General features: G+C 38.1%; 4 protein-coding genes across 14 annotated transcripts; 3 read left to right on the top strand and 1 right to left on the bottom strand.

Annotated features, from left to right (window-relative positions):
- The first annotated feature begins 925 nt into the window (after positions 1–925).
- Positions 926–48,197, top strand: BBS7 (Bardet-Biedl syndrome 7). Of its 3 annotated transcripts, XM_024356277.3 has the most exons (19): positions 926–1,186; positions 3,390–3,455; positions 8,156–8,218; positions 9,756–9,931; positions 12,257–12,443; positions 17,046–17,118; positions 17,787–17,903; positions 19,522–19,652; positions 23,678–23,762; positions 25,101–25,203; positions 26,908–27,100; positions 28,605–28,679; positions 32,924–32,989; positions 37,357–37,496; positions 39,246–39,410; positions 43,913–44,022; positions 44,136–44,239; positions 44,373–44,496; positions 46,645–48,197. In XM_024356277.3, the coding sequence occupies exons 1-19, from the start codon at positions 1,151–1,153 to the stop codon at positions 46,776–46,778; spliced, it is 2,148 nt and encodes a 715-aa protein (XP_024212045.1). In that variant the 5' UTR covers positions 926–1,150; the 3' UTR covers positions 46,779–48,197. The 3 variants fall into 3 exon arrangements, with proteins under 3 accessions (XP_024212045.1, XP_024212047.1, XP_054539328.1); XM_024356279.3 differs by lacking the exon at positions 44,373–44,496 and having other exon boundaries at positions 46,645–46,734; XM_054683353.2 differs by lacking the exons at positions 43,913–44,022; positions 44,136–44,239; positions 44,373–44,496; positions 46,645–48,197 and adding an exon at positions 40,462–40,560.
- Positions 48,198–48,564: 367 nt separating this feature from the next.
- CCNA2 (cyclin A2) lies at positions 48,565–56,198 on the top strand. Its single transcript, XM_517420.8, has 8 exons — positions 48,565–49,216; positions 49,988–50,231; positions 51,543–51,655; positions 51,869–52,092; positions 53,059–53,266; positions 53,725–53,838; positions 54,465–54,598; positions 54,957–56,198. The coding sequence occupies exons 1-8, from the start codon at positions 49,004–49,006 to the stop codon at positions 55,003–55,005; spliced, it is 1,299 nt and encodes a 432-aa protein (XP_517420.1). The 5' UTR covers positions 48,565–49,003; the 3' UTR covers positions 55,006–56,198.
- Positions 55,729–71,404, bottom strand: EXOSC9 (exosome component 9). 2 transcript variants are annotated; one of them, XM_001154164.7, is made up of 12 exons: positions 71,163–71,404; positions 70,732–70,826; positions 69,860–69,979; positions 69,636–69,738; positions 67,900–68,037; positions 65,042–65,124; positions 62,563–62,695; positions 60,993–61,081; positions 59,280–59,426; positions 58,616–58,797; positions 56,195–56,273; positions 55,729–55,866 (listed from the first exon to the last, which is right to left on the bottom strand). In XM_001154164.7, exons 1-12 carry the CDS (start codon positions 71,226–71,228, stop codon positions 55,782–55,784), a joined length of 1,320 nt encoding a protein of 439 aa, XP_001154164.1. In that variant the 5' UTR covers positions 71,229–71,404; the 3' UTR covers positions 55,729–55,781. The 2 variants fall into 2 exon arrangements, with proteins under 2 accessions (XP_001154164.1, XP_016807639.1); XM_016952150.3 differs by lacking the exon at positions 56,195–56,273 and having other exon boundaries at positions 71,163–71,344.
- A 35,998-nt stretch (positions 71,405–107,402) lies between these two features.
- On the top strand, positions 107,403–113,684 carry TMEM155 (transmembrane protein 155). 8 transcript variants are annotated; one of them, XM_063808466.1, is made up of 7 exons: positions 107,720–107,798; positions 108,370–108,484; positions 108,743–108,851; positions 109,820–109,888; positions 110,723–110,785; positions 110,920–111,077; positions 112,140–113,684. In XM_063808466.1, exons 5-7 carry the CDS (start codon positions 110,732–110,734, stop codon positions 112,318–112,320), a joined length of 393 nt encoding a protein of 130 aa, XP_063664536.1. In that variant the 5' UTR covers positions 107,720–107,798; positions 108,370–108,484; positions 108,743–108,851; positions 109,820–109,888; positions 110,723–110,731; the 3' UTR covers positions 112,321–113,684. The 8 variants fall into 8 exon arrangements, with proteins under 8 accessions (XP_063664534.1, NP_001371207.1, XP_016807630.1 ...); NM_001384278.1 differs by lacking the exon at positions 108,370–108,484 and having other exon boundaries at positions 107,412–107,798; positions 109,817–109,888; XM_016952141.4 differs by lacking the exon at positions 109,820–109,888 and having other exon boundaries at positions 107,709–107,798.
- The last annotated feature ends 8,212 nt before the right edge of the window (positions 113,685–121,896 follow it).

Genomic DNA, 121,896 nt, shown 5'->3' with positions numbered 1-121,896 from the left:
CCTTAAATAAATAAATAAAGGTGGAGCTACCATTCAATCCAGCAATCCCACTACTGGGTATCTACCCAAAGGAAAAAGACACATATACACGCATGTTTATAGCAGCATAAGTCGCAATTGCAAAGATATGGGACCAACCTAAGTGCCCATTGACTAACGAGTGGATAAAGAAAATGTAGTATATATACACCATTGAATACTACTCAGCCATAAAAAGGAACGAAATAATATCTTTTGGCAGCACGTGGATGGAGCTGGAGGCCATTATTCTAAGTGAAGTAACTTAGGAATAGAAAACCAAATACTGCATGTTCAGTTATGAAGATGCAAAGACATACAGAGTGATAGAATGGATTCTGGGAACTCCAGGTAGGGAGGAGATTGGGAGCGGGGTGAGGGATAAAATACTACATATTGGGTACAGTGTACACTGGTGGATGACGGGTACACTAAAATCTCGGAATTCGCCACTCAAGAGCTCATCCATGTAACCAAAACCCGCCTGTACACCCAAAACTATTGAAATAAAAAAAAATTAAAAGTGAGAGAAAACCCACAAAAAGCAAATGGTCTTTGTGCTCCTCAACTGTTTTTAAGAGTTTTGTAAATAAGTCCTAAGGCCAAAAGTCTGAGAACCGCTGCTGTAAGCTAGCACCTATAACGGTGGAACCTAATTCTTTGTGGGACCCTTTCCAATGTCAGAGTGAAATCGGTCAGAATCTAGCAGGCTTAACTAGTTTTTTCTACAGCGATAAGGAAAGAAGTCCAGTATTAGCCCTGGGCCGCGGTGAGGGTGGAGCCAAGACTGCGTCTGGGGTCTCTGTGGAAACCGCCCTGTTTGGGTCTCCCGGACCTCGCCTCTTTGGTTCCTCTCCGCCTCTGATTGGAACACGCTGTCAGTGGGCGGTGCTTCGGGAAAGGGGCGGGCCTTCATCTTCGTCCAGGAGCCCCTCGCAGCAGCGTACTGACGTCACGCAGGACGCCACCGCCCTGTCGCCCCGCCTGTGCAGCCCAGGACCTAGGCGCGGTAGCTGGGGCTGGCTTTTGAGGGGCGCGGGCAGCCTTCTGACTGGGTCGGAGGCCTGCGGGCCCGAAGCCTCTGTCCCTCCTGTTCTTGTCCGGCGCTGCTTAGCCCCTCCGCGTAGTCATCATGGATCTGATTTTAAACCGAATGGATTATCTGCAGGTAAACCCAAGGGATGGGGCGGGCGCCGCGCTGGGCAAGCCCAGCACCCGGAGAGGATTCCTTCCTTCCACTGACGAAAGTCTGGGTCGCCAGGAGCTGGTGCGGAGGCGAAGGAGCCGGGCTGGGTGCCGACCTCTCAGCACCCCGCCTTTGGGCAGCTCCCTTTCGTCTGTGACGGTCCGAGGGGACCGGGGAAAAGCGGCGCAAGCCCCCACGGTACTGGCTTCTGCCGGGTCCTGAGGATGCCCTGAAAATGTGACACTGTCTCATCCCGGATTCCCCCCAGGGCCCTTCTCCTCCTCCCTAGCCGTGGCTGCCCGAGGGCCTCTAATCCTCAATCTCCATCTCTACCCGGACCCTTTTGCGGAGCACCACGCACTTGTTTCTTACTGTGAGCTGTACCGCACCAGGCAGATCATAGTAAAAGCAATGAAAACCGGGCCGGGGGCAGTGGCTCACGCCTGTTATCCCAGCACTTTGGGAGGCCGAGGCGGGCGGATCACCTAAGGTCAGCAGTGGTTAAACCTCGTCTCTACAAAAAGTACAAAAATTAGCCCGGTGTGGTGGCGGGCGCCTGTAATCCCAGGTACTCGGGAGGTTAAGGCAGGAGAATCGCTTGAACTCGGGAGGCGGAGGCTGCAGTGAGCTGACATCATGCCACTGCACTCCAGCTGGGGCGACAGAGCGAGACTGTCTCGAAAGGGGGAAAAAAAGCAATGACAGCAGTTTAATGTGCATCTAGCTTATTCTAAGAATTTAGCATACCTACCAACATATTTAATCCTCATAAGAATTTGCAAAGTAGACAATATTATAAATGAGGATCTAAGGGGTTAGAGAAGGCAAGTAATTTGCTTAATAGCTAAAAATTAGGGAGTTGCTATTTGAATCAAAGTCTCGGACTCCAGAACTGGTGTCTTTTTGTTACACTACACTGCCTTTCAGAATTTCTTTCAGACCTAAAATTCTCTCTACCCCAATTCCTCATCATATTTTTAGGCCATCTCATTTTAGCTAATGGTACAAATGTTTGCCCAGTCAATTTTCTAGGGGTTTATGCTATGTACTTTCATATCCAACTGGTCACCACATCTTGCTGCTTTTAACTCCCAAATATCTCTTGAATCTGTCCCATATCTTCCATCTCTATTACCCTCATTTGGGTTCTCATCTTCTCTTGCTTGAATAATTGAAATAACCTCCAAATTGGGCTCCTGAACTCCAGCTTCATCTCCCTCCAAGCCATCCTTCACATCACTTGCTAGATTGATGTTTCAGAAATACAAATCTAAGCAGATGACTTTAATACAATTTTCTGGAATGCAGAATAAAGTCATTTATACTATATGAACGTTTTATCATGATGTGTTGTTTTCACCAATTCCTCTCCCATTGGTCCCATCCTCTTCTCCTAACTATACACCAGCAGTGACAGTTCCCTGCTGCTTTCATCCTCTGTATTTTTTTGTAAAATAATCTTCACCTGTTAGATTGGATGTTATGGCCTTTATCATATTTGGTATTTTAGCAGAAATCTTCTTTTTTTTTTTTTTTTTTTTTGAGACAGGGTCTTGTTCTGTCACGCAGCCAGTCTGGAGTACAGTGGCATGATCATGACTCACCACAGCCTCAAATTCCTGGACTCAAGTTATCCTCCTGCCTCAGCCTTCCAAGTAGTTGGGCCTGCAGGCATGCACCACCATGCCTAGCTAATTTTTTATTTTTTGTAGAGACAGAGTCTCCCTGTGTTGCCTAGATGGTGTTGAACACCTGGGCTCAAGTGATCCTCCCACTTCAGCCTCCCAAAGTGCTGAGATTACAGGCATGAGCCACTGCATGTGGTCTTCCGTTGCATTTTTAATAACTATAATCTATTTTCAAAGTTCTTGAATCACTTTGCTGAACAACTGTATGCAGTTGGAAAAGAAGGCTTCTAGAGATATTTTTTAGTAAAGCATCTTGCCAGTCATCTTACACAACTATTTTTGGCTTGACAACTTTATAGGATAAATTTTACTATTTTGGTTGTTTCCTATATGTATTCTGACTAATATGACATATCTCATTAGAAAATAAATTAATTACTGATAATAGTTATATCACTAATTTCAGTTTAACAAAAAGGTTCACTATAACTTAAGTTATTTTAATCTCTGTAATAACTTCAAATTAAATTCACTAGGCATCTGGTGTTTTTCTTTAGGTGGGAGTAACATCTCAGAAGACTATGAAGCTAATTCCTGCCTCAAGACACAGAGCTACACAAAAGGTACTGTATAGATTCTGATTTCTCCACTATTCCCTAGCAGTGACAGAGGAGAGGCTCCTATTTCCTTCTTTATTATTAAGTTATTCTCTTAAAAATGCTAATGTTAAAATGGAAATGAATTTTTTAATTTGAACAGAAATTGGAATACCAAGGGACATTTATAGACAATAATTTTCTTGGACATTAAAATTATTATATACCATTAGTAAATAGTGTAGGCAAACTTAAAAACCATACTCCATTTTTCTGTGTATCAGATGTATATATGAAAAAAGAAATATAAAGCAGAATAAGATATCAAGAAAATGTTCTCTTTAAACTTTCTCATATTTTAAAGTCATTAAATATTTTGATGTTAAACTGTACTTAACTAACAATATTGATTATGTTTAAAGAAATGTTGATCCTATGATTTCCACAAAACAATTATAGTTTCTTAGTAGACTAGCCAAATATTTTAATGGCTGCAAAAAATACTTTATCCTGATATATAAACATTTTAGCAAGATGAATCAACAATTACACATAGTACTAGAAGTCCTAGCCAGAGCAATTATACAAGAAAAAGAAATAAAGTGCATCCAGATTGGAAAGGAGAGTCAAATTATCTCTGTTTGCCGATGACATGATCCTATATATAGAAAAACCTAAAGACTCTACCAAAAAACTCTTAGAACTGACAAATGAATTCAGTAAAGTTGCAGGATACAAAATTAATATACTGAAATTAGTAGTGTTTCTATACACAACAAACTAGCTGAAAAAGAAATCAAGAACACAATCCCAATTATAATAGATAAAAGATAAAATACTTAGGAATAAATTAACCAAGGAAATGAAAGACCTCTATAAAAAAAACTATAAAACACTGATGAAAGAAATTAAAGAGGATACCAACAAATGGAAAAACATCCCATGTTCATGGATTGGAAGAATTAATTTTGTTAAAATAACAATACAACCCAAAGCAATCTACAGATTCAATGCAATCTCTATCGAAATACCAATGTCATTTTTCACAGAAAGAGAAAAAAAATCTTAAAATTTGTATGGAACCACAAAGACCCCAAATAGCCAAAACAATCCTGAGTAAAAGGAACAAAGCTGGGGCATTACACTACCAGATCTCAAAATATACTACAAAGCTGTAGTAACCAAAACAGCATAATACTGGCATAAAAACACAGAGACACAGAGAACGTAAAACGGAATAGAGAACTCAGAAATTAATCCGCATACCTACAACCAACTGATTTTTGACAAAAGAGCCAAGAACAGCCCCTGGGGAAAGGACAGCCTCTTCAATAAATGGCGCTGGGAAAACTGAATATTCATATGCAGAAGGGTGAAACCAAGACTCCCATCTCTCACCCCATATAAAAATGAACCCAAAATGGATCAAAGACCTAAATGTGGCCAGGTGTGGTGGCTCACACATGTAATCCCTGCAGTTTGGGAGGCCAAGGCGAGTGGATCACTTGAGGTCAGGAGTTCAAGACCAGCCTGGCCAACATGGTGAAACCCTATCTCTACTAGAAATACAAAAAAATTAGCTTGTCATTGTGGTAGGCACCTGTAATCCCAGCTACTCAGGAGAGGAAGACTCCATCTCAAAAAAACAAAACAAAACAAAACAAAAAACAAAAAAAGACCTAAATGTTAATGCTTTAGGACATTGGTCTGGGAAAATAGTTAATGAGTAAGACCTCAAAAACACAAACAACAAAAGCAAAAATAAACAAATGGGATCATATCAAACCAAAAAGCTTCTACACAGGAAAGGAAACAATCAACAAGAGTGAAAAGACAATCTATAGAATGGGATTTAAAATATTTGCAAACTACTCATCCAACAAGGAATTAATATCCAGAATATACAAGGAACTCAAACATACCAATAGCAAACAAACAAGCAATCTGATTAAAAAGTGGGCAAATGATCTAAACATTTCTCAAAAGAATACATACAAATGACCAAAAAAACATGAAAAAATACTTAACATCATTAATCATCAGGAAAATGGCAAATCAAACCACAATGAAGTATCATCTTACCCCAGTTAGAATGGCTATTATCAAAAAGACAAGAAAACAAAAAACCAAAAAACAGCAAATACTGGCAAGAATGTGGAGAAAGGAAACTCTTCTGTGCTGTTGGTGGGATAGTACATCCACTATAGTGAACAGTATGTAGGATTTTTCAAAAACTACAAATAGGGCTACCATATGATTTAGCAACCCCACTACTGGGAATTTACCCAAAGGAAAGGAAATCATTATATCAAAGAGACAACTGCACCCTCATGTTTTATTGCAGCACTGTTCACAATAGCCAAGATATGGAATCAGCCTGGGTGTTTAACAACAGATGAATGTATAAAAAAGTGTGGTATATATACACAATGGAATACTGTTCAGCAATAAAAAATAATGAAATCCTGGCCAGGCATGGTGACTCACGCCTGTAATCCCAGCACTTTGGGAAGCTGAGGCGGGCGGATCACCTGAGGTCAGCAGTTGGAGACCAGCCTGGCCAACATGGTGAAACCCCATCTGTACTAAAAATACAAAAATTAGCCAGGCACAATGGCAGGCATCTGTAATTCCAGCTACTTGGGGGACTGACATGGGAGAATCGCTTGAACCCAGGAGGCAGAGGTTGCAGTAAGCTAAGACCTTTGCACTCCAGCCTGACAGACAAGGGCAAAACTCTGTCTCAAAAAAAAAAAAGAGAGAGAGAAGAATGAAATCCTATCATTTGCAGTAACATGGATGAAACTGGAGGACATTATGTTTAGTGAAATAAGCCAGGAACAGAAAGTTGAACACCACATGTTCTCATTAATATGTGGAAGCTAAAAAAAGTTGGTCACGTTAAAGTAAAAAGTAGGACAGAGACTACTAGAGGCTGCAAAGGGTAGAGGGAAGGGAGGGATAGGGAGATATTTATTAAAGGATATAAAATTATAGCTAGATAGGAAGAAAAAACTCAAGTAGTCTATACCACTATAGGATGACTATAGTTAACAATATATAGTTTCAAATAGCTAAAAAGAAGGTATTGACTGATCCTAACCCAGAGAAATGATCAGTATTTTAGATGATGGATATGCTAATTATCCCAGTGTGATCAGTATATGTTATATGTATCGAAACATTGCTATGTACCCCACGAATATGTACAATTGTTGTCAATTAAAAAATAAATGAATAAAATAAAAAAGATAAACCAACAGATTTCTGATTGTCATTTATTTTATTAAGTCTACTAGATTAGCACTTCTCAAAATTTTTGGTCTCAGCACCCCTTTACACAATTAAATGATTGAGGATCCCAAAGAACATTTGTTTATGTAAGTTGTATGTATCAATACTTACTATATTAAAATGAAAACTAAGAAATGCTTAAACTATTTTATTTTTAAAAAATTAACTATTACATGTTTACATAACATGTCTTTATGAAAAATAACTATTTTTCAAAACAAAAAAGAATTTAGTGAGTTTAGTGTCATTATGTTATACTTTTTGCAACTTGTTTAATGTCTGGCATAAGCATACACACATAGATTTTCATATTTGTTTACTGCATTCAATCTGCTGTGCTATGTTGTTTTGGCTGAAATATTTGAAGAAAATCCAGCTTACACAGATATATAGCTGGAAATAAGGAGGGGTATTTAAGTAGCTTTTTCAGATGATTGTGACTCTTTCTATTTGATACTATGCCTAAACTTGATAAGTAGTAGTTTCTTAAATCAGAGCTCCCAGAGTTTTTTAGCACCAGGAACCAGTTTCGTGGAAGACAGTTTTTCCACCAACGGGGCTGGGATTGTTTTGGGATGAAACTGTGTTCTACCTCAGATCATCAGGCATTAGTTAGATTCTCATAAGGAGCATACAACCATGCGCAGTTCACAATAGGGTTTGTGCTTCTATGAGAATCTATGACGCTGCTGATCTGACGGAAGGCGGAGCTCAGTCTGTAAACGATCACTTTCCCGCTGCTCACCTCCTGCTGTGTGGCCTGGTACCCAGCAGGCCACGTACTGGAACTGGTCTAAGGTTGTTTGATATCTACTTTTGAGGAAGAAGTGTTAAAATGTCCCTCTATATTTATTTCAAAATAATTCATTGTCTACATGTTGGTAATTGTTGAAACTAGGTGATAGGCACATGATAATTCATTATAATATTTTGTGTACATTTTCATACATTAAAATTTTTCTTTTTAAAAAGGTGTTTAAAATTATTAAATATGTCAGTCACAACTTTATTTGATAATCTGTTTTAAAAGTTAATCTTAAAATGTTCTTATGCTCCAGTTATGAAAAAAAATTACTTTGTAGGCATTTCTGTCCATAACTGTGGTCCGGCAGTATACCTTCGTAACAACCTGCATGTGGACTCCCAGAACCTACAATAAAAGTTGAAAAAAAGCAAAACAAAATATATTGTGTTGTCCTATTAACACTATAGGAACAAAATCTATGGCCAGTTACTTTTCTAATGACTCTCCATATCCTTCTCTTTTGGCTCTTGTTCTTTTGAGGATTATTTTTTGTGGGGGTGTCTTTCCTAGATTTTCTGATCTCTATTAAGTCAGTATTTATAAATTAAGAATCTTGCTTTCCCTGTATATAATTATTAGGTTATAATATTAATAATAGTAACTTTAGATTATCTTCCATCTATTACAGGTGGTTATTGGAGATCATGATGGGGTAGTTATGTGCTTTGGCATGAAGAAAGGAGAAGCAGCAGTAAGTATAGCTTTGTGAAGGGGAAAAATGGTTTTCTAAAAGAGAATGCACTATTTATTGAATAATACTAGGTTAAAACTTTCCTAAAATACAGGTAATGGAAAATGGGTTCTGAGGTAAGTAGTTATGTGAGGTATGAGTCTGCGGGTAGTTCAAAAGTAATTTGCTAGCTAGTTGTAAGGCACCTTTGGCATCCTGTGGTCGTGGGTTACTTTTCTATGCTGTGTAATATATTACCTCAAATTTAGGGCCTTAACACAACACACATTTATTATCTAACAGTTTCTGTAGCACAGGAGTTTGTGCTCAAGGTTTCACACAGCTGCAATTTAGATGTCAGCTGAGCTGTGTTCCTTTCTAGAGTGTGGGGTCTTATTCCAAGCTCATGTGGTTGTTTGCAGAATTCAGTTCCTTGCTATTATAGGACTGAGGTCCCCACTTTATTAACATCTGTAAACCAGGGGCTGCTCTCAATTCCTTGAGGTCTCTGCAATTTCTTGCTCTGTGGTTCTCTCACAGTCCTTCTCACAACATGGTAATCTAATTCATCAAAGCCAGCAGGAAATTTCTGTAGTCTGCTAAGAAAGAATCTTATGTAGCATAATGTAATCATGGAAGCAACTAACCCACAACCTTTTCCACTTAATTTAACCTAATCAAGGAAGTTATTACTATTACATTATCATATTTACAGATCATAATTAGAAACTTAGAATGATGAGTCTGAGATGTGAATTCTAGTATTCATTATATATTATATGGAATTTCCAGAAAGATGAAGAGAATAAAAACTACCAGAAACTCAGTGTTTCCATTATTCATATTCTCCCAGATATCTTATTCTCTGTATATAAAGTCATGGGGAGGAAGTGGAGGAGAAGAAGCTGGTGCAAATAATAAAATGGAAAATAACCACAAAAAAATTAATGAAATGAATATTGTTTTCAGTTAAATAGATATATGATTATAGGTATTAAGTCATACATTCACATTTTCAGTAAATTCTATAGTCCTTTAACTATTAAAATTTATAAAAATTGTAAAGAAGCCAGGAAAGATTAGTTTTAAAAGATGATTGAAGTGTAAAAACATGTTCATTAGACCTCATTAAAGAATTTGCCAAATGGACTTCCCTGTTCATAGGAGTATTGTTAATCCAATGCCTCTAAAACTTCAATAGGCATAGGAACCAGCTGGGGAATCTTGTTAAAATACAGATTCTCATTCAGTTGATCTGCTGCATTTTAAATAAATTTAGTGATGCTAACATTGCTGCTTAGTGAACTGTACTTTGAATTACAAGGATTTAGATTTCAATGACATCATTCAAATATGTGTGGGAATATATATTTAAAAGTTAAGTATAGCAAAAAACCTGAAGACCTGCTAAAGTATATAGATTATTATCTAAAATTATTTCTATATAGTGGAACTATAATATTTTGCAAATTTAACATCATAACATTTTCTATTGTAAAGGAAAAAATGCTCACAATAAAGTAATTTGTGTACTTTTTTCCTGAATGATTTTTTTCAGGCAGTGTTCAAGACTTTACCGGGGCCGAAGATTGCAAGGCTGGAACTGGGAGGGGTTATCAACACACCTCAGGAGAAAATTTTTATTGCTGCAGCATCTGAGATTAGAGGCTTCACAAAAAGAGGAAAACAGTTCCTCTCCTTTGAAACAAACCTCACTGAAAGCATTAAAGCTATGTATGTCTATTGTTCTCTTTTGTATTTTTACATACTTATTTATCATATTTTGGATAGATATAAGGCAACTAAGTATCATATCTTAATAGGCTTTCTGGAAAATAAAATTAACTAAAGGTATTTTATTAGTCAGAAACTAAATTTGACCTACAATCAATATTAAATTGGTTGTTGAAATTTTTTTAAAGAACTTTATAGTATTTATACAATCATTTTTGACTACTTGGTTCAGTTTGATTCATGATCAAGGTATCAAAAAAATTGAAAATAAATCTAGATATTTAGCTTTATGTTCCTTGGCTATTTTTGATAGTTCTGGTTTTCAGGTAGCATCATTATGTTAAAAGGCTGGCTGTCAAAGTTAGTGATTACCAATAGGGTATAATTTCAGGTATATCAGGTAAGACTCTAAGTGAAATATAGCTCCCTAAATGGCTTCCTGATATGTGAGATTTCGCAATTCAGATTTGAGTTTTTGAATCACAGGGAGCTGAAAAGGGCTTTAAAATTCATCTAATTCATTATTTCTTAAATTTGCTACTTAGAAGAATCCCTTGGGCCACTTAAACAATTCCTTGTCCTACCTCATACCTGCCGAATTAAAATAACCAGGAGTAGGTTTTATTTTTATTTTTTAAGTTCTTCCTTTGAATCTAGTGCAGCCAAGTTATATAATCAGCCAGACTCTTAGGCTAGAAACAACTGATTCAGCCCAAAGTTTTGTATAATGCACAGCACATCTCCTGATGTTTGGGATGTAAAACATTGGCTTGGTGAAATTAGATTAAAATTAAACTATGATAAGTGGAAATATGTAATTTCAAATGGTTTAACAAGAATAGTAACACTTTTGAAATACACTTGTATATAGACATGGCCAATGATAATTGTGAAATACTGAAAGTAATGTGTTAATAGCGTAACTCTACATTCGGACAGTTATATGGATAGTAGTGTGAGAAAGATAGAGAGTTTCTCAGTAATAGTCTCTTTAAGTGGTTTCTTAAATGTTTTTACTAGAGTGGCAAAGATGGGATAGAAAAGTTCTTTACTCAATTTTTGAAAATTGATTGTCTGAATCCCCACATTTGTAAGGTTTTATAGGAAAACAAAAGTTATAACTTAAAGATATTCAGTAAGGAAACTGACCACTTAACATTAGTCACCACATATCCTTTCCTGCTTAATGTTGCCATGTATCCCCGCTCATGTCAACAATAGAGATTGCTAAATAGTACTTTGGCCAATATAATGCAAATATAATACAGACTGGTTTCAAAATGGAATTTAAAATTTTGAAAAACATAGAGAATTTCATGAAATTGATAAAAATAATAAGAGGACTATTCAATCATATGCAGAGCCACAAAGTGAGGCCACTTAATAACTGAAGAAGAGAAAATCAGGGAGGATTATTATAGGATAAGCTCTTCAGAGAATAATTTTAATATAAAATTTTTAAATAGAACTTGGAGGTAGAGGAATACATGAAACATTCAAATAAAATTACCCTCTTTATGATAAATATGGTAATAACAACCTAGAAGTGAAAAATATATCACACTTAAATATAATTTTTGTCAAGACATTTTAGCTCACCCAAGTGAAAACTCAGTTCAGTCTAAGAATTAGAATATAGTTATGACTATTGACTAAATTTTGTTAAGTGTAATATGAAATAAACTTGTTTTCGTTTCTTTTTTCAAGATAAAGTTCTAATGAAATCTTTTTTTTTCTGCTGTTTATCATTTAGTTTGAGGTAGAATCACTTAAAATAGACTTTTTCAGGCAATTCAGTGTGGTAGTAAGAAAGCTAACTTGAGCAAAAAACTGAGTTGCAGTCTAATCTACTACTAATACTTAGGTGCCATTAGGCAAGTTATTTTACATTTTATTATTCACCTGTAAAAAGGAATAATAATGGTCCTTATTTTATAGAGTTATGATGATTAATTGATCTAATACATAAAAATCACTTAAGATAGTGCTTGGCACATAGTACACAAAGAAGTCATTTTTTGATATATTAATTGTCTTTGGATATAGACAGTTAAATTATCATTATCTTGTCTTTGTTTTCCATTTTTCTGAGCTCAGTTTTTATTGAGAAGCCCGAGGCCTTAACATCCTCATTTTCAGCTTTCAAAATCAAAAACAGTGTTATACCAAAAAGACTAGGAATTAACTAGGAGAAAGTTTTAAAAACTGTGTTCTCTAAGTCTATAATAAAATGTTAGTAAACTGTATACATTTTTCTGTTTTTATCTCTGAAAAAAATTCAGTACCTGTGCTTATTTTTAAAAATTACTATTTTAATGTTCTCAGGCACATATCTGGCTCAGACCTCTTTCTCAGTGCAAGTTACATCTATAACCATTATTGTGACTGCAAAGACCAACATTATTACCTTTCTGGGGATAAAATCAATGATGTGATCTGCCTTCCAGTGGAAAGATTATCTCGTATCACACCTGTATTGGCCTGCCAGGACAGAGTGCTCAGAGTTTTACAGGTTGCTGTTATTTGTATTTTTCTAATTTTTTATAATTTATGTGAAAGAATATCAATGAACATTATGTACTTGAGATAAATTAGTGGTTACTGTTTTAAGGGCTTTTATAAACATGTGGAAACAATTTTTAAATAACTTGACATATTAATTTTTTTTACTTAAGTCAAATGTGTTCTTTTGTAAGTTTTTAGAGAAGCATATTTGGAAGAAAAAGGATATTTTTTGCCTCACCATACACAATTTCTGAGCTATTATCAGAATGGAGTACTTTGACTACAGAGAACCTTTACCTGCCTTTTTGTTTTGTTTTCTTCTTCCATCACCTTTATCTTCCCCAAAAAATCAAATTAAAGGAAGAAATTGGGTTGGAGGGAGGATGTTATATAACTTGAGTTTATCCAGTGTTTATGGAAGTATATGGAATAAGCACTCAGTAAATATATGTTGGATAAGTAAATGAGTGATAGAGGGAAAATTCATTTTGATGTCCTTATATTTCTGGTAAAAACTACGATTGGCTAAAACAACTGCTTCAGGTCATTGTTATGAATAATAACAGTTACCACTATATCTTCTTGAGAGTGACTTTCAGTAAAATATATGCACACACACTCTATAGGATGCTTAAAATAATGTTTAAAGGTAAATAGCATGTAACAGTTAGATGAACTGGATCAGAAACAGGCTGATATAGTTGGTGCAGTTGATGAAAAAGTTGAGCTGTGAAGTCCATGCCACCACAGGCTATCTCACTCTTTGGAATTCCATAGTCAGATGGCCATTTCTTGGCATCAGCCCTTTTGTAAAAGGAAAAATCCAGTGAGTCTATGAGGTTTTTACCCCCCCAGGGACAAAGTAATGTTAAAGGTTCATTTTAGGCCAGGCATGGTGGCTCACACCTGTAATTCCAGCACTTTTGGAGGCTGAGACGGGAAGATCATTTGAGGCCAGGAGTTTGAGACCAGCCTGGCCAACATGGTGAAACCCTGTCTCTACTAAAAATACAAAATTAGCTGGGTGCAGTAGCACACACCTGTAATCCCAGTTACTCAGGAGGCTGAAGCACAAGAATCACTCGAACCCAGGAGGCGGAGGTTGCAGTGAGCTGAAATTGCATCACTGCACTCCAGCCTGGGCAACAGAGGGAGACTCCATCTCAAAAAAAAAAAAAAAAAAAAAAAAAAAGAAAAGGAAAGAAGAAAAGAAAAAAGGTTCATTTTAGAGTTATGAATGATTAATTTCCCCCGTAGCCTATGCTTTTAAATATGAATTGTTTTGAACAAGGCTTTTAACAGGAGCTGTTTAGCATTCAATTAGAAATTGACTGAATTCTAGGATTCTGCTTTGACAAGAGATCCATATGCTTATTATTTGTAAAATAATTACTAAAGATCTGTAGAAAATAAAGTTGAAGTCTTTCCCTCTGCACTGCATGCTTTTTTCTCACTCCCCATCTATCTCTGTGAATAATCCATTACTCCAGAGGTTGCCTCTTTTTAACAGTTTTATGTATATTCTTTTGTGTTTATATAGTTACGTGTAGATATCTGTAAATTTTAATATGATATTTTAAATAAAAGATAAAACAGGCTGGGCACAGCGGCTCAGGCCTATTACCCCAGCACTTTGGGAGGCCGAGGTTGGCGGATCACTTGACTCCAGGAATTCAAGACCAGCCTGGGCAACATAGCGAGACCCCCATCTCTTAAAAAAAATTTAGCTGGGCATGGTGGTGCATGCCAGTAGTCCCAGCTACTCAGGAAGCTGAGGTGGGAACATCATTTGAGCCCAGAAGGTCGAGGCTGCGGTAAGCTATGATCACACCACTGCACTGCACTCCAGCCTGGATGACAGAGTCAGATCCTGGCTCAAAAAAAAAAAAAAAAAAAAAAAAAAAGATAAAGCATATGGCTTTCTTACGTTTTCTAAATAAACATTAAACTTTTTTTAGTCCTAGTGTAGTGGCTCACGCCTGTAATCCCAGCACTGTGGGAGGCTGAGGCAGATGGATCACCTGAGGTCAGGAGTTCAAGACCAGCCTGGCCAACATGGTGAAACTTTGTCTGTACTAAAAATACAAAACTTAGCCAGGCATGGTGGCCTGCACCTGTAATCCAGCTACTCGGGCAGCTGAGACAGGAGAATCACTTAAACCCGGAAGGTGGAGGTTGCAGCGAGCTGAGATCACAGCATTGCCTTTCAGCCTGGGCAACAGAGCAAGATTCCATCTCAAAAAAAAAAAAAAATTTAAAACAAAAATGTCATACCATATTAACTATAATTTTGCAAATTGTGTTTTCTTTTTTTTTTGAGATGGAGTCTTGCTCTGTCGCCCAGGCTGGAGTAGTGGTGCAATCTCGGCTCACTGCAACCTCTGCTTCCCGGGTTCAAGCAATTCTCCTCCTTTAGCCTCCTGAGTAGCTGGGATTACAGGCGTGCACCACCACACCTGGCTAATTTTGTATTTTTAGTAGAGACGGTTTCACCATGTTGGTCAGGCTGGTCTTGAACTCCTGACCTGATGATCCACCCGTCTTGGCCTCTGGAAGTGCTGGGATTACAGGCATAAGCCACCACACCCGGCCCATTTTGCAAATTTTGTTTTCATTGAATTATAGATCATGGATATTTTTTCCATGTGAGTATAAGTACTTCTAACTCATTCTTTAACAGCATCACAAATACTGTGCCCAAAATGACAAGCATTACAAGTAGCAAAATTGAAAAACTGATAAATATATAAGGACCTAACTTGTTTTTTTATCTAAGTAGCAGGTCATTCAGCCTCTGACTGGAGCAGATTTTGGGAATACCCAAAGGCAAGGCCAAAATTTTCCTTAGGAAGTAACTTTGTGTCTGTTAAAATATTTGGATGTATTCCAAGTTAAAGACTTCCAGTTAACCTACAGAGAACAGAGGGAATAATTTGTTCCTAGAGACTTGATAGGAAAATCTGCCAGTGTCAAGTTTTCAGGCAAACAATGTATTTAAAATGTATTAAAGGTAGAGAATATGTTAAATGTTTTCTTCTTGGTCTTTACATTTTATATATATATACACATATATATGTACATATATATGTGTATATATGTACATATATACATGTACATGTACACATATATACATATATGTATATATGCATATATACACATATGTATATATGCATATATATACATATATGTATATATGCATATATATACATATATGTATATATGCATATATATACACATACATATATGTATATATGCATATATATACACATACATATATGTATATATGCATATATATACACATACATATATGTATATATGCATATATACATATATACACACACCTATATGTATATATGCATACATACACATACATATATGTATACATGTATATATACATATATACACATACATATATACACACATATATGTATATATACATATATACACATATATACATACATATATGTGTATATACACATATACACATATATACATACATATATGTGTATATACACATATACACATATATACATACATATATGTGTATATACACATATACACATATATACATACATATATGTGTATATACACATATACACATATATACATACATATATGTGTATATACACATATACACATATATACATACATATATGTGTATATACACATATACACATATATACATACATATATGTATATATACACATATACACATATATACATACATATATGTATATATACACATATACATACATATATGTATATATACACATATATACATATACACATACATATATGTACATATGTATATATACATATACACATACATATATGTACATATGTATATATACACATACACATACATATATGTACATGTGTATATATACACATACACATACATATATGTACATGTGTATATATACACATACATACATATATGTACATGTGTATATATACACATACATACATATATGTACATGTGTAGATATACACATACATACATATATGTACATGTGTATATATACACATACATACATATATGTACATGTGTAGATATACACATACATACATATATGTACATGTGTATATATACACATGCATACATATATGTACATGTGTAGATATACACATGTACATACATATATGTACATGTGTAGATAAGTATACATATACGTATATATGTATACATATACGTATATATGTATACGTGTACGTATATATGTATACGTGTACGTATATATGTGTACGTGTATATGTATACGTGTATATGTATACGTGTATATGTATACGTGTATATGTATACGTGTATATGTATACGTGTATATGTATACGTGTATATGTATACGTGTATATGTATACGTGTATATGTATACGTGTATATGTATACGTGTATATGTATACGTATATATGTATATATATGTTGTTTTCAAATCAGTTGATATATGCAAAATTGCTAACAAATGCAAGTTGTATTCATAACCTAATTTTTAAAGCAATTTTATTCTAGGTGTTACTAAGAGTACTGTATTTGAATATTGATGTTATTCATGAATGCCTCTATTATTTTCAGTTTGTATTCTGTTTCAGTTTTTAAATACTTCTCCTTCAGGGATCTGATGTGATGTATGCAATTGAAGTTCCTGGACCCCCTACTGTCTTAGCACTACACAATGGAAATGGCGGTAATCAGGATTTTATTTTTCACAAATCAACTATGTGTTGTAATAGTAAGTGAAAATGGGAAATTGTAGAAAGGACATAAACTAGAATTGAGACAGTTGTCTTTCTGGTAACTTGCCAGTAACTAACAGCACGAGTTATTGAACTTTTAATTCTCCGTTTTTTTCTTTTTTGGGGGGCTGGGGGGCAGGGTCTCACTCTGTCTCCCAGGCTGGCATGCAGTGGTACAATCTCAGCTCACCACGGCCTCGACCTCCCAGGCTCAAGGGATCCTCCCACCTCAGCCTCCCTAGTACTACAGGCGCACACCACCATGCCCGGCTAGCTTTTTGGTATTTTTTATAGAGACAGGGTTTCGCCATGTTGCCCAGGTTAGTCTGGAACTCCTGGGCTCAAGGGATCCTCTCACCTTAGCCTCCCAAAGTGCTGGGATTACAGGCATGAGCCACGGCACCCAACCTAGTTTCTTCATCTTAAAATTATATAATGGGGAAATGTCTTATCTCTTATAGCTATAAAATTGTGTGAATATATAACCATTCTCAAAAATTAAGTTTTATATCTTTTTATAGTACTTTTTAAAATGATATTTTTACATAACAACATTTTAATTTTAAAGAGATTACTAATTGTAGGATAAATATAATATGTTGACTTTAATTATAACTAGGTGACTCTGGAGAAGACCTTTTGTTTGGGACATCAGACGGAAAACTTGCGCTTATACAGATTACTACATCCAAACCAGTACGCAAGTGGGAAATTCAAAATGAGAAAAAGAGAGGAGGTATGCTTTTCATGTAGTTCAGATTCTGAGGTGTCAATGATTATTAAGTATCTTAAATTATATAATTTATTCTATTTTATCTATTTATACTACATAGCAGACTTAGCAATTCACACCTTGATTTATATACTATTTGTTTATTTGTCAGGTCTATTATACTATTGGCATAATTTTTTAAAAGTAAGAAATGCTGATAGTAATTTGGTATTGATACGTTTTTATAGGCTAATATCATTTTATGCTAAAATCCAATTTTAATTGGATTTTAATTGTCTGAGGTAATTTAGTTGTTTGAGGTACAGAATTAATTGGAATCTGGGAGTCTTTGTTATAAGGCAAAGAAGAAGTGCAGTGGGTCAGAGAATATTCCTGTTTTCTAAGGAATTTATACCTTTCTAAGGAGAATTTATAACTGATTTGGTAGATAGTGAGATGCCTATGTATATGTTCAGGATGTTCATATATTCATTTATTCCTTCAACAAATACTTATTAGGAGAGACAGAGTAAAAACAAATAAATACATAAGACAGCTTTACCTAGTCACCTGAAGAAAATAAAACAGGGCTATGTATTAGAGAGTGATGGTAGAAGGAGGAGGGTCACTTTTAGACCAGGTAGTCAAAGATAGCCTCTTAGAAGAGGTGAAATTTGAACTGAGATCTGATTGATAAGAAAAAGAGTTAGCAATATGAAGATTTGGGGGAAAAATGTTTCAGGAAGAGGAAAAAGTAAGTGTGAAAGATTGGAGGTGGAGGTAGATTTGATTCATTTGAGGAACAGTAGGAAGGTCAGTCAGTTTGGCTAAATGCGTTAACATGGCAGGAGATGGAGTCAGAGAGGTAGAGTAGAGCCAAATTGTGTAAGCCTTGGAAAACAGTTTGAATTTTAATCTAGGTGCTGTAGGAAGTCATTAGAAAATTGTCAGTGGGAGTGTGACATTTAATTTACTAAGCCTAAACAAAACAAAGGACACTGGAGAATGGATTGGAGGGGGCGGGGGGCAGCAGGTCAAAACTGGAAGCATGGAGACCAGTTAGAGGAGTTATTATAATTTATTCTAGTCTAGGCTAGCTTAGTCTAGGCTATCAGTAGCTGGAAACGTAGACAATTTCAGTATATATTGTGGAGGTAGAGAAGATGGAATTTGCTAACGGTTTTGATATGAGGGGTGGTGAGAAAAAGAAAGAAATCAGAGATGTGGCCCAGAATTTTTGTCTGAGCAGCTAGGTAGAATAATTTATGGAGATCGGGGAAGACAGAGGGAGGAGCAGTATTGAGGGGGTATGGTAAAGAGGGGAATAAAGAGTTTTGTTTGGGGTATGGAAAGTTTAAGATGCAGATGTCTGTGAGAAGATACCAAATTGAATATATAAGTCTGGAGCTTTGGCCAGAGCTGGAGGGAGATATAAATGTAGGGGCCGTTCTCACACAGATTATATTTAAAGACCTGGAAATAGATGAATGTGGATGGACAAGAGAAGAGCACTTGATTTTGCTCAAAGTTTTTTTGCTCACCATTCTGAGTCGGTATGTGTGTTTTTTTAATTCTTACTTGGCATATACTTGACCATAACTATTAGTCTTCTTAATAACTTATCACATATCTCTTTTTAAAGGTATTTTGTGTATTGACAGCTTTGACATTGTGGGTGATGGGGTTAAAGATTTACTTGTTGGGAGAGATGACGGAATGGTGGAAGTGTATAGTTTTGATAATGCAAATGAACCTGTTCTACGATTTGATCAGGTAAGTTCATTAAAAAAGACTATATGCTTATTATTTGTCAAATTATTATAGAGATGACAGATGGTTTGAATTTTATTAAGTGAAAATATATTAAAATCTCGTGTTTGGTTTAAAATATTGCTATTTTGATGTTATCAGAATCTTCTCTAGACTTCTCTTGTGTTTGAATAATAGACTCTTGCCTTTAAGCAGGATAATAAATTACTTTTTCATTATACTTTAAAATATTATTATAAGTCTCTAAAGTATTAAATATTTTGCCTTAGTTTATAACATATAATGACACTTTATGGGAGTAATATTTATATGTTTGGTTAATATAAGTAAGTCTGTTGTTTTAAAATAGTAAGATTTTAGGAATAAACTTTATATTGTTAGGACAGTATCAGAAATAACCTTAAGCAAAATGAAAAAAGTAGCAGTTTCACTCCTACCCACTCAAGGGCTGCCTGTATAAGAAGAAATACTAGATAAAAGTAATTTTAGTTCACAAATTTTAAATGTAATTAAACTCATTTATGCCAAGCTATAAAGTTACATAGAGAAGCATTCTGGCATAAATTGAATCTTTAATTTTCATGAACTAGTGTTCACCAATCCAGGGCTTCCCTATTCTGCTTCATATAGGACACACTGAGGCTATTAAACTTAAAGAAAAAAAAGAGTTCACAACTCAGTGTCAACTGAGTCTAATTTTTGGTCTAATTTATCTACTAGTGGTACCTCCCAATCCTAACTTTAACTGCAGTTCAGAAAATACAAGTGGTTTGAAGCACAGGTGTGAAGTATATCATTTAGAAAATATAGGGATAAAAATGTTACACAGTTGAGATTATTTTATAGATTGGTTTCAAATTAGTTCATCTTGTTTTGGTGTAAAAAGTCATCCTGCTAATGATGCAGGTAGTAGTTTAGACTTAGAAATAATAATCCATTGTTGATGATCTCCTGCTTTTTCTCATCAGCCCTTTGAGAAACTTTCCTATTCAGACCCCAAGTCTCCTCTTTGACTTTTATTCCAAACCCCAGAAATGTCATAGCATTTACCTGTTCCGCCAGGTCTGGCACTAAGAAATCCTATCCTCTTCCTATTTCTTCTGTCTAATGACAGAGGTCCTGCTTTCAGCTTATGCTTAGGTTGGGAATACTCTGCCTCATCTTGGATTCACATCATCACTTTCTATGTTGCTTTTCTAATCAGGAGAAGACGTACTGTCTGACACAGTCTGGACTGGTAGATGGTTGATTAATCAAAAAAGGTAGTTAAGGGGTGAATCATAAAAAGAGAAAATATGTATACTTTAAATATTGCATTTTAACTTAAACTTGTATATTCATTTGCCAATATTTTGAGGAAGGACCAAGGTCTTTTTTTTGTAAGTTTAGTTCCATGTTTTCTTACATAAAACTTATCCATACTATATTGCCCAGGATCTCTGATTTTGTGGTTATAGGATCATTTCTTTCTTTCTTTCTTCCTTTCTCCCTTTCTTCCCTTTCTTTTCCCCTCCCTCCCTCCCTTCCCTCCTTCCCTCCTTCCTTCCTTTTTTCCTTTCTTTTTTTTTTTTCCTGCTCCTTGCAGAACAGGGCTACCCCATAGGCAGTGTGCAGAGTAGCCCCGATTTTTTTATATAAGTACATAAGATAAATGAATTTCATTAAAATGTTCTATTAGCAAAAAAGTGTATAGAAATGAACAGTTAAAAAAAGGAAATGAACGGTTTTTAAAAAATTTTTGTAATGTTTTCCAAGTATATTGCATTAAATATACTCTTTAAAGTTGTAATTAATAGTTCCCTGATAAACCACTCAGAAAGTGAGAATGTGCGTGTTTCTATTGGATAAGTAAAACATTCTTCTGCAAGTCAGGTGATTTCCAGTGTTTTGTGTTCAGTAAATTAAAGGAAGATCTAATCAATCTGTCAGATCAATAATAAACAATTTTTTGAAGACTTTATTATACACAACAACTGGACACTTGTTAAAAATGCGGATATTTGACCCCACCTGTAAATCTAACTTTATGTGATTTATTATAATCAAACCTTTGTTACTTGAATTTCTCAGGTAATTAGCCTCAGGAACAACTATCATAGCCTAATTTGCAGGATAGCTCAGAGGTTTGCCCCCATAGGGTAGGTGAAGAGTACTAGAATTTTGTTGATTGTCCGGTTTAATGCTAGTGTCCCTTCCTTCCACTCCCTCCTTTAAAACAAAGGTTCTCAGCCTTGCCTGCTAAGAACTACCTGCCAGAGTTTTTCAAACTGCTAGTCAAAACCAATTAGTGTGTTGCCAGTGCAGTTTTTAAAAAACAAAATAGAATAGATTAGAACATATCAGAGTATGACACAAATCTTTTAAGTTAGATACATTGCTGTATATGTTTATGTGTGAATGTATACCAGATTGTAATATAAAATTTATATTGCTTGCTTTCCAAATAGCTTGAAAGCCACTTACCTAGAGTGTTTGTTAAAAACACAGTTTCTGGCCTGGCACAGTGGCTCACACCTGTAATCCCAGCACTTTGGGAGGCCAAGGCAGAAGGTTTGCTTGAGCCCAGGAGTTCAACACCAGCCTGGGCAACAGAGGGAGACCCCATCTCTGCAAAAAATTTAAAAAATTAGCTAGGCATGGTGGTGTACACCTGTAGTCCCAGCTACTTGGAAGGCCAAGGTGGGAGGGTCACTTGAACCTGTGAGGTCCAGGCTGCAGTGAGCCATGATCATGCACTGCATTCCAGCCTGGGCAACAGATCAATGTCCTGTCTAAAAAAAAAACAAACAAAAACAAAAAACCAGCTCCCTACAATTATTTTAAAATAAATAAATAAATAAATAAAAATACAGATTCCTAGTTGAGTTACCTAAGTGGTTGTCAGACAAGTTTGGAAAGTACTGCTTAAAAGATGGTTATTATAAACCCTGAGTCATCTGAAAAAACTTGGTTTCTCTCCACAATAGCAGATTTCCTAAAGATTCCATATAGGTTACCATCTTCTTTCTTTATCTAAAAAACTATTTTGAGAATACACATAAGAGATGCTGTATGGAATTCAGATAATAGACTACACTTACGGGGTATTTTGCTTTTTGCTTTATGTAATTTTTTTTTATTTTTTATTTTTAGACAGAGTCTCGCTCTGTCGCCAGACTGGAGTACAGTGGGACGATCTCAGCTCACTGCAACCTCCGCCTTCAGGGTCGAAGTGATTCTCTTGCCTCAGTCTCCCGAGTAGCTGGGAGTACAGGCACGCGCCACCACGCCCGGCTAATTTTTTTGTATTTTTAGTAGAGATGGGGTTTCACCATGTTGGACAGGACGGTCTCAATCTCTTCACCTCGTGATCCGCCGACCTTGGCTTCCCAAAGTGCTGGGATTACAGGCGTGAGCCACCGCACCCAGCCTTGCTTATGTAAGTTTTTAAAAAACCTTTCTTTATAAAAATAAACTGGCGGGGCGCTGTGGTTCACGCCTATAATCCTAGCAGTTTGGGAGGCCAAGGTGGCAGATTGCTTGAGCCCACGATTTGAAGACCAGCCTGGGAAACATGGCAACACCCCATCTCTACAGAAAAATACAAAAATTAGCCCAGCGTTGTGGCGCGCACCTCTGGTCCCAGCTACTCTGGGGCCTAAGGAGGGAGGATCGTTTGAGCCCAGGAGGTCAAGGCTGCAGTGAGCTGTGATTGCACCACTGCGCTCCAGCCTGGGTGACGGAGGGAGACTTTGTCTCTAAATAAATAAATAAACTATTTTTGCTCATTAGGTGGGTATATCGTTAGCTGAGTGGTACCCACAAATATACTAGGGTCGTTTTCAATCTTCTTTCCCAAATTTAAAAACACTGAAGTTTCCTGCCATTTGTTCAAGATATTTTGTCTTTCTAATCTGAGTGTCTGCACATAAACATTCAGTAAATATATGTTGAATGTCTGGAGCCGGGGAAAACGTTGTGTGGCTTATTTTAACATATCTGTGGATTTTTTAGTTACTAATGAAGTGCTTGGTCTTAAACTTTTTTAGATGTTGTCTGAAAGTGTCACATCTATCCAGGGTGGTTGTGTAGGAAAAGACAGCTATGATGAAATCGTGGTGTCCACATATTCAGGTAAAGTAAATGATAATAGGTAATTGAAGAAAGAGTCAACAACAACAAAAAATCTAAATTTAATAAACTGCTTTTGATGACTCTTTAAAAAACAGTTATAGTAGTTCCCCCTTATTCATGGGGAATCCATTCCAAGACCCCCAGTGGAAGCCTCAAACCTCAAATAGTGCTGAACCCTATATATATTATATTTTTTCCTATACCTACATGCCTATGATAAAATTTAACTTATAAATTAGGCATAGTAAAAGATTAACAATAACGAATAATAAAATAGAGCAATTATAACAATATGCTTACATCACTACTCTTGTGCTTTGGGGTCCTTATTAAATAAAGTAAGGTTACTTGAACATAAGCACTGTGATACTACAACAGTTGATCTGATAACTGATTTGGCTTCTAAGCAAACAGTAGATAGGCTGGTAGCGGGTATCATATACAGCAGGTGATATGTTGGACAAAGGGATGATTCACATCATGGGCAGAATGGAGCAGGATGGCATGAGATTTTATCACCCTATTCAGAATGTTGTACAATTTAAAACTTAGGACTTATTTCTGGAATTTTCCATTTAATATGTTCAGCCTACCATTGACTATGGGTTACTAAAATGTAGAAAGTGGAATCGTGGATAAGGGGAGGCTGCTGTATTAGTCAGTCACTCTTACTTACAGCATTAAAAACTTTATTGGTTAAAAAATAAGGAGAAAGTATAGGCTTTTTGATTTATAAAATAGTTGATATTTGAATAATACTTTTTAAGAGTGCTTAGCATGTCACTCTTACCTTTAAGTATTAAATTACATTCTTTGATTTAAAGAGAAGTACTTATTGAGATTTATTTTATGTTTTGGACTATGTACATGTCTTATAAAAACTTTTTTTTTGAGACAGGGTCTCAAAAACTTGCCAAAACTTGCTTTTGAGTTGGTAATTTTTGCATTCTCATAGTAGTCATGTGAGAGTTTAAATTTCCATGAAAGTAATTTTTAAAAGGCAATTCTTATTTTTCAGCTATTTTTGAAATTGCTAGACTATGTTGACTTATTCCATACTTTAAATCTGTTAAGTAAAAGATTCCCTTCATTATAGTATTATAGTATTTCAGGCAAAAAAAAAATGATATCGTGAAATGCTTAAGTAATTTCTCTGTAGTCTGAATATTTTCCAGCTTGATTTTATGTTTTGTTTTTGAATGAAGTCCTAGGGTTAAGTTAGGCTGATATTGGTGGACAAAGGGGCATGTACATTGGAGTTTCTGCTATACAATGCATAATTTAGCTTTTTAACACTAGCAGTACTAAGTGGTGCGTGATTGTAATTCATCTCTACAGGCTGGGTTACAGGTCTGACAACAGAGCCCATTCATAAGGAAAGTGGACCAGGAGAAGAACTAAAAATTAATCAGGAGATGCAGAATAAAATTTCTTCCTTACGGTAACTTTGAGTTTTTTATTTGCTTTTTAAAAAATCTCATGAAGTGTGTGGTTGTTGCTTTTTATTACTTATAGATGCAGTATATTTTATTGGAAGGAATTATGTAGTTAATTAGTTTATCACCTTTTAAAATGGAAGTTTACAGTTTTGAGAAAATTAGCGTAAGTGTTGATTAATATTTTGGAGATAGAAATATACTTTTTTGTGTGCCTTATTCTATGTTGACTTTTTCTTAGGTCAAGAGTTGTGTTTTTCTTTTTTGTGTGTGTGTGTCATAGACACTTGTGTTTTATTTTTTATTTTTCACAGACATTAGAAATCAACACAGATGGCTGTATTATTTCTCATTAACTCTAAAGTTTGCTGTTCCTGTGGACCCTTCTGAATCTGTAATGTTGGCTTGTAAATTTTCTTAACTGGAACTGAGTAATTTTGACTCCCCTAGACACAGGAATTGCTTTTATGGTCTGCTCAATTTGACGTGTGCTGTGAAAAGGGGGACCTCAAACTCCAATAAAGGTGCTTCATACAATGAAGACGTGGGAGTTGCTGAAACTTTTAATGACTGCTCTCCCCATTTCAACCCATGCTGACCTTTTGTGGAGTGAAGGATGATTTTTTTCTGGTGGTAGTTGAAGGCTACAGAAACTTTTAAGGCAGCAAATGCCACAAGTACTAGTAGCACAAGCCGTTTCACCAAAGCCACCAGAGAGCAAGCTGTAATGTTCATGCAAACAAGTATACCAGATTCATTCAGGATATCCTACTTCATGCAACAAGGATACAAGTAGTTAATGACTACTCTCTCACATCCTCAATACAGTACCTTTTATTTATAACCAAGTCTACCATTTCTTGATTCCACTGGAATGTAAGCTTTATGAGAAGCTTATATCTGATTTGTTCATTTGATACCCAAACACTGCTAGGTACATAGGAGTAAATATGTAATATTTAGCAGTAAATATTTCTTTGATGAATGAATCTTTTCCTTTGTTCATTACACAGATCCCTTCCAAGCTCCTCCCTAGACTTTTCCTCCTAAACTGTGGCTAGTTAAGCCTCATGTTGTTCTATCCCAATGACTGTTTACTCCATTTGCATGTGGCCCTTCCCCTTAACTGGAGCTCTAAGCAATGCTGTAGTTCAGTCTCAGCAGAATCCTCTCTAACTCTTGGTAGTTAAGTCATACCACTGGCTCATGATCATCCTTGTGGAAAATGCTAATGCTCTGCAGCTTCCTTTTTATTTTTTATGTCTCCCCTAATGTCTTACTGAAAGTTACACGTTTACTGGCTTCACACATTTTGTCTCTTTTCATTAAGACTAATATGTTCTGCAATATTAGTTTCTCTTCTCATTAGTATAAGAAGTTTCTCTTCTGATTAGTACTTTATGTAACTGTAACAAGATTCCTGTGTTAAGATTGATTATTTTGTAGCCTACCATGATATTTAAAACTCTCTATTAATATTGCTAGTATGGGAATGAGTAGATATTTTAATTTTGGGGTTAAGGATAAATAATGTGGAATCATTTAGTCAGTCATAGAAGCAAAAATTTTGCTCCCTTTGTTTTTATTTTATTAGCTCAACCAATAAAAACCCATTTTGTAAAAGCAAATGTCTCAAATTTTTGTAAACATTCTAAGGACCTCAAATGTTTATACTTATATTTGACAAATTTGTATGTGTTTTTCTCCAGGAATGAGTTGGAACATTTGCAGTATAAGGTATTGCAGGAAAGAGAGAATTATCAACAGTCTTCTCAATCAAGCAAAGCAAAATCAGCAGTACCTTCCTTTGGTATAAATGATAAATTTACACTAAATAAAGATGATGCCAGTTATAGCCTTATCTTAGAGGTACAGACTGCAATAGATAATGTCTTAATACAGGTAAGCAAAATGTCTAATTTCTTAGTTTTATGACTGGATCTATTTTGCAGACCAGTCATATGTACTAATTATTATTGAACATTGTTAGTTTTAGACAGTAATTTTATTTTATTTTTATTTTTATTTTTATTTTTTTGAGACAGAGTTTTACTCTGTCACCTAGACTGGAGTGCAGTGGTGCGATCTCAGCTCACTGTAACCTCCGACTCCCAGGTTCAAGTGATTCTCCTGCCTCAGCCTCCCGAGTAGCTGGGACTACAGGTATGTGCCACCACACCTGGCTAATTTTGTATTTTTAGTAGAGACGGGGTTTCACCATGTTGGCCAGGCTGGTCTTGAACTCCTGACCTCTGGTGATCCACCCGCCTCGGCCCCACAAAGTGCTGGGATTGCAAGCATGAACCACCCCACCCAGTCATAGACAGTAATTTTAAATGTTTATGGCCTTTTATTCTTCCTTTAGATAATTGGTTTGCTCACAGATTATTTGAATTATATTTTTACTTTTTATTTATGTACTTAACAAACAAAAGATGGGCTTCAGTTTTAAGAAGAGTTAGAAAAGACAGTAAGGTTTTTCTTCTTTGGCTACCCTCTGGGAGAATCTTAACAGAGATGTGACTTAGAAAACTACCATATTTAATGCCCTTGCTAGAACATTTTTTTTTAAAGCCCCAAACATTAAAGTACAGCTTGCTCATTAACCCAACCGTTTCTGATAGGTCAACAGGCAAAGTAGAGAATCCTAAAGGGTGAAATTTAGGGATAATAATATATGACTCCATTCATCAATGTATATATTTACTGACTTATTTAAATTAGAAGGTATTCAGGAAGTAGAAAAGAATAATAGGATGAATAGAAAACAAACAAAAGGTAGTAAACCAATCACAAAATGAGAACATAACAAATTGGAGGAAGAAAAGGTTTAAAAAGATGTAATGGAGAGATCAGATTATTAAAAAAAAAAACCTAAAGGCAGAAAACTCTCTTAAGTAATGCTAGCTCACGGGCTGTTGCATTGAGCAACTCTAGGAATGCCATTCACATAGAACAGTGCAACAGCTTTGTCCTACAAACTGCCTCTCCAGAGGAGACCAAAAATTATCTTCTTTCTGTGTTACAGGTAAAATTAAAACTGATAAAAATGAACTGATACAATCAGAATGGCCATGTGATTATTTATAGCTCATGGTAACATTTTTAGCACTTTATAAAAATAGGTGGGATGATTGGACTTTTAAGGGGGTGGTGAGAGATGTTATTCTGTGATTTTTATAATCCAAGTTAGAAAAAAGCAGGTGATTGTAAAATAACATTTATTCTTTATTATATTTATTTTCTGTAAGTATATACTATCAAGTATAAGCTAAGAGAATTCATACTCTCAAATTTAAAGATGAATATAAACTAGAACTAAGGAGAACTCTTAGAGAAAACATAATTTATGAACATTTTTAGGTTTTCCATCTCAACCTTCTTTTTTTTTTAATATTGACTGTAGAGTGATGTTCCAATAGATTTACTTGATGTGGATAAAAATTCTGCTGTCGTTAGCTTTAGCAGCTGTGATTCTGAGGTGAGTAAAAAATATAAAAGAATTCTTCACATGCTTTCATTTCTATTATGCCATTTTGATTAAAGTCTATAGATGCTGCTAGGTTTTGATGTTTCTTTTTCAATTATTTCTTATGTAACCTTTCCTTCAAAATCTGTGTCGGTTCTCTTTCCCTGTCCTCAGTCGAGAAACCTGATGTTGTCCTAGATTCCTTCTTTTCTGTGATCTGTTACAGGTTGATATCCCTTATGTGAAATGCTTGGGACCAAGAAGTATTTTGGATTTTGGATTTTTTTCAGGTTTTGGAATATTTGTTTTGTATTTACTGGTTCAGCACCCCAAATTTGAAAATCTGAAATCTGAAATGCTCCAATGAGCGTTTCCTTAAAGTATTATCTTGGCACTCAAAAAGTTTAGAGTTTTGGAACATTTTAGATACTCAGTTTGGGAATGTTCAGCCTATATATCCAATTAGTCACTAGTTTCCGTCAGTTCTACCTCCATGGCTTTCATACTTCCACTTGGCTTCATTCCTACCCCTGTTAACTTAGTCCAGGCCCTTATCATGTCTTGCTTGACCTACTTTATAAGTTTCTCTGCCTCTAGTCTTGCCTCTGACTTCTAGGATATGCTGTATATACACTACCACCAGAGACGTCTTCCTTCCTAAAACACGAACATCACTGTATCTTTCTTTTCTCAAAACCTTTTAAATATTCCTGATTTCCTGCTGAATCTATGTATATATATAGATTCCTTATCGTGGCATAGAAAACTTTCCATGATTCAGCTCTTGATTACATCTCTAACTTCTCTCTCACTGGCTGCTACCACCCCTCCCATGCACATTATTTCTGCCAAACCGAAGTTCTTAAAATTCCTGAAAATGCTATATAGTTTCACACATCCCTGCATTGGAACATGATCTGTTGCTTCCCCCGCTCTTCCTGCCCTGCCCCACTTTTTCTAGGCTTGTTGAATGCATACTAAACTTCATTCAACAGACTTTTATTGAGCACTTAACGTGCACAGTACCTGAGATGATCACATCAGTGCTTTTGGACATGCTTACTGTATCATTTCTTTCTGCTTAGTACTAGCCGATAAGCAGTCTCAGAGCTAGGTGTGACTCCTGAAGAGAAGTCAAGGTATAGATAAGGTTTGGATTAATTGCATTGGAGAAGGCAAGCCAGAGCAGGAGGAGATGGTAACTGGAGTTGGTGGTTAGTTATATTAATATATATTTTATTTTATTTATATGCATTGGCACTGTTGCAGAATATATTTTATTTATTTGGTTTTTGTTATTTATTTACTTTTTTAAGACATGGTCTCGCTCTGTTGCCCAGGCTGGAGTGCAGTGGCGTGATCATGGCTTGCTGCAGCCTCGACCTCCTTGGCGCAAGCAGATCCTCCCACCTCAGCCTTCCAAGTAGCTGGGACTACAGGCACAAGCCACCATGCCTGGCTGATTTTTAAATTTTTTGTAGAGACAGGGTGTTCCTATGTTGCCCAGGCTGGTCTCAAACTCCTGGGCCTAAGTGATCCTCCCACCTCAGCCTCCCAAAGTGCTGGGATTATAAGCATGAGCCACCACGTCTGGCCTTATATATATATTTTTAAAAAGGAGGAATAAAAGAGTAGATAAAGTAAAATATTGATAGATAAAAGAATAATTTTCTTTTTCTTTTCTTTTTTTTTTTTTTGAGATGGAGTCTCACTCCTCACCCAGGCTGGAGTGCAGTGGCGCAATCTCAGCTCACTGCAACCTCTGCCTCCCAGGTTCAAGCAATTCTCCTGTCTCAAGACTCCCAAGTAGCTGGGACTACACGCACACGCCACCACACCCGGCTAATTTTTGTATTTTTAGTAGAGATGGGTTTTTTCCATGTTGGTCAGGCTAGTCTTGAACTCCTGACCTCAGGTGATCCACCGGCTTTGGCCTCCCAAAGTGCTGGGATTACAGGTGTGAGCCACTGTGCCCAGCCTATTTTTCAATATAACTTCATAGTAAAAATTTTATTTTTAATAAGCGATTTTATAACAGTTGTATTATATTATCAATATGTGGTTTGTCATTCCTGTTTGAGAACAAAACACAAAAGATATGGCCTACATTTTTATGATTATTTAGAAAATCAATAAACTTAAAACAAACTTAAAATCTTTGATTCTTAAGTTACTATGAAAGATTAATCTGTTTTAATTACATCACTGAAGGATTCTTTGAAATGACTATTTGATACTAATTTAAAATATATTTTCTAGGACAATGGCTTTAAAAAAACGTATGGAGGTTTCAAGTATACACAAAAGTAGAAAGACTAGTATAATAACTTGCATGTACCCATCACTAATTTTCAACATATGGTTAGTCTTTTTTTTTTTTTTTAAGAGATGGGGGTCTTACTGTGTCACCCAGGCTGGAGTGCAGTGGCGTGATCATAGCTTATTGCAGCCTGAAACTTCTGGGCTTAAGCTTATCTTCTTGTCTCAGTCTCCTGAGTACGTAGGACCATAGGCATATGCCATGATGCCCAGCTAATTTTTTTTATTTTTTATTTTTTGTAGAAATGGGGCCTCACTTTGTTGCCCAGGCTGGTCTTGAACTCCTAGCTTCAAGCTGTCCTTCCACCTTCCAGCCTCCCAAAGTGCTGGGATTACAGGTGTGAGCCACCATGCCCAGCCCAGTCATTTTTTCATGCTCTTCACCCTCTCCTTCCCACTCCCAAACCTCATCCCAAACATGTTATCTGTATCATTTATTGATAAACACTGTAGTATATAACGTTTGCTTTTAATCATACAAGAACATATTTACGGCTTGGCACCGTGGCTCATACGTGTAATCCCAGCACTTTGGGAGCCCAAGGCAGGTGGATCACTTGAGGCCAGGAATTCAAGACCAGCCTGGCCAACATGGTAAAACACCCTCTTTACTAAAAATACATAACAAGTAGCTGGGTGTGGTGGCATGCACCTGTAGTCCCAGCTATTTGGAGGCTGAGGTATGAGAGTCAGTTGAGCCCAGGAGGCAGAGGTTACACTGAGCTGAGATCACACCACTGCACTCTAGCCTGGGCAGCACAGTAAGACTCTGTCTCAAAAAAAAAAAAAAAAAGAATATATTTACTTTTAAATTGATCAGTCCTCTCTGTTGAGTTTAAATGATTTGAAATTGAAATGTTTGAGTTTTATATTTTATATTACCATCCTTTTTATTTCTTTGATTATTTAATAAAAATAGAGAAATAGCAGTCTCGAAAATTACATATAAATTATCTTATGTTGCTGTGTCTCTTTTTGTAATCCATGAACCTAGCTACGTTTCTCTATTTCTAGTAGTTTAATATTCAATTTCAAGAAGTTATAATATTTGAAAAAACTCCTCTAGGTTAGTTCAACAAACATGTATTAAGCACTTACAGTATGCCAGGCACTGTGCCATTTGCTGGGAATACAGAGAAGAGATATTTCTCTTTCCTGTATAAGTATTTGTGAAAAATCTAAGAGATTCAATATTAAGCTCTGGTGTATGTGCCTTTACAGTATAAACATTTTGTATTAGTCCATTTTCACACTGCTGATAAAGACATATCCAAGATGGGACAATTTACAAAAGAAAGAGGTTTATTGGACTCACAGTTCCACCTGGCTGGGGAGGCCTCACAATCATGGCGGAAGGTGAAAGGCACATCTCACATGGCAGCAGACAAGAGAAAATGAGAGCCAAGAGAAAGGGGTTTCCCCTTATAAAACCATCAGATCTTATTCACTACCATGAGAGCAGTATGGGAGAAAATGGCCCCATGATTCAATTATCTCCCACTGAGTCCCTCCCACAACACATGGGAATTATGGCAGTACAATTCAAGATGAGATTTGAATGGGGACAGAGCCAAACCATATCACATTTGGTGTTTGCATTGTCAGATTTTTAGAAGAATTCTTAATGTTTAAAAATGTTATTGTAAAAACTCAAGATGGAAAGAGCATGAGCTTTCGATAGGAATTTGAATTCCAGTTTCATCACTTAATGGCTTTTATTTAACTCCTCATGACCTCAGTTTCTTCATCTGTTAAAATTTAATTAGTAAAACTTAGTGCATAGAGTTTTTGTAAGTGTAAGTTAGAACATGTTTGAAAAGCGCTTAGCACCAATGACAGGTGCTTAAGCAAATGGTAACCATTATTATTATTGATGTCTTTTTTTTGTCGCTAAAAACATGGATTCATTCTTTTCCTCCACTTTGTATTCTTCCCAGTCAAATGACAACTTCCTTCTTGCCACTTATCGGTGCCAGGCAGATACTACAAGGCTGGAACTCAAGGTAAAAATATTAGAAATTACCTTTACTTGAATGTTTGAATTTCCTTTTTCCTGCTGGTATGTCTTACAACATATGATATTATTTGTTTGCATTTAATTTCTCCCTGAAATGAATTGTTTGGAGTAATGAATTTTGAATGACCAGTTAGGATGTAATTTAGCCCAGACCACAATCTCTGCTATTACTTCTTAATCACCTTCTCTAAAATTATTGATTTTATTTTTTAAATAGAAACTGGATTTTGCCACGTTGCCCAGGTTGGTCTCAAACTCCTGAGCTGAAGCAATCCACATGCCTCAGCCTCCCAAAGTGCTGGGATTACAGGGGTGAGCCACCATGCCCGGCCTAAAATTATTGGTCTTAAAGTTTCCTCTAACTGAAAAATTTTTTTCAAATTTTCTATTATAGAAAGTTTCAAACATTTATAAAAGTAGTTAATCCCCATGCATTAATCACACAGCTTCAGCAATGATCAACTCATGGCCACTTTGTTTATGCTATTCACTTACTACCCTAAAATATTTTGAAGCAAATACAAGATATTCATAATTTCATTTAATGTGTCTAAGATAGGTACTCTCTTTTTTTAAAACATAACTACAACACTATTATCACACCTAAGAAAAATCAACAATAATTTTTTAATATTATAAAATATTTAATGTTCAGATTTTACTGAATTTTTGTTTTACAGCTTGTTTAATCCAGTCATCTTTTTTTTTTTTTTTTTGAGATGGAGTCTCGCTCTTGTGCTCTTGTCGCCCAGGCTGGAGTGCAGTGGCATGATCTGGGTTCACCGCATCCTCCACTTCCCAGGTTCAAGTGATTCTCCTGCCTCAGCCTCCTGAGTAGCTGGGATTACAGGTGCCCACCACCACACCTGGCTAATTTTTGTACTTTTTTTTTTTCATAGGGACGGGGTTTTGCCATGTTGGCCAGGCTGGTCCTGACAGTCATCTTCTAAATTAACTTAGTTATTAAAGTATCTGGGCATTCACCATATATTTTCTTACAATCTGAATTTTGCTGATTGCATTCCAGTGATATCATTTATTACCATACATTCTAGAGAAAACCTTTTAAAGTTTTCTCTAGCAATTTAATGACATAGTCATTTTCATAATTAAATACTTACCATAGCACACAAATCTGTTTTAGTTATTTATAGTGGGATTAGTTTTGATAGACCTATTATCTAAAAATTAAGCACTATAACCTTTTTCCTGGTGTTGCTGATGTTTTGAAACTCAAAGGTTTTTTTTTTTTTTTTTTTCAAGAGAGATGCTGTCACACAATATTTTTTTCACATCTGGTTAAGGAAGTTCCAGTTAAATATGATTTTTCCCCTAAACAATTCATTTTGGTCTGCATACATTCCCTTTTATGTACTTTGAAAGAAAAATGGAAAACTAGGATAAATTTATTTCTAAAAGAAAAAACACATTTAAACATTTTACATTGAGCAAGTTTCTGCTAATAAATTCAAAAGTCAAGTAAAAATTGATTAAAAGCAATGTTTCTCTTTTTTTTTTTTTTAGATGGAGTCTTGCTCTGTCGCCCAGACTGGAGCGCAGTGGCACAATCTTGACTCACTGCAACCTCCACCTCCCTGGTACAAGTGATTTTCGTGCCTCAGCCTCCCTAGTAGCTGGGATTACAGGCGTGTACCACCATGCCTGGCTAATTTTTGTATTTTAGTAGAGACAGGGTTTCACCATATTGGACAGGTTGGTCTCGAACTCCTGACCTCAGTTGATCCACCTGCCTTGGCCTCCCAAAGTGCTGGGATTATAGGTGTGAGCCACCACGCCCGACCGTGTTCCTCTTTTTTTAATTGGATATACTAATTTTAATGTATAGAAGAAAGACAAAATGCCTGAAAAGAGCCAAGAAAATTATGAAGAAGAAGAAAAGTAAGGTGGAACTTGCTTTGCCATATGATAAAACATACCATAAAACTACCATAATAAAAATAATGGAGGATATTTCCAAGCCTAAATAAATAGGCCATGCAACAGAATAATCTGGAAATAGAACCCAGAATATATTTCACATTTATGGGAATTTAGTGCATGACATTTCTATTTTAATAGAAGAGAACACTTCTATTAAATCACTATTTCTATTTAAAAATTGCTGTTGGCACAACTGGCATCCATCTAGAAGAAAATTAAATGAATTATTATCTTAAGCCATATATAAAAAATAAATTCAGATGAATTAAGTACCTACTTATTTAAAGAAAGACTTAATTGTCTAACCGATAATAGGTAATTGTCAATAACATATAAACAGCCTACTGTTACAATAAAAACCACCGAGTAAGGAAAATAGGCAAAGGATATGGATAGGCAAGTCACAGAAGAGAAGATTGGGCACAGTGGCTCACGCCTGCAATCTTAGCACTTTGGGAGGCCAAGGCAGGCGGATCACTTGAGGTCAGGATTTCAAGAACAGCGTGGCCAACATGGTGAAACCCTATCTCTACTAAAAGAAACAATAAAAAAAATTAGCTGGGCAGGGTGGCACACATCTGTAATCCCAGCTACTTGGGAGGCCGAGGCATGAGAATCGCTTGAACCCAGGAGACGGAGGTTGCAGTGAGCCGAGATTGTGCCACTTGTACTTCAGCCTGGGCAATGGAGTGAGACTCTATCTCAAAAAAAAAAAAAAAAAAAAAAAAAAACCCAAAACACAGAAGAGGGAATCAAAATAGCTAACAAACAAAAAAGTTCTACCTCATCTTTAGCCAGAGAAATTCAAATTCAAATAACAAAAAGCAGTTTCTTCTTATCCAACAGATTGGCAAAAAATGTTAAAGAACAACATCACTAGGGGGCAGGGATGAAGAAAATGACACTGTCAGTCATAGCTGGTGGAAATATAAGTTGTTACAGCCACTTAGAGAAATAGATATTAGCTCCTTTGGGGGAATCTATTAATGGCAATAAAATAGCAGTAATATACATAACAGACGTGAATATAATTAATTGCAGCATTGCTTGTAGAAGCGGAAAAGTAGAACCAAGGTGAATACTCATTAATGATTGAAGGGTTGAATAAATAGCTATTTATCCATATCTTGGAATATTATACAGCTACTATAAAGAATGAGTTGATTTATACATGTTAACATGGAGGGAATTCCATAAAACACACAAAATGCTGATAAAACCTCTATATATAATTTGAATATATTTTATCTATAATGATATAAATATGAAGAAATGTATGAAAAGAAACACACCTGTCTGATATAGCCAGTTATACAATATGAGGAGGCATAAGTGGGATGGGAGGAGCAGGGAGGTGATGGTAATAGGAGAGGCAGAGATAAGGGGGAAAATGTGAATATTGGAAATGAAAGCAAAGATGTCTGATATCCAGTAGAACTTAGTCATGTGAAATGATATATTAAACTAGGTCCTTCTCTTAAATTAGATCTTCCTAGCTTAGTGAATTACTATTTCCTGTTAAGCATGTTGAATTCTCAGGATATCCGGCCAGTCATATCCAAAATAGCCCAAAAGAATTTCCAGTCCAAATATGCCATAATTAGATTATAGGTATGCATCTCTATTTTCACAGAATGTCAACAATTAAGTTATTTGAAACAATTTTTCTGTCAATAGATTTTTATAGTAACAGCTATATGCTAAATACTCTCTCTTTTTTGTACATGTACGTAGAGAGACATATGGAAGCAGAACTACCAAAGTAGTAATAGTGATCATCTGGGTTGGGAGGATTGCAGGTGACTTACATGTTTCTCCAGATTTTTCTTTATTGTTTGAATTTGTGAATAAGGAATATTGTTATACTGATTATTACAAAATAATTTTTCATATAAAATTGTTATGTCCTATATTAAAGCTTTTTTTCTTATGGAAAAAATCTCTGCCAATATGAGCTTATTACTGTTTAAAAATCAACACCAAAATATAAGTTTATCAGATCTATTTTTTGTTTTCTTTCTGTACTTTTACTTATTATCTTTTCTTATCCTCTTCCTTGTCAGCAATATTCACAGTGTAACATTTGCAAAAAATCTTGCTTAAACTTTTAAAATATTTCCCACTTAGGTCAAATGTTGATATTTTCCCCCTCATGCCATGAAAAGTATGAGTTAAAGTATTAATTAGATTAGAGAAGTTACCTTTGTGTAGTACAAGAGGTACTACAGTCTGTCCCATGAATTGGAACAGAGTGGGACAGGAGAAAGAAGCTGGACAGCTTTCCAACTCCTCTTAAATTAGGTCTTCACATATTAGTGAATTTTAAGTACTTGATAACTTGTGTTGAACATTCTAAAGATATGTTTTGTTGCTAAATATTCTTATTTTATTTCCTCTTTTGTGTTGAATCAGATTCGCTCAATTGAAGGCCAGTATGGCACACTACAAGCATATGTGACTCCAAGAATTCAACCCAAAACCTGTCAGGTCCGCCAGTACCACATCAAACCTCTTTCACTCCATCAAAGAACTCACTTTATTGATCATGACAGGTAGGACAAAGGAAAGAGCAAATTCTTTTTAGGATATTACACAATTCAAATAGACCTGTTTTTTATTTTTATAGTGTAAATTCTGTTAGCAATTTCTACTTTTAAAAATTAAATAAACAGTTTAAATATTATAGATTTAATATTTCTAATAAATATAAGATTCTTTGTCTTATTTTAGAGGCTGGTTTGAGTTGGACTTTCCCATCTTTCTCATATATTACTATTCTGGGATTATTAGAATAGCAGTTCTCTTTCTCAGGTACTTAATGTGAGAGCAAATACTGTTGAACCTTTAGATAGTATAATAGTTCTCTGTGAACAGGACCTCATTGTATCAGCCTCAAATATTATATTTCCTTTATATTTCTTCTCAGGATAAAGAAAAATCAGATAAAGCAATTGGTTGTGATAGTGCCTTTTATTTCCATGCCAACTTAGGCATCCACTTCTTTGTAGTTTTTCAGAACATGAGCTTAAAGAGAAGGGAAAGAGATGAACAATTACTGATTACTTTCTTTGTGCCATGTATTATGCTAGGAGCTTATGTAGTATTTAATTCTTACTGCAAGGCAGGTAATAATGTCTCCATTTTACAAATGAGAAATGGAGGCTTAGAAAAGTTAAGTAACTTGCTGATAAAAGGACTAAAGCTATGAATTGAAGCCAAAACCCATATTCTTTATATTGCTGCCTATAATTTAAAATATATAATTTAAATAAGATGTAAGACAGACTATTCCTAAAGAAGATTTTTTGGAAACATTTAAGAGAACAGACTCTTTCTGTCTTGCTTAAAAGTCAAGGTTGTACTAATGGAGGCAGCATGGTATGCTAGAAAGAACAGCAAATTGGGAATCAAGAGACTTGGATTACAATCTGTTCCTGTCTGACTTTGGGGGAATAATTTAATTTAGCCTCTAGGTTTTAGTTTTTTCATCTGCAAATGACAGGATTGGTCCGAACTTTTCATTTCATAAACTGCATTTTCTTAACTCTTTATAATTATCCATCTGATTTATTTTAAATTTGATTTATTTTACATTTTTTAAATGTTACTTTAGGGTGTGCTTTTGCAAGATAGAAAGTATGATCCCATATTTCAGGAAGATAGAAGGTATTATTCTATAAGTTGTCCAATGGCACACAGCTAGTAAATAATGGAACAACCCATGCCTGTCTTACTCAAAAGCCCAATTCTTTGCCTTCACACTATACTGATTATTTCCCTAATGAGATCCTTGTATAAGTATGTTTTGTAGTTTATGTAGTAGAAATACTAGATAAGCTTTTTTAAAATGAGGGCTGGACGTGGTGGCTCACACCTGTAATCCCAGCACTTTGGGAAGCTGAAGCAGGTGGATTGCTTGAGCCCTGGAGTTCAAGACCAGCCTGGGCAACATAGTAAGACCTCGTCTCCATAAAAATAAAAAAATAAAAAAATAAACTTTTTAAAAATGAAATATACCCAAATAAATGAAATTTTATTTGAAAAGCATGTTATAATGAATAAAACCTGTTTACATATATCACTTAACTGATACTTAGCACAGGTGCAGGTATAGGTAAGTGTTCGATTTTTTTTCATGAAATTGAAATGTTCATTTATTTGACCTATAAGATTAATCTGAGAAAATTGAATGTTTTCATTTATATTTAACAACTATCACAAAATTCTGCTTATTAACGTGTACATATAATACTTTTATGTATTCCCACACATAAATGTGCGCCTCTACTATTATATTACAGACCCATGAATACACTGACCCTAACAGGCCAGTTCAGTTTTGCTGAAGTTCACTCCTGGGTGGTTTTTTGTCTGCCTGAAGTTCCAGAAAAACCTCCAGCAGGAGAATGTGTGACATTTTACTTTCAGAACACCTTTCTAGATACACAACTTGAAAGTACCTACAGGTAAATCTAACTTATTACTGGTTCACAAGTGTTGTTTTATATAAATGTAGCTTCTAAGTTTTCCTTTAAGTTAGGAGTTATTTGTGAGTAATCTGATTGAAAATCTATACTGTTCAAGATAATCTATTGAAAAATCAAATTAGTAAGTTTAGAAAAGCGATTGAGTAAAGATGTATATGCAAAGATCAATATATTTCCTAAGTTCCCAACAATAACAATAACTAGTGATAAAATAAATTATTTAAAAAGAGCCCTTCAGAGTAGCAATAACAATAACAAAATAGCCAGATAAAATCTGTAGGAATATTCTTAATTAGAAATATGTAGAAGTTACATGAAGAAAACTGTAAGATTTTATTGACATAAACGACTTGATTAAATGGAGTACTATATTCTATAGTCATCAATATGAAGACATTGTAAAGGATGACAGTCCTACCCAAATTGATTTGAATATTTATCCTAATTCCAATAAAAACTCCAGTTGAATTTCTTTATGCACAAATATAACATGGCTTAGAACTTCAGGGCTTAGAAAATGCAGGCTTTTTGTAGCTATCCTGATATGGTGCGGAGGTCATTATATTGTTCTATACGCTTCTCAAGCTTCTAGTTGCACCCCTCGCTCCTCCACCATCACTTCTAACTCATCTTCTATAAGCTCCAATAATTCCTCTCAACTTCTCAATATCGTAGAAGCTAAACTTTTCCTTCCTTTTTTTAACCTGTCTCTGAATGTGAAATGGCCTACTTCTTGGGCAAGGCCAATTTCTCTACATCTACCCATTAAGCTTGGATCCTCCTGCTTCTTCAAAGTCTTTGTATTCTCATTCTCACATCTGTAGGTTGTTTTTTGTTTTTGTTTTTTTGTTGTTGTTGCTGTTTGTTTTGTTTGTTTGTTTTGAGACAGGATCTCACTCTGTCACCCAGGTTAGAGTGCAGTGGCATGATCTCGGCTTACTGCAGCCTTGACCTCCCACCTCAGCCTCCTGAGTAGCTGGGACCACAGGCACGCACCACCATGCCCAGCTAATTTTTTTATTTTCTGTAGACAGGGTTTCACCATGTTGGTCAAGCTGGTCTCAAACTCCTGAGCTCAAGCAATCCTCCTGCGTTAGCCTCCTAAAGTGCTGGGATTATAGGCGTGAGCCACCACACCTGGCCTGTAGGTTGTTTGTTTTGTGTGTGTGTGTGTGTGTGTGTGTTTTTGTTTTTGTTTTTTGTTTTTTTTTTTGCTTTGTGTTGTTTGTCTGGGAGAGAGCTCATTATTCTTTCTCTGCCTCTGCCTCTTAAGGTTCTTTCCCTAAGCAGATTATTGTGTTTTTCTCCTAAGTTCTAAAAACTTAGCATGGTAAAGTCTCAACTAGAGAGCAAGAAGTAGAATACCTCTTGCTTCTCTTGTTATTTTAGGATAATAACAGTATTATTCTAAAAACATAATTTTACCTCAGAATTCAGCCTTTTAGAACCAAGAACTCTTCAGAAATCTAATTGGTTTTAACATCCATTCTGTGGAGGTTTGTCACTGTACCGTCCAAGGAAGCTTATCTGTGTCTAAACCTGTAATAATTACTCCCATTTTGAAGTACCACAATGAACCTCACACATTAATCATAGCAGACAATTCAACATGCCCCTAGCATATTATATACTTTTATAATAGCAGACCTTTGCTCTTTTATCATTCTGTGTCTTTGAGTATTTTTTCTTAAGATTCAAAACTGTTTATCCTTTAAGGTCCAACTTAATAGCTACTTTTTTTTTTTTAAGAGACAGGGTCTCACTGTGTTGCCCAAGCTGGTCTCAAACTCCTGGCTTCAAGCAATCCTCCTGCCTCAGCCTCCCCAGTAGCTGGGATTATAGGTGCAAGCTACTGCATCCTGCAGTAGCTACATTTTTGAAGCCTTCTTTGATTCTCCCTTGATTCTCTTCTCTGTTTCCATAGCATTTTTTCTTACTTGTCTGTGATATTTATTGTTATCTGCTTAAAGTATATAATAATTTTTTATTTTTTATTTTATTCTTTTTTTGAGACAGAGTCTTGCTTTGTTGCCATTCTGGAGTGCAGTGGCACGATCTTGGCTCACTGCAACCGCCACCTCCTGGGTTCAAGTGATTCTCCTGCCTCAACCTCCCGAGTAGTTGGGACTACAGGCATGTGCCACCACGCCCAGCTAATTTTTGTATTTTTAGTAGAGATGAGTTTCACCGTGTTGGCCAGGATGGTCTTGATCTCTTGACCTTGTGATCTGCCCGCCTCAGCCTCCCAAAGTGCTGGGATTACAGGCATGAGCCACCAAGCCCGGCCTCTAATAATTTTTATACAAACTTATTTCTCTAAGTTAAACTTTATTTTCATGGACAGTCTAATTTTAAATATCTTTGTATGTAGCCTGCAAGGACCTAAAACATAGTTTTGCACATAATAGGTACTCAACAGATGTTTTTCAGATGCCTGAATAAAATATATGTGTATGGAGGTAGTGTAGAAGTATGTGCTTTGGAGGCAGACGTACTAATGTTTCAATCCTGGCTCTGTGACTTACCAGCTATGTGACCCTAGCTGGTTGCTTAACTCTCTGAACTTCAGTTTTCTTTTCTGAGGAATGAAAATAATAGCACTTACTTTATTGAATTGTTATGATGATTAAAAGAAGATAACCATTTGAGTCATTCTATAGTACCTGGCACTATGTGTTTACTAAATATCATCTGTTAAGATTAAAGACTAATAGAAATGTCATGATTTCTAAAACATAATTGAGATCAAAGTAGTAAGGGTGTATTATTTATCTTTCTAGAAAAAAAAATTATCTTTTTTTTAATTTGTTTTGAGGCAGGGTCTCACTCATCAGCCCAGGCTGGAGTGCAGTGTCTCAATCTCAGCTCACTGCAACCTCCTCCTCCCAGGCCCAAGTGATTCTAATGCCTTAGCCTCCTGAGTAGCTGGAATTTTAGGAGTGTGCTACCACGCCTGGCTAATTTTTGTATTTTCAGTAGAGACGGGTCTCACCATGTTGGCCAGGTTAGTCTCGAACTCCTGACCTCAAGTGATCTGCCCGCCTTGGCCTCCCAAAGTGCTGGGATTACAGGCGTGAGCCACCACACCGGACCAAAGCAATTATCATTTGCATATAGCTAGTTGGTATACATCATTTGTGTGTGTGTGAAAACCAAATGAAAAGGTAACATTAACTATATGAAAGATGATATATGTTAATTAGGAAACTTGGTCATCATAAAAAGGAACCAAATGCAAGCAGCTTAACCAAATAAAATAAATTTATCGGCTCACATAACTTAAAAGTCTAGCAGTAATCTGCCTCACGCACAACTGGATCAGTGGCTTAATTGATGTCATCAAGATTTTATCCCTTGTTCAGTTCTGCTTTTATCTTTTCTTGGCTTTACCATGCAGTGTTATGGCCACCAGCAGTTCCTAGAATCCAGTCTTACATATTTTCAGCTGCTATAGAGCTTCTCTTGCCCACTGGCTCCAATAAAAGTCCCAGGATTGAGTATCATTGTTAAGCCATGAACCACTGTGGTCAGGGGTATGGAATGTACTGCTCAATGCTTCCTCCTGAAGTCCCAGAAATAGACTGAGACCATTGCCACTGAAACTGAAGAGGGCAAGAGAAAGAGGAGTGGTACCCTAAAGAAAAATAACGATCCTGGCCGGGCGTGGTGGCTTACGCCTGTAATCTCAGTAGCTCATGCCTGTAATCCCAGCACTTTGGGAGGCCAAGGTGGGCGGATCACAAGGTCAGGAGATCGAGACCATCCTGGCCAACATGGTGACACCCCCATCTCTACTAAAAATACGAAAACATTAGCTGGGTGTAGTGGCATGTGCCTGTAATCCCAGCTACTTGGGAGGCTGAGGCAGGAGAATCGCTTGAACCCAGAAAGTGGAGGTTGCAGTGAGTGGAGATCACACCACTGCACTCCAGCCTGGCAACAGAATGAGACTCCGTCTCAAAAAAAAAAAAAAAGAAAAATAATGGTCCTCTGACCATAAGCAGTGGCATTGGATGCTGAGCATGAAAAACAGCAGATGTCACTCTTTCATATTTGATATCAGATTTCTTTTAAGGATAAAGCATATAGTCACACTGTAATTTGTGTGATTACATGAAAGAAAAACATACTTATGTAAGTAAGCAATTCTAAGTGCATTTTATATATGTCTATATATGAGACTAGCTGTTGGAAATATTAGTGAAAAATGAAGATAAAAGTTGTTTTAAATGAAGTTTTTATATAAATTGTCACATCTTTAGGAGGCATATATCTTTTGTTTTACGAGTATATTCAGAAGCTGAATTAATATAACAGTAAAGGATTACAAGTTTAAATTTGCTTTATATTAATGATATATGTATACAGAAGAAATCTACAGTCAAATGAAATCTATACACTAAGTACTAATCATAAAATATATATGTACTGGACAATTTCCTTCTACAGCTATTCTTTTAAAAAATATATTAATTTTATAGAAAAGGAGAGGGAGTTTTTAAATCTGACAACATTTCTACTATCTCCATCCTAAAAGATGTGCTTTCTAAAGAAGCTACAAAAAGGAAAATTAACCTCAACATATCATACGGTAAACAAACAAAATTAATAATTCTTTCTGATGTTTATTTTGTGTTGTTGTTACATTATTAATGTTTCTGATCAAAGTGATTTATCTAACTGCATCTGGTCAACTCCTTCTAGAGATAAATGAAGTATCAGTCAAACACACTTTAAAGCTAATCCACCCAAAGCTGGAGTACCAGTTGCTTTTGGCTAAGAAAGTGCAGTTAATTGATGCTTTAAAAGTAAGTACATGTGTCGTCGTGGACTGGTGATTATTATTTGAAGTCATAGGATTTCTAAAATTATCAATACTTTAACATTACATTGGATTGAATTTTGAATATTAAGGTGCTTCTGTTTTTAATTTTAAATAAGGAATTACAGATTCATGAGGGAAATACGAACTTTCTGATACCAGAATATCACTGTATTCTAGAAGAGGCAGATCACCTACAGGAAGAATACAAAAAGCAACCTGCACATCTTGAAAGACTCTATGGTTAGTGGACCATTCTAGAATACCTTGCCATATTTCTTTTCAACTGGCTATTTCCCAAGGATCATGTAAGAGAAGCTGGGCAGAAAGATAAAAAGATTACATCAGTCATGATTCATGAACCAGTCATGAATCAGTTGACAACAAATTTATTGCACAGAATATTTCTGTATTTTGTCAAGCTACTTTTAATATTTAATTCTTTTACTTGATAAAATGCAAGTATATTAAGAAATAAGTATACTGTGATGAATTAATCTATATATATGAACAAACCTGGTATAAAATGAATGTAATCTATGAACCTTTAGAGCTTAGACTGTATTTCACACAAATAATTGTCATGTTTTGTTGCTATTGTGAATTATAAAAATGCAGCATTTAAAATTTTTAAGGCAAAATTTAATAAAGGATATACAGTATTCGTGTTGTGTCAATTTACAGTTCAAAACTTTGGTGGTGAGAAGCTGAATGTTTCACAAATTGTATTGAAACAGAGTAAGGGAGGTGAGGAGAGGGAAAGAAGGAGTGAGGAAGGAAGAAACAGCTTAAGAAAAACAATTTTGTTAGCAATCTTTACATAAGACCTGTTGTATATAGCACACTATTTACACTGTCTTCATAATCAGGTGAGATATTTAATCCTTACAATAGCTCTGCAAGGTAGGTGGTATTATCTTCATTTTTCATATGCTTTAACTGAAATCTGAGTCTAAGGAATTTGTTGTCACCTAGCAAGTTAGTGATCATGCCTGCATTAGAATCTTCTCACCCCAAAATGCATGCCTTTTACACTATGCCAAGCCTTCCATAGTCACTGTAGAGCCAATTGGTATCACTAGTACACATGGATCCTTAAGCCTGCCTACTGAATTTTTTATTACATATCCAGAGACTTTCTCACAAACTGTAGCTATATTTAATGTCTTAACCTTTATTACATGACAATCACATGATCTCTTTTATCCTTATAATAACTTATGAGATTGGCTGTACATAATATCACTGATTGCAAAATCCAGACAGCTTTGTAAACCAAAGTTTTTTTCATAAATAATTTGACAGCAAAATCTTGACTTAATCTGAATTAATTTAATAACAAAATCTGACTTAAACTGACATGAGGTTTTATATATATTTTTTGTTTGTTTGTTTGTTTTTTGAGACGGAGTCTCGCTTGGTCTCCCAGGCTGGAGTCAGTGGCGCGATCTCGGCTCACTGCAACCTCTGCCCCCTGGGTTCAAGCAATTCTCCTGCCTCAGCCTCCTGAGTAGCTGTGATTACAGGTGTGCGCCACCATGCCCGGCTAATTTTTTTGTACTTTTAGTAGAGACAGGGTTTCACCATATTGGCCAGGCTGGTCTCCAACCCCTGACTTCGTGATCTGCCCACCTCGGCCTCCCAAAGTGCTGGGATTACAGGCATGAGCCACCGTGCCCAGCCCAAGGTTATATCTTTTTTATTCCACTTAGTGCAAATATTCATCTGTATATTTTGTGACAGAAATAGTACTATGTTTTGCTATTGGATGCTGCTACTCAGTCCCCTTGGGGTTAATACCATAGTATATTCCTTTCATTATCTTCCTAAAATAGGAAAAATTCTGAAATACATCTTGCATCAAGCTTTTTGGATAAAGGATTGACAGCTTGAATTATTCCTGCTTTACATATGAGAAAACTCAAGGTGAAATGATTTGCCCAGATCTTTGAACCTAGGACTATTTGCCTTCAAGTCAAATCCCAAGAATGGTCAACATATAGGTGGAATATTTTAATTCAGATAAGCTGTTAAAAATAGAATCTGCCTAGACTATGTCAAAATGGTCAGCTTGGTGGAAAAAATATACCACTTGTTGTGATGTTATATATACTGATAGCAGTTCAAAAATGGCCAGTAGTTGATTGTCTGAATTAATAGCTTGTAATCAATTGTTAAGAGGGTTATTAGGCAGATGATTTATATCTTGAAACTTGTTTTAAAATCCCCCCAAAATGAATATTTTTAAAAACATGGCTTTTAGGTTTGTGTATGTTAAATCATGGAATTACAGGTGCTTAAAAATAGATTATCAAGCAATTACTTTAGTGAAATACTGTGTCATTAAATATAACTAATCACTGACAGGAAATTTATGTTTTTTCTTTAAAGGCATGATCACTGATCTTTTCATAGATAAATTTAAGTTTAAAGGCACCAATGTAAAAACTAAAGTACCCCTTCTATTGGAAATTCTGGACAGTTATGACCAAAATGCATTGATTTCATTCTTCGATGCAGCATGAAATACAAATAAGGTAAAGTCCCAAAGAAGTGGTCTGTTTAAATGAAAAATGTTAAAAGAGAATTAGAAGTTAACTGTGTATGTACTTTAATTTCAAATGCTTTTTTATATCTAAAAATATTTGAGATATAATGGCTTTTTAAAGTAATGCTTCTATTTCTTTTGACAAATTGAACTTTCTAAAACTAAGAGTCTTTTTATTTTTAAAACACAAGTAGAATGATTTAAATAGGATTTTAATGAATTTTTGGCAAGTGGCTGTTTTAATTTTTAAATTGAGAAGTAATATGTGGAAAATTAAAATATATTCAAATGTATTACAAGGTACATAAACACATAAACATGTAGACTGCTTTATAGGCTTCAAAATGTATTTTTATATATTACCTTATTTGATCTTCACAACTGTTGTAAAATTTGTCAAATCATATAAGAAAACTGATTCTCAGTGAAATTTTGTGATTAAGAGGACATGCTAATATTTTATAAAGCTGGGACCAGAACCCAAGTACTGGTACTTGCTTTGTGTCCTGGTTACTATGTATGTTGCCAGCTAGTGGAAATAACCTACCAATTGTTTTTTCTAGGAGATAGGATTGATTTGCAACTGATATTCCTTTTGCTTGGTAGTGTTTTATGACTCTGCTGCAGTTTGTGGAAATGCTGGACTTGGCTCAGTGCTATAAATTGTAGCCAGGAAATAAGAAGAGCTTACACAGAGTGGGGGGATCTTAACTAGACATGCTGTAAGCAGTGGAGCTATTCAGTGTGCTTCAAGTGAAGAGTGCAGAAATAGTGATGCCATCTTAGATTTTCCTACACTAGTATCTTCTAGATCTCTTTTTATCATATATGACATTAAGGCTACAGAAGTTTTGTGCATTAATCTTAATTCATATTTATTAATTTCAAGGGAATATTGAAAGGTTTTAAAATGGCATACAGATAATGGAAAATAAGCTTTATGTTTCAAGAAGGGCAGACTCACGAATTTTTTAGAAAACAGTGCTTCTTAATGATATGCTATTATACTTATTAGTTATGTGCAAGCTTTGTATATTCTTATATTTATATATAAATATAAAAATTTGTTAAAGGCACATATAGTTAAGAGAGTTTTATTTTAATAAGGTCATATTGTTTTTACTATGTTTAAAGAAACTTTACTTCTGAAAGGAACATAATTATATCTAGGTCACTAGAACGTCATTGTGTTCTTTGTTGGTTGCCACAGCTTGGGGAAAAATAGAAAAAAATTAATGACTCTATTTGAATATTTTGTAATGCATTGCTATTTATTATATATATCAACAGTAGTTCAAGGTGCCATCTTAAATTAATTGCATCTTCATTAGGAAAAATAAAAAGCATAAAACACAATTTCTGGTTACTATGAATAAACGCCTAAATGTTAAGATGACATTACAGTCTTGACACTTGAGTACTGTATTACTATGTGAGCTCTGTGTTAAATAATTTATGCACATTAATCCTAACAACCATATGACTGTAGTTATTAGTCCCTATTAACACATAAGAAAACGGAGAATCAGAGATACTGAAAAACGTGCCCCAGATTTTAGACCTTTGGAAAAAGTCACTTAAGCTAACTAGACGTCCCAGAGCTAAAGGCTGGGCAACCCAAATGATAGTCGCCAAAGTTTAATTCCGTTTAATTCCCTAAAAGGCTTAGAGTCAGCTTTCGGACAGCCTCGCTCACTAGGTGGCTCAGCTTAAACTAATCGGAAGCTCGGGCCCTAAATCCTACCTCTCCCCGCCCCGCGCAGGCGTTTTCTCCCGCCCCAGCCAGTTTGTTTCTCCCTCCTGCCCCGCCCCTGCTCAGTTTCCTTTGGTTTACCCTTCACTCGCCTGCGACCCTGTCGCCTTGAATGACGTCAAGGCCGCGAGCGCTTTCATTGGTCCATTTCAATAGTCGCGGGATACTTGAACTACAAGAACAGCCGCCGCTCCGGCGGGCTGCTCGCTGCATCTCTGGGCGTCTTTGGCTTGCCACGCTGGGCAGTGCCTGCCTGCGCCTTTCGCAACCTCCTCGGCCCTGCGTGGTCTCGAGCTGGGTGAGCGAGCGGGCGGGCTGGTAGGCTGGCCTGGGCTGCGACCGGCGGCTACGACTATTCTTTGGCCGGGTCGGTGCGAGTGGTCGGCTGGGCAGAGTGCACGCTGCTTGGCGCCGCAGGCTGATCCCGCCGTCCACTCCCGGGAGCAGTGATGTTGGGCAACTCCGCGCCGGGGCCTGCGACCCGCGAGGCGGGCTCGGCGCTGCTAGCATTGCAGCAGACGGCGCTCCAAGAGGACCAGGAGAATATCAACCCGGAAAAGGCAGCGCCCGTCCAGCAACCGCGGACCCGGGCCGCGCTGGCGGTACTGAAGTCCGGGAACCCGCGGGGTCTAGCGCAGCAGCAGAGGCCGAAGACGAGACGGGTAAAGGGATGCGGGATATCTGCAGGAGGGTGGGTCGAGCGGGGTTTGGCATTGGCTTAGCAGGCAGAGAAGAGTGGCGAGAAGGCATGTCCTGGGCTTTTGGAAGGGGGCCAGGGTCTGGAGTGCACTTGGTGCTGGTGTATGGTTTGCCACAGTAGGAGTTCTCCCATATTAGCATCAGGACCCCGCCAACACTGTGTGTATGCTGCCTGCCTGCTCTCTATAGGGGGCATCTGCCTGTACATAATGGGGTCAAACCAAGCTCTAAAACGTGTAGTCTTCGCTCAGCTCCGCGCCTTTCTCTCCACTTTTAAACCCCAGGCACTGCTGTAGGACTCTGACCCCTATCCTCCTCACGGTTAAGAGATGACCTCTACTTTAGAAAAGCGTGTACAAAATACTTTGCTTTTGGCAAATTCCGCCATTTTAGCCGGATTTGCTCTGTTGCTCCACCCTCGGGCGACAGTGGTGAACCAACAATTTTTTTGCCATGTCTTTCCTAAACTTGTCACGTATTGGCCTGTCACCCGACCCTTCTTGTGGCCCTGATAAGTTTTGCATAATTCCACCTAGTGTTATCTATTGATAGCCTTTGTGGGAATGCCTGTGACAAATGGGAACATCCCTTCTCTTTTGAATACTCAAACTCTTCTTTGTCCCAGAAAGTTTAATTCCTGATAGAGTATTTGGGAGAAAAAGCAAAGGCCAACACCCATAAGAGAAAGAATGCAAGACTAGTAGGCTCAAAGCCAGTTATTAATTTTTTTTTAGGTTGCACCCCTTAAGGATCTTCCTGTAAATGATGAGCATGTCACCGTTCCTCCTTGGAAAGCAAACAGTAAACAGCCTGCGTTCACCATTCATGTGGATGAAGCAGTAAAAGAAGCTCAGAAGAAGCCAGCTGAATCTCAAAAAACAGAGCGTGAAGATGCCCTGGCTTTTAATTCAGCCATTAGTTTACCTGGACCCAGAAAACCATTGGTCCCTCTTGATTATCCAATGGATGGTAGTTTTGGTAAGTTTTAAGGAAAATCTGTGTGGAATTACGGTAATTATAATTATTAGATGATATTAATGATTTGCATTTTAAGATGTCTTATGTAGTCATTTTGACTATAGTGAGTTAGGTTTAATGTAACAAGGCTTAGAAAGGATGTGACTTATCTCAGATCTCACAGCTAACACTTGACTTGGTGACATACAAAAAGATCCTTATCCAGTGCTCTTTCAGGTTCACTGCCAGTCACATCAATCTAATTATAATTAGATCTTAAATGCTTATTTTAATCTGATCCCATAAATGTGTTCTTGGTTGGGAGAATAGATTTCAGTTTTATTTAACTCACTTATATATCACTTAGTGCTATTTGAAGATGCAGTCTTAAATATTGTGATTACATAACATCTCTTCCAGTTTTATAATTTTGTTTCTATAAAACCAGTCTGGATTAGCATCTGATACCAGAAAGTGACACTTTTCCTCCTACAAGTAAATAGTTGTACCATGGCTGTTTACTCTTACCCATGTATTAAAGTAGCTTCTGTAAACAGCTCTTTGCAGTTTGTACTATTTCTTTGCCCTAGGGATATTGAGTCACTGGACAGCTCACTAAATCCAATCTCATTTTAATTTTAGTTGTATTGATTGTGAGGAAGGAGGGGTGAGCAGGAAAAGTCCTTTGGAAATAATAATTTGTGTGTTTTTATCAAAATTTTGCAGAAAATGTTTAATCTCAAGGTGATCTTTGAAGTGAAAGGAATAATGGATGATACTCTTTGCTTCAAAATAATTTATACTACAAAAAATAAATTATTTATAGTGTTAATCTATTTGCCCATAACAAACCTAATTTCTTAATAACACTTGTTAATAGAGGCCATTTAACTGATTCTAGCTATTGCCTACTTGTGCTTTATATATGTCAGACTCTGGGATCTGCAGTTTCTCTTGGGACAAATCTTAGATATTATCTCAAAACTTGGATTTTAAAAGTGTTCTGTCCTAACAGAACCACCATGCCATTTGCTCCTTTCTGTTGTGGAAGATGGATACTTCAAGATAATACCTGATTCTCATTTTCCTGTTAGGGGCCTACCAATATGTTTTTTTTTTTTTCCCTCATTAACTAAAATCATTCCAAAGCTCCATGTACAGAGATACTGAGACTAGGGTAAAATATTCTACATATGTTGTCATGAGAAGCTCTTTTTAGTTTGAAGAAATAAGTGCTTTGTTAATATGAGATTCCTTCCATGGCAGTCATTTTTAGCTATTAAACTAAATAGGCAAACAATTAATTTAATCATATCTTTTGAATTGTCCCAGAGTCACCACATACTATGGACATGTCAATTGTATTAGAAGATGAAAAGCCAGTGAGTGTTAATGAAGTACCAGACTACCATGAGGATATTCACACATACCTTAGGGAAATGGAGGTAAAGGTTCTCTGAATCCAGTTTGTATAATGTATTTGTTAAATGTGGCTAAATGAAATTGAGAGGATAATGTTGAAATTTTTAAACTAATGAATTATTCTAATGCTACAGTTAAGTTTACAGCATGTAGCCTCTCTTAATTAATGGTAAAATAATCTAATTGCAGTTTTTACACTAGAATAATTTTAACACTATAAATAATTTTCTCAATAGGTTAAATGTAAACCTAAAGTGGGTTACATGAAGAAACAGCCAGACATCACTAACAGTATGAGAGCTATCCTCGTGGACTGGTTAGTTGAAGTAGGAGAAGAATATAAACTACAGAATGAGACCCTGCATTTGGCTGTGAACTACATTGATAGGTTCCTGTCTTCCATGTCAGTGCTGAGAGGAAAGCTTCAGCTTGTGGGCACTGCTGCTATGCTGTTAGCCTCGTAAGTCTACCTTGGTTTGTTTAAAAGTGATCACGACCTTTTGTCTAGGGAAGAAATTGATTTTTTTAATGGTGACCTTTTAACATACACCAGGCAGAGTCAGTGACTACTTTAGGGATGGCAATGTGCTGGGGCTTAGGGCAGTGGAGGAGGATGAAACTGTTCTAATCTAGAACACTAATTTTCCCCCAACTGGATTCCTTGAACATGATATAGTACACTAGGTTACAAATTTTAAAACATTTTCCTTCCAATATTACTTTCTGGCGTATAAGCAGTGTCTCTTTTATCAAGAAGTAAAGGCTGGGTGCGGTGGCTCGCGCCTGTAATCCCAGCACTTTGGGAGGCCGAGGCGGGCGGATCACTTGAGGTCAGGAGTTTGAGACCAGCCTGGCCATCATGGCGAAACCCTGTCTCTACTAAAAATACAAAAATTAGCTGGGCATGGTGATGCATGCCTGTAATCTCAGCTACTAGGGAGGCTGAGGCAGGAGAATCGCTTGAACCCAGGAGGTGGAGGTTGCAGCGAGCTAAGATTGCACCACTGCACTCTGGCCTGGGCGACAGAGCAAGACTCTTGTCTCAAAAAAAAAAAAAAAGAAAGAAAAAAGAAAGAAAAACTAAATTTAAAAATGAAAACATGAAACATGTTTTCCTGACTTGTATTTCCTAAATTTTCAGCTACTTGGTGAACTCTGGCATTGTTCCCATCTCGAGAAGTCTCATGCCTTTCATTTACTTCCTTTGACTGAACTGGGGAAAATATCTCAAAAGTCCTTTATTGATTTGGGCCTTAATTAGCAATTAGCTATCCAGTCTCTACTAGAAATGATGATCAAGTGTCTGGAAATGCAGTTGGTGTGGATTTTGGATTCATTCCATATTCTGCTAATGGGATTTCAGAACTGGGATAAGGAAGCTTGCTTCTCTTTTAGGACTGATTACTTAAAACTTTTTTCATTGTAGAAAGTTTGAAGAAATATACCCCCCAGAAGTAGCAGAGTTTGTGTACATTACAGATGATACCTACACCAAGAAACAAGTTCTGAGAATGGAGCATCTAGTTTTGAAAGTCCTTACTTTTGACTTAGCTGCTCCAACAGTAAATCAGTTTCTTACCCAATACTTTCTGCATCAGCAGCCTGCAAACTGCAAAGTTGAAAGTTTAGCAATGGTGAGTTAACTTTCATTTTGTTGAATGGCGATTCTTAGGTAATAATTAGGGGTAAGCCCTAATTCCTTTGTACAGGAACCTAGTTCCTTTGTACAGCGGTGGTGAAGAGATTTAGTATTCAGAGGGAGATTAATGCTGCAGTATGGAAGAAAGCCTACTGCTGGCAAAAGATAATCTATATCAGGAAAGCACTAGAAGCAGAGGTCTAAGGATGACATCTTGGGGATGGGTAGTCAGAAGAGTTGTTTTTTAAAAGTTAATAAAGGAGGGAAAATACAGGATGAGGATGGAACAAAACACTAAAATGATTGATATGTTTAAAGATGAGGCTGTGAGATATTTTTTCTAGAGTTGCTACAGAGCCATTATCAAAGGCAGGAAAAAATTAGGTTAGAAGGCAGAGGTTTGACATTTGAATTCTAAACGCTCTTGTGATCATAAAGTATTTTTTATTCCAGTTTTTGGGAGAATTAAGTTTGATAGATGCCGACCCATACCTAAAGTATTTGCCATCAGTTATTGCTGGAGCTGCCTTTCATTTAGCACTCTACACAGTCACGGGACAAAGCTGGGTATGTATTACGGTCTTCACACACCTATCTTGTGACTGAAATGCCTGTGCCAGATTAAATAATAATTGTCCTACAAAACTGAGGGTTGCCTAGATGTTCTTACTTGGAAAAACTTCAAATATATATAGTTGACCTTTGAAAAACACAGGTTTGAACTGTGTGAGTCCACTTACACATGGATTTTTTTCCAATCAAATGTGGACTGAAACTACAGTATTCAGGGGATTCACAACCCATATATATGGAAGGGTGACTGCAGGACTTGAATATGTACAGATTTGGGTATATTTGGGAAGGGTCCTGGAACGAATCCCTCATGTACACTGAGGGATGATTATATACTGTTTAAGGCATGTTACCTGTTGAACAGTGTTTGTTAGGTAGTAAGCTTAGTTGTAACTTGGATTGAAAGGTGAGCTTTTTTAAAAGCATCTGACCTGTTGCTGGCAGGGAAAGTAGTAGAAAATGGATCGAGGGATGGAATAATGGCCTAAGAAAACTAGTAGTTAGTTGGAAAAGTTAAAGATTAGTACTGGAATTTAACATAAGCTTAATGGCAACTATTTACTGTGTTTGGTGTGTTACTAAAAGCAAAACTCAGGGGTTCTCTATTCCCTTCTCTGTAGCCTGAATCATTAATACGAAAGACTGGATATACCCTGGAAAGTCTTAAGCCTTGTCTCATGGACCTTCACCAGACCTACCTCAAAGCACCACAGCATGCACAACAGTCAATAAGAGAAAAGTACAAAAATTCAAAGTAAGAATTAACTTGGATATTGAAGCTTACTTTTCTAGATTATGGTTCAGAGATCTTTGACATTTTAACCTTATTCATGAATCTGCCATAGCCTCCTTGAGAAGCTGTTCTCTAAATTGGTTATGTGTTTGAAGAAGGTTGTAGTTCATGCTTTCTGCCCTGGGTCTGGGGGAGAAGAAAGAAGGAAGGGGGCATGCATGTGTGTTTCAGGGACCAGACAGTGTTTCTAAAACCATCAAGTCGGTCAGACAGAAATAGCATTTTTTAGTTCCCAGTACATGAGTACAAACATTATTCCATGATCTCCTTTACCCAGTGAGTGTTTACTAAAAATGCTTTTCTTTTCCCCTACTTACAGGTATCATGGTGTTTCTCTCCTCAACCCACCAGAGACACTAAATCTGTAACAATGAAAGACTGCCTTTGTTTTTTCTAAGATGTAAATCACTCAAAGTATATGGTGTACAGTTTTTAACTTAGGTTTTAATTTTACAATCATTTCTGAATACAGAAGTTGTGGCCAAGTACAAATTATGGTATCTATTACTTTTTAAATGGTTTTAATTTGTATATCTTTTGTATATGTATCTGTCTTAGATATTTGGCTAATTTTAAGTGGTTTTGTTAAAGTATTAACGATGCCAGCTGTCAGGATAATAAATTGATTTGGAAAACTTTGCAAGTCAAATTTAACTTCCTCAGGATTTTGCTTAGTAAAGAAGTTTACTTGGTTTACTATATAATGGGAAGTGAAAAGCCTTCCTCTAAAATTAAAGTAGGTTTAGGAAAACAGACCCTCAAATTCTGACATTAATTTTCCTAAGCAACTGGATCAATTTGCTGACTTGGGCATAATCTAATCTAAGCATATCTGAATACAGTATTCAGAGATAGATACAGTAGAGAGTCCCCAGACTTTTTCGCTCTTTGTAAAACCTGTTTAGGTTTTGCGAGGTGAACTCAACAGAGGTTGGGAGCGGAAGAGGGTGGGAAGCTTATATGCAAATTAACAGATGAGAAATGCTCCAGGTTTATTATTTTAAAGCACATTAAAAACAAAAAACTATTTTTAAAATCCTGCTAGATTTTATAATGGATTTGTGAATAAAAAATACCCAGGGTTCTCAGAATGGAATAAATATCCCTTTTAATAGTTATATATACAGATATACAACTGTTAGCTTTAATTGGCAGCTCTCTTCTTTTTTCTTCTTTTCACTGGCTTTTTACTTGGTGCTTTTTCTTGTTTTGCACTGGTGGTCTGTGTTCTGTGAATAAAGCAAAGTAAGAATTTACTAAGAGTATGTTTGTTAAGTTTTGGATTATTGAAATAAGAGGCATTTCTTAGTTTTCCAGTAGGATCTAAAATGTGTCAGCTATGAGTAAGACTGGCATCCAAGAAGTTTATATTATAGATTTAGGTCCTAATTTTTATAAATCACAAGGTAAAAAAATCACAGAACAGATGGATCTCTAATGAAAAAGGGATGTCTTTTTGTTTATAGTCATGTGGCAAGATGAGAGTAAAACCAGAGAGCAAACCTCTAGAAGTGTTGAGTATATGTATACATTTGAAATAAACCAGAAATTTGTTACCTTATTTTCTTTGGATTCTTGTCTGGTTCCAAAATGATCATTTCTTCTTCTTCACTATCTGAGAGTATTATGGGAGCATCTTTGTTTTTTTATTAATTTAAAAAAAAAAAAAAAAAGTTAAGCAATCTCTTGCAAAATTTATTTCTATATGAGTTTATTTCTATCAGACGTTCTAAACTCTTATTTCTGGGGCTGGGCATGGTGGCTCACACTTTTAATACCCACATTTTGGTAGGCTGAGGCGGGTGGATTTACCTGAGGTCAGGAACTCGAGTCCAGTCTGGCCAACATGGTGAAACCCCATCTCTATTAAAAATAGAAAAATTAGCCAGGCGTGGTGGCATGTGCTTGTAGGCCCAGCTACTCGAGGCTGAGGCATGAGAATCGCTTGAACCCATGGAGGTGGAGGTTGCAGTGCCACTGCACTCCAGTCTGGGTGACAGAGCAAGACTCCATCCCAAAAAAATAAATAAAAAATAAAAATAAAACTCTAGGTGGAGGCTTAATCTTTTCTTTAAATCAGCTTCTTAGAGCACTCTAGAACTCATCTGTAACATTTGTTTCTTTAAACTCTTATTTCCTACAGGTGCTTGAATGGTGTGACAATTTGGTACATGTCATAATAGAAAAGCTAGGGGGAAATGTATATAGCATCTTTTGTAGAGACAATTGAATTGTTTGTGCTACTCTATTCCTCCAGAAATAGTTCCAGTTTACATTCCAAGAAATAAAAGAACCCATTTCCCATATACCTTTGGCATTGCTGGTGTTTTTAATACTGCCCAAAATACAGTAACAAAAAATGCCATGTCATTTTTCTTTGGATTTTATTTGTATTACTGTCAGGGCTGACCATGAAAAATATTACTGGCCATTGTATACTTTGAGAACTGCTCCATGTATTTTGCCCATTTTTCTCCTGCTCATTAGTTAATGATATACATAAAATGTGAATTAACCCATATCAATTATTTGTATTTTTAGTTTTCAATTAGTTTCTCCCTTTGTTCACATGCTTTAGGAAGGCTGTACCTGCTCCATTTTTCCAATGCTTAGGTCCACCTTCATTATATTCAGTTGAAAATACTATTCACTGTTAGAAGAATACACTAAACAAACATATAAGAGGTATATGCAAGTGCAAGGATATTGTTAACAGTGAGAAAATGGAAACAACTTACATCTTCAACAATAAGAGAATTGTTAAACCAACTAGTTATATTCAATGCTATACAAGTATATGCAGCATTAGCTTACATCACTGCACAGAGAGTAAATAAATACCTGGAACAAGTTCTGGAAGAATAATACCAAATAGAAGTAACCACTGGGAAATTTGAGTAAGGGTCCCAATCAATGGGAAATTTGTTCCTTACCTATTTACTTAAGTAAAAAAACAAAAAGCCCAGGCTCCAGTAATGTTCATAAGCAATAATTTCTCTCTTTGAAAACAGAAGTATTTGCATTACATTCCTATTAAACACATCACCTTCAATTTTCCCTGCCAGCCTAGCTCCCAGTTCCTTGTAGGATTTCTGTTCTTACCATGTAAGAAAATAAGTCATTCTATTATATAGACCAGCAAGAATTTGCTTTTTTTAAAAAGTAGAAATAACCATACATAAAAACAACTTCAGTTCTATGGCTTTCAGAATGCAAGAAACGTCTAGGACTACCAGTATTCTAGTTACTTATAGAATTTTTTTATGTTCTAATTCTGCGATGTCTAGCATGGTAGCCACTAGCCACATGTGGCTGCTTAATTTTGTATTAAGTAAAATTTAAAATTCAGTTCTCAGTAACACAAGCCACATTTCAAGTGTTCACTAGCCATGTGGGGCTAGTGGCTGCTATACCAGTGTAAATACTTAATGTTTCTATCATCATAGAAAGTTTTATTTAGACAGTATTATATGTTATGATATGGGATGGGCTTTTTGTTTCAGTCTAGAAACTACAAAAAAAAAGACAGCACGGAGGAATAAGATCTTCAAGAAACTCATTCCCTTAAAACCCACCCACATACATACACACACAAAAAATTTTTTTAATTAAAAATATCACTATCATTTTATGCCAAAGTGTTCCACTACTCTACAAAGATATGCATATTCTTTTAGAAAGTAGCATTAGTATTGCAGCTAGCCACAATAATTTAGTTGAAATTTAAATCACAATATTTAGCCCCTCTAAAAATGCAATACTTACATCCCTACATATAACTACATATCTATATTCTCTCTATATAGTATCCTGTATGTTATTTATCCAGTATACATCTCTATATAGCTAATATGCTATATATTACTATACATAGTGATAATATAAATATACACACATGCATTATTATATATATAACTATACGGTAATACTATATATATGTAATATATAGTAATAAGTGTGCCATAAAGTGTCACCTACCTTGGCTTCCAATATCAGAGACTTCTACTCCAGTGTCCATTTTTATACTATCAAGAATGATAGCTTGATCACCACCGCCTTCATCATCTTCCTTCTCAGAGTCTTCAAGATCACCCCAGGAGTTTTCTACTCCCTCTCCAATTTGGGCAGTTCCAGGAGTCCATAGCACAGGTGTAGAAACACTTAACAAGTTAAGAAAACTGAGTAACAAAAATACTGCTATTTGATGAACTGTTGAAGATGAGAATGAAAGTTTTCTTCTTGTAAGATTGATTCAAGTGTGCCCCAAGTTCCTAGGGGAAAAAAAACTTAATATAGCTACACTATGGATGGCTGAACAATGAAGAAGAAAAAAAACTCAGGCAAGATTTTATGGATGCAATTAATAAGAAATGTGAAGAGACAGATTCTCTCAACATTTTAGTTATAGTACTAAATTAAATTGGTCCTTAAAATCTTTTTCCAGGATAACTGAAGAGAAGCTGAATGTTATACCATCAACAGAATATGACTCACATCTCTATCTTGTATTTTAAGTGTTTTCTCTAACAAAGTACGGTGTTTACAAAAACTAATTTCAGTATACACATCCTTCATATAGCCTAATATTATAATGCCAAGTGTTATGAATCTTGTTACTGCAAAAACCACCAAATAAAGATACACTTCTGAAGGAGGTTCTGCTTCAGCAATGATTTCTTCTGCTTTTTCTTCTACATCCGAGGTATCAATAGGGGCCTTTTCCATTTTAAATGCTGTGATCCTTTGATTTGCTATAGACTCTGCAAAACCAAACTTTCCACCTTCTTTCCTGTATGTGGGGGTTTTTTTGGTGGGAAGGAAGGGGGAGGAAGGTAACAGATTGGATAGAAGACAGGAAGGGAAAAAAACTATTATTTTATCCTTTGGTGGATGAAAAATATTGGAAGAGAGTTAGTTTATCTAACTTAACCTCACGAATTTATTATGCCTAACAAGAGTAAATAGTTAGCATAATCATTTATTAAACCATGTGCCAGACCATGTGCTAGGTGCTTAAAATATACTATTCTCTAACCCTCAAATCAGCCCTACCAGGTAGTGTTAATATCCCATATTATAGAAGAGGACACTGAAATGCTGGGTTATATATCTTGCTTAAGATAGCACAGTAAGAGGTAGAGATGGAAATCAACCTGTTTCCTTCCATTAATTTGAGTTACTAGATTATTTTTATCCTAAGGAAATGTTAACTGCTAAAGAAAAATCTTATGTATCCAGGCACGGTGGCTCACACCTGTAATCCTAATATTTTGGGAGGCCCAGGCGGGTGGATCACCTGAGGTCAGGAGTTTGAGACCGGCCTGGCCAACACGGCAAAACCCCATCCCTACTAAAAATATAAAAATTAGCCAGGCATGGTGGTATGCATCTGTAATCTCAGCTATTTGGGAGGCTGAGGCAGGAGAATCACTTGAAGCCATGAGGCGGAGGCTGCAGTGAGCTGAGATTGCACAAATGCACTATAGCCTAGGTGACAGAGTGAGAAGTGAGACTTCATCTCAAAAAACAAACAAAAATCTTATATGATTTTTCAATATAGGTTATATTTAAATTGCAGAAAATATAACAAGTCCAATCAATTTTCTAAAAACACATTAAATAGTATACTCAATTCAGATTAACAAATAAGGAAAGATCAAGTGTGAAATTTATATGGTTGCCCTCGTTCAAGGAAGATCCTTAAGAGAAAAAATATATTAAAAGACCATTTAGGGCCATTTCCTGTTCCCTGTGTTGTATCTTAGAGTCTGGAGCAATGAAGACCTCTTGCTCTTAGGTGGGTCTTTCCTCTTTATTGTTTTAGAATTCTGGACTTGACCCAGACTTAAATTCCCATCTGTGATGCATTTTGCAATAAGTGGGTTTGATGCCAGCACTTTGAAAGATATCCCTCATAAAACAAAAGGACAAGAATCACCAGCTCCCACACAAAGTAAAAAACGTGAACCTAATTTTAGCAGTGTTAATAAGGAGCAACTATCCACAAGTCACTGCATCAATAATGCTTGTGTTGTAACATCCTCTCCTCCCTAAGGCACAGGAGCAAGTGACACATACTTGTCTGGGAACCAGTTTCATTAACACTTTTATTGTATCCGTCCAAAGATGAGTAGCAATATCTGTTACCAGTTTCACTACCTTTCGGAGTTTTGGATAACATAACTATACCATGGTATTTACACTTTTTAATGAGTCAATTTTAAGTGAAATTGCCATTCTAACTTTGTATGTGAAATCAAGTTCATGCATAATAAAGCTTGCCTATACTAAAAAAAATAATAAAAATTTAAAAAATGAAAATAAAAGACCACTTAGTTCTGGAAAAGTTACTTACCTTACTTTTTGGTCATTCTCCAAAGCTTTCAATATTAGCTCTGTAATTTCTGCTACTTTCACACCAGCGATTTTACTGCATCTCAGAACCTATTTATAAAAGTGAATTCTGTTGTTTAAAGACAATAAACCAAATAGTTTTCTCTAATGAAACTAAAACCATGAAATTTTTCTACCTTTATAATTTAAGCCTGACTTTTCCAAACATGAATACAATGTAAACACAGATTAAGGCAAGATGTGAAAGTTGTTTTAAGATATGTGAAGGACTGTCACATCAAGGGAACAGACATAAAAACTTTCTTATACAACAGTATAAAAGATACCACAGAAGAGGCCACAGACACATATATGCTCCAGGATGCACTAACTTCCTTTTTCTGTGGTAATCTGGGTAGTACTTGTGATGCTGGTAAAGATGATGATGATGATACCAGAAACTAACATTTATTGCACACTTAATAAATGTGTGCTAGACACTGTGCAATATATTTATATCCTTATAACAACAAGGTGTTGGCAATAACATCATTCCCTATTTTACAGATAAAGAAAGTGAGACCCAAAGATATAAAATCATTTGCCCAAGATCAGCTAGTACGGGGGCAGAACTAGAATTCAAACTAAAGAAGCTTTTAATCATCTACACTGTATGCTATATGGAGATCTATTTTCTAAAAGCTCCCATGTGAATATGATATACAGCTGGGTTTCAGAACTACTGCCAATTGTAGTTCTAAAAGTGAAAGTAAAACTATCTTTTTACATAATGTCTACTATTGGATGTTTAAAAATTTTTATTTGCTTTTGAGACAGGGTCTCATTCCGTAGCCCAGGCTGGAATGCAGTGACACGATCTCAGCTCACTCAACCTCCACCTCCTAGGCTCAAGCAATCCTCCCACCTCAGCCTCCCAAGTGGCCAGGACCACACGCATGCACCACCAAGCTCGGCTAATATTTATTTATTTATTTTATTTTTTATTTTTTCAGATGGAATTTTGCTGTTGTTGCCCAGACTGGAGAGCAATGGCATGATCTCAGCTCACTGCAACCTCTGCCTCCCAGATTCAAGCAATTCTCCTGCCTCAGCCTCCCAAGTAGCTGGGATTACAGGCGTGCGCCAGCCACCACACCCAGCTAATTTTGTATTTTTAGTAGAGATGGGTTTCACCATGTTGGCCAGGCTGGTCTTGAACTCCTGACCTCAAGTGATCCACCAGCCACGGCCTCCCAAAGTGCTGGGATTACAGGCATAAGCCAACATGCCCGGCCACTTTTTTTTTTTTTTAATAGGGATATAAATCTTTTTCTTCACTAGACCCTGCTTCTAGGTGGAAGGGTCAGACTCCAGCAGGCCAGACATGGGAGCACCAAGGTAGGAAGGAGGAGGATACCTCATAGCCACCAGTCAACAGAATGTATTTAATAGTGACAGTACTGAAACCAGATTCTAACATATCCTAGAATAAATCACTGGAAGTATCCCCATTGGATTTTTGTTAAAAGACAAGAAAAAGCATCTAAAGAGAAGCAACCTATTATTAATGGGACATTAATCAAAGCACTAACTTGATCTTTTAGTAGCATTATCCCACCACTGGACTGGATAGTACAAATCTCTCGATGTTTGTTCATGGCAATCACCAGCAAGCCATCCATCACACGTTCTTCTCGTTCATTGGGATCCACCAATAAATATGTTCTGAAACGAATGTTAAATGGACCTGAACAAATCTGAGACCGAATGCTTACCATTTCTTGGGTAATGAATTTTTAAAAGATGGCATCAATAAAGTCAACAGAGAATAAAGGTCTGAGCCTACAGATTTGGGTCACTGAAATGGGGAAAGAGACAAGAAAATTATTGTGTTTATGAACACAAATGAATGCTAAGTGGGTATCTCTAGTTATTACAATGAAATCAAATTAAGTTCAGATTGGATTTACTTAAATGATATATAATCTAAACCTAATGCTATCTCTTTGATTAAATGACTTCTGGCTCATTAATAAAAACTTAGATAATGTTAAATTGGTTAACCCTAAAGTTGCCCTAGTGTCCTGTACTCCAAAGTTCTACTGCGTTCTGCTAATGGCTCATGAAAAAAATACTGTCTATTTCTGCACTGTCCGGTACATTTGCCAATAGTCACCTGTGGTTACTGAGCCCTTGAAATGTAATCAGAGTATGTAAAATATTGGATTTCAGAGACTTAGTGGAAACAAAAGAATGTAGACTATCTCATGAGTAATTATTAAAATACTGATTATTTCATTAATCATTTTATTTCATTAACGTGAAAATATATTAATTAAAAATATATAAAAATTAATTTTACCTTTTTAATGTGACTACTGGAAAATATTAAATTACACATATGAGGCCAGGCATGGTGGCTCATGCTTGTAATCCCAGCACTTTGGGAGGTCAGGACTGCAGGATCACTTGAGCTCATGAGTTTGGGACCAGCCTGGGCAACAAAGTGAGACCCTGTCTCTACAAAAAAAAATTTTTTTAATTAGCTGGGTATGACACACACCTATAGTCCCAGCTACTTGGAAGGTTGAGGTGGGAGGATCACTTGAGCTCAGAAGTTGGAGGCTGCAGTGAGCTATGATCACACCACTGCACTCCAGCCTGGGTGAGAGTGAGACCCTGTCACAAAAAAATTTAAAAAAAATTTAAAAAGTAACAAATGCTGCGCATGGTGGCTCAAGCCTATAATCCTAGCACTTTGGGAGGTGGAGATAGGCGGATCACTTGAGCCCAGGAGCTTCAGACCATCCTGGGCAACATAGTGAAATCCCATCTCTACAAAAAACAAAGAAATTAGCCGGGCATGGTGTGCACCTGTGGTCCCAGCTACTCAGGAGGCTGAGGCAGGAGAATCACTTGAGCCTGAGAGGTTGAGGCTGCAATAAAACATGATCACGCCACTGCACTCAAGCCTGGGTGACAGAGGGAGACCTTGTCTAAAAAAAAAAAAAAAGAAAAGAAAAGAAAAAGAAACAGCCAGGCATGGTGGCTCATCCCTGTAATCCAGCATTTTGGGAGGCTGAGGTAGCTAGATCACTTTTGAACTCAGGAGTTCCAGACCAGCCGGGGCAATATGGCAAAACCTCTTTTTTACAAAAAAAAATACAAAAATTAGCTAGGCATGGTGGTGCATGCCTGTAGTCTCAACTACTCGGAAGGCTGAGGCTGAAGAATTGCTTGAGCCCAGAAAGCAGAGGTTGTAATGAGCAAAAATCGCGCTGCTGAAATCCAAATTGGGCAACAAAGCCAGACCTCATCTCAAAAAAAAGAAGAAAATAAGAAAATTATATATATGGTTCACATTTTATTTCTACTGGACAATGCTGGCCCATTTTCCTCTGATAAAACTCTACACTTACAATCACTAAAACTTGTAAGTTTTTCTCTAGTCCTTGTGCACAACACTGTGTGAAATATTTTTATCTTCCCTTGTTTCTAAAGGAATTTAAGGCTCAAGTTTTCATTTGAAAGCACCATTAAATGGACCTGAAAAACTCCAAGTTTTCTGCCACAGGAGGATTTAGCAGTTAAGTAATGAAAACGCTGGAAAACTTAAGAACATTAGATTTTTTTCCTCCAGTTTGTGAACCATCCCCCCTTGTAACCGACTCCTAGAACTACTCCATCTAATATGTTCCAAAGTCCCCTATCTTCCAATAACCCACAGTAATTCTCACCCCACTGTCCCAAATTAGAGCCTAGCATATAATTCTCTTAACCACTGTACATCCTTAGGAAACATAAAACACTACCATGCCATAGTAAATTCCTAAGTTTATAAGTATCCCATGAAAAGAAAAATGTTGGGAAGTATCTTCATCAAAGTATAAGAGTTTTGTTACTTCTACTGAGAAAGTTCTTTGCCAACTAATGCCCTTACAAAGAAAGAAAGGAAATACAAGGTGCTTTAATATTAAGAGAAGTGTTTAATATTAACATGACATACTTGAGTAGAGCAATAAAATTCCTAGCTGCATTTGTAATTTTGGCCCATAATAAGGCGAGGCTTACCCTTGCTGGAAAAAGGCAAAACTGACACAAATGGGCATGTGGTGGATACTTAATGGTACAGGATCACGCTCTTCAGGTGTATACTGTTTCAAAAAAAATGTTTAATAATTATAGTCACTAAGTTATGAACATCCAAAAAAATCATCTTGCACATCAAATACTAAAAAATGAAGTTCCTTTATTCCTTTGAGTACCCAAATAACTTTTTAATTAATTACCAGTTTGATTTTGCCACTCACGTTCCTCAAACTGTACAACTTTTTCAAAAAGCTTTTTCAAAAATTTACTGACACATAATTTACATCCCATAAAATCCACTCTTTTTTTTTTGGAGATGAAGTTTCACTCTTGTTGCCCAGGCTGGAGTGCAATGGCAAGATCTCAGCTCCCGGCAACCTCCGCCTCCTGGGCTCATGCGATTCTCCTACGTCAGCCTCCCAAGTAGGTGGGATTACAGGCATGTGCCACCATGCCCGGCTAATTTTGTATTTTTAGTAGACGGGGTTTCTCCATGTTGGTCAGGCTGGTCTCGAACTCCCAACCTGAGGTGATCCACCTGCCTTGGCCTCCCAAAGTGCTGGAATTACAGGTGTGAGCCACCACACCCAGCCAAAATCCACTCATTTTAAGTATATGATTCAATTTTTAGTAAATGTATAGTTATGGATACATTTACGGACCCATCACCACAATCTAGTTTTTTAACATTTCCATTACTCCCCAAAATTCTTTTGAATCTGTCTGTAGTCCGTAGGAGTCTGGTGTACTCCCACCCTAGCCCCAAGGAATCACTGATCTATCTTATTTCTGTCTCTATAAATCTGACTTTCTGAGCATTCTATATAAATGGAAAAAAAAAAAGTTCTAATGTTTTGCGCCTGGCTTCTTTCAACTTAGCATGTTTCATGCACCTTGCAGCATTTATCAGTAGTTCAGTTCTTTTCATTACTGAACAGTATTCCATTATTTGTATATATGACATTTTATCTATTCACCAGCTGGACATTTGGATTGTTTCCAGTTTCTGGCTAATAAATGATGCTATGAACATTTGCATTGAAGTCTCTGAACATAGTAAGCTCTTATTCCTCCCGTAGATTCTTAGGCATGGAATTGCTAGAATTTTTTTTTTTTTTCTAATTTTAAGCCATGGCAGTTTGTTTTAACATTATAAGGTCGGCTGGGGGCAGTGGCTCACGTCTGTAATCCCAGCACTTTGGAAGGCCGATGTGGACGAGGTTGGAGTTCAAGATCAGCCTGACCAACATGGAGAAACCCTGTCTCTACTAAAAATACAAAATTAGCCAGGCGTGGTTGCACATGCCTGCAATCCCAGCTACTTGGGAGACTGAGGCAGGAGAATCGCTTGAATCCGGGAGGCGGAGGCTGCAGTGAGCTGAGATCACGCCATTGTACTCTAGCCTGGGCAACAACAGTGAAACTTTGTCTCAAAAGAAAAAAAAAAAAATTACAAGGTCAAACCTGCTGAAAGATGTACATATAAGAGAGTGTCTTCAGCTGGGCATGGTGGCTCACGCCTGTAATCCCAACAGTTTGGGAGGCCAAGGTGGGAGGATCACTTGAGCCCAGGAGTTCGAGACCAGCCTGGGCAATTTGGTGAAACCATCTCTCTACAAAAAATACAAAAATTAGTCAAGTGGGTGGCACATACCTGTAGTCCCTGCTACTCAGGAGACTGAGGTGGGAGGATTGCTTAAGTCCAGGAGGCAGAGGTTACAGTGAGCCGAGATCACGCAACTGCACCCCAGCCTGGACAACGGAGTGAGACCCTGTCTCAAAAAAAAAAAAAAAAAAAAAAGAATATTTTCTTCTACTGTTATTTTTCTGAATATAGAATGCTGTCTACACTTAAAACTTAAGCTACCAAACTTTTCCAACATGGCTGTACCATTTTACATTCCCACTAGCAATAACACCACAGTATTCTTTAATTGATTTTTCAAGTGTAGTAATCGCTTTCTACTTTTTTTCACTTCCTTATATAAACTCCCTCCTCTAAAAGAATATTACCTCTACTGTTAATAAACCTTTGTCCCTATTTCTCACTTTTTAATGGTTCTGCTTCAGTCTACTGCCCAAAATCAAAATTATGAATCATTGCTTAGAAAATCTGGGCATCTGATGTGTCCTTTTGCAACTTCAGGATTCAAACTACAACTACAGTGCACTTTCACTATTCTAGCATGTAATTTATATAAACCAAAACTGACATACTCAGAACAAAAGATAAAGACAACGTAGGTCAATGGTTTTCAAAATGTGCTCCCTGGACCAGCAACATCAGTATTACCTAAGAACTCAAAGTTAGAAGTACAAAATCTTAAGTCCTAGCCCTGTTTTACTTTGGGAGCAGAGTCTGGCAATATGTTTTAACAAGCCCTCCAGGTATTTCTGATGGACTTTCGTCATCTCTTTGCCTAATGAACAAAAGTCCTGGAGACAAATATGAATCTGCTGATTCCTCAGTGCTTTTCAGCTATTGCATGCCTCTTGCAGGGTAAGCATCTCACTGTGCTGAGATTCATGTATTTTTCACACATATGGCCCCTAAACATAAGTCAACCACTTCATCTAATGTTCAATCCAAAATAGTCATCTAATTCTATTCTGGAAAACCAGGCTAGGGTATGTTCTTACTGACAAATGTTTCAACAGAGGAACGGTTAAGAGATTTCCAGGGCAATTTTGACCATATGCAGTTTCAGTCTTACAAACAAATTTTTAGAAACGACCCAACTGCCATCTACAACATAACTTCACTAAAAACAAGTTGCCTGCACATTTAAGACCCTCCTCATTCATTCATATCAAGGATCCTGGTTCACATAGGAGCTTACCAGTGTTACTTCATCTCCTTGGACAGAGACATCAGGTCTTCGAAAATGACATAAGGCCACGATTGCAGCAATGCTGGCAGCATCAATAATATTTCCATCATGATTTAATAAATGTAGGTCTACACGTATTTGCCAAACCTGATAGTGAATTTAAAATAAAAATAAATCCTAACTGATTACAACCAGTGGCTATTTATCAGGAAAAGTAACATTGTGTACAAATTATTTTTTCTTGCTGTTAAAACATGCAGTTACTCCTTGTACTTTGTCAACAAAAAATATATTTTAGAAAAGTTAAGCCAAACATCTGAAATACTATGTGGGTCGTTTAACAACAGAACACATACTTTAAATAAACAGAACCACTCTAACATTTAATACTACGATTTTCCTAACCTCAAATCTAATTACATTTTTATCATGTCTGTTAAAAACCACAAACTCTAGGCCAGGCACAGTGGCTTACACCTGTAATCCCAGCACTTTGGGAGGTCAAGGTGGCAGAACTGCTTTAGCCTAGGAGTTCGAGACCAGCCTGAGCAACACAGCAAGACCCTATCTCTACAAAAAAAAAAAAAAAAAAGTTTTTTAGTTAGCTGGGTGGAGTGCCTATAGTCCTAGCTATTCGGGAGGCTAAGGAGAGAGGATCTCTTGAGCCCAGGAGTTTAAGATTACAGTGAGCTATAATGACACCACTGTACTCTGGCCTGGATGAGAGTGTCACCCTGTCCCTCAGAGAAAATAATGAAATTTTTCAAAAATTAAAAAAAAATTAAACTTTTAGGTTTTGTGATATTTTTAATAACCTTACAAGTAATGCAAATAGGAAGTATTATACTTAGGTATGGAATATGGGAAGCTAAATGACTTCTCTGGGATAAAAATGCTTGTCAAAATACCCTAATCAAGAATCAAATTCTGGCCAGGCACAGTAGCTCACACCTGTAATCCCAGCACTTTGGGAGGCCAAGGCAGGTGAATCACTTGAGGTCTGGAGTTCAAGACCAGCCTGCTGGTGAAACCCCGTCTCTACTAAAAATACAAAAATTAGTCCGGCATGGTGGCCGGCGCCGGTAGTTCCAGCTGCTCGGAAAGCTGAGTGGGAGAATCGCTTGAACAGGGGAGGCAGAGGTTGCAGTGAGCTGAGATTGCACCACTGCACTCCAGCCTGGGCAACAGAGTGAGACTCTGTCTCAAAAAAATAAAACAAAATAAAATAAAATAAAATTCTAATATCCTAATGCAGCACAATTTATTGGGACTAAGATTTTCAAAGTTATCCCTGCCACTGACATGGTGTGGCCCTGTGTAAATCGATAAACCTATCCAAATGAAGGATTTCATCTGTTCTTGAGTTCTGCATGAAAAAGGAAAACTACCTGCTTCTATGAACTCATGTAGAAAATGAGAGATTATATGAAAAAGCCACAAGTTCTTTGAATAAAATATTTTTACACAAAAATCTAAGTTGCTATTTTCACCCTTTTAAGATAAAGGGTGAAAACCTTTTAGAAACCTTTAAGAAAAAGGGTGTCCTCTGAAGGGACACCCTTTTTGTTCCTTCAGAGAGAGAGAGGTAGCACAAAGTTCTAAGGGTATCACTCAAGAACATCTGAAGTGAAGCGAACCAGTACAATACTGAGTTAACTAAAGTTCTGAGAATAAAAGCATAGATACCGGGATCCATGATCAACAGTATTCATCCTAAGATTAAGAATTATGGGCATATTCCCCACCTTTTCACCAGCAACAACACAGAGAGACTCAGTGTCTATACACTTCGAATTTCTTAGACATCTTTCCAAGAGTCGATTCAACTTCACCAAGAGATCTGACTGCCTATAATGAGAAAATAGCAATGGGCTAATGTCATGAAATATAACACCAGGTATTAAAACAAAAGCTCACTGCTGTTAGGTTCTCCTACGACTAAAGCAACTTAAGAAAAAGATTTAAATACCTGCCAGGTTCGAAAGCTGGAGCCGCCATCTGAGAGAGTTCAAGGTTAAAAAAAAGAATACCTTCTGTTGCCCGATTGAGTTTTGGAGACACAAGTTCACAGGAAACCTGTCCAAGAACTCTGCAAAGATAAAGTTACAAAGTATAAACCAAATAGACTCTCCTTCCAAAACAAAAAACTGAAACAGATAACAAGTTTCAATCTTAATGTGAGTAATATCATACTCAGCCAAATAAATCATAGGAGGTAAAAATTATATGTAAAGTATAATATACACAGAAATAAAACATAAATTGGTACAACTAAAAACACGACAGAAAAAACACCTCTCTTCTTATTACAATGTTTACTATTCCACAGATTGTTTTAAAAAATCAGTGACCTTTACCTCTAAAGCAAGTATTTATTGATACAAGATGGCATGAAAACTTGAGATTTCTTAAGGGTTTTCACATGGCATAGTTCACCACCATTATGTGACCAAATAGCCTCTCAACTTTCAAATGAACATTTGAAAACCTAATTTTCATGTCACTCAGGAAAAAGAAAGCAGGATGTACACTTAATGACAAGATGCTCAAGATCTCTATATTAGTGTGAGAAACAAATTCGATATGATCACTACTGGTTGTCTATATGATTTATAGAAGTCAGAAAGAACTATGTGATACGTGACAGAAAATACGTTTATGATTAAAAAGTTCAAGTGTGACCACAAAATCAAAAAATCTTGCATAAAAAAATACTTATTTTTGTCAGCTAAACAAAGAATACTGTCCAGACTTCTTAGCTGCTTTATAAACAACCGAGTCAATAAGGTCTTTTTTCAAACTTCTCCCTTCTGAATGTGTATCTCATTTAAATCCTGTTACCTTGTTTTTCCAAGTTCCACAATGCAGCATCCGTAATCTGTTCCAAATGAGATCCTGATGTTCCTATAATCATAGGTTTGTCTGCCATCCAGCCGCTGTAAGCACAAATTCATTCATTAATTTATTCCTTCAACAAGTATTTCTTAAGCAACTACTTTTTGTCTGGCCCTGGGCTAAGCACTTGGGGGAAAGTGGAATCCTAACCAGCCCGCCCATACAGGAAAGTGGAAACTACAGCATGGACAACTGCTGGGGTGACTGGAGCCTTGAAAAGAACCTGTCGAAAAAAAATAAATAAAGCCTGAGGGATGGGGTGAACGTGCCGGTCGTTCCCCTAGTGACTCCCCGGGCCCAGGCTGGCCAGGTATGAGTCCACACCTTGAGACCCGAGCGCCCACGCAGCGCGCCATTCTGCGGGCACCAAACCATACCTTCTTCTCTTCGATGGCACGGAGTAGGAAGCGGCGTTCGCAGTTTGAGAGTGGCGTTTCCTTCATGGTGTTGGGTCAGCGGCCCCACAGGCACCAGAATCCGCGGGAAAAACGGAACCCGATTTTTCCTTGCGCGCCGCCGCTCGTCCCGAGGCGCAGGAAAATTACGTCATCAAGGCGCGGCGGCGGAAAAATGGGAAATGGCTTGGGCTGCCGCTACTGCGCAGACTCAAAGCGTGATTGGGGAAGGCCAGCGAGCTGCGAGAACCCATTGCGGCTTTGGGAGGCCGTTTCTGAACGTGAAGTTCTGTTTCTTTTCTCATAAAGTGCAGAGGAGAAAAGGATACTTAAAATAACCATGAGAATGATAGAAATTATTATCAGTAGACCGCTCGCACACTTCACCCTTTGCTCAGTCCTCTCACGGGGTGGAGACTAGACAGGTACTTTTGCAATTTCACAGATGAGTTGACATTGGTCCCTAGAAAGCCGCAGATGCAGGATTTGGAGCAGATTAAATGAACAAACACTGGAATGAGGCGGCATAAGGGTTGGGGGAGAAAGATAAGTTGGTGAAATGGGATGTTTTTGTGGCCAAAGGTGAAATCTTGTGGGATCTGAGAAGTTGATGAGAATGGAGAATGTTCGCACGTAGTAACTAATGATGTTACTACTACTGTGGACTGAAAGTAAATGTACCGTTTATTTCTTATCCCCTCTCCAGTTCTTTTAAGTCGATAGACTTTTTTTTACGGTCACAGAGAAGCCTTAGCGGGGCCATGCTGCCAACCACTCAGCTTTTTTGGAGAGGCAGTATCAAATAGTAGTTTTAAAAAGTGTTCACTGCCAGGGTTCAAATTTTAAGGCTATCATTAACTACTATAACCCTGGGCAAGTTAACCTGTGTGCTTCACATTACTCACCGGCAAAAAAAAAAAAAAAAAAAAAAAAAAAAACGAAGCAGGGGAAGTGAGAAACCTATTTATTCTGAGGAATAAAAATGAGTTAATATATACATAAAATGTTTAGAACAGTGCCTGGCATGGAATAAGCACTATTTAAGTGTTTGCATATTATTATTTTGTTTCCTTTTGCTTTAGAGGTGGTAGGCACTGTAACTCCTACGCAGTCTCTCTGTGGCTTCTTTGGTAGCTTCTCACAAGTTTTTTCTACCAGTGATACATTTTAGTCTCACTTTGTACCACTTGCAATCCATGTACTCAATAAATACTTGAAGAGGGCCTACTCTGTCCAAGAATAATTTAAGTGCTGGAGAAACAGGGTAGACAAGATCCTTTCAAGGAATTTATATTCTTTTTGGAAAAGGCAAAAAACCCTAAACAAATAGAACAATTTCATACAGTGTTAAGTGCTCTCTGAGAATAGGAATGCTATCTTAATAGGGGTAGTTGCAGGAACAGGTGACTTTGTAGCGGTGACATTAAAGTAAAGTAAATCTTTGGTGTTGAGCAGGAGCACCCTTGATGCCATCTGGAGAGGAAAAGTGTTTCAAGCAGAAAGAGTAACATATGAAAAACTGAGATGAGATGAGCTCCACATGGTCTGGAGAGAGAAATTGTGAAGAAGGAGGAAAGTGGACAGAAATGATTAATTTTCAGAATCGGCAAGGGGATTACAGGGTACTAACCACTTAAGTTCTTTAGCAACATGAATTCATTTTTATAGTACAGTTTCATACCAGAACTCCTGGTTGATAAGTTCTTCATTTAAATCCTTGAGTTCTTTCAGTGGCCATTTGGTAATTTTTCCCTTCAGCGATGAAATAGACCTTTGTTGAAATAGCCTGTTATTTACTGCAAGGCAGCTTGGTAATGGAAAGAGAATGGACTTTGGCTTCAGATAAACTTCAGCTCAAATGAACTTGGAGTGAGCTAAATATTCTTTCTGATTTGGGGGTTCTGTATCTTCAGATTGGAAATAACAATTATTCTGTGTTAAGTGGTCTGAATGAAAGCATCTGATGAAACATTTTGGACATGATAGCTATTCAAATGTTAGTTTCCTCCTTCCTTGTTGGCTTGGCAAAGGTTTCCCATGAAACTGCCCAAACTCAGCATGACAGATTGCTTTTCTGAAACTGCTGCTTGATTACTTTGCTTTCCTTCCACTTTTGTTGAATTTCCACTGTTCTTTTCTACTTTCACTTTTATATTCTAATTTAAACACTCTTGCTTTTGTCTTTTTATTTTCGAGTTAATCCAAAGGTGTACGACCCATCTCCACTTACATCTACATACCATCCTAAAATATATGTACTTTACAACCTTGTGTTTATAAGAAATTTTTGAATGCCAAAGGAAAATTTGTTTCATGATTTCAGGGAAAAATAAGTTTGGAAGGTTAAGAAGAGGTTCAGATAATGTGTCAGGTAATGTGATACATTCTATTATTTTTTTCTTTTTTGAGAGAGTCTCACTCTGTCACCCAGGCTGGAGTGCAGTGGCATGATCTTGGCTCACTGCAACCTCCACCTCCCAGGTTAAAGTAATTCTCCTGCCTCAGCCTCCCAAGTAGCTGGGACTACAGGCATGCACCACAACGCCTGGCTAATTTTTGTATTTTTAGTAGAGATGGGGTTTCACCATGTTGGTCCGGCTGGTTTCAAACTCCTGATTTCAGGTGATTCGCCCACCTTGGCCTCCCAAAGTGCTGGGATTACAGGAGTGAGCCACCGCACCTGGCCTTACCTTCTGTTCTTAAAAGAAGAATCAGTTGGAATCAGCATGTTAATCTGGATGATCTGTCTAAAAATAACCTAGTTCTCAACAAACTATTTGAGTGTGCATTCTCTTTATTGAACATCAGTTGCTTTGTCTGACCAGCAGCCTTCTATTTCTTGGAGAAATGCCCTTTCCTGACCCCATGCGATTCTAGTGAGCCAATACATTTGAGTTGGTCTTTGTAAAAGTGTGTCCGAAGGAATTCTAGTACATTTCTACTAGAGTATAAAGTCTATCTCTTCTTAACCTTTGTAGCACCCACTGAGACTGGTAGTGTACCTTGTGAATCAAAGGATGAATGGCCTACTTAGCACATCTGGTGAAAGAATTAATGGGTGGAGGCCAGGTGCGGTGGCTCACGCCTGTAATCCCAGCACTTTAGGAGGCCAAAGCAGCCAGATCACTTGAGGTCAGGAGTTTGAGACCAGCCTGGCCAACATGGTGAAACCCCCGTCTCCACTAAAAATACAAAAATTAGCTGGGCATGGTGGCACACACCTGTAATCCCAGCTACTCAGGAGGCTGAGGCTGGAGAATCGCTTGAACCCAAAAGATGGAGGTTGCAGTGAACTGAGATTGCACCACTGCACTCCAGCCTGAACAATAGAGCAAGAATCCATCTCAAAAATAAAAAAAGCCTGGGCACAGTGGCTCATGCCTGTAATCTCAGTACTTTGGGAGGTCAAGGTGGGCAGATCACTTGAGTTCAGGAGTTCGAGACCAGCCTGACCAACATGGTGAAACCCTGTCTCTACTAAAAATACAAAAATTAGCCAGGCATGGTGGCCCACACCTGTAATCCCAGCTACTCGGGAGGCTGAGGCTGGAGAATCACTTGAACCTGGGAGGCAGAGGTTGCAGTGAGCTGAGATTGTGCCACTGCACTCCAGCCTGGATGACAGAGTGAGACTCCATCTCAAAAAAAAGAAAAAAATGGGTGGATGAGTGAACAAATGAAAGCTTACCATTTTATTTACCATATATCTGCTGTACAATTTGTCTGTATAGAATTTGGTGTACCAAAAGTTATCCTGGAAGGGTATAATATGAAATATTAAAAATGGTTATCTCTGAGTGATAGGATTTTGGGAAAAGGTTTTTATTTCATTTTGCTGTTTTTTCTTTATGAACTTTCCAAATCTTCTGTAAGGCATGTGAATAGCTTTTATTATCAGAAAAAGTAAAAAGTAAAAAGGTGTTATGTTTTCTTTTTATTGTTTGGCCATACTTAGCTAATTTTTTTATTTAAGGGAATTTTGACTTTCAACTACATTTTAACAAAGACATTTGTTTTGTTTTTTTTCAAGATTCAAACGGGAAACCACTTATCAGTTAATATGTTGAAAACATTTTATGTATTGACAACTGAATATGTCAAATGTAGTGCAGGCCGGGCACGGTGGCTCACGCCTGTAATCCTAGCACTTTGGGAGGCTGAGGCGAGTGGATCACAAGTTCAGGAGATTGAGACCATCCTGGCTAACATGGTGAAACCCCGTCTCTACTAAAAATACAAAAAAAATTAGCCGGGCGTAGTGGCAGGTGCCTGTAGTCCCAGCTACTCAGGATGCTGAGGCAGGAGAATGGCGTGAACCCGGGAGGCGGAGCTTGCAGTGAGCCGAGATCGTGCCACTGCACTCCAGCCTCGGCTACAGAGTGAGACTTCGTCTCAAAAAAAAAAAGATGTAGTGCAAATTTCCCTCGCATATGTTTTATGGGAATTATAGATTTTTAAGTCCATTAGATTATCCAGTCCATCTCTAGCTTCCTTGGATATTGAAAAGAGCTTTTCCTTTGACTCTGATTATATCATTTGTTATGTCCAGGAAGCTATATTATTATTATTAAGGCTTTCCAATGTATTTAGAGGAATAAAAAATTATCCATTTTCAGCTTATCAAAAATACAACAAATTAGAAGATAATTCAGGGAAGGGACATTTTCATTTCACTTAGATTATGCATATGGCTCTATCTTGGACACATCACTGATGCCCTTGGATTTGTTCTCATCTATTAAAAGAAGATTCATGCTCATCGATAGAAATCTGTAGGAAATTATATTGTTTAATGTCTAAGCAATAAATATAATGTAGAAAAGTTGTCACTTAGTTTTCTACAAATAAAATAAGTGGAATTTGCTATTGTGAATTAAACTAATTGTCATGTAAATAACTTATAGTGTTGTATAGTAAGCAAAACAATGGCCTCTTTTAAAGATTTCCACATTCCAATCTCTGGAAACTGTGAATATGTTGCCTTATATGGCAAAAGTTATTTTGCAGCAGTGATTAAGTTATGGGTTTTCAAATGGGGAGGTTATCCTGGATTAGCTGGGTGAGCCCAAGAAGGAGGCAGGAGAGAGAGACCTGGAAATTTGCATTTTTAACTGGCTCTCTGGTGATGCTGATGCTGCTGGGCAGTGGATCACATTTAAAAGTGGCAAGAGTTTGGATAAAGATGATTTCTGTTCAGTAGACCTTTTGGAATTTATAAATAGGAAGAGTTTAGGATCAGTAATCTGGCCGAAAGGGACTGAAGAACTCAGAAGGCTGCATTTGCTTGGTAATCACACTGCGTTTACTTAGAATGAGAGTTTATTTGGATGGATTGAGGGTGATAGAGGTTATGAGAGAGGAACTAATCAGGCTAGCAAGCTGTGTTTTGTTTTTCTCTCAAAGAGTTTTAACAATATTTGAATCCTTTTGGCAGGGCATGTGTTGAAGGCCAAAAGAATGAGGGTCATGATCAACTCAGCATACAACTGAAGGCTATATGAGTAAACAGCAAACTGTTTCTCATGAAAGCAGGATGTTGGCAAACTGACAAACTGCATCTGCCGCCCAGAAGGAATGCTGAGGGGAGTCACAACCCAGGCACAGGTGTTTCTTATGATTAGGCACATGTGAAGCCTGTTAGCAATAACGTGAACCTGTGATCAATCAAGCAGCTGACCAATTGTTACCTCCTTCTCCCTGCTCTTTCTACCCAATAAATACGAAGGGCTGCAGAAGCTCAGGGGCTGCTGCCTTTGCTCACTAGAAGCAAGGAGCCCTCTTCTTTTTCCCCTGGTCCCTTCCTTTAAAACAGTTTCTTTTGTTTTAAGTTTTCATTTCTGCATGCGTCCGTTTTCGTTCAGTCTCGTAATGACAGTCTCAAGTAGTGACAGTAGTAAGTCTTGTAATGACAGTCTCAAGTAGTAACAGTAGTAACTGTTGTAGTGACAGTCTCAAGTAGTAATGTTTTGTTTTTTGTTTTTTTTTTAAGATGGGAGTCTCACTCTGTCACCCAGGCTGGAGTGCAGTGGTGTGATCTCGGCTCACTGCAACCTCCACCTCCTGGCTCAAGCAATTCTCCTGCCTCAGCCTCCCAGGTAGCTGGGACTACAGGCATGTGTCACCAAGCCCAGCTAATTTATTGTATTTTTGGTAGAGATGGGGTTTTGCCATGTTGGCCAGGCTGGTCTCCAACTTCTGATTTCAAATGATCCGCCCACCTCGGCCTCCCAAAGTGTTGGGATTACAGGCGTGAGCCACTGTGCCCAGCCCCCTCCAGGTGATTCTTATAAACATTAAAGTTGGAGAAGCCCTGATCTAAATTTCTAGGAGAGAGATATATATCCAATCTTATCTAGCTCTAGGATTCCCTGTCTGTTTTGTGCAAAATGTGAGGGGAGGTGTCCTCCACTCCCCTGTTCCCATAAGGCAGTGCTAACTGCCTGCTTACAGATTTCGAGTTAGGTGGAATTCCTGCTATGTGCTAGGCAGTGTGATTGGTGCAAAGTTCAATAGGAGGTACTTCCCTACAATGTTTGCTAACTTGCTGTTCACTCACTTTATGGAAGGAGTGCTTTCAGTGACAATCTAATCTTGAGGCATATTTTAACATCATGATTTTATAAACTCATAGACAATTTTAAGAACAATTTCAGGTTAAGAGAAAAATTGAGTGGAAAGTACACGAAGTCTCCATACACCTTTCCCCCACATACACAACCTCCTCCATCCATCAGCAGCCCTCATCAGTGTGGTCCATCTGTTACAGTGAACCAGTATTCGTTATCTGTCTTTTACAGATGCCTATGTTACAAGGTACAGACAGAGTAATCTGTCCAAGTTTGCACAGCTAGTAAGCCACAGAACTAGGATTCATACCCAGACAGCCTGACTCCAGAGACCGTACTCTGTGCTGCTTCTTGTAAATGGGAATTCATTTCTATGGCAAGTGTATTCTCTTCACTCTTAACACCAAACCAGGTTATTGCCTTTCTCTCTGTGAGGATCTTAACTTTCCTCATTTAATTACTTTGCCATCTGATATCCATATAGAGAATAAAGCTGCTATTATTAGATTATCCAAACTCAATTTCTCATGCTTTAACTTGACACACAATTAGAAGTATAATGATGAAGTAGGGCTCATTAATGCAAAGAGAGATATGAAGTCTGACTACAATTCCAAAGCTAGCATACAGGCAAGAGTGAGGTTGATATTGAGCTTTTATCACAAGCAATAGGAGGAGTTCTACATGCAAAAGTGGCCCTGGTTCTTGATGGATAGGCTCTTACAGAATACGTTATTTGTACTACGTTGGCCGCTCTCCATTAGCCCAACTCCCAGGGATGCTGTACCCATACCATTGATTGACTCCTTATTCAAATAAATGACTTAAGAGGAAAAGTTTCTATTTTGTATCTCTTCGCTCTTACCCTGCTTGCTTCTTCCTAAAGTTGTCTAACAAGGAAGGCTTAGGCTGTTTCAGAGGCAGCAGCTTCAGCAGAAATGGGAGAACACCAGACGATGCTGACTCTCCCATGAGGTGACCATGGACAGCCTAGGCTGGACTGTGGTATCATGTAGGCACGTTTCTTTTCTTTATCTTTTTTTTTTTTAGACATGGGTCTCACTATGTTGCCCAGGTTAGTTTAACTCCTGGCCTCAAGTGATCATCTCAGCTCGGCCTCCTGAGTTACTGGGATTACAGGTGTGAGCTACTGTGCCTGGCTGAAGCGTACATTTCTCTAGCAAGCAATATAATATTATTTTGAGATAGTATTTCAGTGGTAACAGGCCCCTAAGATGGCCCCCAGTGATTCATACCTCCTGATATTTAGGGCCTTATGTGATCCCCTCCCCTTGAATGACTTACTTGTAATCAACAGAATACCTCAACATTAAGGTATTAATAACACTTCTGTTATTGGATTATAAGAAAATATAACTTCGATCATGCTAGCGGACTCCCTCTCTTGCTGGATTTGATAAAGCAAGTTTCCATGTCAGGGGGCCCACATGGCAAGGAACTGAGGGTGTTCTGCAGCCAGTTGCCAGGTAAATATTTGGGACCTAAATCTACATCTCAAAGGGAATTGAAGCCTGACAACAGTCACAGAAGTGAGCTTGTTGAGCTTCCTATGCTGAGCTTTTAGATGAGACTTTAGCCCTCGCTGACATCTTGATTGTAGCTTTAAGAGGGACCCTTAAGCAAACCCTGTTAATGTATGCCTGGGTTCCTGACTCACAGAAACCATGAGATAATAAGTGTATGCTGCTTTAGGCTGCTAAGAAGCAAAAGATGACTAATGCAACTTTCAGCACAAACTCTTCTCAGGTGAGCATTACTTATGAATCTCGTAATTCACTAGACTACTCTCACCTTGATGATAGTATAAATAAAATCCCCATTTGCCTTATTTTTTTTTTCAACATTTGAGGTTATCAAGATGTTGCTAACACCAAGTATGGTGGTGTGCACTTATAATCCCAGCTACTCATGAGGCTGAGGCAAGAGGATTGCTTGAGCCCAGGAGTTCAAGACCAGCTTGGGCAACATGGCAAAACCCTGTCCCCACAAAAAATACAAAAATTGGCCGGGTGTGGTGGCACACACCTATAGTCCCAGTTACTTGGGAGATTGAGGTGGGAGGATCACTTGAGCCTGGGAGGTTGAAGCTGCAGTGAGCCGTGACCATGCCGCTGCATTCCAGCCTGGGTGACAGAGTGAGACCCTTTCTCAAAAAAAAAAAAGTTTGATAATCGGAGTTTCCCTTAATTTTTGTTTCTAGTATTACTAATAAAAATTAGGTTTGTAAGAAGTAAAAATTTATAAGAATTCAGTCATTTATATAAGTATTCCTTGCGAACCTACTATGTGCCAGGCTCTATTTTAAGCACTGGGATAATGTAAACAAAATAGAACAGGTCACTTGGAGCCTATATTATAGAGACAGGTAGACAAAAAAGTAATAAACAAACTATCAGTAGTGCCTGGTAATGAGAGGTGATACAAAGAAAAGTAAAGCCCGGTGAGAGAGAGTGGCCAAGAAGTTACTGTGCAGTAATGTAATCAGGAGAGAGGCCTCTTTGATGAGGGGGCATTTGAGGAAACCTGAAAATGTGAGGAATCAATAATTAAGTAAATGGCCCGGGCACAGTGGCTCATGCCTATAATTACAGAACTCTGGGAGGTTCAAGCTATTCTCCTGCCTCAGCCTCCCGAATAGCTGGGATTACAGGCATGCACCACCATGCCCAGCTAATTTTGTATTTTTACTAGAGATGGGGTTTCTCCATATTGGTCAGGCTGGTCTCTAACTCCCGACCTCAGGTGATCTGCCTGCCTTGGCCTCCCAAAGTGCTGGGATTACAGGTGAGAGCCACTGCACCTGGCCATGATGTACCTTTTAAAATAGGAGAGGTATAGCCTTCAAAGTTGCAAGCCCAATGTTCTAAGTAACTTTCCTGGCCTCTAGGAAAGTTTCGGCATATAGACCCAGAAATAGCTTCCCAGACACATTAGGTCTTTTGCATATCTGGATACATTATTAAAGTAAAAGTATAAAGAAGTGGATGTCAAAGGTTTTTTTGAAAGCCAAAAATGTCACACTTTTTAAATGCCATTTCTGATGTGGTTCAGGGCATGGGCTTTGGCATCAGACAGCCTTGGGCTTAGATCTTTGCTGGGGAAACTGTGATGTCTTCGACACATGATCTTACTTACCTCTTGTCTTAAGCAGCTCGTGCTGCTATATAATAAAATACCACAAAGTGGGTGGCTTATGCAACAAAAATTTATTTCTCATAGTTGTGGTAGCTGGAAAGTCGAAGATCAAGGCACTGGTCTGCGGAGGGCAACTTTCTTGCTATATTCTCAGACGGTGAAGAGACAGCCTCGCTCTTGTGTCTCTTTTTAGAAGGGTACCCCTAAGACCTAATTACTTCCTAAATGCACCACCTCCAAATACCATCATATTGGGGATTATTAGGGGATTATTTTAAGAGAAACACAAACATTGGGATTATTAGGGGATTATTTTGAGAGAAACACAAACATTGTCAATAGCACCTCCCTAAAATGGAATTGTTACAGCTGATGCTCATAGAGCAATTATTACATGCCAGACACTGTACTAAGATGTTTGCATTTATTAATTTAATCTTCACAATTCCCTTACACTCCACTTTACAGATGAGCAAAATGAGGCAGAGATTAAATTACTTTCTCAAGGTCATATGGCCATTTAAGTGACAAAGTCAGGATCTGAATGCAGGCTATCTGGTTCCAAGTCTGTGTGCTTAAGTCACATGCTGCTGCCTCTTGATGATAACAATTTCTACCTCATAGATAAGCACTCAGCACAGTGTGAGACATGAAGCAAGCCCTCAATAAATATATGTTGAATGAGTGACTTTGCAAAGTCATAGTAAATTATAACATAGCCAATAGAATATTTGTATACTCTGTTATGGCTAAATAACTCAAGTTTTCATCTTTTTAGGCTCTCTGGTGTGTATGATAGCAGCTTGGCAAATCTATTTTCCAAAAATAACCCTATTTTGATAGGACCATTATATTCTCTAGTAAAATTCAATTGTGCTGAGCCCATGCTGATGCCTAATCGTCACCTCTTACATTTCTAAATGATTACAGACTATCTGATCACCTGTTTTAGAATTTTGTCTGCAATCAGTATAAAGCTCTTCATTCTTTTTCTTTCTATCTTTCTTTCTTTCTTTAACAGCCTCACTTGACTATTTTTTGTTTTTGTTTGCAAAGAAAGAGGTTTAATCATTGGGCTGGCCCAACTAGGAGATAGGAGGAAACCTCAAATCCATCCCCTTAGTGAGTTTGGGCTTGGGTTTTTAAAGGTTTGAGAGTGGGCGGAAGTGAAGAGATCATTGATTGGTTGAAGAGTTCAGGGTGGAGACATGGGGCAGGGAGATGAAGAAGCTGTAATCTCATGTTGATTCTGTTACTCTGTGCGGGTCTTTAATCTGATTGGCATCAGCTGTTTTGCTGAATGCAGGATCTCTCTTCATTCTATTTAGTGTACAGTATTTGCCTTCTTTGTATTTTTTGGAATTTAGGGGAACTTCTAGTTCTCTTCAGGATCAAAATTGGGTATACTTCATTAGTGAGGAAGACCATCAGAAATTTCCCACATAATGTTAATTTTTTATTAAAGCAATGAGATAACTATATTGTACTTGAAGAGCATTTGAATTCTACAGCTAGCAACTGGCTCCTATTTCAGGCCATAACTCCGTATCAAATTGTGGGTCTGATCCAACATAAAATGAGATTACTCATCTGTCAGAGGAAAAGCTCCAACAGGAAAATTTAGGTAGGATGTGAGTCATATAATGTGACATTCTTCTGCCCTGTAAATAAATCCTATTTAACTAAACCATATGTTTTAAAGGAGTTTAAAAAATGAAAATGTAAAAATGTTCGTATATCTAACCCCTTGAAATTATGTCTTTCATACATTTGAATTTCTCAGAGTTATACTTGGACTTTGAGAATAAGTCAGTCATTTTCTTTGTGGCAAGCTTTTCCTACTGCATTTTTTCTTTAATAAATAATTTGTGATCATTTAAACATAGCAAAGAAATTGAGCTATGTGTACTTTTGTTGTTGTTGTTTTATCTAGATGGTATTGCCTGAGTCAAAAGTTGGTAGTAAACGTTCTGAAATGTTGAAATGTATAGTCCATGATCTCCCTTCTTAAAATTTCTAGGAGTCAATTGAATTCTTAGGAGATGAGAATTAAACTTCATGACTTCAGTGGTCAAGTTAGCATTTTATCTCTGCAGTTTACTTTTAAAATAATGATAACTTGCTTCTATTGGGAAGTTTCAGTTCAACAGCTAGAATTTGCCAGATGCAGTGGCTCACACATGTAATCTCAGCACTGTGGGAGGCTGACGGGGGAGGATGGCCTGAGCACAGGAATTGGAGACCACCCTGGACAACATAGCAAGACCTTGTCTCTACCAAAAAAAACTGAAAGGAGGGAAAGAAGGAAGGAAGGAAGGAAGACAGGCCCGGTGTGGTGGCATGCACCTGTGGTCCTACCTATTTTGGAGGCTGAGATAGGGGGGATCCCTTGAGCCCAGGAGTTTGAGGCTGCAGGAAGCCATGATTGCATCAAAACCAACAACAAGAAAAACCAAAACAAACAAACAAACAAACAACCCCCCCCAAACCCAAAACAAAAAGCCCCAGCTAGAATCAGGGTACTACTGAAATGGATTCAGTTTTGGTCACAGAACTTTCGAGTTGTACCCTACCCCTTGTTTCTTTTCTCTTTTTGCTTTTGGTATGCTGAGGGCTACAGATGAGTCACAAAGAAACTGCAAAAGATGGAGGTGGTAGGAGAAAAAAACAAGAGAGAGCAGACCTTGTTGTCTCTTAGGGGAACATTAGCCTCTTATCTGAGGGTTTAAAGTGTGTGAGTATGTGTATGCACGTGTAAGTGTCTCTGTGTGTGTTTGTGGAATCTAGATAGACCTACATCTCCTTGTTAAAACTAATAAATATTGAGTCTCTTAATTTTCTGTATCATTTAATATCATCTGTCTTCTTGAAATACTGTTTTTTCTTGACTTTAGTGATCTTCTCAAAGTACCTTTTCCTCTTGACTTCAGTGACTTGTTATACTTCTGTTTTTTCTACCTCTTTGGATATTCCTTTTCAGTTCCTTTTGGAGATTCCTCTTCTTCAGTTCATCTCTTAAGTGCCAGTGTTTCATGGGATTCTGTACTAGAAAATGTCCCCTTTTATACACTCTCTTTAGTTTTCCACTTCCATGGTTTCAATTACCAGCAATATGCTGATGACATCTAAATCTATTGTACCAGCCCAGACCTCTTCTCTGGGCTCTCAGTGTCTCCAGATGTTCCAGGGACATTTCAAATTCACTGTGTCCACAGCCGAACTCTATCTTTCTTCTAAACTTGTTCTTTCTTGTGTTCCCTTGAGTGAATGGCAATACCCCAGTAGCCAGTAAACCAGAGTATCATTCTTGATTCCTCCGTCACCACACCCACTCCTTCTCATAAATCACCAAGTCCAGCTGAGTCCACCTACTAAACACTTAACCCATATGTTTTATCCAATTTCATTGTCACTACCATAACTCAGGTCACTATCATCTTTTTCCTAAATTATTGTATCAGCCTCCGACTTAACTGCCTAGCCTCCAGTGTTGCCCTCGAACAGTTCATTTTCCACATCTTGTATGATGCTTCTAAAACACAAGGCATGGTAGCTTGTGTCTGCAGTCCCATCCACTGGGGAGACAGGTGGGAGAATCAATTGAGCCTGGAGTCTGAGGCTGCAGTGAGCTATGATTGCACCACTGCACTCCAGCCTCGGCAACAGAGTGAGACTTCATACCCCAAAAAGAAAACAAAACAGATATCTAACAATGCTGCTTTACATATAGCCCTCCCATGGCTTCCCATTGCTTTTAAGATACATTCCAAACCCTGTGCCATGGTTTACAATGCCTTTTCTCATCTAGTTCCTGTCTGTTTCCTCAGACACATCTTTAAAAACTTTCCTGTTCATCTAATCTTAAACTTTACTGAATTATTTTAAATTACTCAGAAGTACCAAGTTCTCTCTTAACTTCAGCCATTTGCGTTGGGGTTACCTGCCTGAAAGACTTTCCCTGACATTTTATGCTTGGCAAACTCCTAAGCATTCTTCAGGTTGCATCTCAGAGAAAGCAAAAAGCCTTTCCTGAAACCACAGACCCAGTTAAACCCCTGCTCTGTGCTCCTGAAGATTTGATACTTCCTCCATCTTTGCATTTCTGGCATGGATTAAAGTGGTCTGTTTTCCTGGCTGTGTCTCCTGTTAAGTTCTGTTGTAGTCACTTTTTAATCCACACTGCCTGGGACTCGACTATGGAAGGAGCTTAGTAAATATTGAATGAGTGAATGAATGAATGAATGAATGAGAGAAGAGTGGGAAAAGGATGAAGATGGAAACATGTTTATCTGGAGCCACAAGCCTAAATGGTACTGCCTAGCAAGAGTAATCTTCATAGCCACCTTTGCATTCTTTCCATGTTCCAGGCACTGTTCAAAGCAACTCCCATACATTTAATTTTCCCAACAACCAGGACTAGATAAGGATTCTGATGCTTAGATAAATAAGGTAACTTGCCAAAGTCAGGCATTTATTAGTTTGATGCTTTCTCTTCTTTAGTGGGGAAGCTATGCATGTTTAGGACATCTAACAAGATAGACTACTAGTCATATATCGCATATAGGTAAGACCAACGTGATTATAACAGACTTCCAGTGTAAGCCTTCAGGTTCTCTGAAACTAACAAATAAATACATTAAATCATTAAATTAGAAAATATTTTATTTAAAATAAATATACATCTTTGTTATGAGAAAATTGTTTTCAATTTTTTTTTTCCAGATAGGGTCTCACTCTACCCAGGCTGGAGTGCAGTGGTGCAATCACGACTCACTGCATGCAGCCTTGACCTCCTGGGCTCCAGCGATCCTCCCACTTCAGCCTCTTGAGTAGCTTGGACTACAGGGGTGCACCACCATGCCCCACTAATTTTTAAAATTTTCTGTACAGACAAGGTGTTCCTATGTTGTCCAGGCTGGTCCCCTGAGCTCAAGCAATCTTCCTGCCTGGGCCTCCCAAAGTGCTGGGATTACTCAGGTGTGAGCCATGGCACCTGGCTAGAGAAAACTGTTAAACAGGATTAATTACTCTACAGAACCTTTAGTTGACATTATATAAATGAAATGTGGAACATTTCAAGGAAACTACCTTATTTTCTTTAAAATAGTTTCAAAGCCTCGAGAAGGATAGATGGTGTTTCAGTCATCTGCAATAATGTGAAGGACACCAAAGTCAGCTGAGGTGAGGCAAAGAACCAACTACGATTGAGCCAGGCTAGTGATTTAAGATGCATAAAGACATTTGTTCAGAATTGGAAAATTTTACAGAATCCAAAAAAACCTCACAACATATCTAGCCATCCAAAATATATTTCACAAGCTTCTCAGTGCACTCAATTTTTCTTTAGGAGATTAGTCAATGTTTTGGTAATCAGGCTTTGGGAAGCCAATTTAAAACTCTGCTTTTCACAGAGAAGGTGATCAGTGCATATTTGTTGATGGAGTGGCTTTAGATGGCAACACTTTGAGCTTTACCCTGAAGGAAATACATGCTGGTTGATTAACATTGTGTAAAAATAAATTCATAGCAGTTAGAACTCAAAGTAATTACATGAAATTTAAACCAGTGAAGATATTAGAGTGGTAGGACTTTTCTCCCTTAATTTTATGGAGATGCTGTATGTTTCATAGCTAAAAGTTGGGAAGAAATACAAGGTTTGCCTAGCACCATGTACAAGGGGGGAGGCTCAAGCATCTGGCTCATGTCCAGGTGAACTCTGCAAAAGCAACCCTGTGGACTGGAGTAGGTAGCTTCACCCTGTGGCCATACCTCAGGCTTTGATGTCTATTTTGTCTTGTTGACACCAGTTAACAAGATTTCATTCTGTCCCAAGCCACAAAGCAAACTGATCATTTGATTAGCCCACACTCTGCAAAAGCCCTGTGCTCAGTGCACGGTCATGTGTACATATTTGGTTGTGCATGTCCAATATTGAAGAGCCTCCAGCAGAGCCCAGGGGCAGAAATAGAGATGCTCCGTCAGGCTGAGCTCTACCCCACCCTTCTCTGTGGGTGTCACACTGCTCGGAAAGAAGTAGGCAGAACAGCTGGAGTGAGGCAGGGCTGTTGGCAACAGAACATGATGTCAGAACCCACTTGGCGAAGAGCACCCATTGGTAGTTACATTCAGAGTGCCAGGGCTTTTCAAGCTGCCAAGAGAGAATGCTTGTGGGTGGGTGGTAGAACAAAAAGGCAAAGGGAACAACGCAAGCCCATTTCCAAGGAGGGTCGAGAAATAAGCAACAAAGAAGATGCCTTCAGATATGTGACATGTCAGTGGCTGTTCTGGGGTGACACCATCTGTATTAAGTGAGCTACCTAGAGATAAGGTAAGTTGACAGCTTGCTTGAGGAGCTGTGTATGAGACACAGTTCTTAAAACACCAAGATGGGCTTTGTGGGCCTGCTGTGATTCCACACAGGGTCAGAGAGGGATGCAGGGCTGCTAGCATCTCTGCAACAGCACAGTCTTAGAACAAGGAAATAACTTGCTAGAACCACAAGGCTCTCCTGTGACTTCTGGACCAGAAAAGGGCTCCATGAATATCAGGAAGGCATGTTTGTGGTATCCCAGGAATGCACCAGGCTTGCCAAAGCAGATGAATAGTCCAATTTACCAGACATGATCCCATGAAAATAAGAATCTAAATATGAATGAGTGACCTCCTGGAGACAGAAAATATTAATATTTAGTCTATTGCCTCCATATATGTGGGCATTGTTTGTTCCTTTTGCTTTTTTGTTCTACCCATCCACCCACCCATTGTCCTTTTCTAGCAGCCTAAAAAGAAGCAATGGGCCCCCCAAAAAACAGTTTCCTAGCTAGAAAAATACCCATTAAATGTTAATCTCAGTCCTTCCTACGAATCCCACCTCCTTCTGCTTATTTATATCACTTTGATACATATGATATCAAATTCTGTAGCTCTTTTCCATATTCTGCTCTGTAATTGTTATCTGTTTTATTAAATTTAATCTCCTCCTAATAAGAAAATAAAAATTCCTTGAGGATTCCTTAAAGATGAGGATGTGCATTATGCATTAGTTAGCTGGGGCGGCAATAATAAAATACCATAGACTGGGTGGCTTCAATGACAGATGTTTATTTCTCACAGTTCTGGAGGCTGGGAGTCTGAGATCAGGGTGCCAGCATGGTTGAGTTCTGGTGAGGACGCGCCTCCTGGCTTGCAGATGGCTGCCTTCTCAATGTGTCCTCACATGGCAGAGAGGGAAAGAGCTCTGGACTCTTCCTCTTCTTATAAGGACACTAATCTCATGATGGGGGCCCCACCCTCATGACCTTATCTAAACCTAATTACTTTCCCAAAGGTCCCACCTGCAAATACCATCACATTAGAATTTAGGGTTTTAACATATGAGTTTTGGGGGAACATATATTCAGTTTATAACAGGATTCATATTTTATTAATTGGTATTCTATCTAATGCATAAAGGGTGAACTGTGGAAAATACAGAGTTAATGTTAAGTGTTTTTTTTTTTTATTTCTTTAGTACCTAACACAGTACAGTTGCAATCAGACATTAGAAACCTTTTGTTGATTTGTTAGATAACTCTGTATGTTCATGATAAAGTTTGTGTTTTTGATTTTGAATCTATTTGGTGAAATGAAGTGGGGAGTTCCACAACTATTTGGTGAATCTTGATTAAGTCAATTACTCTTCACACCCACTAGGTTGGCTATAATATAAAAGACAGACATAACAAGTGTTGGCGAGGATGTGGAGAAATTGGGACCCCTGCATATTGCTGGTGGGAAGGTAAAATTGTACAACCACTTTGGAAAACAGTTTGGCAGTTCCTCATAATGTTAAACATAGAGTTACATAAGTTAACAGAGTTCAATATATGACCCAGCAACTCCACTCCTACATATCTACCCAAGAGAAATGAAAACATGCTCACATAAACACTTGTACACAAATGTTCAAAGAAACATTATTCGCAATAGCCAAAAAGTAGAAATGATGTAAATGTCCATCAGTTAGAGAATAAATAGACAAAATGTACTATAGCCATTAGTTAAATGGAATGTTATTTAGCAATAAAGAAGAATTTTTTATTGATACATGTTACATGCCACAATAGGGATGAACCTCAGAAACATTATGCTAAGTGAAAGAAGCCAGTCAAGAAAGACCACATAGTGTATGTTCTCATTGATATAAAATATTCGAAAAAAGAAGAATTTAGAGACAGAAAGTAGATTACTGGTATTGTGGGAGTGAGGAAGGAAGGAGGTGGTAAGGAGAAAGGGGAATGGAGAGTGACTGACAGTGGGTCCAAGGTTTCCTTGCGGGATGATGTAATGTTCTAAAATTGGGTTATGATTATGGTTGCACAAGTCTGTAATATATCAAAAACCACTGAACTGTATACTTTAAAGGAGTGTACTTAAATTATATATTAATATATAATGATATATAATTATGTAATTAAAGGAGTGTATGTAAATTATATTTCAATAAACGTGTTTTTAAAAAGAGAAAGTGTCCATCCATGTGTCCGAGCTAAGATAAACTTTCTTAAATGATTGATTTTTGAGCAGAGAATCAGAGTTTCCAGTTTCCAACTTGTGTTCTGCCACTACCTTTGACAAGTGATTTGATTTTTCTTGACATAGTTTTATTAACATGCTTTCCAGATCTAAATTTTTAATGATATAACAATAAAACCAACCCCCCTATCACTCTTATATTTTAAAAAACTTTCTGTAACATAAGAACAAAATATATTTGAATGAAGAATACTGACATTATTAAATTGGAAAATAATGCCAAATAACTCTTTAGGTTTAGACTATGCTCATCTTTGGGAACAATTCAGGAAATTCTACCCATGTCTCTTCACATAGTTGGAATTGAATTTGTGCACTTTGCAGAAAGCACTTCGTTCTTAATTGAAGATTGCAGATGGGATCAAATTAGATAATGTATGTAAAAGTGCCCTGTTAATTGGTCTACAAATATATGTTATTATTATTATTTATTTTTAGAAACAGGATCGCATTTTGTTGCCCAGCTTGGAGTGCAGTGGTGTGAGCATAGCTCAATGCATCCTCAAACCCCTGGGCTTAAGTGATCCTCTCACTTTAGCCTCCTGAGTAGCTGAGACAATAGGCACTCTACACACTTGGCTAAGTTGTTTTTTTTTTTTTTCTCAGTAGACACGAGATCTCATTATGTTGCCTAGGTTGGTCTCTAACTCCTGACCTCAAGCAATCCTCTTCCCTTGGCCTCCCAAAGTGCTGGGATTACAAGCATTAGCTGGGAATATAAGAAATAATGCAGCCTAGGATATATTTTAGGATTATTTAAAAATCAGTCCCTCTAAAAGCTTCCTGAAAAGTGATGTACCCTCTCAAATATTTTAAAATTGACATCTTAAATATTTCATCATAAATTTAAACAGCAGCAAAGGATATTGTTTATGGCACATTGTAAATATTTATATTTTAAAATGAAGCTTTTCTATCACTCTCCAGTGGAAATACAGATACCACAGTAATTTGGAATCCATCACCAGCGTCCATTTAAAACATTAATAAACAAGCTCCTCTCCAATAGTTAGAAATTTCACATCATCCTTTTTCAACTTCCATTTCTATTCTATGTCTCCAATAGAATATATTATAATGTAATATATTTATATTGAATGTCTTCAATTGGTAATTCAATTGGTAGTCATTCTTCATATAAAATATATGTCCTTTGACCCCATGTGTAAAACAATTTCTTTTGGATTTACTTGTTATTCTAAATACTGGTGATATACATTTGATTAAAACAGCATACATTATAAATTTTGATAAACCATTCTTATATGACTATTAGTTGGCACAATCCCCGTGGATGATACACAGCGGGGCAGTAAGAAGGTTTATTGGAAGTCTTATATCAAAGAGACACCAGCAAAGCACACAGAATCTCTCAAATCATCATCCCGCAGAGAGGGGTGTGTAGGTTCAGGACCTTGCTTGTGGAAACCTGGGGCACTAAGAGGAGACGGAGCACTTATTTGACTATGTGACAGTGGGGCTTCCTAGAGGTGGGATGACCGTCTTAGAAAAAGGAAATATTTGGAGCTCAGTGAGGCTGACATTGGCTAGAAGCTGGTGGAGTAGGGAGAGAGCCACTGAAGCTGTGCAGCAGGAAAAAGCTTGTTTCTTGTCACCTAAAAAGTACAATTTATTGGAAACCTATCTCTTAATGAGGGGATAGGAGAGGATGTATTATGGTGCCTTGATCAAAGGATTGCTGGATTTCTTCTTGATTTGGCAATGTGTGATAGGAGTTAGGATAAGTTAGGAGTCAGTAAGATATTGTTAAGGTGGGGAAAAAAATCTGAAAAGCAGACTATGAAAATAGACCCGGTCAGGCACGGTGGCTCATGCCTTTAATCCCAGCAGTTTGGGAGGCCGAGGCGGGCGGATCGTGAGGTCAAGATATCGAGACCATCCTGGTCAACATGGTGAAACCCCATCTCTACTAAAAATACAAAAATTAACTGGGTGTGGCGGCACACACCTGTAGTCCCAGCTACTTGGGAGGCTGAGGCAGGAGAATCGCTTGAACCGGGGAGGCGAAGGTTGCAGTGAGCCGAGATCACGCCACTGCACCCCAGCCTGGTGACAGAGTGAGTCTCAAAAAAAAAAAAAAAAAAAAAGGAAAGAAAGAAGAAAGAAAGAAAACAGACCCTTGACCTATTGCTAAGTGAAAGAAACCAATCTAAAAAGACTGCATACTGTATGATTCCAATTATATGACACCCTGGAAAAGCCAAAACTATTGAAACAGTGAAAAGATCACTGGTTGTCAGATGTTAGGAGAGAGGCAGGAATGAATAGGTGGAACACAGAGGATTTTTAGAGCAGTGAAACTATTCTGTGTGATCCTGTAATGGTGGATACCTGTTATTACACACTTGTCCAAACCCATAGAGCATATAACACCAAGAGAGAACGCTGATGTGAACTATGAACTCTGGGTAATGACATACCCATGCAGGTTCATTGATGGTGACAAATGTACAGCTCTGGTGGGGGACAGTGACAGTGATCTGTTGATAGGATGGCTGTGTGTGCGGAGAAGGGGACGTATATGAGAAAACTCTGTACTTTCTGCTCAGTTTTGTTGTGAACCTAAAACTGCTCTAAGAAATAAAGGTGAGAGTGAGGAAAAAAGAGAGGCAAGGGTACCCTTGATGACAGACATCTTCTTAGACAAACAATTTTAGGAAAAAGTATGTAGATGTTGAGTATTTGGACATAGTCATAAAATTAACCATGTTCATGTGCCTTTATTTATTCATTTATTTTTATTTGTTTGTAGAGAAGGGGGTCTCACTGTTTTGCTCAGGCTGCTCTTGAATTCCTGGGCTCAAGAGGTCCTCCCACCTCAGCCTCCCAAAGTGCTGGGATTACAGGCATGAGCCATTGTGTCTGACCTTCATGTGCCCTTTAGAAAGTCTTCATATACCCTTAGGTGTATCTGAAACCTAGTTTGAAGACTTTTGGTCTAAGGTTGTGGAGAGCGAATGAACAAGGAAAATGTAATAGAAAAGATGGATTATTCACTGAATGAATGATTCTTGGAGAACTGGGTAGTCAAATGGAAAAAAAAAGACGGATCTCCACGCCATATCAAAAATTAAATTCTGGATGTATCAAAAATGTAAACATAAAAAACAACCAGGGACCCTGGTGCATGCCTATAGTCCTGGCTATTCAGGAGGCCAAGACAGGAAAATCGCTTGAACTCAGGAGTTAGAGGCCAGCCTGGGCAATGTAAAGAGACCCTGTCTCTAAAAATATATGTCCGTATTTCCCTATATATAGATGTATATATAAAAGTTTAGGCCGGGCGTGGTGGCTCATGCCTATAATCTTAGCACTTTGGGAGGCCAAGGTGGGCAGATCATCTGAGGTCAAGAGTTTGAGACTAGCCTCTACTAAAAATATAAAAATTAGCCAGGCGTGGTGGCAGGCACCTGTAATCCCAGCTACTCGGGAGGTTGAGGCAGGTGAATCGCCTTAACCCAGGAGGCAGAGGTTGCAGTAAGCCAAGATCATGCCATTGCACTCCAGCCTGGGCGACAAGAGTGAAACTTCGTCTCAAAAAAAAAAAAAGTTAAAAAAAACCCATAAACATACTGAATACCAGCAGAAACAATAGCTGGAGAATGGTACGTGTGATTAGTGAGGTGGGCAATGAAGCATACAGCTGGTTTCTCTCATCACAAGAGTGCTTACAGATTGGCGCTGACATCGGTATGTTAATACCCTGACTTGTGACATATTAACAATAAGAATGATAGTTAACCATTATTGAGCGCTTATTATGTTCTTGACAATGTTCTAAGCATTTTACATGTATTAAACCAATTAATCTTCACAACAACCCAATGATGAGAGTAATATTATTACCTCCATTTTATAGATGAGGCAACTGACTCACCAGGAGTTGAAGTTACATGGTAGTTAGGAGTAAAGCCAAGATTTATTAATTTAGGCAGCTGGCTCCAGACCTCAGGGACTAAGTCACCACACTTTACGATGAAACAATGTTTTCCACAATATGCCTTTAAAAAATACTAGACATACCAGATTAATAACTGTTACATTTTGACAAAGTTGAATCTGCAGTGATAAGTTTAAACAATTTGTATATTTCCTTTAGAAAAAGACTGTCTTTATTTAACAGTTCAGCGAAAGGACATAGTACTATTTTATCCCTTATATATTTCACTAGGATAGTATAATTTTGACATCTCTACAAGGCTTATTTCATAATTTAATTTCATAGTATTAAAAAATACAGCTCATAGAGTAGAAACACATTGCCATTATGTATCAATTATTTTACAATTATGATTATCAATAGTTTATCACAGGATGGTAGACAAAATAGTCATTCTTCACATTAGTATTCTGCTTGTGTTGAAGCTGGGAGCAAATATCACATTATTTCTTTGGCAGACTAAATCTGTAAATCTCATTAGAAATGCGTAAATACCAAATAGCATACCAAATGTAATAGCTTTATAAGATTGTTGTGAAATAATTATTGTGATGTTAAAGAAGATATAAAATAATGGATTGTCAGATGCTTGATAACAAAAAATGCTCTATTAATGCTCTTTAGTATTTAAAAAGGAATTTGTAAGATAAGACCACTTTTTGTTCAAAATTAAAGATGAAGAGAAGCCTTTTTCTCAGGGAGGTAGAGATGGGGAAAGTTTCATTCTTAAGCCTGTACAAATGAATTTTTATTTATTTGAATAAATAACCTGAAAGAGACTAAAAACTGCATGCCATCACACAGTGCATGAAGCCCTGTCCTCAGAAGCATAGGTGGGAGGTCTTATCAACATAGCTTTCTTTCTTTCACATCCTTTTCTACTTGGAAATGGTTTGGGCTGGATCAGAGAAGTTGAAGAGGTATGTGTAATACTCGGGAAAAATATCTTCTTCTCAGCTAGTAGGAGAATTCCTTGGGGGCAGAGGTAATTTTATTTAAAAGGCAATTTGATAAACCTACAGGTAGAAATTAGCTCAGGTTGGCACCTAGGTTTCCTGCATAACAAAGAAAGGAAAGGAGGGAGAAGTGACAACTTTGCTGGGGAAGAAAGGTTATAAAAAGGAGACAACTCCACGTGCTGTCTACATTGTTCAGTCGTGCTTTGTGGAGTGATTTTTCTCCATGAGGGAAACAACATGTTGTGCTGAGTCCTGTTTGTGGTTTGCACACAGTGAAAATGTGGCTGATATGTAGGTGACACATGAATAACCCCACTTACTTAATGTATTAATAAAAGGAATAAAGTCGTGGCTGGAATGAGCAGTGAGCCGTGAAGGAACCTCTTCTGCAAATGTGTCAGAGGCCCTTCCTGGAGCCAATGACTCCCCTGAAAGAAAGCAGTCTGGGTTCCCCACCTACTCTGTCATCCTGGCAGCTGGCAGCAACTCATCCTGATAATCTCTCTCTTCCACCAACCCTTGTTTTGGCAGTAAAAAATGATAAGCTATTTGAATTTTGGAACTAGAAGGGATTTGGAGATAATTATGTTTAATCCCCCAGTTTGAGGAACAGAACTACAATGAAGTTTAAGACATGTGCGATGTTGTATGGCTTATGCTGGCAGGGGATGGTGAGAATCCAGGTTCTGAAGTTTTCAACCAATACTCTTTCCACAACACCAGAAAATCTGAAGAAATTTGGAGAAGGAGGAAAAGTCTTACAGGTAAATATAACCAAGGCATCAGCAAAACGATGAAACTGATATATAGCTGTTTTCCTCTTGCAAAATACTTTTTCATCTGACAAGATACACAGGATAGATGAAAACATTAAATGTGAAAAATATGTAAGTAGCAGGTGCTGAGCTTCATATAATGAGTTGTGTGTTCATTTCTTCTTAAAGGTGAGAAATGGTTCAACCACAGCTGGGGTGGGTGGAGAAACATAATTCTTGGTGATGCATAGTGAAAATCATAGCCCCCCAGCTCAGCCATACAGCATTTGAAGAGGCCATGATTATGAGGGGCCACACACAAGAGCCAGATGTGTACAAGTGACAAGGAATACGCATTTTCTTCAGATGTCACAAGTCCTCTTTTTCATTATTGAGTAATGACTATAATAGCATCACTTAGTTCAACCAACACTATCTGTGATGGAGCAAAAGAAAACCTCAAGACGGTATTAGTGTTCAAATAACACAAGTTTCACAAACACCCAGAACATTTTCTTTTTACAATGATTCACAGGTTATTAAAAAAAAAAACAACAACTGTAAGACAATTTCCTGTTGGTGAATTTATAACCATAGCTTTTGAATTCTTGAAAAAAATGCTTTCAGGTTGGCCATCTCTATAATGCTGATCATCTTGGTGTTTAGGTGTTCAGAGCCACTAAGCTACAACAAAGCACTTAAGTATAAAGTGATAAAAAGAGTCCTTGCCTCTCTCTCCAAGCCAGCAGCTTCTAATCGGGAATAATGATTTCACAGGGGAGAGTTAGAAGATTCCTTGGATAGATTCACAGTGGCTTCCAGATGGCTGATACAAAAGCCAGAGGGAGGCTTGGGTAGGCAGTCATTTGATAGCTGGTTTGTGACGGGGATAGCAAAATTAATTTCCAGATATATTTCCAACTAGAGGCCTTAGAATCTCTCACCAAGGGTTTCTGTTGTAAACCACAATTGGTATTCATGACAATGGGCCTTCTAATATGACGTATTACGGAGGCAATCATACCAAGCCTGTACCTTAGCGACTGTGGAACTGGCCTCTCTAAATATAGAAAACTAAGTAGAAATATTATTCATACGTGCAAAACAGCATTGTGGCTTTCTATGTTAACATACTTAAACCCTAAGGAAATAGTCCAGGAGGGATATGTGTATGCTTTCCTATAACTTACGACTAAAATAGATTACTTTAATGTTTCAGATCATATGGTGAAACCGTAGTTTTAATCAAAATAAAATATATCTACAGGAGTGGCATATGCAAATAATGGAATATGTATTAGTCAGGGTTCTCCAGAGAAACAGAACCACGAGGAGAATGTTAATGTCCTCCAGAAACACCCTCACAGGCACACCTGGAATAATGTTTGACTAAATGTCTGGGCACCCCAGGGCCCAGTCCAACTGACACATAAAATTAACCATCACAGAATATTATTCAGCCTTAAAAAGGAAGGAGATTCAGACATATGCTACAACATGAATGAAACTTGAGGACATTATGCTAAGTGAAATAAGCCAGTCACAGAAAAGAAAGTTACTGAATCCACTTATATGAGGTACCTAGAGTAGTAAAATTCATAAAGACAGAAATTAGAATGGCTGTTGCCACGGGCTGGAGGAAGGAGGAAATGGGCAGTTGTTTAATGGGCGTAGAGTTTCAGTTTTGCAAGATGGAAAAATTCTGGACATGGATGGTGGTAATGTTGCACGAGAAAGGGAGTATATGTAATATCACTGGACTATACACTTAAAAGTAAGTAGGATGGTAAATTTTATGTTAAGTGTATTTTACCATGTTCAGAAAGAAAAAGAAAAGAAAAAATGCTGTCTGTAAGAAACATTTACCTAGATGCAAATCAAATGGATTATAATGTTTCCAAATATTTTAGGAGACCACCTGGATGATGTAAACACCCCCTCTATCAAGGTCATCACACAAGCAGATTCATAATTTCCACAGAAAAAGCTGTGAAATTGTTTTACCAGACAGTAGGGATTGAGTCAATATTAGTTCCTCAGTTTACTGCATAGGCATATCATCATTTGTACATAAAGTAGCTTCTCTTTCAGTCCCCTAATATACTGAATTTTTTTTTGAAATAGACAAAGTTTCAACAATGTATTTCTATATATAAAAATTAATAAAATTGAAAACAAACATCGATCATTGGTTTTACCTCTAATGTAGTAGATTATCATTATAAAATGCTTTAACATAAATATGTCATTTGATTCTTAAAACAATCCTGCAATGTTTTATTTTTACTGTTGATGAACTTTAGTGTCAGAAAGGTTAAACAATTTTCCTGAAGACACACAGCTAATTCACAGTGGAGCCATCTAGAATGCCATCCCCGAAGGGATGCAGAGGCAGAAGAGAAATGCCTGAGTGGAGTATCACTCAGGGGCCTGCCAAGAGCCAGGCATCCTCTAAAGGGGTGATCAAAGAGTTGGTGTCTTACTCTGTTTGGGCTGCTGTACCAACAATACCATAGATTAGGTGGCTTAAACAACTTACTTCTCACAGTCTTGGAGGCTGGGAAGTACAAGGTCAAGGTGCCCTCAGATTATGTGTCTAGTGAGGGCCTACTTCCTGGTTCATAGATGGCTGTCATCTCACTGTGTCCTCACATATTAGAAGGGGTGAGGGAGCTCTCTGTGGTCTCTTTTAAGGGCATTCATCCCATTCGTGAGAGTGCTGCCTTCATGACCTAATAGTCTATCAAAAGTCCACTTCCTAAGCATCCAGGATTAGGATTTAACATATGAATTGGGGCAGGGGGACACAAATATTATCTTAGTTTGTTTTGTGCTGCTGGAACAACATATCTGAGACTGGGTAATTTATAAAGAAGATAAATGTATTTCTCACCATTCTGGAGGCTGGAAAGTCCAAGATCAAGGTGCTGCAGTTTGGTTGTCTGGTGAGGGCTGCATCCTCCTGAGAGGAGGAATGCTGTGCCCCAGCAAGACAGAAGGTGGAAGGGCAAGCTTGCCAAATGAATGCTGCAAGAAGCCTCTTTTGTAAGAGTTTTAATTCCACTCATAGGGGAGAAGCCCTCATGACATAATCACTTCTTAAACCCTCACCTCTTATTACTCTCACATTGACAACAGCTGAATTTTTGAGGGGGGGACATATTCAGACTATAGCAAACAATTAGTTCATAGCAGATGGTAATGAAGGGGTGACAGCAACAGCGGGAAAATGTTACCATCCATAATCTCAAAGAGGCAAAGGGAGAAGGTGGGTACTGGAACCTGATGAGATCAGCAGCTACTGGACACTGAGGACTCTAGAGGAGGGAGTTGGCTATGATTAACTTCCAGACTAGCAGGGAGGGGCCAGGGAATAAATACCACAACCCCTCTCTGCTTCCATCCTTCAGTGGTGCCTCCCTTGGAAAAAGCCTAGCAGAAAGTGTAGGGCAAGGGGTGGCTAATCAATATGAGCTAATGGGACACACAGCAGGGTGGAGGGTAGACCTGAAAGGCATATGGAGAAGATCTAACACAGACAGGAGAAGGTTAGCTTTATTCAAAACCTTTCAAGTGAGTGATTCACTTGCAGAACTTCCAGTTACTGTGGTAATTAAGAAACATTATTTTCATTAAACTTTAAAAAATTATTAATATTATTTTTGATTGAAAAATTATAATTGTCTTATTTTTTGAAGAATTCATTTCTTTGAGTTCTCTTAGATAAAACACTACAGTCTATTATATTGTGAATTAATAATTTTTTAAAAGTTCAATGTGGGTTTTAATTAATTCTAATTCAGAGGCAAAATTACCATTTTGAAAACAATTCTAACTATAGGAAAACGGCTACATAGTTTAAAAAGAAAAGAAAGGAATTCTCAATTGGTGGAAAGGACATAACTACCAGACACTCAACCTGAATTGCAGTTTTCACTTTTGTACTTCCTCTGTGTCTGACTTTGGGTAAGTCACTTATTCTCATTAGGTTTCAAGGTCTTTATCTGCAGTATAAAGAAGTTGAACTAGAATAGTGATTCCCACATCTAGTTAATCATCAGAGTCATTTGGGAACTAACTACCTTCCTTCCTTCGTGGTTTTTTTTTTTTTTTTTTACACAGAGCCTCACTCTGTCACCCAAGCTGGACTGCAGTGGCACAATCTCAGCTCACTGCAGCCTCTGCCTCCCAGGCTCAAGCGATTCTCGTGCCTCAGCCTCCTGAGTAGTTGGGATTACAGGCACATGCCACCACGCCCGGCTACTGTTTTGTATTTTTAATAGAGATGGAGTTTCACCATGTTGGCCAGGCTGGGCTCAAACTCCTGACCTCAAGTGATCCACCTGCCTCAGCCTCCCAACATGCTGGGATTACAGGCATGAGCTAACACTCTTGGTTGAAAGAGGTTTAATCATTGGCCTGGTCCCAGGGGGAGAGACAGGAGGAAACCTCAAATCCATCCCCTCAAGGAGTTTGGGGCTAGGGTTTCATTCCTTCCTTTTTTTTTCCGGTAGCAACTTACTTTATTGAAATGAATGATACAAATATTGAAGGGAAAAACAGGTAGATAGTTTGGTACAGTCTATGGGAAGAGTGAAGATAATCCAAAGATGTGTGTAGTATATTGGTGACCATGGAAAGTCAACCCCATGGCCATGAGTTCCCAGCCTCAAGCCTAGGCTTGTCAAAGAGATGCTCCACATGCCAGATTCTATGGCCACTTCATGCAAGCTGCTTACACCTGCTCATTCACATAATGAGTCTCAAGAAAGTCACACAACCCAGGGTTGTTTCATAATTTGGGTAATTTCAGTGGGCTATTTAGATAATTTCAGTAAAGGCACAATACTTTAAAAAATGTAAACGTACTCCTTTGTACTGGGCTTACACTCCTAGTTTCATGGTCTGGTTTCCTGATGATCTGAGGATTAGGTCAGTTTATTGGTTCTGCTGTTTTACCAGTTTCTCAGCATGGTTCCTTTCCACATCATCCTACTGCTTCCATAGTGAGGTATGGAAAGTAGACCCGTGGGAGATGAAGAGCTCCAGATTGATCCAGTCTCCAGGTCCTGGTGGTGGCTCCAGTGTTCTTAGGAGGAGGAAAAATGGGAGGTGGAAACTGTGTGGTGGATGGTGGTATGAAGGCCTCAGCATGGAAAGCTGTTTATGGCAGGGATGGAGGGCTGGCCTGGAGTGGCTGACCACATTTATTATTAAACAATATTTGCATGGCAAAACAGTTAGAAATATTGTTACCCCCATTAAAAATGATAGTAATAATAATAACACAAACTGTCATTTGTTAGGTGCTTACTAAATGCCAGGTGCTTTACACATATTATTCCATTTAACAGTTACAACACCCTTATTCAAGTAGATGTCATTAACACGCTATTACCCCATTTGACAGATAAGAAAACTGAGGCTTTTGAATGTATCTTAGGGTGCCTCCAGCAGTTCAAAATAATCAAACTCAAACCAGCTTAAACAATAATGAAATGCATTTTTGTACAAAATAGAATGCCCAGAAGTAGGCAAGCCTTCAAGACTGATGGATTTACTGGCCCAATAGTGCCATCAGGGAATCAGGTTCTCTCTGATGTGCCATTTATTAATTCAGCTGTGGCTGGTTCTCCCCATGGACATAAGGTGGCCACCACCAGAAACTGGGCTGCCATTCTTATTTACTTACATTTGACATGCATGGGAGAGAACCTTCTCCCCAGTGCGTGGATCATGTGTACTTCCTGTGCTGGGTAATGCCTGTTGTATTTCAGCTTCATTCTTGCCCTTCTCTCCTCTTGACCATCTTGCTGAGAGCCTAGACTCCCCCACCACCCAGCTTCCCATCAGGTAATGTCATAATGGGAGGCACTGCCAGGATGTTGGAAGATGAGCGGAAGGGAGAAGACTTCTTTGTTTTCTGGCTTCTGGTGGTGTCTTGGGAGGTGGCTGGTGAGCCCAGTCCTCGGATCCAGTTGGGAGATTAGACTTCTCCACTGGCAGCAGCAGCCATAGACACTGTGGGGGCTTTCCTGACACAGTGATCATGGGCTCTGTGTAATCCCACTTTCCCCTTTGCTTCTCTAGTCCAGGAGAGGTACAATCTTGTGGTAAACTTACTGTCTCCTTTTTACTCCTTCTACCATTCAACAGCCTTGTAACTAATTTTACTAGTTTAAAAAGTATTAAATTCCCCTACTTTAGATACTTACAGTGGTTTTATTTTCTTTGTTAGACACTGTAAGACTTCAGTTAGATTAGATCAATTTACATCAGATGTGCCCTCCTGGACAAAAAAAACACAACAAAACTTCATATTCCCTGAATGCATTTTAGACCATTCTGGACCCACTTCCCTGGAACGGTTTCCTCTAAGTCACATGGGATGCATGGAGAAGAGGTAGATATCTAAATAAAGTCTTGTTGCCACTTGCAGCACTACAGTATATGGTGTAGTACAAAGCCGAGTATCTAGGGCTGGGACTGGAACCCAGGTGTGTTTGCTGCCAGTCTGTGCCACAGTGTCAACCTGCACATGTCTGGAAGGCAGATTGGGTCATGAGGTCTGGGAGTGCAAGCCCTAGGTGTTGAGGTGGTTAGATCTCACAAGCTGGTGTTTCACTAAGGATGTAGGAGTTACAGACAAAATCTACTTTTATTATTCCTTTCCCCCCTCTGGACTGCCCAATTTTTGTCTTGTGTGTGTGTGCAAGCTCAACGCTCTTCATCGTCAACTCGTGCAGGAGCTTGCAGACCTGTCATCAGCAGCAACAGTTTCTCCACTGCCATTAAAGTTATGCTGAACAAAAGATACATTGCTCGATAATGCTCAGATTCTTTATTTTGCTACATGACATAGTATTGATCAAGTCCAGGGTTGGCCACAGTCACATTGACTTTTTTCAATGTTCCTGTTAATTTACTGCAGAATCCAAACTGAAGATATAGCATTTGGCTGCAATTACAATCTGTCACTTAATATTTTTCTTTTCCAATATTGAACAGACTTAGTGTATCTTCTGCTGTGTTTAAAGACATTCTAAATCAAGGACAGAATCCAGAGTATTTTTCACAGAACTATTCTTAGTGGTGAATTCCGGATTTCAAGGGCTACCCACATAGGACTATCTCCCACATACCCCTCCAGTAAATTTCTTCATTAGATTTCTTTTCTTTGTCTTCCCTCCCTCCCTTTCTCCCTCTCTCCCTTCCTCCCACCCGTCCTTACTTCCTTCTCACTGGAATTCCTAAATGGTTACATGAAATTTAAATAGCTTATCACATAAATTTTACTTATTTCCTGAAGAGCGTCTCATTTTATATGCCCTGTATAACTGCTGAAGTCATTCATTTGAGGATGGGATCTGGGAAGAGGTGAAGGTGTAAAGAGCAAATCCTGTCATGGGGTGTTACAGTAACAGCTGATGAACTTTATACAATTCCCTCAGGCAGAACAATTCACTTTTCTGTTCTCCTATAGCAGCAAACATTCTCTTAGCCTTTCTAATTCTGATCTAGAGGGTTGTAGGGGTGATAAGGAGTATAAACAAGGAGCAATTTCAAAGAGGCCCAGTTTGTATCTCCTCCACAGAAATGAACATGGTGGTGCTTTTGTGTACTGGGCAGAAGCAAGGGAGATGAGGTGCCACAGAGGCATGAGTAGTATGGCTGGGATATTTCTGGGCCATTGGAGTCACCAAGATCATTGGGGCTGATTCAGGTCCTAACTAGCCAGGACAGTGTCCTAGGGCCTGGAAGCTTCCAAGGGGTATGGACCTCATCTCCAGCACACGCATGGGTGCTTTAAGGTGATCCCATCTAAGCAAAAATCATCTATGGGTCACTCAATTCTTATGGCCTGCAGTACCTGGGAAGGTGTGCTGTTACTTAAGAACCTGTCTTACCAGCCAGGTTAACAACACATCTCAAGTCCAGAGCATGTTGCAAAACATTTGTTTTTTGGAGGGGTTCATGTCAGGCCAAGTTGAGTCAGCCTTAGACAGGTGCCCAGAAATCTCTTTTTCTCTTGTCTCCCAATCTTATCCTGCCCTTCTCCTGGGGAAGCTGCTTCCATCCTCCAGTTTCCCACAACAGGTAAGTCCAGGTAGGATTGTGACAGTAGATTTTTACAGCCCTTTCTAGGTGTCTTCTTAGGTGTTTAGACACTTTATAGAAGCACATTTACAAGACACATAAACCTTTCTGTTCCTGGCATTAATCATTTCTCATAAATATCTATGATGCTTGTTATGATCAAATACCTGCTTCCTATAAGAGGTGAGAGTGGGGAGGAATAAGGTGGGAAAGGGAAGGGGAACCCTCATCTTGCCCATGCCATAGAGGTCCATAGGCTAAGACCTTGGGCAGCTCCGGGGCAATATCTAGTTGTTTTGAGACCCACAGGGAGGAGACTGAGAAGATGAAAGATGCATGAAGTCTAACTCTGAGTGGGGGACGAGGCACGCTGTTAGTGGGAGTGTATGTGTGGTCCACACTGTGGGCAGCCGGATGAGATTGTAGTGACACAGCTCCCTCCACCTACCCATTTGTGCATCTTTTAGTTGCTGGAAGCAGCAATGCTCTTATCTATAGTGAGTATCCTTTCTGCTTTTTAAAATGCTTGGGTTTTCTTTCTATGAATTTCCATTAATGTGCATCTTTAGGAAGAGAAAGATTCTGCTTTATTCATATGGAGTCATTTATACAATATAAACTGAAGTTCAGAGCCTTTTATGAGATACATAAATATGACCAGAGGCTGAAAAACATTGGGAGCATCCACTAAATGTAATATGTTATTTTTCGTGGCAGCAATATTATTTTAAATACAAATTCTACGGAGAGTGAATATAAGAATTTATTAGTTAACACCTGTAACCTATAAATCCATTTAAGCTGCTCAGATAAATGGATAATCTAAATAGTTATGGTTAGAAAGGCTGACATGGGTTGAGCTTGGCAACATAAAACCTTCATCCGTTGGCCTTTTCCCACAGCATTCTGCAGGCAAACACTGGCTCATTTGAAGTTCTGACCTTCAAGATTTCAAAAGTAGGAGCTGAGATGCAGAAGGCATATGTCTCTTGAAATGTGTTTCTTTTTAGTCTGACGCTCAAAAGAAAAAATATGGTGATTAATTTGATGGTCATGCATACAAAAGTATACTTTTCCCTGTGAGGCAGTATAATCATGAGGGTTGGGAGTGCAGGCTCTGGAGCCAGACTTCCTGGGTTCACATCCCTCTCCTGCCACTTGCCAGCGGTGTGGTCTTCAGCAAGTCACTTAACCTCTCCATGCTTCAGTTTTCATCCTTAGATACCTTGGATATCTGGATGGCAATGTGCCAAATCACATGCCTTTCCGACCAAACACCTCGTTAATTAAGAGTGCTTAACATGTGCAAAGTACTTAAGCAATGCTTTCTTAATTGGTTAGCATTCTCCTTTGAAAACTGGCGCTAACCACTCTGCCTCGCAGCAAGATTTCCTGGAAAGCCAGTGGAAGGTTACGGAATGGAAAGAAAGCAGGAGGGCCCAGTCTGGGCCAGGAGTTGAGGATGCTGTCAAAGCAGTAGCCATGGCTAGGTCACTCTTGGGACTGTTCTGGCACTCAGATTGCCTGTGCAACGGGGATGCATCTGACTTCCGAACATTCCTCCTGTTCTGTCAACTCCCAAGATTCAGAGTCCTAGAGACAAGGATATTTAGCTAAGTTTCTGGCATAGCTCTTCCTGCCCTCCTCCCCACACTGTATCAAGAGTGGGTAAAAGATATATCTGATCCCCTTGGTTTCCATAACAGGAGGTGGCAAGGGAAAGTAGGCACTGGGATCTGTCTTCTTGCCAAGATTACATAAAATGGAGAATTCCATCCGTAGGAACATGTGGTGCTTAGAGTGGAGGTGTGTGGATTCTGGGCAGTCAAAAAAAAAAAAATCACAAATCTTTGCTAAACTTGTATAAGACTTCAAATTTCTCTCAATAGTCCCACGAGCAGTGTTGTGCTGGTTAATTTAACAACTGCCTCCCTGGTCCTGATTTGTAGCATTTGTCCATTTTCTCAAGGCAAACCCACTCATCATGGCTAATTTCAAGCTACCAACATGACAGCACTGAACACAGCTGGGAAGAGATGCGCAGTAACATATCACTGTGCAGCATCTTCACCACACAGCTACAACAGATGTAAATAACCTCAAGTGCATAGACAGCAGTGAAATGTAGTACTGAGGTTGGTGCAAAAGCAATCTCGGTTTTTGCTTTTAATGGCAAAAACCGTGATTGCCTTTTCACCAACCTAATAAAATAATTAGAAAGTGATGAGTTTGGAGTATTAATTACCTTTGTTGTTAACATAATTGTAGGTTTATATAATTTAACTTTTAATAATAGCTGGAATTTAAAAATTGGTTTACAAAATTTAACAATCAGCTCCTGTGAGTCATTACGAGCCAGCTCCAGCATACCACTGCCTATGAAGTGGATCAATATAATGTTATTGAGAGAGAGACAAAGAGAAAATGAAAGAAAGATTCTTCTCACTTATGCACTAAGATGCTTGATGGAGAGGCCTAGGGCCTGGAAATTTTGTACAATAGCTTGTAGCATTGGGGGCCCTTCGTAATAGAATAATAACAGTATCTGACATTTATATAGCAAAACACATTTTTATTTAACATTTTCTCATTTTTGAGCCTCACAACAAATCCAAGGGAAAGATAAGCAAGGCATGTTACAGATGAGGGGACTGAGAGTCACTGAGCAAAAGTGACCACTGACAGAGCTGACACTAGAATCGGGTCCATGAGACTTGCAGTTCACAGACTGTTTTCATACCACCCTGTCTCTTTGAACCCCTGTCATCCCTGGAGCAGCCACTTATTACAATCTGGGATGTTGTCAGCCCTCATCCCCAGAATTCAGTCCAGGAGGCAATTCTGCATCTTCACAAATAAAGAATAAAATAAAGTTAGGCCTACAAATGGGCAATGATAGCTGGCTGTATTAACAGCTGTCATAGCCGACTCTAAGATGAGCCCCAGTGATCCTTACTCCTTGGCGTTCGTGTCCTTGGACTCCTACCCTGAATAGGGCTGACCTGTGTGACCAGTAGGATATTGCAGAAGTGATGGCACGTGACTTCTGAAGCTGGCGGTAAAGGGCACTGCAGCCTCTGCTTTGTTTTCTTTCATCACTTGTTCTGGGGGAATCCCGCAGCTGTATTGGAAGCACCCATGGAAGGGAACTGAGGCCTCCCACCAACAACCAGCCCTACCTGGCAAGCAGTGAGTGAGCCACCCTGGAAGTGGATCCTCCACCTCTACACAAGCATTCAGCTGAAGGCAGACCTGGCTGACATCTGAACGGAGCCTCATGAGTAACCCGACACCAGAATCACCCAGCCAGTGCTCCCACATTTCGGACCCACAGAAACTGTGAGAGATGATCAATGTTTATGCTGTTTGAAGCCACTAAATTTGGGGGTAATTTGTTCTGCAGTAATAGATACACTGAACAGCTTTTAAAGCTGCGCGATATGGGCTTTGGGTCACGTCAACCAGATACAGAAAGGCTTTAGGGACTCAAGAAACACTTTGAGTAAACTTGTTTTCCTCTTTTCACCAAATAAACTGAATTTGAGGCCAATATTTGAAATCTTTGTGCTATATAACTTCTGAAATACATTGTATTCTTAATGCGTTTCCAAGTGACCTGTTGTCCATAGAAAAGTACACTCAACACTGAATGCATCTGCTACTCTGAAGAGCAAGACAGCTCGAACTGGAATTCACTCAGACACCTCATAGCACGAAATCATCTCATAGCCTTTCAGACCCCATCTTCACTGCCACCTTTCATTCTTTTGGGTCTCTGGGCCATGACATCCCCTGTCCTTTCGGAAAGCAGGAACGGAGGGATATAACGAAATAAATTAATTGGGAACGCAGCGGGGCTAGGGACCCTACTGGATGTTGGGGGTGGAACTTTTAAATCATTTGCAAAACACCAGTCCCGACCTCCCCTGGGAGACTGAGCTGTTACCTCTTCTGGCGTCCCTGCCCGCGGAAGTTCGCTCCTAGGGAAGTCGCTCGCGTCCTCAAGAGCACCTGAGAGGATCTCGGCGAAGCGGAAGGCTTTGGTGCCAGCTGGGAGAGTCTGCGCCGGATTTCCTCAGCTCCTTGGCGCGTTTCCTCGGAGCCGGGGGAGGCAAAGCACGGACCCCGGAGTCGGCGCCCATAGCGGGACGCCCTCGCGAGGGGCGGGAGTGCGGGGAGGTGGGTGTGCGGGCGGCGCGCTCGCCCTCCAGCTGCAGCCCGCGCGGAGCGCGCAGGGCCAGCGAGCGCCGGCGCCTCCAGCATGGAGTGGGAACTCAACTTGCTGCTCTACCTGGCGCTCTTCTTCTTCCTGCTCTTCTTACTTTTCCTCCTGCTCTTCGTGGTCATCAAGCAGCTGAAGAACTCCGTGGCCAACACGGCCGGGGCGCTCCAGCCCGGGCGCCTCTCGGTGCACCGCGAGCCTTGGGGCTTCTCCCGAGAGCAAGCGGTGTGACCCGAGTGCGGGCACTGGCGGGAGGGCACCGAGCTGCGCGGGCGCTGGGCTGGGTCTCCGCCTCGATTCTCCGTCCTCGCGGCCTCCCAGCTTCCAGGTGCGGGGCTCGGCGACTCTGACGGGTCCGTTCCGGCGTGAGGCGCAGGGACCCGCGTCTCCGCTCCTGTGGGAGGCCCGGGGCTCGCAGCGCGTTCGGGTGCCAGGGACGGTGGGTGTATGGGGTCTGGGCTGGCGCTGTGCTCTTCGAGAGGGACCCTAAGCTGTTCCAGGGCTGGGAGAGATGGCGAAAAGAGAATTCGCCCTTTGGAGCCGGAATGACTTTGGACAACTGCAAGCTCTTTTCTGTCCAACTGCATTTTAGTTATACCCAAGGAGTGGAAAAGTAAATTATTCGGATAATGCAGTTTAGCCACTTTCGAACAAAATCGAAGGTTAACCTGAATATCCACATTTTTGAGAAAGACTGTGTGGGCTTTGGGACGGGTGGCAGGAGGAAACAGGGCGCACTTAAAGTATTTTAAATATTGCTTTAAATATTTTTGCGCTTTGAGAGATGGTAAATGGGGTTCGTCTGGTGGTGCTGGGGTGGGGCGTGGGGGAGAGAAGATTCAGTCGCCCATTTGGAGGGAGGAATCCCTTCCTCCCGGTGATCCTTACTCATATTCTAGCCACCAACCACGGTTAGTGCCTGCGGATTGCCGTGCAGGGTAGGTTTCGAATCTGGGACAGCGGATGGTGAACGTTACAGTGAGAGTCATTTGGAAGATGCCTTAGGGTTGGCCGGTACGTGACCTTTTGGGTGATGGCATGGAGGGCCGGCTAAAAGAGGTACTGTTTGCATAGTGTAGGGAAACAGGAAAAAGGACGGAGAGGCGGGTCTGTGGTTTCAGGTTAAATTACTAGAGCTTTTGCAGAAGATGGGCGGGCAGGAGCAAACTCGAGTATCAGTATGCCCTAAGTACCCTCTCGCTAATGTTAGTTTGGGAAATATCTTCATCCTTCAGTAGCTTTTCCCTAGATTTATGTCGTCTCTCTTTCTAGAGCCGAGCTGCTGCCCTTGACTGGTGCTCAGGGGACCACAGCTGCAATGACAGTTTGGGCCTGCAAAAAGAAGGCTGGAACAACGGGAGATGGAAGCTTTCTGCAAATGGTAAGTTGGGATGACGCATGGTTTCACGTTGGCCTTAGTTATGACTAAATTTCTAAAGATCCAGGGCCTAAAAACATGTTGGTTCAGGATGGGGGAAATGGGTACAAGGAAGGAAAGGGCACTCTCCCACTCAAATCCGGTGAGCTTCTACCAGATCCACAAAGCCAAACTGACTCCTAACTCATTGCAAGAATCAGTGTCTTAGTAGAGGATTGTGGAAATTTGAATGAGATGTCAGGAGTGTTTGCACTTTTAATAATCATTCGGCCCTTTTGAAAAACAGTGCGGGGGTTCATGGGGTGAAATATGTGATGCAGATATACTCAATCTTCAGTAAGGGAAGATTTGGGTTTAGTCATGTCAGTGTGGGATAAGCTAAGTCATAACTATAGTATTGAAAATACTAATTTTAGACACAAAGACCATATAGAGAGGCTAAAAACAATGAAATACTAAAGTTTGCCTAAGTTGATAATATAAAAGTGAAGTGTAAGACAATTATTTTAATGCTTCAAAGGAAAAATAGTCTCAGGTGAATAATTTTGGCCCAAGACATTAGATAATTTCCCACTTTCTATTTCACTCTCCCCAAATAGGCCTGTTCTTAATGAAGTAAGTGGTTTACTTTAATTATTATGGTATGAACAAATCCTCACCTCTTTATCAGAGTTATGGTAAGACTTGATTTGAATTCCCAGTTTGAACTCCCTGAATCAACTGCAGTGATTCTGTATTGTGCTTTGAACAATAGTTCTCTAATTGGTTGATATCTCTGCAGTGGCATTTAGTTGAAAGGTTGTATGGTTAATATGGACATTGAAGATGAGTGTGGGAGTAATTAATTAGCAATTATAGTTGTTTGTAAGGATTGAAAACAATCATTTCACACTTTAGAATAACCAGAGTGGAAATTATTTTAACCACATGCTTGGCTTCTTGAGTGTGCAATCCTTTAATCTTCCTAGCAGCACCACTGGTATCCATGAATTTAACCTGCCCATCATTCTTCCTAGACAAGAGACTATTGAAAAGTCAGGGTGAGTAGTTTATTACCATCTCAGTATTAATCCAATCTCTCAGCTGGTTCTACTGACTCAGGTTCCTAAGAAAGCAGGGGTGCCTTTCTATCTTGTATCCAGGGCCATTTTATTAACTCCTTGTAATCAAATTCATTAATGACCAAGTTCCCATTTATCCAGGCCACAATGAATATTTCTTCCTATTACTCAACCTCTGCTTGGAACTTGACTCTAAGCTCTGGGAATTAAGGTAACTCACATTTGCTCTTAGATCTTGCTGCTGTTGATCTCCTGCCCTGTACTTGCTTTGTTAGAGACTCTGCTTTTGAAACTTTGACAGCTGTAGATGAGCTGTCTTTTGCTGTTTATTTATTTATTCAATCATCATTTTTCCAAGACCTGACATAGACTGATCTCTCAAATTAGAACTACTTTCAAACTCACAATTTTGGCCACCTTTATGCATTTTTGGCTTAGATCAAATACTCTGACACCCACAATGGTCTAGGTTGCAGGCTTCTACATGTTGGCTACTCCATCCCCTGACGATCCCCTGTTCTGACAATCACTATGTGCCAAATCTATTTTTAAAGACTGTATAAATATGAGCTAGACATTAAAGCACTTGAAAAGTCAAGAACATTTAAAATAACTGCTTATTATATAAATGTAACTTGATTATAGAAGATTCCTGTGTTTTATTTTCAATAAAAAGGTTTTTAGTGATTCTTCAGCAATGTTAGAAGGTGACTTGAATTTCTTACATTATAAGGAAATGAGCCATAATTCTATTATGTAATATTTGTATTTTATTTCAAATGTTATTATTTCATCATTGTTTCTAAATTTCAGGTGTTCAAAATGGCTTCAGATCTTGTCAGGACAATCTTGGTTGTTGCACTAATTTCCAAACTTGTAAGTGCAATGGATCTGCAGTTCTACTTGGCAAGATAACCATTTTAAGTTGAATGAGAATGACATCACACTCACACCTGCAAAATCTAAAATGTCTAATAAAGTAGATTCCTATGTCTGAACTTCAATTTTAGGGCACAGCTGTAGATGCAGAACTGATGCCATCTGGTGCGATTCTACAGAATAAGAGAGAAAATTTACCCAGAGTGTGCCATGCACTGGCTTTTCTGGGAATGGCAAGGTGCCAGGATTTGTTTTTGGTTCGCTTGCAGGGGTGGAAACTTGGAACTAGGTGAGTAAAAAATATGAAATACTCTATTTTTAGTTTGACATTCTATATTTCCAATTTTGTCTATAGTTTCAAAATCAGTGCAATAGAGTTAAATTTTAAATGACCAAAATTTTAAAGTTTGTAAATGGTTAAACCATTTAGAATAGCGGGAAATGTTTGTTGTTTTCTAAGTCACACTTACTAATCTAGAGACTGTTAGAACACTAAAGATACTAATGTAGTGCATAAGGTATCTACACAGTGCTGTACTTTGTTTTTAATTTTTACAGCTACTCTGAGATATTCGTGCACATTTAAGCTAAATCCACAATTAAAACTCTAGGATCATTAGAATGTCACTGTCAGATGTCTGTGTCACATACAAGAGAAGGTTAAGAATTGAGTTGTAAATCTTTGACGTAGTTTTTTTTTTTGTTTGAATCAGTGAAATAAATTTCTCAGTCCTCCACTTTTTATTTTGTCTACACAAAATAAATAATGTTATGGGTTAATAATGATCTGATTAAGTATCTGAGTCATGAGCATCTTCCCATACCGGAAGGTGGATTATCAGAAGGGCGTTCAGACCCAGTAATCAGAACCTAATAAGCATGCAGAAAAAGCTTTCTGATGGATTAAGGTTAAAAAAACCTTGTTTTTTTCCTTAATAGTAGCCTTTTTATATAATAAGCCCAAACATTTCTGCCATTCTTGGTCTGTATAGACAGATCCTGAAGACATGGGTGGGTTTGAGCTAAAACCTTTATCTGCGACTTTTGTTTTATTAGTATGACTCTGAAGTTACTTGAATTTATTGAACAGGTACAGATTCTTCAAGCAAGATGTCTTTTCCTTTCAGATGAAAAATCACACTTTCCTATTGGGAATCAAGATGAATTTTTATCTTGATAATGGAATAGGAAGTTCTGGACTGAAGAGCAGCTTAAATAAATTAGAGGGTTTGTTCTTTTCTCACAGAACAAGGAGGTTAGAGGCAGGCAGCTGCTGGTGCTGATTCAGCAGCTCACGGGTGTCAGGCTTAATTAAGGTGGCTGCTGAGGTTCCCTTGGCTTTTTCCTCCAGGTTCCAAGATGGTCCCCGCAGTACCCCACAAGAAGAAGGAGGAAGCCCACAGAGAAAGCGGAGCATGCCAGTTCAAATCCACTTCCTTTTAAAGAGCTTCCTCAGCAGCCCAATAACTTTTGCCTTCATCTCATTGGCCAGAACTGTGTCATTGGCTACTGCTATCTGCAAGATTGTCTGAGAAATGTAGTTTTTGTAGCTGGATATATAACTGCCTTTGACAAAAATCCAGTTTCTCTTGATGAGGAAGAAGATGGTGGTGGATCTTGGGAGGACAACTAACATTTTATGCCCTGGCTACAAAATACAGTTGCAGAGGAGCATAAAGTTCAAAAAGATCAAAACTCTAGTTCCTTCACAACTGTCAAAGCTCCAAGCAGCACTGCTCCCCTCTGACAGAGTGAGCAGAGTGAAGGCATGTCAGGTGTTCTCACAAAACTCTTGACAGGGCTGACCTCTCTCAGTCAATATCCTTGTCTCACATCAGGATTTTCTAGAGGGCCCTGGGTACCTGTGCACTTCCTTGGTGGCTATAACCTCTTTGTGGAGGGTTGGTGTAGGATAAAGAATGTTCTATTACACTGCTCCCTCATCTGCATCATTTCTCTCCTCTCTAATTTTCCTGTCAGTTATATTTTGGTGGAGTCTGGGTTTGTGTATTTGATTCCTATAAAAAGACCATCGCTTTCATGCATGGAGGAGGGGAATCTACGCAAAGAAAGGCTACCTTACTCCTTTCTGTGACTCCACCACCAGTCTAGGAATATCCTGGGAGAAGAATTGCCTCTCAAAGCTGCTTCTATAAGCAGCCTACATCCTAGCTAAGCAAAGAAGAAACACTTCCCACATCTAGGGCTGTCTAAAAGAACTTTCTGTGATGACAGAAATGTTCTATATCTGCAGTGTCCAATATGGTAACCATATAGGCACATGTGGCTAGTGAACACTTGAAATGTGGCTAGTGTGACTGAGGAAGGAAAATTTAAATTTTGTTTAATTGTAATTAATTTAAATTCAGATAGCCAAATGGGGCTACTAGCTATTGTGTTAGATAGCACGGTATACTTTATTCTCTTTCTTGTGTTGTAGAACCAGCTGGGAGAGGTGTGGGTCAGTCATGGGCTTGATATCCCCTGGTCTTCACTATTCTAGCTTGCCATTGAATTTGTCTCCCAGAGGAAAAAAAAGAATGGTATTTGGAATTAAATTCAAGATGTTAACTTGACATCTATATATTGCACATATTCCTGTATAGTGAATGGATGATCTCCTGGGAATAGTTCCTGTGACTGATTTTAGTGATAATTGATCATGAAGAAATGGCAGTACTGCTCCACTTCACCTTCCTAGTGACTATTATGTGTTCCTAGTCAGAGTGACTCAGCAGAGATTATTTTGTTCTCTTGTGCAATTTATTCTGTGTCATTTTATTTTTGTAATATTGTGGCAGCTAAATGATTATTCTGTGTATGTTTTTCAAAATATTAGGTGGCTTATATTTTTTAAAAGGCTATGAAATAAAAATAAACTATATGTAACACAGTTTTTAATGTGGCTTTTTATTGGTGAGTTATTATTACGAAACTTTGTTAACGGTCAATTAGAATGAGATTCATAGATAGAAATATTTAGTTTTATGTTAAATTTACTTTTTAATGGGCAAATTTATATGCCAATTAATGTTATCTTCTTGAAATATTAAATGATTCTTCCATTATATTCAGAGTTTGGATAAAGTATGAGGGTTGTATAGTATTACTGGATTAATTCTTTTCTCATGTATCTGGTTGTTTCATCACACTAAGCATCACTTGGTCCTTATTTCTCTACAAGTGCCCTGTTTTGGGTTGTTTGTCTTTTGTTATTGAGTTATAGGAATTCTTGATATCTTCTGGACACTAGTCCTTTATCAAATATATATGCTTTGCAAATATGTTCTCCCACTTTGTAGCTAGCCTATTCATTTTCTTAACAGTGTCTTCAAAAGATGTATTTTAAATTTTAAAGTTTAATTTATCTACTTTTTTCTTTTATGTTGATTGCTTTCTCTGTCCTAAGAGACTTTTGCCTATACCCTGTCACCAAAAATATTCTCCTGTGTTTTCTTCTAAGCTAGAAACTTTGTAGTTTTAACTTTTACTACGTCTATTTTCCATACTAAATTAATTTTTGGCCAGGCGCTGTGGCTCACGCCTGTAATCCCAGCATTTTGGGAGGCTGAAGTGGGTGGATCACCTGAGGTCAGGAGTTCAAGACCAGCCTGGCCAACATGGTGAAACCCTGTCTCTACTAAAAAGACAAAAATTAGCCAGGTATGGTGGTGGGTGCCTGTAATCCCAGCTACTTGGGAGGCTGAGGTGCGAGAATCACTTGAACCCAAGAAGTTGAGGCTACAGTGAGCCGAGATCATGCCACTGCACTCCAGTCTGGGCAACAAAGTGAGACTCCGTCTCAAAAAAAAAATAAATAATTTTTGTGTATGGTATGAGGTGAAGATTGAGGTTCTTTTTCCTCCTATATATAAAAAATGTTTCTGTTTTTGTTTTTTTATTTGTTGAAGAGACTTTCCCCATTGGATTACTTTGGCATCTTTGTCAAAAATCAAATAACCATGTAAGTGTGGATGTCTTTCTGGTTTCTCTGTTCTGTTCCATAGGGCCATCCTTATGTCATTCCCACAGTGTCTTGATTACTGTAAGTTTTATTGTAAGTCTTGGTATTCACCATAAAATATTATGCATTTGAACTTTTATAATCGCCCACTCTAAGTCTGAGTCTACACACTAAGAGGCTTGAGTAATTTTGTTGAAAGTGGTTCAGATTCATTTAAAAAAACCCCACCCAACACCATGCTTCCTTTATTCCTGCTCCCAGCTCCATGGAAAATCAGAGTCTACATCTGGGGTAGCTCTTGGTCAAGAGGAATGCCCTCATGTTTCATGATAAGCAAACCATATGCACATTGTTTTTACTTTCCTTTAAGAAATTTAACCATTATTCTCTATTCATTTATTCAACAGATACTTATTGAGGATCTAGCAGGTGCCAGACACAATTCTGGTTATTTAGGCTGTATTAGTGAACAATAACAAAACAAAGATACCTTCCCTATCATGGAGCTTACTTACATTCTGCACATATAGTTGTCCCATTTTTTTTTGTTTTGTTTTGTTTTTGAGATGGAGTTTCGCTCTTGTTGCCCAGGCTGGAGCGCAATGGTACGCTCTCGGCTCACCACAACCTCCACCTCCTGAGTTCAAGTGATTCTCCTGCCTCAGCCTCCTGAGTAGCTGGGATTACATGCATGTGCCACCACTCCCAGCTAATTTTGTGTTTTTAGTAGAGATGGGGTTTCACCATGTTGGTCAGGCTGGTCTTGAACTCCCAACCTCAGGTGATCTGCCCACCTTGGCCTCCCAAAGTGCTGGGATTATAGGCATGAGCCACCGCACCCGGCCAGTTGTCCCTTTTTAACTGCTCTGTAGTATTTCATGTGTAAAACAAGCATAATTTATTTAACCAATTATTTGTTAATGGATATTTAGTTGTTTCCTGGCTTTTGCTATTACTGACAATAGTACATAATCCTTTGATGTAAATCTTTGATCAATATATGCATACAGCTATAGGATAAACTCCTAGCTGTGGACTATCTAGGTATGTACATTTTGTAAAAATTTGTTATAGAAACTTGAAACACATATAGAAATAGAGGGAATATTGCTTCAAAATTTATTCTCATTGATTATTTTAAATTTTTATTTTATTGATTTGTTCTTTAATAGATTTCATAATTGAGGGGCAGTTTTCAGGTTATAGAATAATTGAGTTTAAAGTAGAGAGTTCTCACATACCAACCCCACACTCCATTTCTATTCTTATTAAAATCTTTTATTAGCATGTTACATTTGTTACAATTGATTACCAATATTAATACATTATTAACTAAAGTTTACAGAGTTTACTCTGTAACTGTAAAGTTTACAGTTTACATTAACATTCACTCTTGATGTATGTTCTATGGGTTTTAGCAAACGTACCATGACATGCCGCCGCCATTGCTGTATCACACAAAATCATTTCACTGCCCTAAAAATCACCTGTACTCCACCTATTTGTCTCTCCCTGCCTCCAAACTCCAGGCAACCACTGATTTTTTTTTACTGTGTCCACAGTTTTGCCATTTTCAGAATGTCATATAATTGGAATCATACAGTAAGGCAGCCATACAGATTGCCTTCTCTCAGTTAGCGATATGCATTTAAGTTTCCTCCATGTGTTTTTGTGGCTTGATAGCTCATTTCTTTTTATCTCTAAGTAATAGTCCGTTGTACAGATGTACCAAAATTTGTTTATCCATTCATCTATTAAAGGATATCTTGGTTGCTTTCAAGTTTTGGCAATTACAAATAAAGTTGCTATAAACCCTCTCATGCAGTTTTTTGTGCGGATGTTAAGTTTTCAACTCATTTGAGTAAATACCAAGGAATATGACTGCTGGATTGTATGGTAAGACTATGCTTAGTTTGTAAGAAACTGCCAAACTGTCTTCTAAAGTGGCTTACCATTTTGCATTTCCACTAGCAATGAATGAGCTCTGGTTGCTCTACATCCTCATCAGCATCTGATGTTATCAGTGTTTTGGATTTTAGTCATTCTAATAAGTGTCTAGTGGTTTCTTGTTGTTTTAATTTGCATTTCTCTAATGATGTATGATGTTGAACATCTTTTCATATACTTATTTGTCATCTGTATATCTTTTTTGTTGAGATGTCTCTTTAGACCTTTTGCCCATTGTATAGTTGGGTTGTTGTTTTTTTCTTATTGTGAGTTTTAAGAGTTCTTTGTATACATTGGATATCAGTTCTTTATGAGATAGGTATTTTGCAAATATTATCTCTGTGATTTGTCTTTTTATTCTCTTAACGGGCTTTTGCAGAGAAAAAGTTTTTAATTTTAAGGAAGTTCAACTTAACAATTTATTCTCTCATGAATCATGATTTTGATGTTGTATCTAAAAACATCACCAAACCCAAGGTCACCTAGATTTTTTCCCTAAGTTATCTTCCAGGGGTTGTATAATTGTATAGTTTTGCATTGTACATTTGCATTGCTGTGGCCCATTTTAAATTAATTTTTGTGTATTTTTGCATGTAGATGTCCAGTTGTTCCAGTACCATTTGTTGAAAAGACTCACTTATTTTTTTTTTCTTTTTTTAAATTTTACTTTAAGTTCTGGGATACAAGTTCAGAACATGTAGGTTTCTATATGTAGAAAACCCCATTGTCTCAGCCCAAAAGCACATGTTACATAGGTATACATGTGCTATGGTGGTTTGCTGCACCTATAAGCCCATCACCTAGGTTTGAAGCCCCGCATGCATTAGCTATTTGTCCTTATGCTCTCCCTCCCCTCATCCCCCACCTCCAACTGGACCCAGTGTGTGTTGTTCCCCTCCCTGTGTCCATGTGTTCTCATTGTTTGACTCCCATTATGAGTGAGAACATGTGGTGTTTGGTTTTTTGTTGCTGTGTTAGTTTGCTGAGGATGATGGCTTCCAGCTTCATCCATATTCCTGCAAAGGACATGATCTCATTCCTTTTTATGGCTGCATGGTATTCCATGGTGTATATGTACCATATTTTGTTTATCCAGTCTATCACTGATGGGCATTTGGGTTGGTTCCATGTCTTTGCTATTGTAAATAGAGCTGCAATAAACATATGTATGTATGTGTCTTTATAGTAGAATGATTTATGTTCCTTTGTGTATATACCCAGTAATGGGGTTACTGGGTCAAATGGTACTTCTGGTTCTAGATCCTTGAGGAATTGCCACACTGTCTTCCACAATGGTTGAACTAATTTATGTTCCCACTGACAGTGTAAAAACGTTCCTATTTCTCCACAGCCTCACCAGGATCAATTGTTTCTTGACTTTTTAATAATTGCCATTCTGATTGGTGTCAGATGGTATATCATTGTGGTTTTGATTTGCATTTCTCTAATGATCAGTGATGTTGAGCTTTTTTTCATATGTTTATTGGCCACATAAATGTCTTCTTTTGAGAAGTATCTGTTCATAACCTTTGCCCACTTTTTGATGGAGTTGTTTGTTTTTTTCTAGTGAATTTGTTCAAGTTCCTTGCAGATCCTGGATATTAGACCTTTGTCAGATGGGTAGATTGCAAAAATATTCTCCTATTCTGTAGGTTGCATGTTCACTCTGATGTTAGTTTCTTTTGCTGTGCAGAAGCCCTTTAGTTTAATTAGATCCCAGTTGTCAATTTTGGTTTTTGTTGCAATTGTCTTCGGTGTGTTTGTCATGAAGTCTTTGCCCATGCCTATGTCCTGAATGGTATTGCGTAGGTTTTCTTCTAGGGTTTTTGTGGTTTTGGGTTTTACACTTAAGTCTTTAATCATCTTGAGTTAATTTTTGTATAAGGTGTAAGGAAGGGGTTCAGTTTCAGTTTTCTGCATATGGCTAGCTAGTTTTCCCAGCACCATTTATTAGATAGGGAATCCTTTCCCCATTGCTTGTTTTTGTCAGGTTTGTTGAAGATCAGGTGGTTGTAGATGTGTGGCATTATTTCTGAGGCCTGTTCCCTTCCATTGGTCTATACATCTGTTTTGGTACTAGTACCATGCTGTTTTGGTCACGTAGCCTTTTAGTATAGTTTGAAGTCAGGTAGCATGATGCCTCCAGTTTTGTTCTTTTTGCTTAGGATGGTCTTGGCTATGTGGGCTCTTTTTTGGTTCCATATGAAACTTAAAGTAGTTTTTTCTAATTCTGTGAAGAATGTCAATGGTAGTTTAATGGGAATAGTATTGAATCTATAAATTACTTTGAGCAGTATGGCCATTTTCACAATATTGATTCTTCCTATCCAAGAGGATGGACTGTTTTTCCATTTGTTTGTGCCCTCTCTTATTCCTTGAGCAGTAATTTGTAGTTCTCCTTGAAGAGGTCCTTCACATCCCTTGTTAGCTGTATTTCTAGGTATTTTATTATCTTTGTAGCAATTGTGAATGGGAGTTCATTCATGATTTGGCTCTCTGCTTGTCTACTGTTTGTGTATAGAATGCTTGTGATTTTTGCACATGGATTTTGTATCCTGAGACTTTGCTGGACTTGATTACCAGCTTAAGGATCTTTTGGGCTGAGACAATGGGGTTTTCTAAATATAGAATCATGTTGCCTGCAAACAGAGACAATTTGACTTCCATTCTTCCTATTTGAATACCCTTTATTTCTTTCTCTTGCCTGATTGACCTGGCCAGAACTTCTAATACTATGTTGAATAGGAGTGGTGAGAGAGGGTATCCTTGCCTTGTGCTGGTTTTCAAAGGGAATGCTTCCAGCTTTTGCCCATTCAGTATGATATTGGCTGTGGGTTTGTCAAAAATAGCTTTTATTATTTTGAGATATGTTCCATCAATACCTAGTTTATTGAGAGTTTTTAAACATGAAGGGATATTGAATTTTATCAAAGGCCTTTTCTAAATCTATTGAGATAATCATGTGGTTTTTGTCATTGGTTCTGCTTATGTAATGGATTGTGTTTTTTGATTTGCATATGTGGAACCAGCCTTGCATTCCAGGGATGAAGCTGCCTTCATCATGGTGGATAAACTGTTTGATGTGCTGCTGGATTTGGTCTGCCAGTATTTTATTGAGGATTTTCGCATCAATGTTCATCAGGGATATTGGCCTGAAGTTTTCTTTTTTTGCTGTGTCTCTGCCAGGTTTTGGTATCAGAATGATGCTGCCTCATAAAATGAATTAAGGAGGAGTCCCTCCTTTTCAATTGGTTGGAATAGTTTCAGAAGGAATAGTATCATCTCCTGTTTATACCTCTGGTAGAATTCGGCTGTGAATCCATCTGGTCCTGAGATCTTTTAGGTTGGTAAGCTATTAATTACTGCCTCAATTTCAGAACTTGTTATTGGTGTATTCAGGGATTCGACTTCTTCCTGGTTTAGTCTTGGGAGGGTGTATGTGTCCAGGAATTTATCCATTTCTTCTAGATTTTTTAGTTTATTTGTGTAGAGGTGTTTATAGTATTCTCTGATGGTAGTTTGTATTTCTGTGGGGTGACTCACTGATTGTTAGATACAAAATAAGATGTGTCATCAGAGGGGACTCCTCATCTCTTCATATTTCAAAATCCTACTTATTAAATCATCCTGTATGTTGTGAGTTCTTTTGCTCAATAGAAATGATTAATATATCTATTGAGCAAAATATTTAATATTCTGAATATTTAATATTCTGAGCCTAATAAAATGTTAAGCCTTTACTGGCTTAGTCTACTGGTCCTGCCTACTTCCCTATTACCTTTTGGGTGCAAGTAAGGGAAATTCAAACTCAAGATGCTGTAAGCAAATAAAGAAAATTTATGGACTTAGTAACTGAAAGAACCAAGGGTAGACTTAATTGAGGTACATAGAGACAGAAATTCAAACAATGTTATCAAAATCTAGTTTTTCTCTAATCTCTAGCTCCATTTTCAGATATTTAACATCCAATCATATTTATTAAGCATATACTTTATTCCAGACAGTTTTAGATGCTGAGGAAGCAGTGGAAATGAGAAAGGTAAGGTCCTTATTTTTGTTGAGTTTGCATTCTAGTAAAAGTCTTGAGACGCATTCTGATTGAATAGGCTTAGGTCATATGCTTACCCTTGAACTAATTACTTGGCCAACAGGATACATGCTAATGAGGTTTAGGCTGGGATCATTTGACTTATCCCTAGGGTTAAAGATGGGCCTGCACCTGGACCATATAGACTGAGAGTAGGGCAGGGCTCGATGCTCAAATCAAAATCTGGGCTGTTGTTGAGAACAGGCAGAATGGATGCCAGGAGTCAAAAGACAAATGTGTCCTTCAATTAATTTCTTTGGGATGGCCTACTCAAGAAAATTCTCCAGGAAACTGTTTCTTTTGCAGTGGTTCTCAAGGGGTTAGGAAGTATTAATATTAGGATCCCTCAGTAAGCTCTTACAACACACGTATTCCCTAGGTCTTTATGGAACCAAACTAATTTTATTCAGAATAGTGTGTCTGAGACATTACTTTTCCTAGACTCCCTTGCTGATGAATTAAAAGCTGAAGCTACCAGACAGGATCTCCAAGATGACTCCTGAAGAGGCAGATGTGCTAGAGCATCCCCTATTGCCATTTCTGCCTTCCTCTTTCCTGCTGCCTGCATGGTCTCAATGGCCCCAGCTCCAGAAGCTCCCTTGGACATTAGTCCATAGTGACGATGGAAGCTTGTGCTGAGAATGGCAGCCAGAGAGAAGGAAAGAGCTGGATCTCTGATGACCATGGAGCAACCATACCTACTCTAGACTACTTTTCTCTGAACTTCTTCTGTGTAAAGTCCCCCTTATTTTCACTCGTATGTTGTATACAGTTGAATTTAATCCTACCTGCTTCACTTCTTCACTCACATATTCTGATATGTTTGAGATTGAGAACATATAAAAAATGCTTCCTAAATAGTTTGATGTGAACTTGTCCTAGTTGTTTGAAGACCACCATCCTAATGTCTAATTTTGGCTTTTGAGGATTAGTGGTGACAACAGACATGATCATGAATGGAAGAGGAGAGTCATTCAGTCACCCTGCTTTTGTTTCTGTTTTTCTTTGTTCTTATTATGCACCAGGATGTGCATACAGCTTTGCAGGAGGGGACCAGACTTGCTGGCAAAGGGGCCCTTTCACTGCTACTTAGGATGGAAAGCACCTTTT

Source organism: Pan troglodytes, chromosome 3 (assembly GCF_028858775.2).
Source record: "Pan troglodytes isolate AG18354 chromosome 3, NHGRI_mPanTro3-v2.0_pri, whole genome shotgun sequence".
NCBI lineage: Eukaryota > Metazoa > Chordata > Mammalia > Primates > Hominidae > Pan > Pan troglodytes.
This window is presented reverse-complemented; position numbering and strand designations above follow the sequence as displayed.

Excerpts from the sequence above, each read along its gene's own strand:
- BBS7 (XM_024356277.3), top strand. The coding sequence starts at position 1,151 with ATGGATCTGATTTTAAACCGAATGGATTATCTGCAG. Across the intron at positions 17,119-17,786 it reads ACTACACAATGGAAATGGCG|GTGACTCTGGAGAAGACCTT; the intron begins GTAATCAGGATT and ends AATTATAACTAG. Across the intron at positions 44,023-44,135 it reads TAACCTCAACATATCATACG|AGATAAATGAAGTATCAGTC; the intron begins GTAAACAAACAA and ends AACTCCTTCTAG.
- CCNA2 (XM_517420.8), top strand. The coding sequence starts at position 49,004 with ATGTTGGGCAACTCCGCGCCGGGGCCTGCGACCCGCGAGGCGGGCTCG. Across the intron at positions 49,217-49,987 it reads AGAGGCCGAAGACGAGACGG|GTTGCACCCCTTAAGGATCT; the intron begins GTAAAGGGATGC and ends ATTTTTTTTTAG. Across the intron at positions 53,267-53,724 it reads AAGTTGAAAGTTTAGCAATG|TTTTTGGGAGAATTAAGTTT; the intron begins GTGAGTTAACTT and ends TTTTTATTCCAG.
- EXOSC9 (XM_001154164.7), bottom strand. The coding sequence starts at position 71,228 with ATGAAGGAAACGCCACTCTCAAACTGCGAACGCCGCTTCCTACTCCGT. Across the intron at positions 69,739-69,859 it reads CCAGCTTTCGAACCTGGCAG|GCAGTCAGATCTCTTGGTGA; the intron begins GTATTTAAATCT and ends TTCTCATTATAG. Across the intron at positions 68,038-69,635 it reads GTGTTGTTGCTGGTGAAAAG|GTTTGGCAAATACGTGTAGA; the intron begins GTGGGGAATATG and ends ATTCACTATCAG.
- TMEM155 (XM_016952141.4), top strand. The coding sequence starts at position 108,789 with ATGACAGTTTGGGCCTGCAAAAAGAAGGCTGGAACAACGGGAGATGGA. Across the intron at positions 108,852-110,722 it reads ATGGAAGCTTTCTGCAAATG|GTGTTCAAAATGGCTTCAGA; the intron begins GTAAGTTGGGAT and ends TCTAAATTTCAG. Across the intron at positions 110,786-110,919 it reads TTGCACTAATTTCCAAACTT|GGCACAGCTGTAGATGCAGA; the intron begins GTAAGTGCAATG and ends CTTCAATTTTAG.